Source organism: Vombatus ursinus, unplaced genomic scaffold, assembly GCF_900497805.2.
Source record: "Vombatus ursinus unplaced genomic scaffold, bare-nosed wombat genome assembly UNPS02007822.1, whole genome shotgun sequence".
In the NCBI taxonomy this organism is placed as follows: domain Eukaryota; kingdom Metazoa; phylum Chordata; class Mammalia; order Diprotodontia; family Vombatidae; genus Vombatus; species Vombatus ursinus.
The window spans coordinates 1,636,604-1,758,499 of NW_020947600.1; the positions used below are offsets into that span (position 1 = coordinate 1,636,604).

General features: G+C 42.3%; 3 protein-coding genes and 1 long non-coding RNA gene across 4 annotated transcripts in view; 2 read left to right on the plus strand and 2 right to left on the minus strand.

Moving 5' to 3' along the window:
- LOC114033998 (rod cGMP-specific 3',5'-cyclic phosphodiesterase subunit beta) overlaps window positions 1-36,359 on the plus strand; it is a 79,234-nt gene extending 42,875 nt beyond the window's left edge. The window contains exons 7-22 of the mRNA XM_027849645.1: window positions 1,362-1,428; window positions 1,717-1,764; window positions 1,954-2,103; window positions 5,936-6,079; window positions 7,166-7,231; window positions 7,996-8,142; window positions 9,820-9,927; window positions 12,084-12,193; window positions 12,947-13,034; window positions 14,019-14,119; window positions 14,562-14,669; window positions 23,061-23,124; window positions 23,677-23,751; window positions 30,596-30,679; window positions 31,703-31,859; window positions 36,298-36,359. Of these exons, the coding sequence (XP_027705446.1) occupies window positions 1,362-1,428; window positions 1,717-1,764; window positions 1,954-2,103; window positions 5,936-6,079; window positions 7,166-7,231; window positions 7,996-8,142; window positions 9,820-9,927; window positions 12,084-12,193; window positions 12,947-13,034; window positions 14,019-14,119; window positions 14,562-14,669; window positions 23,061-23,124; window positions 23,677-23,751; window positions 30,596-30,679; window positions 31,703-31,859; window positions 36,298-36,359 (1,579 nt within the window). The remainder of the gene's footprint in view (window positions 1-1,361; window positions 1,429-1,716; window positions 1,765-1,953; window positions 2,104-5,935; window positions 6,080-7,165; window positions 7,232-7,995; window positions 8,143-9,819; window positions 9,928-12,083; window positions 12,194-12,946; window positions 13,035-14,018; window positions 14,120-14,561; window positions 14,670-23,060; window positions 23,125-23,676; window positions 23,752-30,595; window positions 30,680-31,702; window positions 31,860-36,297) is intronic.
- Window positions 36,360-38,565: 2,206 nt separating this feature from the next.
- LOC114034001 lies at window positions 38,566-42,538 on the minus strand. Its single transcript, XR_003568060.1, has 4 exons — window positions 42,441-42,538; window positions 42,152-42,206; window positions 39,270-39,368; window positions 38,566-38,655 (listed from the first exon to the last, which is right to left on the minus strand). It is a non-coding gene; the product is annotated as an uncharacterized LOC114034001 (long non-coding RNA).
- A 151-nt stretch (window positions 42,539-42,689) lies between these two features.
- LOC114033997 (myosin light chain 5) lies at window positions 42,690-63,505 on the plus strand. The gene is made up of 8 exons (XM_027849644.1): window positions 42,690-42,837; window positions 46,897-47,161; window positions 49,230-49,337; window positions 49,775-49,850; window positions 52,557-52,661; window positions 54,461-54,539; window positions 55,072-55,120; window positions 63,346-63,505. The coding sequence occupies exons 2-8, from the start codon at window positions 47,159-47,161 to the stop codon at window positions 63,445-63,447; spliced, it is 522 nt and encodes a 173-aa protein (XP_027705445.1). The 5' UTR covers window positions 42,690-42,837; window positions 46,897-47,158; the 3' UTR covers window positions 63,448-63,505.
- Window positions 63,506-65,303: 1,798 nt separating this feature from the next.
- Window positions 65,304-121,348, minus strand: LOC114034002 (solute carrier family 49 member A3-like). Its single transcript, XM_027849647.1, has 10 exons — window positions 120,988-121,348; window positions 107,000-107,158; window positions 105,883-106,096; window positions 94,245-94,321; window positions 93,082-93,219; window positions 91,439-91,555; window positions 81,227-81,379; window positions 67,816-67,973; window positions 66,903-67,015; window positions 65,304-65,589 (listed from the first exon to the last, which is right to left on the minus strand). The coding sequence occupies exons 1-10, from the start codon at window positions 121,138-121,140 to the stop codon at window positions 65,432-65,434; spliced, it is 1,440 nt and encodes a 479-aa protein (XP_027705448.1). The 5' UTR covers window positions 121,141-121,348; the 3' UTR covers window positions 65,304-65,431.
- Between the last annotated feature and the right edge of the window lie 548 nt (window positions 121,349-121,896).

The window sequence follows — 121,896 nt, forward strand, 5'->3', positions numbered from 1 at the left end:
AACCAATGTAGAGGGAAAGACTGAAGATGTAGTTGGGAGAAGGTGGGGGGGGGGGGGGTGATGATAGCTGGAACACTGTCCAAAAGGAGAAAGGGGCTAGCATGGGAATAGATGGAAGGGCTAGCCTTGGTAAGAAAGAAAGCCACCTCTAGGAGGGTAAGGATGGGTGAGAACCTACATAAGAAAATGGGACATGAAAGAGCTTACAATAGATGGGGTTAATTTTGTAAAGAAGAGTTCAAGGTCCCTTCTGAGGGTGGGGTGATTTAAGGGCTATAATAGTTGTCCTGGACAGTGTGATGGGGAATCAATTAAAGATGAATAGAAGGCTTACCAGGCAGGAAGGAGGTCTAAATTCTTTAAGCCTTAGTTTACCTTTTTGTAAAATGGGGATATCTCGTATGCCCATCTACCTCATAGCATAATACAAAAGTACTTTGGAAATTTTAATTCACAATATATGGGGAAGGGCATTTTGTCACTATTTTGAATCTATGTTCAAATTTTGAATGGTTGTGTGATTCTGGGCAAATCATTTAACCTCTTACTGTTCCAGGCAGCCCCCTAAGACTATAAATTATAGAAATGGTACCAACTTGCATTAGTAGAGGGAGTTTCCCTACTTGGGAGTTCTCGGTTCTAATAAAATCACTAGTTCCTACACACACACACACACACACACACACACACACACACACACACACACACAGATATATATATGGCTCCAGATTTCAGAATCCTCATCTTTTCTACCCCATGCTCAGCTCCTAAGCCCCTTTGTCATCTCCCCCTCCCACATACACACACCCAAAACCTCCAACCCTTCTGTAGCCTTTTATTCTAGTTGTACATGTGTGTGCAACTCATGTACACACTTGTGTATATGCATAAGTACATGTGAACCAGACTCTCTAACCCCATAACAACCCTTGACCTTCATGGCCCAGTTCCCATTGCACCATATCAATGTCTTTCTTGCTCTTCTCCCCAGGCCCGATTCTGATAGTAGCTCATAAGCAAACTGGCCAATCCACCCATTTAAAGCCAATAGTTGTAGAAAACAAAAGATTTGCCTAGAGCTGAACTCACAACCCACCATCAGTCTAGTTCTATTTCATAGTTGTCCCTTGGCCATGGCTGAATCCATGTCATCAAGACATGTAAAGACTGTCAACTTCCCTTGAATCCCTCTCTCTCTCCATGACCATTGCCAGCACCTGTAGCTTCCATGCATACACATATATGTATATGTATGTGCGAGAGAGATTTTATGCACAAGTGTTCTAAAGTACAGGTATTCTTATGAATGAATCCTGAGTGTTAGGTTGGATAAGACGATTCTGCATTTCTCTCTTCCCCAGAACTCCCCCAGCGGATCACTGGGCACTGGTCAGTGGCCTCCCAACCTATGTAGCAGAAAGTGGCTTTGTAAGTCCTTTGGGTCATTCTAATGTCATTAGAGGCTTGCGGATGGTACACATGATAGGCTGTTGGCATTTATGCTCAGCTATTTAAGGACATATCCATCTTCCCTTATCCTCCCCACTCCCCCCCCCCGCCTTGGGTTTAGTGAATGTGAATGTATTTGTTTATGCCCATCCATTCATTTAGAGGCATGATTGTTTGTGTATGAGGTTGTGGGTCAAGTAACTCTTTAAAATTCCATCTGATGCTGTATCTGCTCCTAGTGAAATTATTTTTCTGATCCTTCCCCAGATCTGTAACATTATGAATGCCCCTGCAGATGAGATGTTTGAATTTCAGGTGAGTATTTGTCTGGTTGTCAATAAGAATTGCCTATTGTTTGAGGAAAAAATTGCTTCTCTTCAGAAATGATGCACACAAAATTGCCTCTGTTTGAGAGGCAAGCCAGTGACATCAGTATTTCCTATGTGACAAACTCCATAATAAAGACCCCAAATACTTGGTCATTCCTTGTCTGTCTTCATTTAGGAAGGGCCACTAGATGACTCTGGATGGATTATAAAAAACGTCCTCTCCATGCCCATAGTCAACAAAAAAGAGGAGATTGTTGGCGTTGCTACTTTTTACAACAGGAAAGATGGGAAACCCTTTGATGAGCAAGATGAAGTTCTTATGGAGGTAAAAACTGTCCTGGGTATGAGAACAGAACATTGTAGGCCAAAGTGTCCCAAGCACAGAAATGGACTTTCAGGAATCAGAGTGTTCTGGAAATGAGAACAGGGGGTTATAGGTCAAGTCTTACAGGGATGGGGTTAGACCTTTGGGAGATAGAGTATTCTGGGTATGGGAACAGAGCACTGGGAAACAAAATGTTAGAGGTATGGGAATAGACATTTGGGAATCAAAGTGTTCTGGGTATGGAAATGGAACTTTGGAAGCTAACATCTTTTGGGTTTAGAACTGGAGCAGTGAAGGAGCTCACAATCCCTCACTCCATACCTGGTCAATCAGTGCATTAGGAGTATCTTCCACCTCTTCCATCATCAGGTTGTCTGATTTGGTGAATATGACACAGTTCTGGTGGGGGAAATGACAAGGGAACATCATAGAATATTAGAGTTAGAGGGAAACTTAGAGGTTGACAGTCTGTACTTTAACAAGAAGACGTCCTCTGTAAGCATAGTGGTTAGGTGGACAGAGCACTGGATTTGGAGTTGGAGGACATGAGTTCAGATCTCCAGCTTATCATTCACTCTCTGTGTGACCTTGGGTTCTTTCATTTTCCCCAGCTGTAAAATGAAAAAGTTGGCCTAGATGACCCCAAATGCCCCCTTCTAGCTCAAAATCTATGAGTGGTTATCCCCAATGAGTGGTAATCCAGGCTATACTTGAAGACTTCCAATGATGAGGAAGCCACTAACTCTGAAATAAAAACTGTTAGTTTTTGTTCTTATTAGTAGTAATCATAATATATTATATAGTATATTATATAACTGAAGTAGATAGTATCAGTATGATTATCCATTTTACAGATATTAGGAAGATATTCCATCTCTTGGCCTTAGTTCCTCTTTTAGGGCTAAGAAGAACCAATTTTTTCCAACGCTTTTTCCACATGCCATCTTGTCAAGTTCTGGAAGCTAGAGAACATGCCTCACCCGGCCTACTGTTCTCTAATCTGAAAGCCAAACTATAGCAGGTGCAATCTCTAGAATACACACAGGAAATTGTAATTTTTCAGCATTTCCTTGAAGACTTCAATTGAGGGGGGACCTATCACTTTCTGAGGTGACCCATTCCACTGTTGGATAGCTTCAATCCATAGGAAATTTTTTCTTACATTTTACCAGAATGTGCCTCACTGGAACCGCCATTCGTTGCTCCTAGTTCCATTTTCTAGGGCCAAGCAGAATAAATCTAATGCCTCTTCCATGTGACAGCCCTTCAGAGTGGACAGAGAGCTGGAGTTGACATAAGTAAAAGTGAAGTTGAACTCTGGCCTCAAACATTTACTAGCTGTGTGACCCTGGGAAGGTCACTTAATCTCTTAGCTTCAAGTTCCTTATCTGTAAAATGGGGATAATAACAACTACTTCCCAGGGTTGTTGTATCAAATGAGATAATATAGGCAAAGCACTTTGAGAATTTTAAAGTACTATATAAATTACTAAATAAAAATACTATATAAAATATAAATTATTATTATTTTCTTCTCCATGTTAATCTCTATTATGTTATTATTATCTTTTCCATTCTTTGACTGATTCTCACAATAATAGCTAGCATTTTTTTATTCCATGGCTTAATTTATTAAGCACTTTATGAAAATCTACATTTGTATTTCAACTTTTACGTTTACAGTCTAGGAGTTTTTTCCGCTGAGATACAATAAAGACTTCCCACAGTCTTCCTTCAATAGCACTTACTATGTGCCAGATATTGTGCTAAGTGCTTTATAAATATTATCTCATTTGATTCTCATAGCAACCCTGGGAGGTAGGTGCCCCATTTTATAGTTGAGGAAACTGAGGCAAAAAGAGGTTAAGTGACTTGCCTAAAGATATACAGCTGATAAGTGTCTGAGACTGGATTTAAACTCAGGTCTTCCTGACTACAGGCTCAGTGCTCTATCTACACCACCTAGCTGCCTCTAGTGGCAAGATTTCAAGGCTATTCACCATACTGGATGCCTCCCAGTTTATCAATGACCTTCTAAAGTGGGGTGCCTAGAATTGAATAGAATACGCCAGGTGCAGTCTGACAAGAGCAGAGGTGTAACTATCACTTTCTTATTCCTGGAAGTTTTGCCTCGTGATGAAGTCTAAGATCACAGCATCTTTGTTAGCTGTGAAATCACATTATTCACTCATACTGAACTTGCTACAACCCTCAGATCTTTTCCAATTTTGTTTTTTGCTTTGGTTGTTTTTTTTTAAATAGACATCTGCAGTCATGGATTTCATTTCTGTCTCTATTCTTGGATTTTGACGACTGTGAAATTCTGAGTATCTCTACTGCTAGTTTTTCTACATTTTAGCTTTTTACATTTCTACATACTCTCCATAGTACCTAGCTTGGTGGACATACATAGGCACTTTTCTCTTTCTTCCTTGCTTTTAAATTTGAAGCACTTTTGATTAAGTTTGTAAGATTTCAGGAAAATGAAAACATTTATTTAGTTGTTGTTGATTTTTCAACCAGGTCTTCTTATGTGAAATCCATTCCTAACCAAGAGTCTGGCATTCTTATATTTTAAGCCACGGGCCAGAAATCCAAATCTCTTTCTCAGGCACTGTCTTCTTATCCAGTTATTCATTTCTCAAATCTGCCTTTCTCTTCTGAAATCTTTGCTTTTGATTAGCAACAATGACGCAAACATTGTCCCTATTCTCCATAAGCTCCTAATTCCTTGCTAAAAACTCCTCAATCCTTAGAAATACTTCCTGGATTCCTTCTGGATGTTTTCTTTGTAACCCTGTGAATCAGCAGAAGTGGGTAGTATTCATCAAATTTGATAAGACTCCATATGTTCTCCATCACATTTGGGTTCTCTTAGGGAGGCATCCTATTTAGATATTATTTTTGACAGGTATACCTCATTCTTAGGGAATGAGATGTCCCTCGTTCTTGCTGAATGAGGTCTATGTATCACCTAACCACATCTTCAGATCTGCATCATCAGTTCTTAGGGAATGAATAAGTGCTTGTTAGGTCTGGTGTGTTTGTGTTTTCAAGGAGCTCCCTATATCCAGGAATATACTGGTAAACATTTAATAACCGACTCTTCAGAAAAAAAAATTATACATTACACATTTGTGAAGCTTAATCTTCAGCATTAACATTTTCTCCTTTGCTTTTTTAAGTCTATAGTCAACAACGATAACAAAAGCCATGCCCTGATTTGTAGCATTTGGCTATTTTCAAGGTAAAGCTCACACTAAAAATGTGATAGCTGTCTCTAAAGAGCCATTTCAAGCCAGCTACAGTGCACTCCTGCTTATAAATATTATTCAGTCTCAGGTGTTCAGATGTTATTTCCTTTCTCCTCCATCACATTCCTATACCTTCTAACCTCCTGGCACAGGTGAAAATTTCCTTGTGCCTCTTCAGAACTGTTTTCTTCTTATTCCCACTGAAACACTTCTTTCTTTCTTCCTTCCTCCCTTCCTTCCTTCCTTTCTTCCTTCTTCTCCTCTTCCCTTCTCTTCTCTTCTCTTCTCTTCTCTTCTCTTCTCTTCTCTTCTCTTCCTTCCTTCTATTCTCTCTTTCCCTTCTTTCCTTTCTTTTTCTCTCTTTCTCTTCCATCCTTTTTTCCTTCTTTTCTTCCTAAAGAAACATTTCCAATTCTCTGATGACCTAGAGAGTGAAGAAGTGTTCTTTGAGCCCTCCTTCTCCAGGATGGAGACCACCTTGCATTTTGAATAAAGATAGCGACCATGTTAATGCTTTAATACATGATAGATACGCCATGCTGGCCAACATGATGCTTCTGCCTACATTTCTTTTTTAGTCCCTAACACAATTCCTTGGTTGGTCTGTGCTTAACCCTGACACCTATGACAAGATGAATAAACTGGAAAACCGAAAGGACATTGCCCAAGACATGGTGCTGTACCACGTGAGATGTGATAAGGATGAAATCCAAGAAGTACTGGTATTATTATCCATAGAGTTTCTTGTGTTTACATGTGTTGTGTTTGTGTATCTCTCTCTATGTGCTCAAGCAAAAGTGCCTGGGGATTTTTCTGTCTGCCCCCATGGGTAACTGTACCTGCCTCTCTGAGCGCTTGTGAGCTGTTATGCCTAGGTCTGTTTCTATACCTGCCTATGTCTGTACCTCTGAGTACATGTGCTCATATTCACTCCTTGAAAATTAAACATCCAAGGGGCAGCTAGGTGGCACAGTGGATAGAGCACCGGCCCTGAAGTCAGGAGGACCTGAGTTCAAATCCGGCCTCAGACCAAACACTTGACGTTTACTAGCTGTGTGACCCTGGGCAAGTCACTTAACCCCAACTGCCTAAGCAAAAAAAAAAAAAAAAAAAAAAAAGAAAAGAAAGAAAGAAAATTGAACATCTACCCTGGGTCTATTGGAGGTCATTGTTAGCAAATTGCCTTGTGTTTTTTAGGCTCCAGATGTTTTCTTTTCCCATTCTGTGGTGTGTTTCTCCATGTGAAACTTAAATTATGGAAACGTGGGCCAGAGATGCCCTAACTGGGGTGGTGGAGGTGAGGGAGGAGTACATTTGTCTCAAGAATCCAAGTAAAATATTTTTTTAAACAAAAGGTAGGCGCAGTCAGTCACCATAATGAGATGCCACTGACCCCTGCTCTGTGCACTAACCTATTTTTAGTCAGGTAGACATTGACTTATGGTGATATACCCGTAGAATATACATAGGAATGACATCACTTGCTTGGGTAGGGCCTGGTACCTATTGCTATGAGTTTCTCTGGCTTTGGTTTCCTGGAGACCTAGGCACCTGCCCCCTAAGCAACGCACTGAAGGACCTAGATTAAGGTCTCAGAAAAAGTGTGGCTGACACATTCCTGATTCACAAGGGAACAGAGGTTCCAGTAGCCACACAAGATGGAATCCCAGCAAGTTTAGGAATCCCCAGAAAACCACATTCATAAACCCAATAAGTGGAGGCAATGTGAGGAGGAGGGAGGGAGTAGTAAGGAGCCTCACAAAGCGTCTGAAGCTCTAACTCTGTCCTATGGATTGTTGTTTCTTTAGCCAACAAGAGAACGGCTGGGGAGGGAACCCATGGACTGTGATGAGGATGAGCTCAGAGCAATCCTGGTAAGGGGTCAGTCATGCCAGGCAGATACAAGGGCAGTAGCCTGGTGGCACAAGGGACAAGGGTTGAGGTGGGAGTGGGATAGGTGGGAAGGTGCAGGTACATTCCCGGGGAATGGTCTACCAACCCTCTTTCTCTGTCAAAACCAAACCCTCTTCACACAGGCATGTGCACACACACACACAGACAAACATATATACAAAGACACACACACACACACACACACACACACACACAAATACATTGGTACACAGGAGGGATAGGGAATGGACCTGTGATTTCCTTGGCATAGGAAACACCTGGGTGAGGAATTTCCCCTGATCAATGATGGTCAATGCCTTTTCTTCAATTTCTTGTCTTAGAAAGTTGCCTGGGGGCACAGAGATATTGAATGATTTGCCCAGGGTGATACAGCCAGTATGTATCAGAGGCAAGATTGGAACCCAGGTCTTCTTGCTCTGAGGCCAGCTCTCTATTCACTGTACCACATGGCCTCAGCACATATATACATATGTGTATGTGTGTATCTATCTATCTATCTGTGTGTATATGTATATACACAAAAACACATGACACACACATATTTAAGCAGGCTTATACTTATTCCATAATCACATTTCACAGAACATATCTTTGTAATAAAAGGCCCACTTTCTGATCTTCCAATCATTCTTTTCCTATGTCTCAGACTCCCAGAATTTATGACCTGGGATTAATTATAGATAATCACCCTGAGATTCTGATCCAAATCCTGCACTCCCCTTAGAAAGATGAGCTGCCAGGACCCACCAAGTTTGACATCTACGAGTTCCACTTCTCAGACCTTGAATGTACGGAGCTGGAGCTGGTGAAATGTGGGATCCAGATGTACTATGAGCTGGGTGTGGTCAAGAAGTTCCAGATCCCCCAGGAGGTAGGAAGAAGGTGATGGTCACCCAAAGACCTAGTCTGATTTTCCCACCAATTCACTTAATCTTATCTTTCCTTCTGGGCTGAGACAGGGCAATTGGAGCACAAAAGGGTGATGGGATAAAAAGGACAGAGGAATGATAAGATGGTGGAAGGATGTTGGGAGGAGAGTAATGGGAATCAGAGAGATTTCAGAGAACTAGAAGGGGGACGGTATATAGCAATTCTAGTGGAGGAAATCTGAAAATGAGGGATCTGGAGGGATCAGAGGATGAAATCCAATAGCCATTCAACTATTTATTAACTAACCATGTTTGGGGCCCTGCACTTCATGCAAGGAATATGAAGACAGACATAAACAGAGCAAATGTACACAGAAATGACACAGACCCTTAACTGAAGGAAGTAATAATTCATGAGTAGAGAGAGGCATGTGCACAAATAATAGTCGCACAAGGGAGAGTGAGATAAATACAAAGGTGAGGTCAAAGTGTTCAGAGAAATTTGATGAGGGAGGGATCATTTTCAGCTGAAGGGATTGGTGAGGTTTGTGGAAGAATTAGCACTGGTGTGGGGCTTTGAAGGCACAGGTGGAAATATGAAATGGGGAGTGAATAATTCATTCCAGGTATGGGTGTGGCATGAGCAAAGGTAGCTCTAGAGATGAGTGAGAAAAGGAAGAGGTCAAGGAGCACCTGGAAGTACACTTGGGCTGAACATTGTCATAGAGGGTATGATGTTGGAGAAAGCTAGAAAAGGAATACTTATATATTCAAAATTTTTCAGCAGTCCAACCCCATGTGAGCAGAAATCCATTTTATGTCATCCCTAAAAAGTGGTCATGCAATCTATGCTTCAAACACTGGTAATTTTGTTGGCTCGTGAAAAGTGCAGCTTCACTCTTTCCACATGGTCCTTTTTGGTCTTACTCTTGAGCTGATCTGCATGGGAACCAGGGGCTTTGTGGTGATAGGAAGTGGGGAGATGGGAGAATTCTCCTCACTCTAGCTCCAACCAGCTCTATTACAGTTTTGCTAAGCAAAGTTCCCAAGGATAAAGGAAATAAATAAAGCTAAGATGAGGAGACTCTTTCAGTGGCATTCCCATAATGTCCCTGTTGGCCAAGCTAATCAGCTCCATCAGAGGAGCCAAGTAGAACCGTTGGAGCTGGAAACCTTTGCCCCAGTTTTCACTAGGAGTCAATATTGCTGTCTTCCCTCTACTTGCATTGAGTCAAAACCTGTTCTCTGCCCCACAACCTCTATCTATTGCTCCTTGTTCTGCTCTTTGGCACCAAGCAGAACCTGCTTCATCCAGCTTCCCATAATATCCCCAGCTTGAAGACCTGTATTAAGTGGAGCTCACTAATGCTTGGGGACAGCTTAATACACTTGTGGACAGCTCTAATTGCTAGGAAGCTTCTCCTTATATCAAACTGAAATAGGTGGAACCAGATTGTGGATGGCCTTGAACATAGAATAAGGCATTTTTAATTTTATTTGGCAGGCAATTTGAGCAACATGACCAAAGTGGAGCATTGTGAAAGTTACTCAGGCAATGGTATGGGAGATGGGCTGAAGAGACTAGATTAAAGGCAAGGAGACCAGTTAGAAGGCTGTTATAAGAAGCATATAAGGAGACACAGGCCTGACTGCCATTTTTTCTCTCATTCTCTTCTCAGGTCCTAGTTCGGTTCTTGTACTCAGTCAGCAAAGGATACCGAAGAATCACTTACCATAATTGGCGCCATGGCTTTAATGTGGCCCAAACCATGTTCACACTTCTCATGGTATGTGCTTGATGAATTCTCAATCTCAAGCAGGGACCTTTGGGCCCATGTGAGCTTACCTAGCCCTCAGCAAGCTCTGACAAGGATCATAATAGGAAGGAAGGAAGGAAGGAAGGAAGGAAGGAAGGAAGGAAGGAAGGAAGGAAGGAAAGAAGGAAGAAAGAAAGGAAGGGAGGGAGGAAGGAAGGAAGGAAGGAAAGAAGGAAGGAAGGAAGGAAAGAAGGAAGGAAGGAAGGAAGGAGGGAAGGAAGGAAAGAAGGAAGGAAGGAAGGAAGGAAGGAAAGAAGGGAGGGAGGATGGGAGGATGGGTGGGAGGGAAGGAAATAAACATTTAATACAAATACAAGCAAAAAGAAATATAGTCCCTGCCCTCAGGGAGCTTATATTTTAATGAGAGAAGATAATACATAAAAGGAAGCTGAAAGACTGGTGTAGGGGGAGAACAGGATAAAAAGTACCCAGCACCAGGGCATGATTTTGAAGTCTGGAAGCTTGGAACAGGGCTGGGAGGGGAATGAAGTGAAGGCCAGCCTGGGTCCCTTCACAAAACATAAACTTCAGGAGAAATTCACCAAAAAGGGAGGAGGTGGGTTTTACAGAGGGATATTTCAGGTTGACCAAGCCTCAGGGGTAGTTATATTTTTACAGTTGAGGAGGCCTCAAATGCTGAGAGAAGTTCCAGGATTATAGAGCACAGTTTGAAAGTCCAAGAGCCAGGAATAAGGATGAGAAAGAAATGAAGGAAAGGACACTCCCCTGACTTCGAACACACTTTGTTATCCAGAATTACAACAACCCATTGCAGCTTTGAAATAGTTTAACTTCAGTAACAATGGTCCCAAAATATCTTAGGGGGTCAAAACAATGGACTAAATTGTAAAAATGATTTAACAAGATAAAATGAAAGTCTTTCTCTCATATTAAGAAAAAAAAATCACTCCACAGAATAGAGGGTAAGTGGGGCTGGACAATCAGTTTGCATGGGAAAAGATCCAAGGTTTTAGTGGACTGCAAGCTCAATATGAGATAGCAATTGAGAGGCATGGCAGCCCAAAGGGTTAATTCAATCTTTGACTCCATTGAGACAAGCATAATATTCAGAATATGGCAGAGTAGGGGAGAGGGGGGAAGAAGGGGGTAGAAGGTGATAGTCTCACTGTCCTCGACCTTCCTTCAACCATATTATCTAGGATATGGTGTCCAGTATGAGGTATCACATTTTAGGAAAGAAATTATCTTATTTGGGTCACTTCCAGTGAAGGATAACCTAAAAGAACTAGAGAGCAGACCATGTATATCAGATGAAAGAACTGTGGGTAGTTAGCTTATAGAAAAACAAACCTAGGAAGACTTGATGAGTATCTCCAAGTAGTTAAAAGGCTGTCATGGAAAAGACAGACTTCACCTCATTCTGATGGGCCCTAAGAGTGTAGAACTAGAGTACTGGGTGGAAGGGACAGAGAGGCAGATTTTAGCTAAAAGTGAGGAAAAGCTTCCTAACAATTGGAGCTGTCCAAATGTGGAATGGGCCACCTTAGGAAGTGATGGGTTGACCCTCACTGGAAGACATCTCTAGTGAGCATTAGAGTGAGTGCCCAGGGCACAAGCACAGTTAACATTCCAGAGGAACAGGGAGTTTGTTGTTTAATGACCCTACTTTGGGAAGGGCTTCATGACCTGATGAAGACATCAACTGGGGCAGAACCCCCAGTTGGCAAAAAGCCAATAATTCCCAGGAAGCCCAGAAGTGACTTTAAAAGACCTTATTGGAAGGGAAATGTGCTGAGCCAATTGGTAATTCAAGGCTGGAATTCATAAGAGATTGGGGGTGAATATATAGAGCTGTGAGTCATTTTCATAGAGATGATGATTGAACCCACAAGAGAAGGATGAAATCACCATGAGAGAAAGTACAGAGAAAGATGAAAAGAGGGCCCAGACCAAAGCTTTAGGGGAATACCCAATGTTAGGGGGAAGGTGGTAGATGAAGATTCAGCAAAGGAGACTGAAGAGTGGTCAGAGAGGAAGAAGAAAGCTGGGAGGGAGAGACCAGTGAATGGGATGCAAGGGAGGAGACAGTATCAAGGAAGGAAGGGTGATTGATGGCATTAAGAACAGCAGGGGGGCCAAATGGCAGGTCTCTCCCTTTCCTGCAGACAGGCAAATTGAAGGACTACTACACAGATCTGGAAGCTTTTGCCATGGTGACAGCCGGCCTATGTCATGACATCGACCACAGGGGAACCAACAACCTCTACCAGATGAAGTAGGTGCTCTCCTAGGATGAGGCTTACTCTCTTGGGGTCCAGGGATGGAGTGGAGGAGTGGAAGGAGGCTATCTTTCAAGTTATGCCTACTAGGAGGTGGGAGGGAGGGAAAGTAGATTTGGGTTAATTGAAAAAATAAAATTTAATATATTATTAGCACAAAAAAAGGCATCACTATTGGCCAAAGTAAGGGTATCACCATACATAACAGCTCTATTCCCCAAGAACTGCATGATTTTTTTCAATCAAACTGTATTTGAGATGCCCTGGGTTTCAGGAGAATTTTGCTGTTTATGTCAATCTTGCAGGTAATTCCCTTCCCCTGAAAGCCACACTCTAGTCTTACTTATGAGATCCTGAGAGTTAGAGAAATGAGGGAGGAGTGTTTTTGATGAAATGGTAATAGTCATTGGTACCCAAGGTGTGGGGGAAGATTAACTCTCTATGCATCCAATGTGAACATAGAAGGATTTAGTGGGGTAGAGGTATCTGCAGATGCCATCACTCTGGGCCCCAAAGGACGAGGAGGTTGACCTAGATCTCCTCCTATGGGAGGAGAGCATGAAGCATGAGCAGAAGGGAGATGGACTCTCTAAGCCAAGAGATGGGATCTCTAGAAAGAGGGAAGATAGTAGAGCCTCCTCACAGATCAGAAACACATAGCACTTCAGATTCTTCCTTGTTCCTAAGACTAATTGTCCACTTGCTAACTACCATTATTTTTTTTTTTCAACACAAATCTGCATGAACAGATCCCAGAATCCATTAGCAAAGCTGCATGGCTCATCAATTCTAGAAAGACACCATCTGGAGTTTGGGAAGTTCTTGCTTGCAGAAGAGGTCTGTAATGGTGCCCCAATGGTGGCAAGTTTGGGATTTGCCACGGCTGGTGCTACAGACCCACTGGTCACAGAGGGGTTGGGCAGGGAGCTTTAGCTGGTTAGGGTGCAACCGCTTCAAAACTCCAGCTCTTCCTAGCCACTTAAAATCTAGAAGAAACAACCTCACAATCCTTAATGTTCCCCAAATGCTCCTGATCCAGAGAACTCCCTTATCCCACCTCACCATTTCTAACCATAACCCCACTCCACTCCAGAACACACACACACACACACACACACACACACACACACACACATGCCTATAGTCATACACATATACATATATACACATACAATGGCTCTGGGGCAGTAACCAAGAAAATGAAATTCTATGGCCAAAGGGATCAAGAGTATGGACTGTGGAACTGAAAAAATGTAGAGAAAAAGTGGTTCCCAGGGTTTAAAAAGTAATAAAATACAATAAAAAGAAATCACTTTCATTTTTTTAAAAAGCCACAAGAGAAAAAAGCAATTAAGTTAATTAAGTTCATTTTTAAAAATTCTCCTTTATTGAATTCATAAAAAGCCCATGATTGGTCCCAGGCTAGGGAGGGAGGAAAAAGGAATCCTCTCTTGGCCAGAAGCCTGGATGGGGTGATCTCAAGGGGAGGGGGGGGTTGCTTCTCGATGCTTCTATTAAAATAATTTTGAGAACCTTTCACTGAGTTCAAATGGCAAGGAGAGTTTTATTAAACCAATTATTTTTTAGTTCACTGTTTGTTTGATCAAACTGTTTCCTAAATTGGGAAGATACGTTATAGATTTTTTGGAGCCCAGAATCAAATTGTTTTCTGCACTGGGGTAGCACCATCTGCTGGCTTCCAGACTAGCTGTTTCTGTCCATGTTCCTTTTCCCATGAACCATGTGCCTCTCAAGCATTGTACATTTACATATATGGCCATCCTGTCCCATGCTGGTTCTAATGTGAAATCTTTGCTTCAGAGCCTGAATATCTACCAGAACCTGAATCGTCGCCAACATGAGCACGTGATCCACCTGATGGACATCGCCATCATTGCCACAGATCTAGCCCTCTACTTCAAGTATGGTCAAGCCTCAGAGCCCTGAGCATCCAGAGTACAGGCCCCTGGATAATGGGGCAGGCTCCTTCCTTCTCTGCCATAGGAATGCTGGGCCCTAGCTCTGTATAAAGGGCATGGGGAGGGGAGGTCCCGAGGAAGGGAAACATTCAATACCACAGGAGAAGATACAAAATTGAAACCGCTTGCTTCAGGGGCTGGAGCTTTAAGACTAGGCTTGGGCTGAGGTGGAAAGAGGGAGTGGAATGGGGTGGGGTGGGAGTGGAATAATTTTCCAAGGAAAATCCCTGAAGCATTGCTAACTGGTTATGAATATTGCTGTTTGAGTCTTTGTGAAAATGGAGTAAATGTGATCTGTAGTAGGTAGGAGGATGGATATCATGCTATCCATGGGGTTGGTCTCTCTCCATGTTATGTCTGATCCCTGCCTTCTTTGTGCCCTAAGAAAAAGAGCAATGTTTCAGAAGATTGTAGATGAATCCAAGGGATATGAAGACAAGAAAAGCTGGGTGGAGTACCTCTCCCTGGAGACAACAAGGAAAGAGATTGTCATGTGAGTGACTCCTTTCAGGAGAAGGCTTCCTGATGAACAGGCCAGGGAAGGCTATGGGAGGGGCCCATATGTGATAGAGACCAACTCCTGGGGCCAATTGATTGGCTTTGATGACTGTTTCCCCACAGAGAAAGTTATTAGGCCAGTAAGTCAGTATCTGCTACAGTCAGTGACCTCACTGCTTCTTGTCCCTATCCTCCAGTCTGCCCTAGTCGGTATCCACTTTGCTCATCTCTGTCCATTGCTGTCTTCTCAATAATGAGGTCATTGAATCCTGTCTCTCTAGAGTATGACTTCCATATCATCCTCAAATTTCAATACCTTAAAAGTATCAGCAGGGAAGCTGATAGCTATGAGCTGAGTAAAAGATAGGACCAAATTGTGCTTTAATACAGGGCTTAAATTTGAATAAGTTTGAGCAGCTTAACCGCACAAAGATATTAGAGATATCCTGTATGTGTTGTTTTTCCTTTCCCTGGCTTCACTGAATGCTGTGGCTATCCTTGATCCCTTTCCCATTCAAAAAGGGGAGGAGGGAGGGGGAAAGGTCAGTTTTCTGGAATTAGGTGAGTGTCTGATGATTCAGCTTCTCTGAGAGAGCCTGGGTTATGATTCTGATTGGTCACCTGCCTGAGTATCTGGCCCCCATCCCCCTCAAGGGGTGGTTTGAGAACACCCTAGATCCTACTCCTCTTCTTTATCACTGGAAGGCCCGACACTGATTGTCTCTGGAAACAACTGGATCTACTGGAGGGAGTTATTGAATAGGGAGTGTTGTAGCAATGTTGGCACATGTGTTACTATAGCCACTACACTGACTCCCATGCCCAGCCCTGAACTGTAGCCCTATCCCTACCTGAGCCTGATATTGTATTGTCACTCATCTTGGAGGGGCATTAAGACCAATCATTGACATTCTAAGCCAATACCAACTAGCATTTATGAGCTGGACCTTCGTGGAAGAATAGGCATGGATGGGGGGAGCTTTAAAATGCCATTATCAGCTGAGCAATTGTCCTGATGTAAGAGGACAGTCCAGTGTTGGGAAATGAGGGTGCTTTGTAGGGTGAGTTCTTAGCAATATTCGGTATCCCCTGTTGAAAAACTGATGCAGTGACCATAATGTTCAAATTTTGATGGGGGCAGCAATTGCTAATTGCCTATATCTCTGTGTTTTGGCAGTTACAATCATATATTTCTACACAAGCAATTCTGGGCTGGGAGGAGGCAGTATTGATGGACATATTTAGGAAAAAGCTAAATGAAGGTTTAAAAGATCTCTTATCCAGACACCTGGTTCCTATAGCCTTGGTAGAAAAGAGGAAAGGGTAGGCTTAAATGTAGGATCATATATAAGGAGCAGTAAGGAAGCCAGGAGGCAATTGCGTATGAGTAGAGGTCCATGTCACCCAGTCTGAAGGACCACCAGGGTCATGACGATCATGATTACCATTATGGTTTCCCACAACTACTGAGCTTGACTGAGTAGGCAAGACCTTCCAACACAGGGATTTCCCACTAAATACTCAGAAAATGGCACCAACTGGGAATGAGGTAGAAATTTCTGATCTAGATGAGGCAAACCAAGAAGTAGAAGAGTGGGAGACAAAGAGGCAGCTCTTCTATCATGATTACTCTTGGGACTGATACGACTTGGGGCCCCCACCTAAGACAAAAGAGGAGAGCCTAAGTGATGGTTGAATCAGAGGTTTCAGCTAACTGTATTTGCTATACCTGTATTAGGAAATAAGAAGCAATGGTCCTTTAACACAGGGCCATACTTGAAAGTGTGATCACAGTGGAAGGCTACCATCTGGAAGTAGGTCTGGTGACACGACAGAATGAGAATCAAAAAGCTGATACAGGTGGCTCAGGGGTAGTAGACATGTCTACAGCTAGGTGTATATGTAAAATCAGATGATATAACGCCAGTGTCAGATAGGAGTCAGGCTCCTCCCATAGGTTCCTTAAGTAAGAACTGTGTGTACAGGCCTGGATGCACCTAAGACTTCTCTAGTTGTGGTTAATTTCTTCCATGGAAGACAGAAGGTTTTCCCGTTGAGTACCAGGCATTTACCCAGGAATAATCAGTTGTTACCACAGAGGTAGAAGAACATAGTTAATGAGAAACTATTGCAGCTGAGTGGTGCAGTGAAGGAGATGATTAAGAAATAGAAAACTAGCCACAGACTACAGGATAGATTGGAAAACAGAGAGACCAGAAGCAGGGAGATGAAGTAGGAGGGTAGTGACTGACTGTTGTAGTAAACCAAGTGTAAGATAATAAGACCCTGGATGAAAGTTGGGACAGAGTGAATGAAGATGCAGATGTGAATTCAAGAGATGTTTCAAGGTAAGAAGTAATAGGATCTTTGGTGATTTTGTGGATAAAAGGAAGGAAGATGAAGGAAGAATCCAGGATAACCAAGAGTCTTTAGCCTGATTATCTTATGTAGTAGAGACGTCAAAGTTGGGAATAGAGGTTGACTTGGTGGGGGAAGATGAACTTGAAGAACACAGTGGCCTGAGGTATCCAAGGGAGATATCTATAAAGTAGTTGACAATGTGGACTTAGAGGTTGAGATAGAGAGATACAGGAGGATGGTGATGATGATGATGGTGATAACTTCCATTAATATAGCACTTTAAGGTTTGGAAAGTACTTTCTTCATAGCAAGCTTTCAGTTGTTTCAATTGTGTTTGACTCTGTGATCCCATTTGGGGTTTTCTTGGCAAAGATACTGGAGTGATTTGCCATTTCTTTCTCCAGCTCATTTTACAGATGAAGAAATTGAGGCAAACAGGGTTAAGTGACTTGCCCAGAGTCACACAGCTAGCTAATAAGTATCTGAGGCCAGACGCTCTGAACTCTGAGAGATGAATCTTTCTGACTCCAGGCCAGGCACTCTATCCATTGCACCACCTAGCTGCCTCCTCCACCACCACCACCACCTCCACCAGCTCGAGAGAGCATTATTATCCACATTTTAAACATGAGGAAACTGAGACTCTGAGAGGTTATGTCCATGATAATACAACTAGTAAGTGTTTGAGGCAGAATTTGGACACAGGTGTCCTGAATCCAGGGCCAGCACACTGTCCGCCCCATCATGTTGCATCTAAAGATAAACATTTTGGTGTTCTCTTCATGCAGGTGATAGTTGAAGCTATGGTTCAACCACTTGTTAGAGATGTTTAGGGGGAATTCCTGTACTGGAATGGGTCAGGATTCTGTGATAACCTGGTTATGATTGTCTTACAGATCTCTACCACAGATGATCCCTCATTATAGACAAATTTATTCATTTAGTGACTAACAGGCTCAGTCTCTGCAGGGATACATGTGAGAAAATATCTGCCCAGCTGCTAACAGGGACATCTCTTTTTCTTATTTGTTCCCCCAAAGGGAAGCAAGCAAGTTCCCCCTTAATTCAGTACCAAGGTCAGGATGAAATTATCAACCATAAATGCTGCCTCCTTCCACTGATTTCAGTTATTTTGCCTAGGGTCCAAGAGGTCTGGATCTGTACTAATTAAGACCTGAGAGGGCCTCTAACCTCCTTAGAACTCAGACAGGAGATGAATGGAAAGCAACTTTTTGGTCACTATAAATGCTTGGCTATGCCCTTTGAATTGGCCAATATACCTGCAACCTTCCAGTATTTGATTAATGAAGTGTTGGTGGATTTTCTAAATATTATGACCCTTGGACCAAAGTCTAATTTTCTTCCAGTGAAAGAAAGAACATATGCCACAGGTGTACACAGTACATACCTTACTGCTCTACCATGGTTTATATTGTGAGCCCAAGAGATACAGCATCCATTCGAGTCAAGTAATCTTCCTAGAGCTTGTGTTTGGTCCTGAAGGACTAAGAATAGACCCATGAAATGTAGAAGCCAAATAGAAACTAGGTTCTGACAAAGGGCTTAAGGTCTAGCAATATTACTTAGAGACCATGAACTTTTACTGCTAATTCATCCCTGAGTATTCAAGACCATTGGAACCCTGACATGCTTTTTGAGAGAAAAGCGTGTCATGAATGGAGTTCAATGAGGAAGGACATTCTGAAAATGGAAGAAAGTTTTCATGACAATAACCATACCCCGTTTGTCTATCTTTTTTATAGAGAAAGATATCTTTGGATTTGTTACTAGAACCAATCTTACTTAAAACCTATTAGAAAAGGGAAACAGGTCAGAAGCTGAGGCTGTTCACCTCCCTGTTACATGTTACTCTTGCCAATTGATTTTGGCAGGGGTGAATTACACTGGGATGTATTGGGAGTCCCAGCTACCCTGGAGACATGGTAGTGCTGCTTGGAGGGACCGAAGGACTCACCATAGGCTAAACAACTCAAAAGAATTGAGTTTGTTTAAAAGAGGCCTGCATCTTCTCAGGTCATCATGCCCTTTTGGAATTCTTATTTTCACTTATTTTTTTGCCTGGATGACTGAAGTTCTCAGAATGAAAAATATTAATACCGGTGTACTATCTTGAAGTTTGGTACTCTAGAAGAAAGAGGCCTGGTTAGAGCCATTAGTCACCCCTAAAAATGTCACAGCAACAGTGGAGAAATAGAAATGGATCTAGCTATAGTGCTTACAAGGGCATGTCATGGTACTATTATGCTACAGAGAGGTGATTTTACTGACTCATTGTGATGTTCTATTAACTGGATATCCAAGGGAGAGGAAAACCAAGAATTTAAACTAGTTGCATTATTGGTGTTCAAACCAGGGCTAAAATGTCATCCAGAGTTATACTCAAGACTCTGATTGTTGTGAGCATGGGGGACAAAAACCTGAGAGAAACACCGCAGGAGTTCCTGTAGCCTTTGGATATGGTATCAGGAAAAACTTAACTAATTAACCCATCTCACAGAGGAATAAACAACACTTTGTGGAGAATGTGCCCTCGGATCTTGTGTTTCAAGACACCATCCACCCCTCAGAACAAATGGCATTTAAAAAAAAATAAGGTCATACATGCATGTGGGTTTCCTATGAAGGGAAATATTGTAAATAGGGGCTCACAATGAACCTCCAAATGCTGGAGAAGGTTTCAAAAGAGTTAGATGGTGAGTTACCATTTGCCATGATCTACTCCACACAGGCCAATGGACACATAAAACCTACAAGACAGGACATAAAGTCAGATCTACACTGTTGCACTGCACACTCACAGCAGGATTGGGATGCATCCTGTCAATGGCAGAGTCCTCCAAAAATAACATGAAAAACTCTGCCTTTTCAAATGGCCTATAGATTCTCTCTACATACAGTACATCCCAAAAGTCTTAGTGCAGTTCTGAGGTTGTTGTTTTTTAAGTAATTTCAAAAGTACAAATGCTACTAATCCCTCCTCATGATAGCCCTTCAAATACTGATAGACAGCTGTCACCCCTAACTCCCTCCTCTTACATTCCCAGTTCCTTCAACCAGTCTTCATGTGACATGGGCTCAAGGACCTTCAATAGTCTAGCTGCCCTTCTCTGGACATTCTTTAACTATCAATGTCTTTTTTTTAAAAAAAATTAATATTTTATTTTCCCCCCAATTACACTTAAAAATCAATTTTTAACATTCATTTTTAAAAATTTTTTGAGTTCTAAATTCTCTCCTCCCTCCCTCTTCAGCCCCCCCATTGAAAAAACAAGCAATTTATTTAGGTTATACATGTGCAATCATGCAAAATGTATTTCCATGTTCTTCATGTTGTGAAAGAAAACACACACACACACACACACACACACACACACACACACGCAAAAACACAGGCAAAAAAACCCAAGAAAAATAAAGTAAAGAAAAAGTATGCTTCAATTTGCATTCAGACTCCATCAGTACCTTCTCTGGAGATGGATAGCATTTTCCTTTATAAATCCTTCAGAATTATTGATGTCATTCTTAAATCATGGAGCCTCAAACTGAACACAATACTACAGATAAGGTCTGATGAGGGCAAAGTACAGTGTTCTTATCACCTTCCTGCTCCTGGAAGTTACGCCTCTGGTTGCCACATCCCACTTCTGACAATCATATTGGGTTTTTGATACATTTTAACCTCCCAGATCTTTTTCAAAACAACCACTGTCTTTCCATGCTCCTCCCATCTTATACTTGTGAAGTTGAGGGGTTTTTTGTACCCCAGTAAGACTTTATATTGATCTTTATTGAATTTCACCTTATTAGGTTCAGCCCAATGCTTTAGCCTATTAAGACCTTTTTGGAGCCTGACTCTGCCATCCCATGTGTTGGCTGTTTGTCAACAATAGCTTTGTGTCATCTGAAACTTTGATAATAGGCTTCTGAAACTATGATTATTATTATTCCCCCTTTTTTAGAGTCTCTCAATTAAAATTCTTCTTTCTGTATCATATCTGCTGCTGCTCATGTGGTCTGTGGCTTGATGGAAAAAAAATATGAGCCAATTTTCCCCTCTCCCTCCATTTTCAGTTCAAAACCCTCTTGATCAGAATTCTGGTCAGGATCTGTCCTTCTTCTCAGCCCCCATGTCATACCTGATCAGTGTCTCTGGTCAGTTGGTTTTATTCCTAATTGATGCCTCCTCTGTCAGTGTCTTCCTTAGACAATGTCTCTTGTCAGAATTCCATTAGTCTGATCCTTGATAAATGCTCCTTTCACATGCATTTCTCAATCTTTAGTGTCTTTCAAATATGTGCGAGCACATGCATATACATACACACATACATCTAGAGGCTTTGTGTGGCTCTGCTCAAGGAGGACAGACAAATTCACTCATGACATTCTCTTAACAATAAAGGGGCATGCACAGATAATGAAATGGTGCTATTGACTTCATCAATATCATTTTCAAGATAAGAACATGGAGACCCAAAGGATCACATGAATTAAAGAGATAGTTAATGAGCATCTAGAAAAGCAATGGTGATCAAAAAGGTTCAACATGGTTTCCTCATGCCAGTGAATGAGTTGAGTGTGGTCATGCCACACTAAATATATTTCCTTTTGGGGGTAGAGTTATTAGACTGGTAGATCAGGAGAATGTTATAGAAGTACTCTAGATACTAACAAAGCATTTTGACACAGTTAATCATGTTTTTGTTGTGCAAAATATTGAATGACCAGGTCCAATGAGTGACCATTAGCCATCAACTTGGAAGGCAGTTTCCAGGGAAGTGTTCTAGGAAGCTGTGCTTGACATGTTTCTGTTAAATTTTTTTTTCACTGACTTGGATAATGGCAAAGATAGTATGCTTATCAAATTCACAGATGACACAAAGCGGGGATCAATAGCGAACACACTGGATAACAGCATCAGGATCTCCCCCTGCCTTCCCCACCCCCAAATCTCAGCACATCTAACTCTGAACTGGATTTGTTAAGATGAAATATAGTATTTATTTCTCTTAGGGACTCTCCCACTTCTTCCTCTCCTTCCTTTTCACAACTCTTCTTCCCTCTGGAGTCTCTGGAAGAAATAGAAAATGTCTATTATTCTTTGCTCTCCTCAGTTCTTTCTGCTACCTGTGGCAGGGATGTAACAGGGGTAATTCTTTCTTCATACTCCCTTCCTGGGATATCAAGTAGGTGGCATAATGGGCAGCAGAACAGAAAATAAAGACACAAGCATTTATTAAGCACCTATTATGTGCTCTGTGCTTTATAAGTGCTTTACAAATATTACCTCATTTGGTCTTCACAACCACCCTGGGAAATAGGTGCTATTATTATCCCCATTTTACAGTTGAGGAAATGGAGATCGACTTGCCCAGTTATTAAACGTCTGAGGCTGGATTTGAACTTGGGCATTCTGGAACTCCAGGCTCAATGCTCTATCCACTGCACCACCTAGCTGCCTCTAGTGCCTCACAGTATAGTAGACAGTCAAGAGATCTGGATTCAAATCCCAATTCTATCACAAACTAAACAGGTTACATTGAACAAGTCCCTTCACCTACCAGGGGCTCAATGTTCTTATCTATACAATGGAGGGGGTTGGACTAGATCCCTCCACATTCTGCTATTTTGTGACTATAATACTCTGGGAGAAGTGAGAGGTAGCAAGAACTGGGAGTAGAGGGGCTGAAACAATGGGTAGACAGGAAGCTTGAACACAGAATCAGGATAGGCCCTTCCTAAAGGTTGAATTGAATTGAAGTGGGGATGTGAGTGATAATTGAACAATGGGTTGAGGGGGTGAGTGATGGATGCAGCTGAGTGCTAGATGAACAATGGGTACAGGAATGACTGATACCTTCTCTAGGGGGACATTGGGAATTTACCTGCAAATAGTTCTTGTTTCTTGTTGGGCTCATGTTTTCTCATAGGTAGGACATGGGTAGAGTGTGAGGAGATCTAGGCATTGCTAAGGGTAGATTCTGATGCTGCCCTTGCTGTCTTACAGGGCAATGATGATGACTGCATGTGACTTGTCTGCCATTACCAAGCCATGGGAAGTCCAGAGTAAGGTCAGAACCTGATGCCTTATTCTTTGCAGTTTCAAGCTTTTCATAAAAATGTTTATAGTAATGGTATCCTGAGCACCTCCTCCCACCCAATGTTCAGACTGTCTCCCAATAGATGCCATAGGGCAGATGACCACTATACTACAAGATTCCCTTAAAAGAGGAAATTTGAGTAGATGGTGGTGTTGAAATAAACTTAGGATAGTGACTCTATCTTCTGAATTGACTATATATAATATATATATATATAAACATGTGTGTGCATACATGTATATACATATACACATACATACATATACATATATGTGTGTATATGCCAGTGCAACAACCAGTGCTACCACAGAGGACTGTCAATGTTGATTCCCATGGTTGTTGGACTCTATGCCCAACATTAGCTGAGGTCTAACTCCATTTTGTAGGTCAGGGGAAAGAGTTACCAGGACAGAAGAGACCAGTGGCCAAGAGCAGAGAAAGTTGCCCGGGCATGGGGAAAGCTTACAATAATTCTAGATATAAAATCTATCAGGATTAAACTCTCTTTCCTATGGTACATAGGTAGCATTGTTGGTGGCTGCTGAATTCTGGGAGCAAGGAGACTTGGAGAGAACAGTGCTTGACCAGCAGCCAATTGTAAGTATTGTATCTGTATTCCATACACCTAGAGTAAAGAAATAGAAATCTAAATTTGAAAAAGATCCAGCCAACCTTCCTATGTATCCCCTGAGGTTCATTCAGCATAATTTTTACTGCTAGCATCCAAATCCCATTTATTCATCCTTGTTTTAATGTTGTTAAATGGTAGGGTCAATCTGTAAAGCCATTCTATTCTATTTTATTTCATTCTTAAGTATTGAGTACCTACTGTGTACACAGCCTTACTCTGTGCTATCTCCTGACTAAGAGATACTGGGGAGTTGGATGAGGACAAAATGTGTACCCTCATCTAATGAGCTCATAATCTGGGGGGAAACAGAGGAGCCAACTTGGGCCAAGTCCTGGGGGAGTTCACAATCTGAGAAAGACACATAAAGGTCCTCAGTATTAAAGCTGGAATCTGAACTGAGGTCTCTGTTGAGGCCAGGTTCAGCACTCCTTCCATCACACTAGGCTGCCTTTCTAAATACATAATACTGCACAGGTCTTCAGTGAAGTCACAATTGGACAAATGGGAAGATCAACACTGATCACATCACAGCAAAACTAAGGCTATAATAACACTCACACCAGGAACAACAGGTTCGGCTGACAAGGAGCAGTACTACAAAACGGATCAACGAGCAGAGTAGGCCTAGCCAGCAAAACGAGTTAAAAGTCTGGCATCTAAAACCAGAAGCCAAGAACTGATCAAAGAAAAGGGACTGTCTGGATCAGAACCACGGACAGCTCCTTGGGACCTCTAATTGTTGTTTTTGGTTCTCAACTGCCCTCTAGTGCAACCTGTAGACACCAAAAAAAAAAAATCCCTATCATAACATACCCAAAAAGTTGTCATCCTAGCCTCTTCCTGAAGACCTCCGAGGAGGGGGAAACCACCACCTCTCTCAATATCACAATTCTACTTCTGAGACCCTCAGAGTGGTCTTTGAAGCATAGATCATAGGTTTTCAGAGGTAGCAGGGACCTCTGAGATCTTCTAATCCAACCTCCTATTTTCCAGAGGAGCAAAATGATATCCAGAGAAGTGTGCAGGTGGGCACACAGGTAAGAAGTAGCATGGCTAGGGCTCGAACCCAGGTGGAATAGCTGCAAATCCAGGGCTCTTTTCACTACAGCAGTACTAGTGCCTGAGATAAATAGAAAATTTTGATGACAATTTTGTCATTGTTGTTGTTTTGGACTTGTGAGTTCATTGCTATGAACTCCTGGTGTGGAAATTGCCTCCACTGATGCAGATCATAAAGTCCTCAGTAACTTACAGTCTAAGTGAGTTGCCAAAAACACTGAGAAATTAAATGGCTTATTTATGGGTACAGAGGTAGTTTGTGTTTGAGGCACAATTGAACTCTATTCTTCCTAACTCCAAAGTCAGTCCTCTAACCAGCATGCCGTGTTTGGGGTGGGAGAAGGTGGTTAACATTTAAGTAATGCTTCAAGGTTTACCAAGAGCTTGTACATGTATTATCTCATTAGGCAGAATTATCTGCTCCCTGCCTTCAAAGAGCTTATAGTCTAGCAGGGAGATAAAACACAAATTCTGAAAATCATAATATATAACATTAGATAAATGCATTAGGGAGGTGCAAAACAAGGCACTATATGACTTCTAATGAAGAGAGTTACCACCAAGGAGGCATTGGGGGGAAGAATAGTGAGACAAGATCAATATAAGATAAATGAAATAGAACAGAACAGAATGACCTACAAACTAGTCCTGTCATCTAATACCCTTGAAACAAGGCTGAATAATTGGGACTTGAATATTGTCAGCAAAATTATGCCCTCTAGGACAATGCTGAAAAAGAAAATCGCAAGCCAGTTTCTCTTGCAAACACAGATGAAAAAAAAAATGTAGGTAGACTGTTAGCAGACAGAACACAATAGCACATTCTAACAATTTTCCCCTAGGGCCAAGTAGAGTTGCTCCCTGAAAACTATTATCACATTAACAGGAAAAGTAATGAAAATCTTATAATTGTCTCCATGGAGGCTAAGAGAGCATTAGACAAAATCCAATGTCTGCTCTTGATTAAAAGTCTAAAAATAAATTGATAATGGAGGGCTTCTCTCTTGACATGACAAAGAATATAGGATATTAAGACCAAGAGTCAACTTTACAGAGAATGGAGAAGCACCAGAGTAGTTCTCTTTCAAAATTGTAACAAGACCAGGATGTCCCATGTCACCCTTCCAATTTAATATAGTCCTAGATATGTTGCTGCTGATGTTAATGATGATGAAGGAATACATTAATAACAATAATAAGAATGATCCTTACTGAAGGACCATTTCTATCTGAACATCAAAAATATGAGATAGTAAGTGATAACACCTGTATATAGTGCTTTAAAGTTTACAAGGCACAGTAACATACATGATCTCATTAAAGTCTAAAAATAACCTTATAAGGTAGGCACTAAAGGTATTATTATTAACCCCATTTAACAGATGAAGACATTGAGGCTCAGAGAGGTAAAGTGACTTGTCCATGGTGACACAGAGGTAGCATTTGAACTCAAGTCTTCCTGATTCTTATTTCCAGCACTCTATCCACTATACCACAAGGGAAATAGAAAGAATAGCTAAAAAAAAAAAAGAAGAAGAGAGAGAAGCCAAACTATCATGTGTTGCAGGTGATCTGATTGTACAGCAAGAATATCCCAGGGAATCAGCCTCCAAAATGATGAAAGAAAATAATTGAGTTCTGCAAAGTTGGGGAGATGAGAAAATTCACAAAAATCAATTGCACTCCTACACATTCATGACACATGGCTTGCAAATACAATGAAGGAAAATTTCTGTTCACATTGGTGACAAAAAAAATTACATCCTCAAATATTGATTTAATTCAGTACATTCAAAGAAAATTATAAAATCCCAATGGAAGAATTCAATGTAGAGATGCCTCTACTTGCTGGAATGATTAAATACAGTAGAAGTAACAATATTTCCTAAGTTAATACATAGCTTTAATACAATACCACTGAAGTCTGTGCCACATTTTGTAGAACTTTATAGTGAAATTTACCTCAATAAAGTAAATAATACATGGATGTATACACTCACATACATTTATTTATATCTGTATGTATGGTGATGGGGCAGCGAGGTGGCACAGTGGATAGAGTGCCAGGCATGAAAACAGGGGGACTCATCTTCCTGAGTTCAAACCCAGTCTTAGACACTTACTAGCTGTGTGACCCTGGGCAGGCCACTTAACCCTATTTGCCTCAGTTTTCTCATCTGTAAAATGAGCTGGAGAAAGAAATGGCAAACCACCCTAGTATCTCTGCCAAGAAAATCCCAAATGGGGTGACAGTCAGACGTGAGTCAACAACACCAGCATATGATGGTGACGGCAGATTTGCCCGACAAAACTCTAAATTCATACACAGATTCTTCTTTAGGCTCTCATCCCTCAAAAGCATTCTTTTTTCCTCATTGCTTAGTCACTGTCCCTTTACCAGGATGGTATGCCAAAATCTCACATAATTAATAATCTCTGGAATATTGAGGCATTCCCTCAGACCAGGGCTAAGTGACAGGATGAGTAAAGGAGAACATTCCTAAGTTTCCTTTAAACTACTGAGCATATCATTAGACTTTAAATCCTTGGACCCAAGCTTAGGTATCCTTATCTAGTTAACTCCTTTACTACTGCAATGAAAGAAAATTCCCCAGGAGGGAAATGAGTTAACAAGGCATATAAATCATAGCATGCAAATCTATGGCCTTATGGGAAGGAGAACCATGATGGAGAACATTCGGGTGAGGATGAAAGGAGAGAAACAGAAGTTATAGTATGGTATATTATAGATTTCTTTACTCTATGGAGAAAATAGATGATGCTTTCCCTATACAGATCAAAATTTGCTCACAAGTAAGCGATGGTAGTGATAGAGACTTCCAACTTTTCATATTTCTGCATAGCAGCAAATAAATTCTTATTTCACTTTCATCTTTCAGAAGGCAGATAACAGTGAGAGGAACTATCCCACAAGAAATTAATTGAAATTAATTCATTGAAAGAAATTAATCATGACATTTTAGACTTGGAAACAGTTCATATATGCAGTAGTCTATATCTAGGACAACTTATGCATGCTGATTATAACATTGTAAACACATCCATATTAAATGACAAGAGCTCAATAGGAAAGGCAAAGGATGTGAATAATTTAGAGCAGTAATTACCAAACTTTTTTGATTCTATGCTTCTATCAGAAAAAAAGTTGATAATGTACCCAAATATGTATATTTATTATTTACAAATTATACAATATACTCCTATACAGATAATTATATGTATTATAAAACTTACACAAAATAAAATTTTTAAAGTATGATATATAGATGAATAAAATATTTTATTAATGGTACAACCCCTTTTTTCAGTAAAAACATCAATAATATTTTTAGTGAGAGCAATGTGATTGAATATGCTTTATTACTTTTGAAAATCTTGATTTAATAATGGTGACATAGACATTTGAGGGTCTGATTTTAAGTGCAGTTTATTTTCATTTTAATGCCTGTCATAGCTGAAAAGAGCTTCTCACAAAGATACATGTCTCTCAATGGAAGAAGTACATTGTTGGCTGCACTTAGTAAACCATCATGATCATTTTTCAGTTCTATCCACCAATTTTGAAAGATTTTTGTTGAAATTTGGAGAGAAGGTAAATTTCCATCTTCTCTGAAGTCATTCAGTTTTCTTGTGAACTAATTGGAAAGTGTTGTCTTTTTTATTTTTAACAAATGGGTTGAGAATTCAATGAAACTCTTTATTTGGAAGATTTTTAAACAGGTTTGAACAATTCTAAGTTTTAAAAATGTTCCAGTATGAGATGTCTTATCATAGCTAGAGAGAAGAGAATTAAGTATCCAGAGGGATCTGCAGTGCCAAATGCTGTAGAGAAGGATGAGGCTAGAGAAAAGTTCATCAGATTTGGCAATTAAGAGGTTGTTGATAACTCTGAAGAGAGCAGTTTCAGTTAGCAAGAAATCAAGATGAACAAAGAGGTTGAGAACTAGGATAATGAGATAGGAAGGAAGGAAGGAAGGAAGGAAGGAAGGAAGGAAGGAAGAAAGGAAAAATAATGGTGACCTGGAAATAAATAGGGGCATTTAGAAGAAGGGTAGGTTGAGGGGAAGGATAATGTAATGAGTTCTTCAATACAGATCACAACCCATCTACGTCTGCTCATTCAGTTTGTCTCACTCCATCCCACTAAAAGTGAGAAAAGGCCTCTTACTCCTCAGCCACTGATCCATAGAAAAGTCCATCATAGGTGCCTACAAGAGGAAGATTTTGCCTATGCATCTGCTAGTTCAAGAGCCTGGTTTAGGTTAAAAACCACCCTAAAGGGAAAGGTTGGGAACTTATGTAGCCACACCCCTGGAGGCCAGCCATGGGAATAGATTGAGTAGTGGATGAAGATAAGGTAATCTTGGTAAACTTGGAGAAAAGTCTGAATAGAATTGGAGAGAGGCTGGGATGAGACTTGTCAGACCACATTCTGACTGGTTGCTTCATAAAGTCATGACACAACCCCCACTTTGGAGACCACTGGTTTAGAGTTTAATGTTCAACCAGTCCTTCCCCCCCCCCCCGCCCCGCATAGGCACATTTGTAGCATATGTTCTGAAGCTACTCTCCCAAACACACTCCTACACACACACACACACACACACACACACACACACACACACACTCAAACTAGCAAATTCGGTTCCCAGAAAGTGACTGCTACTTCCTCCCTCAGGGCTCTAGGGGTAATCCTGAAGGCTTGAGGGAGGGGGTGTTTCCTAATTCTATAGCTCATGAGCCCCCCCACACCATGATGTGCTTCTCCTATTGATTCTTAGGCAATATTTAATTACTCATACAGGCTTAATTAGCTTTTAGAAAGGGGTATTTACTAAGGCCATATAGTAAATTGGCACAAAACTCTTATGATCCATTCTCCCACAAGTACATACGGAGTCCAGAGGAAAGTGGGCTCAAGCTCAGAAAGCACATATAGCAAAGGAATAACTCACCCTTCCTGGAAACACTTTTGAAGGAGTGTTCAAGATGTTCCCCTTAGGCATGGTGTAGCTTCTGTTGGTTCTTTTGAGAGACCTGAAGCTGCCTTGCCTCAGCATCTCTAATTTATCCTTGGCTCATGATGCAGACTCAGTTGCAGTTTCAGGCCTCCTACTAGGTCACTGATGAGAAGCTTCAAATCCACTGACCATCTTTACCAGGTCCCTCCCAGGTCACAAATCCTCTCGTCAAAGGGCAGACAAGGAGACAGAAGTGCACTCCTTTCCACCAAGGGATTCCTTCCCAGGGGCTCTGCTGTCAGATGCTTGAATGCCCAGTTTCAACTGGTTTGCCATTTTATGTAAAATCCCACAGGAGTCTGAGTTTTTTCAGCCACTCTCAACATACCTCTACTCCATTTTGTCCAATGACTTTCAAGGACTTCTCACACCTACTCTAATGCCCTTGAAGGGCTGATTGATTCAGTAGAAACGTCTAGGCCTTATTCACACCTAGTTTATGCCTCTGATTGACTGGACCGCCTCTCTTACACATTTGAAAATAATAGACAATTCTATTTCATTGGATACTAAAAGCTGTAAATGTAAGAAAGTGGCATTGATTTTTAGCTCAGACAGGCTCCAGGGAAGCAGGAACGTGTGTCTTCAGTAAGCTTAGTGTCAGGGCTCTTGGGACTCTCTTGGAGGCCTGTGCTACTGTGGGAATAATGAAGGCTGTGCCTTTAACCCTGTGTCCTCACTTGAACTTCTATTTTCTCTCCTCACCAAGCCCATGATGGACAGAAACAAAGCTGCTGAGCTGCCTAAGCTGCAAGTGGGGTTCATTGACTTTGTGTGTACGTTTGTATACAAGGTAAGCACACGATTGGGTCTCCCCAGAGGGAAGGCTGCTCTCCATATTTTAAAAAGTCAGTACATTTTTTTTTCTTTTTAATATCACTTCTACTTCCTGATAACTGGTTTCCCGACCCCGTAAAACCCTCCCTTGGAACAAAAATGCTTTTAAGCAAAACATCGCCTGTGTCTGACAATATATGCTGCATTCTGCAACAATAGTTCACCACCTGTCTACTGAGAGAAGGGTACAACTAGTTCAGAATCAGCCCTCTTTATTCAAGCTTTGTCATCATATACAACTGAATCTTTTTTCTTTTGTCCTCAGTGAGAGGACTCTGGTGCAAGGGGGAATAGGATAGCAAAGGGGGACTGCAGAGGGATGTGACTTTGAAGAGGATGGGTCAATAAGTAGGAAAAGTGAAGGCGAACAGGTCAGTGCAAGGGCAGGACAGTGAGGGGGAAGAGAACAGTGATGGGAGTGAAACAATGTGTGATGAAGATGAACACGGTTGACGAGGATGAGACAGAGAGAAAGCATGGTGATAGGGATGGGATTATGAGAGGGGATGGAAAGAATTACTGAAGTCCTGTGCCCTTTCTAAAGCAATGGCCATTATTATCATCTGGGCCAATAAGACCTAATTAATTCTGAAGAACCAAATGGTCTTTCAAGCCTTAAGTGAGCCTCCCTCCCCCACCCCCTCTACCCTACACTGTAGGCAGACAAAAAAGGAGAATATGTGGTCCTTGCCTTTGGAGAAGACATAGTCTCACACATACTGTAGGAGACATTTGTTGCCTATGATTGATTCTCTGGTGCTGGGAGCTTCAGATCCACAGTAAGAAGGCAAAAGAATTTTCCTCTTCATGGATTGTCAAAATTGAATTATGGCCTTTTACTTCCTGAGGAGCTATGTTTTAAAGCAAAACAAACTAACAAAAACCAGCTAGAATGCAGATTCAAAAGATGGCTAACATTTTTTTTCCAGATGAAATCCATGAATGTTGACCTCTCTTTCTTATCCTCTCTTCCATTCAGGAGTTTTCACGTTTCCATGGGGAAATCCAGCCCATGTTTGACAGGCTGCAGAACAACAGGAAGGAGTGGAAAGCTCTGGCTGATGAGCATGAGGCTAAAGTGAAGGCTTTGGAGGAAGACAAGAAAAAAGAAGATGGGGAAATTGCAGCAAAGAAAGGTATGGCACTATAGCCGAAATTGACCAATAAATACCATTACACCCTAAGACAAAAATTCATTGAGAACCCCAGCACTCTTAGTGCAGATACTCAGAATTAGAAGGGCCTAGTCCTAGGTCATCTAGGCAGTCTTTCCTAGAACACCCTTGACAGCTATTCAGCTTCTGCTTGGACACTACCAGTGATGGGAAGCTCACTACCTAACAAGGCAGCTCATGCCTTAATTTTTAGGAAGAAAGCCTGCCTTTTATTGAGGCAAAACCTACTTCTCTATAACTTCTACCCATTGGTCCTAGTCCTGTTTCCCAAAGTCACAGAATAAACCTGAATAAGTCTAATCTCTCTTCCATATGATAATCCTTTAGAGTGTTGAAAACAAATGTCACTCAAATTTTCCATTGGCTAAATACTAGGGGAGCTGGGAACTGAGCTTTATATAGACGGAATGGTCTCCAGTCCTTCTGCCTCCCTAGCATGTCTTCTGCATGTGCTCCTACTTAGCAATGTCCTTCCACCTGGACTCAGCAATCTCTCCAAGGTCATATTTACCTTTTTACATTCAGGGCACAAGCTCACTTTATTACTCAAACTTTGTACATGGACATCTGGGGCCATAGAAATGGTTTCAAACTTTCTCCTAGTTCACTTTTGACTGTGAATGACCTTGCACCTACCCTACTCTTATTTTCTCTTTCTCTATCACTCTTGTCCTCCATAATATCACTTTAACAATGTTATATGCATTTTTCTCCTTCCCCTCCTATATTTGATTTAAAGCCCTCTCTATGAAATTGGGAAGTCTTTAAACAAGCATATAGTTTCTGGCCCTCGTTAGAAGTTCTCCATTTCTGGCCCAAAGTCCAATATTCCAATATGTTGAACTATAGACTAGACTCTAGAAAGACACTGAATTTGTAGTTGGGGGGGATACCTAGGTTCAAATCCCAGCTAAACCATTTAATTCCAAGCTGTGAGATCTTGGTAAATTACTTAATCTCTCAGGGCCTGTTTTCTCTTTAGTAAAATGGGGATGGTAATAAACACATGCCTGCCTCCCAGGTTGTATCAAGGAATGCATTTGGTAAACTTATAACTCTTTCTCTTAGATATATATGTATCCAGATGTTCAGCTTCTCCTTTGTCTTCCACAGAGAAGAGAATAAGCATTTATTAAGCTCCTACTGTATGCCAGGCACCGTGTCAAGAGTTTTACAAATATTATCTCATTTGATCTTCACAGCAACCCTGGGTGGTAGGTGCTATTATTATCCCCATTTTACATTTGGGGAAACTGAAGCGGACAGCAGTTAAGTGATTTCCCAGGGTCACATAGCTAATAAGTGCCTGCAGCTAGATTTGAATTCAGGTCTTTCTGATTCCAGCCCCAGCACTCTATCCACTGCTTCCCAAGTCCTGATTCTCAATTGGAAGAAGAGCTGGCAATATGTCCTCCAGCTTTCTGCCCAGGATGTCATAATATCTAAAAAGATTTTTCCAGTTTCTTCTGGTGAAGCCATTCATCCCCACAAATATCAGCAGAAGTGGGTAGCTGTCATCAAGCTTAATTAGTCCCCACAGGCTTTCTGTCATATTCTAGAAATAAGAACCACAGAAAAACAGCATTCTTCCCACTTGGCTATGCCAGGTTCATTTGCCACCATTTTGCCACCACCCCCTTCCTCCTCAGCAGAGTGTAATGAGTCACTGAGACGTGTCCCTTTTACCTGGAATCAATAGTGGGCTTGGGGAAAAGGAGTCACTTTTGTTAACAGCTAGCAATCCTTCTCATTGTTCTGTGAAGCATGAAAAATGGCTTTTTCAGAGTCTTGAGAGACCTCCAGTGGGAAGGGTCTCTGCACGTTTCCCTGCCTTCCATCTCCTCCTTCGCATCACATTCTCCTATTAGTGAATGGGTCTCTTAAAAACAGTTTTGATGTCTCTTTGTTTCCTTGGAGTTTCTTCCTTCCTAGTTTTTCTCTTAGATTTCTTTCATCCTCACTGGAAACTCCTTGACTCCTCTGAAGAAACACAGAATCACAGAACATCCAGCTGAAGGGAACTCTGGAGATCCGACTAGATGGACTCCCCCAGTTCCTTATTTTTCTGGGGAGGAAATCAAGGCCCAGAGAGTGGAAATGACACAATGCACTAATGCACTAATGCACTAGTGACGAGGACTAAAATCATCTGGCCTAGTGTGCCACCCTGCCTGCCTTGTGGCTCCCCCTACGACTTTTCCCAGCTTACGGTAGAACACTCACTCAATCAGTAAATATGCATTAAACATCTACTATGTGCCAGGCGCTGTGCTAAGCACCGAGCGTGCAAAAAGAGGAAAAAGGCAGTCCCTGCTCTCAAGGAGCTTATAATCTAATGGGGAAATTGCCTGTACATTATACTAGGTCACTCCAGCATTATGCTCCTAATAAAAGCGGGGGTATGGGGGTGCTGCTTTTACACTGCTTTACCTTCCTCCTTCCTGTGCTGTCTGCCAGGCCTTATCAGTCTGCCCATTTGTGATCAAGATGCAGCTAGAGGGCACAATGGATAGAGAGATGGACAGTCAGGAAGGTCTGAGTTCAAATCTAACTTACTAGTTGGGTGACCTTGGGCAAGTCACTTAACCTCTGCCTGCCTCTGATCCCTCATCTGTAAAATGGGGATAATAATAGCACCTATCTCCCAGAGTTGTTTTAAGGATAACACGAGATAATATTTGTAAAACACTTTGCAAACTTTTTTTTTATTTTAATTTTTTTTTAATTTTTAGGTAATTGGGGTTAAGTGACTTGCCCAGGGTCACACAGCTAGTAAGCGTCAAGTGTTTGGTCTGAGGCCAGATCTGAACTCAGGTCCTCCTGACTTTAGGGCCGGCACTCTATCCACTGCACCACCTAGCTGCCTCTACTTTGTAAACCTTAAAGCACTAAATAAATGCTAGCTATTTATTATTGTTATTATTAATTGTCAACTAGTATTAGTTTATAGAGGTAACTCAGTTAACAATCATCTCATTAAACAGGTAATAGACACAGTCTACAAATACTCACGATCACAATGTAAAAAAAAAAATACCTCGTCCATCACTCCCCACTTCTGTTTACTGGGACTGTTTACCCACCACTAGGTTCCTGGTGGCCAAAAAAATTAAACATCGTTTCAAGTTAAATTATCCCAAGTTAACATATATTAAATGTTAATAGAACAGTCACAGTAGAATGCAGACAAGCATGTAATCAATACAGCATGAGTAACAACCTTCTTCCTAATAGCAACCATAACTGATAAACAATTCATATAAAAAAAATTGTGTCCTGGCAGAAGGCTCAAAGACCCAGAGTTTGCTGATTGATCTAATGACTATCAAGTTATTACATCCCTATCCTGGGTTCTGCAGAGATAGCAGTGCCTCTTCATAAGGAACATGATAGAATTGCAAGCTGTTTACAATCCAGGAGGTGGAGAACAAACAAGCTGATTTGTCATTGAATCCCTGACAATACATTTATCTTATTATCAGTTAGCTGGGTTCCTGCTCAGCTGCCCTTCAGCCCAGCCCTTAACAATCACCGGGGTCAGACAAAAAGAACTCCTTTAAACTCCCAAACCACTCCCCAAACAAAACCAGCAGCCTCAGAGATGCAAAGGTTAGGAATGGGAAAGCAATGGCAGTGATGTGTGCAGACATTTTTCTTTCCTTTGCTGGTTTCAAATCACTTTAAAATTATTTCATCCTGCACAATGGGAACAGGATTTTGCTTTAACAACATAATCTAGAATCTACTTAATCATAATAATATAAGTAGCTAGGTGGTACAAGTGCTGGGCCTGGAGTCAGGAAGACCCGAGTTCAAATTCAATCTCAAACGCCTACTAGCTGTGTGACCCTGGGCAAGTCACTTAACCTGTCTACCTCAGTTTCCTCAAGTGTAAAATGGGCCTAACCTTCCAGGGTTGTTGCGAGGACAAAATGAGATATTTGTAAAGGACTTTGCAAATCTTAAAGTGCTATCTAAATGCTAACTATTATTATTATTATTATTATTATCTAGAGTTCTTTAGAACAGAACTTGCATTAGTTTGTTGGGTTTTTCAAGGGAGGATTTGGGGGCAGCAATTGTTAAGTTAGTCTTGAAATTTCTCATACTTGTAAAGGATCTTTGGAAGCATGGCTACTGGGACAATATGAAGTAAAGATCTATAAGGTGATACCTATATTTAGAAGGGCTAATTTATTAAGCTAAGTACAACTCAAGCAGAGCTAATCAGCTTTGAGCTCACCATCCATCCTGTACTTGGCCCTTTACTGACTGTGGCAAAGTGACCTCTATTCTGAGGACCAATAAGGGCCCTGATCAGTCTAGCTCTGACCATAGAGAAAAAAACAGCAAATCTCTGCCTTAACTTTCCTTTTTTTCTGTCTCTTTTTTATTGCAGCTGGTACAGAGATTTGCAATGGAGGCCCCGCTCCAAAGTCTTCCACCTGCTGCATTCTCTAAACGCCCTTCATTGCTGATGTCCCAAGCTGGGCATGAGTCTTCTTATCTCCCAGGCACCTCGCTGAAGCTCCTGCAGAACTGAGGTTTCTTATTGCAGTCTGCAAAGATAAGCACAGGTTTCTGGAAATCCAAAGGAAAAATTGCCCCCAAATATTTTTTTTTAACATTTAAAAAAGTACTGGTTTTACAGTTATTTTTATAAACTACAGTAAAGCCAAGAACTAAAAGTTCAATTTGGCACATTTTAAAAAGGTTTGGTTTTTAGTAGGTACTATCTCCCCCAAGAAGGATAGGTGCTGTGTGTATGTGCATAGATTGGCTACACACACACACACACACACACACACACACACACACACACACGCACACAGATGAATTCTAATTTATCTTCTGCTCTACACAAAACTTACATCCAAAGCCCTCCAAGTGAAACCAAAACACTGAAACCTAATATGTGTTTTAAGTTGTGAGTCCATTGCAAAACATACTTATCCCATCTGGTCTATTAGGAAAGGCCAAAGCAGAAATGGCGCCGAGGTCTGCTTTCTGCATGACAATCCTACAATCCATATAGTTTATAGACTCTAAACTTTTACTATCATCACCAATTGAGAGCTGCCTTAATTCCTTTTCAACAGATCCCTAAGTTCATCAACTTCTCTAACAATGATTTGCAGCCCATCCATGCTTTCTCATCCTATAGGATTCCCATCCATATGCTCCCAACAACCCCTTAGAAAACCTTCCTCTAGGCAGGTCTTTTAACATTCCAGGTACCAGCTCAGCTCAGTTTTCATTGGATAACTAGCCCATCTGATCATACATCTTGACAGCTGACAACTCACCGGAATCAATTTAGATAATTCCTTTTAAAAAATGACTTTCCACCACTATAGCAGCCACAGGCCCCTTATAGCTTAGATGTGTAGCCTTTATAAACCACGGAAGAAAGGAAGAGAGGTGAGTCAGAAAGCTATGTTCTCCCCATCACTCCATCACACAGTGAGGTCTTCCCCTAATACAATGGTGTGAGTTCAGTGAGCACCTTATTCCTCACTAACAAATAAGTGGATGGAGGGTTAGAGAGGTAAGGGTGCCCATTTGGGAAAGGGTACTAATTTCCCCTTAGCAACCAAGGGTTTAGTTTGTAACAAGTGCCCCAAAGATTTTCTTCTTGTGGTGGGTGAACACCATCATCAGTTAGTTTACCTAGAGCTTTAAGGAATTACATAATCGTGTTTGCAACCTACTTGTTTAGCATGTTTAAGAGGCAAGTTGTGAACAACTTTGTAAGAGATCTTGGGTCAAAAACAAGAAGCTGCTGGGCCGAGGTGAGAGGGCCCTGGGACCGTGAAGCCCTGAGCTCTATCATAGTTCTGTGATCTTGAGTAACAACCTCGTGGCCTGTTTTCTCATCTGTAAAATGGGAATGTTTCTTGTATTACCTACCTCACAGGGCTGTTGTGAGGCTCCAATGAGAAGTTAATGAAAGCACTTTGTAACCATAAAGCAGTATCAAATATGAGCAACTACTCCAATAAACAGGCACTTTGCAGAGAAGAGTGATCAGTGGGGCCCCAGGTTGGTCTGGAGAAAGGACATGAGACAAACTCCAGATTTGTGAAGGACAGTAAGGTCAGACAGGGCAATGCAGAAGTAAAATACTAGGAATACCGCAAAAGGTTGTGACAGGGCAGAAAACCAGCACATGTGCTTCCTCATGGATAATGAGGCCCTGGGGAAAGCACAGCCAAAAATCTGCCAACAGAATAGCATCAGATGTCACCAGAGAAGTGAAAATGATGTGTGAGGCAGGAACAGTCCAGAGGACAAGGATGGGATTCAGGGAGCTGCCACATCCTATCCCAAATAAGGCTTGACAGCAGGCCTTACAATGGAACAGAATGAGGGCCAGACAAAGAATTCTCTACATGACCAGGTATCACAGGCTATGAATAAAAACAGGTTCAAAGGTTCATGGATAAAAGATTCCTAACCAGTTACTATGGGGAGAAGATGGAGACTGGCTGACCTCTGAGGTGACATCAAGGGTAACTTCACCTTCCTCCCCCACCGTCCTCCATGCCCTGGCCCCTTCGGACAGAACACCAGGCATCAGGGACACAGGAGCTGGGGCAGGGAGAGGAGCAGGACTTATGATGTTAAATTCATCTATATTTGGAGATAGCAAGAAAGATCCACAACATTGAATACATCATAGAAAGCTTTATTAGACCACAACTCTTGCAGAAGAAAACACAGCAAATCTTTTATTTCAATATGGTGTCACCTCGGGCTGGAATGGAGGGGAAAAAGAACAAGTTATTATCTTATAAAACCTAACCACACCAATAATGTAATATAAAAAAAATCCTTTATATATCAGGCTGCCTATTCTCCACTTAGTTTTAAATCAAATTCAGGAACAGGGCTCATCTATTTTCTGTCAACTGCTTTCTTTAGGAAGCATTTCCAAGTATTCTGATTTCATTTAGAAGAGTAAGGATGGTGGAAAATACCACAATTCCTTGACACCCCTGGCCATGCTCTTTTAGTGAAACCCTTTAAGGATTCATTAATTTAATATTACCCTTTGAACTAAAAAGGAAAATTAGGGTCATTACAGGCAAACCCTAAGCAAAAACAGCAGGCAATGAGTGTCCAGGGAGCAAAGCCCTCACCAAGGCCCTAAGCAGCAAGCCATGGAAACAGCTGCAGACCCTCCAGGGGAAGAGAAGATCCCTTTCACTGACAAACACTGTGGCCACCACTCTGCCTGCTCCCTAGGAAGAAAGCTCCAGTCCCCCACTCTAGCCCCACCCCCTAGCCTGCAGCTCTAGTCCATTCTCCTTATACAAGGTCAGGTTGGGAATTCTCCCCATTACAAAACCATAGTAGTTGCTTCAGCACCTTCTTCCAATTTCTGCTGAGCCTTCTTTATTTCTTCCTCCTTCTTTTTTTGCTCTGCCGCTAGCTTCCGTTCTTTTTCTGCCCGTGGCTTTAGATAAGCTGTTTCAAGAAAAAAAATTCCCCAGCCAACTTATTTATGAGACAGAATGTTATACTGCCTTCAGGGGGCCTAAGAGTCTAAATCCATGCTCTGTTGCTTGGTTCAGGGGGTTAGTGTTGGGACTTAAAGTCAGAAAGACCCGAGTTCAAATCCTTGAGACACTTGCTCTGGGACCCCAACAAGTCTGTTAACCTTTCAGACATAGGTTTCCTCATCTGTAAAGTTAGGATAACAACAGCACCTGCCTTCATAGGGTTGTTGTAAAACACAAGGAAGTTACTAAATGCAGAGGTTTTGTAAACCTTAAAGTGCTAAATAGATGCTAGCCATTATCTTTACTAATCCTATTTACTTCGTGTGAACATGGCCCCAAGTCACAGCTTCTCAGCCCGCCTTCAAGCAGAGCAAGAGGGCTGTGCTAAATGACTTCCAAGACCATTTCCAATATTTAAATACTTGGATTCTATTCGAAATAATGTCGAGGTCATAGTCTTAACCAACCCATAAATATCTAATTTTTAAACTAATGAGAAGCACTCATCTTTCCCTCTATTTTCCAGAGGGAAAAAAAACCCCAACATACATTGGTCAGCTCCTTAAAGTTTATCTAACACCCTACAGGGTCACAAGCACGGAAGAGCAGGAACCCAGTCAAGAGCGTTCCCACTCACCCTCTGAACTTGGCTTGTCTTTGGCAGAAGGGCAGCTGATCAGACTGGGGACAAAATCATTTTACTGGCAAAAATCACAGGTTATCTGTGGAGAACGCACTAATCCTATTTCCACAGGGGCCTGTCAATGACACTCCCATGCCACACATCCAGAATCGAACACTCACTAGCTCAGATACCATTGTTTTGGGGCCTATTAGTCAGAGCCTGGCTCTGGCAGTAACACTTTTAAGGTTCCCCTGACACTAGTTGCTGCACATTTACACATAAACCAAAGCCATGAACTCATGAAGGAATAATCCTCACTTCCGTGTCATAGTTTAACTGATGCTCATGCCAGAGCTATTTCTCTGCAAACTGGTACCAGGCTTTGAAAGGCCTTCTAAAAGACCCCTATTTCTTACAATCTATACACTTAGAAAATACAGATTCTCCCCATATCATGGTTCTTTTGGCCGAGCTCCTGGGAACAAAGGAATGGAATGCCTTGCAAGACCCCAAGAAGCTCACCCTCTTGAGCCTTTGAAGAGATACAGGATAGGCTGCAGACCTATCCCTGCTGCAGAAGGGGGGAAAACAAGCATATGTACATATACATACGTATACATATGCATGTGTACATATTTGTACACATAGCTTTGTTTCATGTGTGTGTATACAGATTTCAGATACAGAATACAGTTCTAGAGGCTACATACAGATGACCATGAGCCAAGACTATCAGCATCTCCTGCAGGTTACCTGGTTTGGCACCCTCTACTGTGGGGCTAGCCTCTTACCTTATCTTATTCTTAAGAACAAATACTGATCATTCACTCTGCAAGTTTTCAAATCTGTGAATGATTTTAATCATGCAGGAAAAACATCATTAAAAGAAAGAATTAAGAGTCCAACTGTGACTCTTACTTTGGCAAGTCATATTACATTTTGGGGCCTTTACTTCCCCAATCTTAAAAGAATGGGTTGGACTAGGGCTTGCTCAAGTCCCTTCTGACTCTAGATTCTGTAATCATATAATCCTAATCATGCAAAAGGTGAAAAATAGAAATGCCTGTTCAAAATGACCTATTATGTTCTGTGCCTTCCCCCCAAATTTTTTAACATTGAAAAAAAAAATACTTGACATGATCCCCCTACATCCTACACACCTTTTCCTACCCTGAGGCTGTCAGGATAAGTGAGATCAGGGGCAATGCCTGGAGAAAAGGCACAGCTTTGTGAAAAACCATTAAACCAGAGATTGTAATAGTTTATAAGCAGCTGTAGTAAAATATATGGAATTTTATACCCAGACATATGTTTCTCCTTGTCTGCTGTCCCTCTCTTAGAAATCTGAACAACTCCTACTTGAAATTCTCTCCTGGGCATTAAAGTCAACCTGAGAGTGGTCCTCCTAGGAAAAGTTGTCTACAATAACAAACTGCCTTCCCACCTGCATAAGGCCTTTCAGTTTCCAAAGCTGATTTCCCATCCAGGATTCATAAAAAAGGGAAGGTGACCCCAGATTGTGGGGGGCATTCAAGGCAAAGCAGTCTGGCCTTTGCTCAGGTAATAGGGAGCCACTGAAGATATGTAATAAGTGATGTAACCAATCCTATGAATGAGGTATTGGGGGCTGGGATTCTTGCTCTCATCTTTAAGATTAAGAAAACTGAAGCCCGGAGAAAGACGTTAGATATGTGTCCTGGTGGTATAGGTATAGGACTTGGGTTCAAATCCCCCCTCAGCCACTGATTTGTGTGGCCTCGGGCTGACAAGCTCCTTTTCTCCTTCTCTGGATCCCATTTCCCTGCTTCCATAAAACAGCAGGAGAAACCAACTAGCCAGACCCCTGCTGACTCTAGTCCAGACCCTCTGTCCATGCGGGCGGCCTAAGGCGGCCAGGGCTAGCCGGGGACCCCGGCGCGTCCCCCTGGGTTCGGGCCTCCTCTGGCCGAAGGCTCGGGGTGCTAGACCTCGTTCCTCGAGGGGGGCCTGGGATCCAGAATGTGGGGTCAGTCACCAAGGACGATGGGTGCAGGGTTTTTTGGGGGTTACATCTGGGGGTCGGGGGACACTAGCCATAGGGAGGGGCAGGGATTTGGGGCGCCCTGGAGTCAGAGGTCACTCACCATAGCGCTTCGAACCGTAGACTATTCCCAAGAGCAGGGCCGAATACCGTCCCGCCTGCGGGAGACACAAGGACACAGACACGGGGGTCAGTGGGAGCCGCGCGTGGACAAGGACGAGCCCTCATACACGATCCCTCCCCCCCGCGCGGGGCCGGACACCCGGGACCAGGGTGTGTGTTGGGGGCGGGGGGTAACCCTGGGCTGCGTCCGACCTTCCCGAGCCTCCTTCTCCTCCTCCCTGTCCTCCCTTCTCCCGGAGGCCTGGGGTGAAGCCAAAGTGGAGAATCACCTTGATGAGCGGAGAGACATTCACGGGCGGCACCATTTTTTTCGCTGACCCTCGACCCGGAAGCAGAAAGAGCAGCCGCCGGGCAGAGACTGCGGGGGTAAAGGACGGAAGGGGCGTGGTTGAAGAAACGCGAACGAGGACGCAGCAAGCGTGCGCGCCTGGGCAGGAGGGCGGAGTCGGAGCAGCGTGCGCGCCGCCAGTACGAGCTTGCCCGCACGCACGCGCCTCTCCTTTGCTCCTGGGCAGGCTTCGAGGTTGGTTCTTAGGCGGAAGCACTGTGGGACAGTTCTAGGAACCCCGTGTGAAAAACTTGTGTGTGATCTTTTTGTCACCTAGTCCAGTGCTCTGATAAGGGGACCCCTCTCCCCGTGTCCCACAGTTGAGCTGGGATCACACGGTAAGTGGTGAGGAACCCACCACCTTGCAGATTAAAGGGATGGTCAGTGAGCATCTCGAAAGGGAAGCAGTGATCACCAAGGGCCCATTTCCTTTTTTGAGAGGGCTATTGGACAACATAAGATTCTAGCAAAGCATCTGACAGTCTCTCTTGTTTTGTTTTTCGTTTGTTTGTTTTGTTTTGATCTGGGGTTTTTTGTTGTTTTTTTTTGTGGTAAAGGTAGAGAGATGTGGACTAGATTAGTGGTCTCCAAAATGGAAGTAGGGCTGAAAAGACCTGACCCCAGAAGATGAGATGGGTGGCAACCCACCACACCTGCCAAGAGATGGTTGTGATACATGGTTTCAGCAGCTGCATCTACCCTTATTCCCCAAACTCCCTCAACCCCGCCCCTAACCTCCTCTGCAAAAGCCCTCAACTTTCCCTCCTGAGCCTGACTCACCTCTACACCATCACTGACAACTATCCCATTCTCACTACTCATTCAGCCACCATCCTAGTTTAGGCTGTCATCATGTCTTGTCTGAATTTGAGTAATAGCCTCCACCTCAAGAATCTCCCCTCTCCCATCTCCAATCAATCCTTCACACAATTGCCTGAGTGATTTTTCCTAGAGCATGTATCTGCCCATGTCACTACCCCATCTTTCAAAAATGTCTAATTTTGTATAAGTTTGATAATACATAGTAGTTATTAGTATGTGAAAATTATATATAAATAAATATATATGTATTTGGGGGGGCTTAGAAACCTTTTACTGATGGGGGTGTGCAACCAAAAAAATCTGACTAGCATTTGCTAGGATAATAGTAAAGAGTCAGGTAGGTGGCATGGTAGATAGAGTGATGGCTAAATCCAACCTTAGACACTGAGTAGCTGGGGGACCCTGGGCAAGTCACTTAACTCTGTTTGCCTCAATTTCTTCATCTGTACATTGAGCTTGAGAAGGAAATGGCAAACCACTCCAATATTTTTGCCAAGAAAACCCCAAATGGGGTCATGAAGAGTTGGACATGATTAATCAACTAAGCAACAACAAAAAAGGATGATAGTAAAGTTAACTGGGTTTGGACATAGTAAAATGACTGAACCCAAAGAGTTAATTGTTAATGGTTCCTTGTCAACTTGGAAGGAAGTGTCCAGTGTAATGCCCCAGGGATCTGTGCTTGGCCTTGGCTTTTTGGGGGGTTTTTTTGTTTTTTCATAATGACTTGGATAAAGGAATAATAGTAATATTTCCTCACATTTTCAGATAACACAAAGCTGGAAAGGATAGCTAACATGTTGGATGATAAATGTAAGATCCTTTGGGCAGGTCAAATTTAAGAGAGATTAATGTGAAGTAATTTTATCAACTTTATAGTTATAGGATGAGAGAGGTACGACTAGACAATCTACTTCAAAGAGATGAATGAATATTTTAGTAGACTCTAAGCTCAGTCTGCGTCAACAGTGTGATGTAGCAATCGATAAACTAATGCTATCCTAGGCTGATAGAGATCATACAGAATATTGAGATTTTACAGATCATATAGAATAAGGGAGGCTATTGTCTCACTGTACTCTCCCAGTCTGACCACACTTATGATACTGTTTTTAGTTGGGATGATCATACTTTAGGAAGGTCATGCACAAGCTGTAGAGTATCCAGAGGTGGGTGACCAGGAGGGTCTTATGAGGAACAATTGAAAGAATGGGGGTAATTACCCTGGAAAAGAGGAGACTTAGAGAAAAGATCTGTTAACTGTCTTCCATTATCTGAAAGATTGTCATGTGGAAGAGAAATTGGGCTTGATTCCAGAGGACAGAAATGAGGAAAATGGGCAAAATGTGGAGAGAAAGAAAATTTCAGCTTGCTGTACACAGTGGGGCTGTTCCAGTCTTCCTTTTATAACCTTAGTATCTGAATTCTACCTTAGAAGATAAACTCACCTTCTGCTTAACTGAGAAATGTCCCGTGTGAGTTCTTGTTTTCTCCACACTTCAAAATCTGTCTTTATCTATCCTTTCCTCCTTTGCTTCAGGCTCACAGGATGTGGTAGCACCTCTCCTCCTTTCTGAAATTAAGTTGCCCTATCTCACCAGGACTGGAAGTCTGATCACTTGTGGCCCAATCGCACAGCTGATTGGCACAGAAGCTTTATCCTGCTCCATTTTTCTGACTTAGGCCAGTTCGACCCACGTTAGGCAGCCTGGTAGCCCTGTACTCTCAAAGGATTACCATAGCTTAGAACTTCAAAACTCATTCAATCCTCCAACCTCAGCCTTCCCAGCAGCAGGGATGACGGGTATCAACCACCTTGCCTGGCCTTCCCTTCCTTCTTACCAAGTCTGATCCCTCTACTCAGGCTAATGATCTCATCTCGTCCTGCCTACTCAGGGACCTCTGTTCATTCCTCTCTTCCCTTTTCAAGTTCTGGAGTTGAACTAGTGATATAAAGTGTGACAGAATCCACCTTGTGAAACTAAAAGAGGCATATTTTATGCAGATTTATAGCCATTCCCCCAAATAAACTTTAAATAAAGCAGGCAGTCAGCAGCTACTGTGTCAGAGTAGGCATCCAGGGGAAGGGACAGGCTTCAGATGTAAGAAAAGCCAGACTTCAAACCCCACGGGACTCTGGGGAATGGCAGGTGGAGACATATCCCTCTCTCCTGCCTGTTTCATCTGCTCTGATATTCCCGGGATGGCCAAACATGACCACGATATTCCCAAGGCACTTTTGCTAAAGATAAAAGAGCCTGGTGGGAGGAGGGGGTAGTGGGGTGGGGACATTGTCACTTAACTCTATACTTTCCTCTCTCCTAAGCCTGGGATAAGTCTTTGGGAGCCGTCTATGGGTCCCTTTCCTCCCTGCTGCTCAGTCAGCAGCCCTCCTGCCTGTATTCTGATCATCCCTCTGGACCCAGTCTCTCATCCCGGGTGCTATCTTTAGAGCTCATTCCTCAGATTCTCCCTGAACCTGTCAGAGACTTCTCCCCCAGAACTGTCATCCCTGACCCTCCGAGGCAACTTAAAGGAGACAGTTGTGCCTCGGGTGAGTCACAGTTGCTGAGGAAGGGTAACAGGGTCTTTTGGCTTCTCTTTGTAATTGCCAGGGAAGAAAGTAGTGGACAGAAAGAAGGAGAAAGCACAGAGACCCAAAGTCTTACATGAAATTCTTACAAAGTGAATGTTCCCAAATCAGTGGGATCACAGAGGTCATTCTATGACCTGATTCTACTGGAGGGGGGGAGGGGGCAGGGTGGGAGAAGGAGGAGACACAAGACCAGTACAATGGCCACATGGAAGAAGGCATTCTGCCTGCCTCTTCCTTCAAACCAGAATTCTTAATGGGATTTTTTTTTAATGTTTCAACAACTATTTCAATAGAGCTGGTTTTCTTTGTAACCCTATGCGTTGAATTAATTTAAAAGCATTATTCTGAAAAGAGGTCCTGGGCTATCGCAGACTGCCAAAGGCATTCATATCATTAAAAAAGCCAAGAACCTTTGCTCTCAATTTTTTGGCCCCAAACTCTTAGGTTTTCCATGATTTACATTTTTTTGTTCTTCTTCTAAGTTTTGGGGGTGGGAGGAAGAAGGGATGAGAGAATTAATGCAGATCTCAATACTGAGACGGCTTCTAAGTCTCTCTTGCCCTAAATAGGGCAAGTTTATAGCCCCTTATAGGCCCAGATTTCTCTGCTCAGACAACCTTATTCCTAGATTTCCCTACCCTGAAATGCCACCCCTCTCTGCTTAAAGTCCCCTTCCCAAAGCTTTGGTCTTCTTGCTCTGATATTCCCTCTACTTCTCTCTGACCTAACATACCTGATTCAGAGTTCTCTGCAGGCTTAGGTCTCTTAGCTCAGAAACACATACTTCCAGGGTTCTCTGCCCTGAGACAACCCCATCCCATTATCTCCCTGCTCAGATTGGCCTCCTTCCCCCAAAGCCTTCTCTTTGTTCAGAAGCACCCTTCCCCCCAGATTTCTCAGCCCTTAGACCCTTAGACCATCTTCCTTCTCAGAGTGCCTCCCCACAAACTCCCTATATTCAGATATGCCCCCTCTCCAGGTTTTCCTGCTTGAATCTCACCGTCCTACCACCCCCACTAAACACACACAACAGTTGTTCAAGTCCCTGGGGTCTGTGGGTATCTGCAAGCCTGCCCATGTAGGGAGTGGAGCCGAAGATGAAGCCTGAGCTGTCCTGAGGGACTGCCTAGCAGGAACTTATAGACCCAAGGTGCCCCCTCCCCACCACAACAGAGGAGGCCTGTAGAAGGACAGGAAAGTAAGAGCAAGAGCTGCACCAGAAGAAGAGTCAACCCAGAAAAATGGTAAGTGTCACAGGGCTCCGGGGCCCAAGGATGACATCGGGGGGTCCTATAAGAGGCCCCTGGCTACCATCAATTGTGGAGTGTGTCTATACTCTCTGCTTATCCCTTCTAGTTAACTCTTCTAGAGAAGGAAAGCTTGAAAGGGCTAATACTTACACCAAACAGTTCTGAGTTTGGTCACTGCTGACCTCACAATCAGAGAAGGCCCCATGGAGGCTGGAATGGGGTAAAAACTCAATCGTTAGAGGGAGTCCAGTCACATCAAACACCCAAACAAAATTATAGAGTCAGGAGAATACAGGATGTGGGGTGTTTTGTTCTTTTTTTTGAGGGGGAGTGGGAGAGGGTTGTGTACTTTCACTGAGGTAGAGAATTCATTAAGGCAAATAGTATTAGACAAGGCTGAAAAAGGTGCCTGCAGGTTGTGGGGGCATCCAAGGCAGGGGAGTCTGGTCTTTGCCCAAGTAATAGGGAGCCACTGAAGGTATTCGAACAGTGACATGACCAACTTTATGAATAAGAAATATTACTGTGGCTGGAGTCTGGAGGAGAAACGGAGCAAGGACAGAAAGAACCATTAAGAGTCTATTACAGGGGCAGCTAGGTGGCGCAGTGGATAGAGCACTGGCCTTGGAGTCAGGAAGACCTGAATTCAAATTTGACCTGAGACACTTGACAGTAGCTGTATGACGCCGGGCAAGTCACTTAACCACATTGCCTAGCCCCCAACCCCCCAAAAAAGAGTCTATGACACTGGGCCAGACAGATGCTAATGAGGGTCTGTAAGAAGGGGGTGGTATAGGAATAGAGTGAAGGACATAGGGGCAAGACCATCAGTGGCAGAACTGAAAAGATTTGGTAATGGATTAAATAGGAGGAGCGAAGGAGAGGGAAAAGTCAAAGATATTTTACAGTTATAAACAGGGTGACAATGAGTGACGGCAATACAGACTGAAATAGTCAAGTCGGAAGGAGGAGAATGTCTGGGGGCAAGATAATTAGCTCAGTGCTGGCCATACTGGTTTTAAGAGGTTGGTGGAACCTCTCGTTAGAAATATTCTCTATGTATTTGGACTTGCAAGTCAGGACCGAGGATAAAGATTTGGCAATTATCTGATGGGTGGGGAGGAAGAGAATTAAAACTGTAGGAATGAATGAGATTGCCAAGGGAAAGACTGTAGGTGAGGAAGAGGATCAAGGATACAGCCTTGAGGAATATCAACTTTAAGGGTCAGAAAGGAGGTGAGGAGCCGGCAGAGAAGGCTGAGAAGGTCAGGCGACTGAAGAGAGTGTGATGACTGAGCTGAAAGAGGAAAGAGAATCCAGGAAAAGACTGCAGTCCCCAGTGTGCTGCAGGGAACCAAAAAAGGCCTTCAGCTTGATAATTAGGTCATTGGTGACTTAAAGAATGCAGTGTCAGTAGGGGAGTGGAGTGGAAGCTCAATTACACAGGGCTGAGAAGAAAGTTGGGAGTCAAGTAGTGGAGCCATTGTCCGTAGCTAACTTTTAAAGTAAGTTTAGCAGCGAAGGGGAGGAAAATTATGAGACTTTAGCCCTATGTCAGGGGTTCTTCACCTTTTTTCTGTTGTGGACACCTTGGGAAGCCCATGAACCCCATCTCAGAATAATATTTTTAAAGTCATAAAAATACATAGGATTGTTAAGGAAACTAATTATATCACAACACAGTTATCAAAATATTAAAAAAAATTCACAGATCCCTAGAAATCTATCTGTGGATCCCAGGGTGTGAACAAGAAAGAGTATTTTTTGATTGGGAAGAATGTAGCTAGAGGGGAAGGGAGACATTAAAGGTGCATAAGAAGAAGGGGATGATTCTGGGAGTAAGGTCTTAAAAGAGGCTGGAGGGGATGGGATTCAGGGTGCAGAAAGAATCATTGGTTTGAGTTGGTGAGCCTTGGAATACCTTTTCTTCTTGGGCTGGAGGGAAGGAAGGGAGAATTGGCAATGACACTATTCCCTAGGCCTCCTTGCCCCTGGGGGAAGGAATCCTTCATGCTCTTCGGGGACCCCTTGACCACCTCTAAACTATTGGCTTCCATCTTAGGCCAGCAGGAAGACCAAGAAGAAGGAAGGTGGTGCTCTTCGTGCTCAGAGGGCCTCATCCAATGTCTTTTCCAACTTTGAACAGACACAGATTCAGGAATTTAAAGAAGTAAGTCTCCTTCCCATTTCATCTCCACCCTTTCTCTCTCCCCCTCACCTGACCAGCTCCAAGTGCTCCTAAGAACTTTTCCTTTCAGGGAAACCCAAGGTACACCTACCTGTAAATCTGGGAATCCTTTTGTAAAGTGGAAAAGCAGATTTCTTCTTATGTTACCATCTGTGTCAATCCTGATTCTCCTATTTTGCATGAATTTAAAGTGACACAAGGCTATAGTTTAGGGAAGATGCTAGGGAAATACCTGAGTCTATACAGCATTCTTAATAAAAAAAAAAAAGAAACCTAGTTTCTCTCTGTGAGCATAAGCATGAGGACTGAGTCAGCAAAGGGGTTTTAATAGTGGATGCCTTCCTGAGACCTAACAAGGGACTTACTCTCCCCTTCCCCTTTCATTTCCCTCATCCCTGATTTGCCTGGTTTGCTTTCAGGCGTTCACACTCATGGATCAGAACAGGGATGGATTTATCGACAAGGAGGATTTGAAAGACACCTATGCCTCCCTAGGTATGTATTCTCAGAAGGAAAATCCATCCTAAGCTGCTTTGGAAAAAAAAATTTACATGAATGATTTTCAAGAACATTTCATTATGATGATATAAAATTAATAATATTAATCCCTCATGTGCACAGCATTCTGTAGTTACAAAGCCCTTTCCCATCCATCATCTCAACACTCCAGTGAGGCTGGACAGAGATTTAGAGATGGAGTAACCAAGAGTTGCAATAGGTCTTCTGAATCAAGGCCAAGGCCTTGTTTCACTGCCATACACCCCTTGCCTTTCTGTTCTTTCTATGTTAAAATAAAATGATGGAATCCTAACATCATAGCATAATCTACATGTTTTGAGACTAACACTTACTTTTAGGTATAGATGACAAGGGCCGTGGGCACAAATGAGAATTGGAGGGGGGAGGCAAGGAATGAATTCTGCTTGGACTTAGCCAAGCCTAAAGGGAGAGCTCACCAGGGTCCTGGTAGAGTGTATAGTCCAAAGGAAAAAGCCAGAGCTTTGGCACAAGGTGGAAGAATGAGAGTCCCAATGGGTAAGGAGCTGGTAGTATCCCAGGAGAATGCTACTGGAGGCAGGCAGCATGGAGAAGAGGATGGCATGGAAGTTTCATTTGAAAATCCCCATGCTCCACAATGAAAGCGAGAGAAGGGCTGAAGAGGGCAGAGCATGGTCATTGAAACAGAGCCCAAGGAGGTATTAACGGAACAGGGAGGGAGCCTCAGGTAGGCCACTAGGCTGCCTAAGGAGGTGAGAATAGAAAAATGGAGCAGGTGAAAGCTTCCCTGCTCACCAGTGCTGGGATCATTCTACAGAGTGGCAGCCACATTTCCAGCCTGGGTGCGGAAGGAGACCCAGTCTTAAAAACAAACAAGCAACAACAACAACAACCCTGAAAGCAGCTGAACGAGAGCAGATAGGAGTGGGGAGAGACTTGAGGAGGTAACTTTCCCTGCCCCGCTTCTGTCACATGACTGATGGGAGGCTCCAGTGATGTGATTCTGCTCTTGGAAAGGTTCAGAGCACCAAACAAGGGTGAGCTGTGATATTTATGATGATCATCCATATTATTGTCCCTTCATACATCAATGGGTCAATTATCTCATTGATGTGAGCACTCAGTTGGCCTCGAGCTCAATCCATTCACGTCTCCTCATGCTGTGTAATTCTTGCCCTGCCCTCTCATAAATCTGTCATTGGATCCAGCCCCAAGGCCTTCCTTGAGATGTTTTAACATTCTGTGAATACCATTAGAGCACCCAGGCTGTCCATCTGCTAGCCTTACTCTCGCTGCATGACCAGTCCGCTTCCATTTCTGGACATAAATTTCTTTGATGACTTTTTTTTTTACATCACTTTTCCTATCAGTCATCAGTGATAATGCGCTGCAACCCACTCACACCCACCATGGAGTTCTTCATCATCCTTAGGGGTTCCTGCAGTTTGGATTCTTCCTGCAGTGTGTCATTCCATGATTCACAAGCACTAGGATTCATCACTGGGAGAATAATGGTATCTAAAAGACAAGCTTTTGTTTCAGAGAGGAGCTCGGGGTCACTAAAAACCCTTTGCCATTTCCCAAATGCACTCCATCGTGTTCTGTTCAGCCTATTCTCTTCTGGGCTCTGCCCATTGCCCTTCTGCCCAAGATAACATACTGATGGAGCCATCATTTATTCAAATACTGGCGGCACCTATAATGTCAGCCTGGATGACTTAGGACACAAGACCTAGGAGGAAGTTAAGTCAGAAAGACAGGTGGTGTAATGGATAGAGCACTGGACTTGACAATTAGCTAACTGGCCTCCAAACCTGTTTCTGGCACTTAATAGCGAGATGCATGGTCCTGGGCAAGTCTTAATATCTCTCAGTTTCTATTTTCTCATCAGTAAAATGAGGGGCTTAGACTACATGGCACCTAAGTCACATCTAAATTTATGAACTTATATGATAAATGATGGCTCAGGGTCACATAGTTAGTAAGTGTCAGAAGTGGGATTTGAATCCACACCTTCCCAGCACCATGCCCAGCATACTATCTACTACATCATGCTGCCCTTACTAATTATTGTTATGATTATGATTAAATAGGCTGGAGGTATGGGAGATAAGGTCTGGCTATTTAGGAGGATGGGGGGGATTAGACACAGTCTTAGAGGATTCTGATGCTAGTGCCATTTTTTTCCCTTTATAATTCATGTGCAGGAATGAAACATGTGTGTCTCTACCTTTTTGCCTTTGTCCCTCTTTCCCTACTTATCTATGTCTGTCTTTCTCTTTATCCTTGGCTCTGCCCTCTCCCTCTCCCTGACACCATCTTTTTCCTTTTCCTGGTTTCTATCTTGTGTTCCTTTTGTCCTGGACTCTCCACCCCCATTTCCCTGTCCCTCTTCCCCCTTCTCCCTCTCTTTCTCCTCCTGCCTCTGTCTCTCCCTTCTTCCCTAATCCTCTCTTTCTACCTCCCTCTTCTCTCCCCATACCTCTCTCTTCCTCTCTCTTCCCTTCCCTCTCTCTCCCTTTTTTTCTCTCCCTTCCTCTCTCTTCCCTTCTCCCTCACTCCTCCTTTCCCCCTCACTATATCCCCCTCTCTGTCCCTTCCTCCTTTTCTCTATGCACCCCTGGTCCCTTTTCCCCACTTCCCACAATTTGTCCCTTTCTCTCCCTATCTCTATCCTGCCCCACTCTCACCTTCCTGATACAGGCAAGATTAATGTTAAAGATGATGAGCTGGATGCCATGCTGAAGGAGGCCACAGGCCCCATCAACTTCACAATGTTCCTGAACCTGTTTGGTGAGAAGCTGAATGGTGAGTTCACTGGGTTGTAGCTGAGGTAGAGGTCAAATGGCCTGCTGGCCCCAGGCGTTGGGCTCCTGCTAAGCATCTCTTCAGGCCAGCCCCACCAGAAGCTAAGGGAATTCCAGGAACTTCTTCTTTTCCTGGGACAGACTTGTTCATGTTTCATTGCCCAGATGGAATGTGGACCATGTGCTCAGTCCTTGCTTCGCCTTAGCCTTCAAAGGCTCAGGTCCCTTCCTCCAGGAAGCCCAAACCTGACCACCCAGCCCACTCTGATCTCACCCTCCTAAGCTGCAACAACAGTTAGTGTCAGAATGACACTGGCTAGCTGTGACCTCCTCTTCTCCACTGACCACAAGCTCTTCCAGAGTGTTTTCCTCCCTCATTGCTCCAGGTCATGCTACTGTCTCCCATTCTTCTTCCTTTCCTTCCTGCCACCACATTTTTTCCATGCCTGTAGTTCACAGACCAGCACCAGCATAGACTCTTCTAGATCTGCTGCTCCTTGGTCCCCATCAAACTGTCTGCTCCTTCTGGCTCTCCCACAAAAAAGCAGTAATGAGATATAGTAGAAGTAATAATATTTCTTTTTTTTCACATTAGTCATGTTGTTAGGGAGAATTCGAACCAGTAGAAGGAACCACAAGAAAGAGGAAACAAAACAAAACAGAAGAAAAAAAAGAGCAAATAGTATGTTTTGATCTGCATTCAGACTCCATAGTTCTTTCTTTGGATGTGGATAACATTTTTTTTATTAATTTATTTTGATTTATCAACAATCACTTCCGTAAGTTTTTGAGTTTTAAATTTTTCTCCCCCTCCCTCCCCACCTCCCTCTCCAAGATGGCATGCAATCTGATATAGGCTATACATATACATTCCTATTAAACATATTTTCACATAAATCATCTTGTAAGGAAGGAGGAACCACCAAAAAGAGGAAACAAAACAAAACAGAAGAAAAAATAGCAAATAGTATGCTTCGATCTGCATTCAAACTCTAAAGTTCTTTCTTTGAATGTGGAGAGCATTTACCATCATGACACCTTTGAAGATGTCTTAGATCCTTACCTTGCTGAGGAGGGTTAAGTCTATCAATGTTAGTCATCACATAATTTGGCTGTTACTGTGTACAATGTTCTCCTGGTTCTGCTCACTTCACTCAGCATCAGACCATACAAGTCTTTCCAGATTTTTCTGAAGTCCGCCTGCTCATCGTTTCTTATAGCACAATATTATTTCATTACATTCATATACCACAACTTGTTCATTCCCCAATTGATGGGCATCCCCTCAATTTCCAATTCTTTGCCACCACAAAAAGAGCTGCTATAAATATTTTTGTACGTGTAATAATATTTCTTTAAGGTGAGCTGGGCACTTGCTTCACTACAACTCTGTAAGGTAACAAGTACAAACATAGCATCCCCATTTTATAGATGAAGGAACTGAGGCTCAATGAGATTGTGGCTTTCCCAGAGTTAAGCTGAAGAGCTGGAATTTGAAACCTGGTCACCTGATTCCAAGCGCAGCACTCTTTCCACTATAGGAAAGTGGACCCTAGGAGTCAGGAAACCAGGGTCCTCTAGTCTTGAATCTCCTACCATTCTTCCGTGTGCCCTTGAGCAAGTCCCTTCCATTCAGTTTCTTCTTTAAAATAAAGGGGTTGGAGTAGATGGCATCTGGGATCTCTTTGAACTCGGGAAGTCTGACTTGGTCCAGGCCTGGACATTCCAGAGGAAAGGAAGGCTCAGTTAGAATCTCTCACAAGGTTTTAGCTAATTTCATCTTTCTGGTTGTTCCTGCAGGGACAGATACAGAGGAGACAATACTGAATGCCTTCAAGATGCTGGACCCAGATGCCAAAGGGAAAATCCACAAGGATTAGTAAATCTCTTCAATTTGTCTCTAGAATATGGGGACACAGGGATGGAGGGATGAGGAATATGGCAGGATGGATTAAGGGGTTGTAAAAGGTTCCTGGTCACAAAAAGTGGGGGAAAAAGTCAGGAATGAGGGCCAGAGGAAGTAAGGGAGAGACAGGGGACTTCAAGGTCCAGATCCTCAGGAGTAAGGGATGACCCTGCTGAGAGCTAACATCAGGCCAGAAGGTTGGAGGGAGGTGGAAACTCACTTCAAATGGATTCTGGGGATTCTGAGTGTGTGTGTGTGTGTGTTTATGGATAGATGACACAAGTAATCTGTTCACCTGGTGGAAAGCACACTTTTAATACATAGTTCTGATAGAGACTTGATTTCTTAATGGTTCCATTTCTGTAACTCACATAAGCTGCTGAAAAAATTCATCCCCTGGAGGCCAAAGTTCCAGGGTTGAATCTGATTGGTCATTGGGATATTGTGATGTTTATCTGAAAAAGGTTGAACTAACCAGGATGATTTTCCCTTCTGCTTTTATTAGCATAAAGCGTCTGCTGATGTCCCAGGCTGACAAGATGACTGCAGGAGAGGTTTGTTTTTTTTCTATTGCTCTTCCTCCAGTGAACATGTCTAGAGACTGTGTATGTCACCTTTGCATTAGAAAGTAGGGCTATGTATTGTCTAGCAGAGGCCAAAATCCTGAGATGCCAAGGCATACTTGAAACAGACAGGTCTTTACTGGCGGGTCTCCTGCATATGGGGTCTCTTCCAAGGCAGAGGCTCCTGGGGGGCCTAACACAAGAGAGAAGGGGGGAAGGGTCCCAACAAGGATCAGTTACCCAACTCTAACTATTAGGTACATCCTTCCCAGGTAAATTAAAGTCTTATGGATGACTCAAGAACCTGCTTCATTGAGTGTGTGGCTGCTATAGGGTTTGAGAGTTCTGTGTAGCCACAGCTACAGTGGCTTCTGGGTCACTGTAATGCTCCATGAATCTTCCCCTTGGCCTTATTGCTATGGTAGTTTACTATGTCCTGAGCTTTAGCTGGGGACTCTGTCCTGGGCACTCAGAGGCTGTCTAGTTGTCCAGCAGTCCAAAGGTAGCACACAATGTTCTCTATGATGAGATCTTGGGGGTATCACTGATGCCCTCAAGCCACGGTTAATCCCTCCCTCCACTAGAGGGAGGCCAAGGCTGGTATGTGTGTGTGTCTGCAGAGCAAGTCATCCAAGGCTAAGTATGGGGAATGGGAGGAACATGGGAGCAACTGCTTTTCTTGTGTAAACCAAGTTTCTCCCATATGACCAATTCCCTTGAGAGCACCTGTAGCAGGGGTTTTTAACCTGGGGTCTTCAGGGATTCCATAAACTTGGATGAGAAAGAAAGAACATTTTTTATTTTGACATAATTGGCTTTCTTTATAATCCTATATATTTTATGAATTTAAAAATATGATTCTGAGAAGGGGTCCATAGGGTTCACCAGACTGCCAAAGGAGTCCATGAGACACAAAAGGTTAAGAAGTTCCAGTCGATAGCCAGTTCATTAGTATGATTGTAATAGCTATTGTATGGTGGAGATTTACTCTTGGGTTTTGTAGGATTAAAGATGGAAGTCGTGAATAGAAAATAGTCTTGGAACTTTAATGGACTCAAGATGAGTTGACCAAGTGACATGATAGTTAAAAGGTCTAATTCAACAAAGCCATAGTAATAGAGGCATAATAACCATGTTGAAAGAAGTGATAGTCCCACTGTCCTCTGCCCTGGTTAGACCACATTTGGACTATTGTGTTCAACTCTGTACACCACATCTTAGGAAGAACAGTGACAAGTTCTTCTACAAAATTCCCACTAGAAATACTTACAGTAGTGTGCAAGTAGCCATGGGTTCTCAAAGGCACGGTTCAAGCTCAGGCTGGATCTACCATGCTGGAAAGGCTTCAGGTACAATCCTAGCAGCAGATGTTGTCTGTTTCCCAAAGGGCCAACCTACCTAAGTATAGAAGGGCTCATCACTAGCAGGCTGGGGGATGAACTCTTTTACTAATACAACCCATGAAACAAAGAAAAATATAAATTGATCTTTCAGGTTCGTGCAGTCCTTCCACTTGCAGAATAGAGCCAAAAAACAGGCAGTAGATCTCCTTACCAATTAAAGAGGCATGGAAGGAACAACATGGATTTTGAATATAAACTCATTTGTAAAACCTTATAAAGGAGGAGGTGGAAGATCCTTAGTCATATCTTGTCATAAAACAGCAAGAAGTCATGGAGGGGAAAACAGGTCTAGAGAAAGTTTGGAGTGAGAACCATTTAGGCCAGACCATCCCAAGAAATTTATAAATGGAGCTAGAAGTAGGACAACAAACAAACAAAAAGAACAGAAAAGATCTGTCAATATTTCTGTAACAATTTCTTCCCCACCAATCACAGTAGAGCCACTATATCTAGATTCAAACCATCTCCATTGGCATTATGCTGCAGGAGGAATTTGAAATGTTAATAAATCATGTAAAAGACAGGAAGGGCAACTGGAACAAATCAGGTATATATAGCTGGGGTCTATGCTGGAGGCCACACCATTTTGAGGGCACAAGGGAACAAGTCTCAAGATAGCCAATGGAAGCGAAAATACTGAAGAGTTGGGGGAAGGTCTTGGATAGTATTACTACAGAAAAAAGTCAATCAAGAGAAAATCAGTGTCTATTGATCTATATCCCTACTTCCTCATCTCTGAAAGAAGTCTTTATGAAAGGAATCTATATAAGTATCAGGGATGTATTTGATGAAAATATGAGAAAGAAGAAGGAAGACTTTTGTAAATGATATTCTACAGTAGACTGCATTTTGACAGTCCCAAAATTTGCTTTAAGAAGTTAAAAAGATAAGATCCCACTGTGCTTATTGTTTCTTGACTACCAAACAAAATTGATTTGGAAGAGCAGAATGAAGTCATAAAGGTTCTCCTCCAACCAGGTATTTTCTTTGCCTATGTGAAGGTCACACTAGATCTCAGGAGAAGTAACAAAAGTTTGCTTGATTATCTTCTGATTATTTGTAACAAATGGGATATAAAACAGGGAGATATGGGCTCGCTAAAGATGTTTGCAATTGTCATGGAAGATGTCCAGGACAGAATCCAAATGGAAGAGGGATTCCCCAGAGATGGTGAGATCCTCTGCTGAGCCTCATTACCGATGATCTTGTACTGATATAATCAAATCTCTGAGTCAGAGATTCCTAAATGAGTTTCTGAAAAGATTTTTAAAAGTTGCTTAACTGTCCTCAGAGATAAAAACAGGTGGATGAAGCATGCCTGTTGTTCAGATTATTAAAATTCCATAATATGTGAATATATGATTTTCCAAATATTAATATTTAAGTTAAAAAGTTGATGCATAATTCATCTTTAAAATGTCTTAAAAATTAGTTTTAGGAATTCAGTTAAATAGTTAACCCATTCAACTGCTCCTTTATTGAGGACATCTAGTGGATAGTGGAGAGTTGGGTCTAGTGTCAGAAAGACCTGAGTTCAAATCCAGTCTCATATATTTACTAGATGTGTGACCTTGGGCAAGTCACTTAACTTCTTCCTATCCCAGTTTCCTCAGCTATAAAATGGAGATAATAGTGGCATCTATCTTCCAGGGTTGTAAGAATTTAATGTTAATTAGTTAATTAATATTAAATTATTAATATTAATAATATATTAATGATATGAAAGTAATTAAATTATATATTTGTAAAGCATTTAGCAGAGTGTCTGGCACATAGTATGATTTGCCTCCTTCAGCACATGTACTTTGAACATATGTAATGTAGATGGTAGCACAATGGATAGAGCACTGGGCTTGGAGCCAGGAAGACCTGAGTTCAAATCTGGTCTTAGACACTTACTAGCTGTGTGACTGTGGGCAAGTCATTTAACCTCTTGTTCTCAGTTTCCTCATCAGCAAAATAGGGATCACAATGGCATCTACTTCCCAGGGTTATTTTCAGGATCAAATGAGATAGTAATTGTAATGTGCATAGCACAGTGCCTGGCCCGTAATATCACGCATTTTAGCCTGTGTGATTCTTATTGTCGATGCCCTCCGACAAATCCTTCATAAAGAATCTGGCCACTACCCCCTCGCCAAGCCCCTGCGACCGCGGACTCTTTTCATATCTTCAGGATATCAGTGTAGCACACAGGTTGTCTCTTTGTTGGCTTCCTCCTCCCCTCCTCACCCCCATTCATCTGCTGTGTGACCACCCTAAGAGAGGTCACGTATGTCCTTGGGAAAGTCTTTTATACCACTTTTTTGTGCAAGTTTTTGGTGTCGTCTTTAGGTGACTTATGCGCACCAAGGCTCTTTCCATCACCTACAGGATTACTTGTCATTTTGATTCTTCTGAGATCATGGTATTCCGTAATCCACAGACATATTACCAGGAAAATGTTGGTGTTATAAAATGGGTCTTTGTGCTAGCAAGCAGTTTGGGATCACGAAAGATTCTGTGCACTTTCCCAAATGCAATTCATATGTACTCTCCTATTCAATTCTGGGCCCAGCTCATTATCCATCTGTAGTGACAGAGATAGATAGATAGATAGATAGATAGATAGATAGATAGATAGATAGATAGATAGATATAGATGGATGGATGGATGGGTAGGTAGATGATAGGTAGAGGGATAGATAGATGGATATAGAGATAGATGCATAGATAGATGATAGGTAAATAGATATTGAAAGCGAGAGAGAGAGGGAGAGAGAGAGAGAGAGAGAGAGAGAGAGAGAGAGAGAGAGAGATTCAATGGGCTGTCCCTTCAGCTCCATGTTAATCCGGATAAAAATAGGCTTTTCATCAGTTTTGTTATTCTCACGGAGACAGTTAAGCTAATTTCTTTTGCATTGCTATGAATTTTACTAAAGAAAATTTGTAATGTTTCAGGGGCGTTGTCAATTAGTTTGGTAACATCAGTGAGTTCTTCAGTCAACCAACAAGCAATTATTAAGTGCCTGCTATGTGTCAGAAACCATGCTGGGAGCAAAAAGCTTTAAGTTTTATGTCAGAGTTTTGTGCAATTTTAACATATACAACGGAGATACCAGCTTTGAGGAATCTAAAGTTGCATTTTTTTTACTAAGTAAAATATTTATATATATAAAAAAACAAAATCAGCAAATCACGCAGCAGGATCTTTTATTATATATACCTCTCAGTCAGTTTTGTGATTGTACAAATGGGTTCTTCCATGGAAAATCATATCTGAAACACAATCCTGTCTATTGTTTTCTGACTCCAAGGCCAGTTCTCTATCCACTACGCCACCTAGCTGCCCCATCCTGTCTGTCAAAATTGTCAGGCGGTGTTTTAAGCAATCCAAGTCCTTGGTACTAGGCACACAGTAAACCCTTAATAAATGCTTTTTGACTAACTGACCTAACGAGGGGGTTTAATTGTTGAGGAGACCAGATAGCCACAGAAACACTGGCAGAGTCGTTGCCCTCCTGGTTTCATTTACAGATGTTCTCATGATGATGTGGCTTGGCTGGCTTTCTTACCAGGTTTTCTGCAGGCTCTTTTTTCTTCTCAACTGCTTTTCATTGATTTGTATGGCAATTCAGCTCACAATCTTTAATCATCCCCCTCCCCAGTGTTTTGCAAATTATGTTTTCTAAACTGATGTTGCCCTAGGCCCTAGGCCCTGTATCTCTACTTGGCTAGAAGACAAGGGTTTTCTTGGCACTTTCTGCCTCATTTTATTTTTACATTAGTTAAGCTTCTCTAAGAAAAGTCAGTATTCAGAATCAATGTTTTTGGTTTTTTTTCCCCCACTTTCCATTTTTTAGAGTAAACACCTTGTTTAAATAGGTCAGGCTGTTGTCATTATACTAAGTATCTTTTTCTCATCTTTACGCTCTTTAAAAAAATTGGTCTTTTCTATTGATCTAATCAATAATCTAAATACACATAGATAACTTGTTCTGAAAATGCATACCACACTGAGGAGAAGTCTTTATAGTAAATTGAACTTTTGGCAATGTTGTGTAGTATTTCACTGGTTTAACACCTTCTGATTCTTTTCTTGAAGAAAGTATTAAGGATGAAATGAGGCTTCTGAATAATCTATAAGCTTTTGGTGTATTCATTTTTTGACTTTGAATCATTATTTTTAAATATTTTTCATTATCTTCCAACTCTTCACCATTTTTCTCCCATGCCCATTTTTGTACTGAAGTCAGAATATGTTGACTTGATTTTTACCAAGGTCTTCATAGCATTACTTTATCCTCTACAATGGAATCTTGCGTATAAATTTCAATTATCTTTTTAGTGGTCCATTTAATTATGTTCATCATAGGCAATGCAAAGCGAGATGACCAATGGCCCATGAAATTATGTTTTTTTTTTCTTGGCTAAGGGTACATAGTGGAATTAGGCTAACTCTTATCTGCTTTTCCTAGGAGTTCCTGTGAGCCGTTTAGCTACAACTTGTGCATGTCTTTTAGTTTCTTTTATAGTGAGAGTGTCATTATAGATATGGTTCAGTTCTTCCAGTTGCATGTTCATTCATCATTAAAGACTTCATATTAAAAATACAAAGTTAAACTATTCATAGACAAGTCCAAAAATGTTATTTTTACCATCATTAATCCTCCCTTTCCCACAAATATACTGAAACAGAAACAGGAAGTTGCACAGAACTAACAGCCATTTTCTATTTTTATCTGTTTCATGAGTTAGGAATGAAAGATGGTCCGAAAAATTGATGACCGAGTAGGCAGCCTTTGGGTGATGAACCCTTACAAACTGAGCTAAGGTTCTTGGATATCAAACACAGTCTTTCTCCAGGTCTCTACTTAAACTCTTTCTAGCTTGATCTTAGAGATTACATTGCTTCTGCAATACTGGAGTGAGGTCTGCAAAATGAGGAGGCACCAAAGGAGGACTTCAGTGGAGGATTTGTGGAAGAGTGACTAAGACTTCTGCTTGGCCCTGGAGAACAGAACTACAAGAAATGGATGGAAGTTGCAGAGGCAGATTTTTGACTTGCTATAAAAGGAGGAAGTGTTAGGAATAACAACTATGATCTGTGCCAAAGTAGAACAAGTGACCTTGGTAGAGAGTGAGTTCCCTGTTACTCGAGGTGTTTTAGCAGAGGCTGTGGCCTTTCATCAGGGATGTAGCTGGGATTCACATAGCATTTAGACTGGATGGCCTTTGAAATTACTTCTGACCCTCAAATTCTATGATTTACCCTAAAATTGCAATGGTTGATTCTCCTAATATAACATAGACCTCTGCTGTGGAGCCATAGCCCTTTGCCAGTTCCCAGTAAATGGGTTTAAGGCTTGGGGATTAGTCCCTTTGATGGGCCATTTTGTGACTTTGCCTTTTTCTTCATCTTTTCCCCTTGAGCACAAGCTTATTGCCCCCCAAGTTCCTTGTGTTCTCCCATCCTCTTCTTCAATTTCCATCAAATTCAGACAAAACATACTTAACATTTGAAGCTATTTTATACAAACACATGAGACCTCATCAGCTTTCTTGAAAAACCATTCACACTTATAATAATTAAGGTCACAAAAATATGTAAACAGCATCTCTTTACTAAAAATAACTAGAGTGAATAACTGGGGGGTTGGGGGTGGGAATCGAAAATCTAGAACTTTATTTGCTGCCATTCATTGAATGTCCAGAAAGGGGAAAAAAGACAAAACTACGGCATGGAAATCATGTGGAGACTTACTCTTTTCAGAAAGTGATGCTTTAAGTGGATCCCGGTTTTAGATGATCCAGAGTGTGGGCGTGAGTTCAATCTTCCATCTGTCTGTGTGGGAAATGTTTGCTGAGTAAACTATAGTGCCCAGGGCCATATTACTTGAGAGAGCAAACTTTTTAAGGACTGTTTCCTTGCATATAACTGAGGCAAAGATGCAGTTTAAAAAGAGCTTCTGAGACCTGAATAAACTAACATTTTACTCAGACAGGTTTAGCCCAGCCCCACACAGTATTTCCACTCCCCCAGGTCAGGGGCTGTCTCTGGTGGGGATAGAGCATGGCTATGCCTCTAATTCTACTGTCCTTATTGGACAGGGACCCCACCCCCAAATGCTCTTTCTTCTTCCTTATTAATCTGTTGCGGTGTTGCTATTCCAGGGCTTGTCTAAACCCTTCTTGAACCTGCTTCTATTCTCAGCCTCTTTACTAGCTCAGACAACAGCAATTGCTTGCCTTTTCCTAGTCCTATGTGAGTAAACAGAGACAGCCCGGCCTATTGGATACTGACGTCAGGAAGAGCTGGGTTTGAGCCCTGCCTCTGGCACCTCTTAGCTGGGGGATCCCAACCAAATCACTGAGCCTCTCAGCGCCCCAGGCAAATTACACTAGTAATTCCCTATACTGATGAAATCATAGGTCTCGACCAACAAAAACAGTGAGCAAAGCCTGTACCTGCATACTCAGGCTGGTAATTATCAACCACCAGCATTCTCTTTTCTCCCTTATCAGTCCTAGTGAGCCTCCAAATGAAGTGAGTGAAACCACTTTGGAAGATGCTTCCCTTCGGTTCCCTCCCTCCCAGGAGGCCTATGGGATGGAGGCAGTGCTGTCTGCCTCTCCCGGTGCCTCTCCTCTGTCAGCCCCAGCACACCACCATGAAACTTTATTGTCTCTAGCATGCCAGCATCAGGTCTGACCCAGCCCTAATGTGCTGCCGGCTCATCTACCCCTGCTATTCCTCCCATGCCATCACAGAAAGCGATGTGACCCTGTTCGTTAGAGTGTCCTGACATGATTTTGTTTCTGAACCTCCCACAGATTGATCAATTGTTCCAATTTGCTTCCATTGATGCAGCTGGAAACCTGGATTATAAAGCTTTGAGCTACATCATCACCCATGGGGAGGAGAAGGAAGAATAACAAGAAGTCGGACTGGGGGGAACATAGTCCATTCAATAAAGGTTATTCAGCAAACACAGTCCTGATCTGACTGCCCATATTTGGTCCCAGAATAAGCCCCATCAGTTCTAAGCTAAGAAAGTTCTAGTTCTGAAATATATCCAGTCTCCTGGCCTGCCCTGCGTGCCCCAAACCTGGGGAGTAGGGCAGAGGGCTGCTCCTGAACTTACCCAACAACCTTGTTCTGGGGGTCAGTAACTCTCACCAGAGCTCATCCTTAGGGTCATTGACTCCCACAGGAATTCTGTCTTGGGCATGGTAATACAGAAGCCTAGAAAAACCATTCTAATCTGGAGCAAAAGACCATGGTTTTATAGACTTTTAGAGCTGGAAGGCAGGAAAGTGAGGCCCAGAGAAGTTATTAGGCTCACACAGATAATAAATGGCAGAGCCAGGATTTGAACCCAGGTCCTCTGACTCTAAATCTAGTATTCTTTCCATTGTTGTTCAGTCATTTCAGTTCTGTCCGATTCTTTGTGACCCCATTTGGAGTTTTCTTGGCAGAGATATTGAAGTGTTTTACCATTTCCTTCTCCAGCTCATTTTACAGGTGAGGAAACTGAGTCAAACAGGGTCACACAGCTAGTGTCTGAAGCCAGATTTGAATTTGTGAAGATGAGTCTTCCTCACTCCAGGCCCAGTGCTTTATCCGCTGTACCACTTAATTGTCCCACTCTTTCTATACCACCACATAAGAAGGGGTGGACACACATTTGTGCTCCAGTCCTATTGAGGCAGCTGAGAGGCACGGTATAGAGCTCTGAACTTGAGATCAGGAAGACTCAAGTTCAAATCTGGCCTCAGACACTTACTAGTGGTATGACCCTGACAAGTCACTTAACCTCTGTCTGCCTCAGTTTCCTCAATTGTAAAATGAGGATAATAATAGCACCTACCTTGCAGGGTTTCTATAAGGATCAAATGAGAAAGTATTTGGAAAATACTTAGTCCAGTGGCTGGCATTTAGTAGGCACTTAATAAATGCTTGCTTCCTTCTCCCCATTGTCATATGCACAGGATGAAGGACATGCCCTCACATACTGGGATTTACCTAAAACCTGAGGGCTTCTGGTCACCAAACAAGGTCTGGTCAAAAATCCTTCAGCTTCCTGGTCAAAGGACCTTTTAGGACAGGACTTTGGCCTAGACCATGGCCACTTGAAAGAGGCTTGCTATGTTCCCCAGGCTGAGATGAATCTAGTGAAGAGCATTTCCATGCTGAGACCTTGAAACAGGTTGACTTCACCACAGTGGGCACAGGAGCTTAGAAGCTTTGTCCCAAATTACATTCCTTCACAAACTCTGGCATCGAACTTCTCCCAAGTGTTGAGAGTTTTTCTAGTTCCTGGAATGACATTTTTCTTCAGTGCCTGGACTGAAGACTCTCCTTAGTACATGTAATGAACTCTCTCTCTCCCTCTCTTCCTTCTCTCCTCTCTGTCTGTCTCCTGTAAGAAGAAATCCTTCCTCCAATGTTATATGTGATGGGTCTTTTCCTTTCTCAATATGGATTCTCTCCTGCTGCCTGCTATAAAGTCTCTTCTAGGTGTATGGACTAAACTCTCCTCAGTGCCTTCTCTCTCTCTCTGAACAGTAAAAAAAAGTCTGTCCCCCTAGCCCTCATTGCTGATTTGAGGTCTTTCCCTAAGTGCCTAGCATAGAGGGTCTCCCCACTGCCTTCTGGATAGATACCATACCCCAAAAGCTGCTTTGGTTGCAGCAGGCCAAGAGTCAGACCCTTGGCAGTGCCTCTCCAGCTGAGCATCTGCCTTGTCAGAGAATACCAGTGGGCTAGGAAGAAAGAAGGATCAAAGAAACAGTTTTCAGAAAATGTTTCCTGCCAAAAAATTCACCAAAGTTGTTCATGAGGAAAAAAAATGTAAAACCAGAAGTCTGATACAAGTGTTAGGAAGTAGTAGGAAGTTAAGACTGTAGTATATCTGGGTCACTGAGCCAAAGCTCCATCTTCCTCATCCTTTCCAGCCCTGTGGGGCTTGTAGGTAACGTCGGCTTCTGCTTGAAGCCGCTTATATGATGTGTGGAAGAAAATAATGAAGATGCAGCTGTAGATACAGGATAGCCCAGCCAACAACAACATGGAGTCTGAAACCCAAGACAAGAAAGATAAGTTAGGCTATGTAAACCTACCCTGGATTATGACATCTGGTCATAAGAAATAGTCACATGAAGCCCTGGCCTCGAATGTCCCTATCCCATCTTACCCCACCCTTCTTCATGAGACACATAGTCACAAGCCAACCCAGGTCACCTGATGATTAGAAGCCAACATCCTCATATGGGCCAATGAAGCTTCTCCTTATGACCTAGCCCCACAGTGAGCCCTTTCCCTAGTCCTACCCTTGACCTCAATCCTAAACTGTTCCTTGATCAAGGCCACACTGTAAGCCCTGATAATGGCCCAACAATGATCCTCAGTTCTACTATAAGACTAAACTCTCACTTGGATTCAGATTGAGCCCTAACCCCAAACTGAACCCTGACCTTGTAGCATGACTGAGTATCAATCTGGCCCCAGATTAAGACCTGTTATCTCCCTACTTCCCATGAATATTCTAGGGTTCATTCCTTACTCTGCTATTGCTATTGCCCTATCTGGAGTTTCTACTACATGAATCTGAGTCTCCATGAATCCCAACTTTGAGGCTCAGCCCAGGCCCCTCCTCCATACTGTCTTCTCTGACAATTCCAGCCCTCCCTGATACTTTTCTTCTCTGAATTCCCACATCCCTGAGCTTGCCAGTTCACTCATCTCACATCTCAACCTGCCTCATACAGGTCTTCACTAAAATGTATTATATGTGAATTCTAAATCTGAATCTAAATATCTTGAATCTGAATTCAAGAGGATGCCTATTGCTGCATAAGGACTTAAACTTTTCACCACTCAACAGCACATGTGAGTCCATGGGGTAAAATGGTAGGGCTAGAAATGGAAATGTGAGGAAAGGGTGGGAGAAAAGTAAGAGTGGCTCATGAAGAAGGGTATGGTGAGATGGGATAGGCTAGGCTAGGCCAGGATTGAACGGTATAGGCCTAGGGTACAATGAAGGACAGTGGGATTGGCTGGGAAAAAATGAGGCAGAATGTGGTGGTTTGAAGTAGGATGGGACAGAATAGGATAGGGTATAATGGAGAAGAATGGCTTTTAGAATGTAAGATTCTTCAAAGCATGGACTTAATCTCTGTATTCCTAATGCCTAATAGAATACCTTACACATAGTAGGCTCTTTATAAATGTTTGTCGAATTGAATCCAATGTGGCTTGGCATGGGGCAAGCAGGATAGGGAAAGATGAAAATCAATGTATGTCTGGTAGTTTATGGAATCTAGTCCATCCCCGGCCTTAGTTGCCTGAGTTCCAAGGCTTAGGCCCATACAAAGTGCCATTTACTCACTTGTCCAGTCGAGGACGGTGCCTTCCTGCAGCTGGCATGTGGAGGGGCCAGAGCCACTGCGCCGTATTGTCAGGGCTTGTAACAGGACCATGGTGATCACACCTTCAATTTGTCTGCAGCACAGATACAGCCAGAGCCTGAGTCCTTGTCCTTCCTGGACTCCTGACTCTCAATTCTAAAGGCACTTTCCCACCCAAACAGACCACACAACTCCCCAGGCATCATGGTACAAAATTAGGCCCTTACTCTCTAGGATCAACAAGGCCCTTGGTCATGGCTGCTCTTTCTCTCAGGCAGCCTTCTAAGCTAATTCTGTTTTGGGGTCCCACTGTCACTCTGGTCAGGGACGGGGAGGGGGGAGGAATGAGGAGAGAAGTTCAGAGAAAAAGTGTGAGATATCTGGGTCTGAAGTGGGTATAGAGATGGAAAGACAGGGATGAGGGAATGGGATCAGGAGAGGAATAGTGGGCAGAGTGAGATACTTGGGAAGGGCATAGGGGTGTCTACACAGGATTGGAAGAGGTCAGGGATTCCTGATAGACTGGGAAGATGTTAGGAGACAGCATTTAGAGAGGATGTAGGGTTGGCTATACAGGATTCGGCAGAAAGAAGGAAGGTAAGAATGAGACATTTGGGTGATTGTAGGGATAGTCACACAGAGTTGCCAGGGAAATGGGAAAGCAATAAGGGAAGCAAAATGGTGTTGGCAGAGAGAAAGACAGGAATGACACACTTAGGAAGTTGTGTAGTGGTCACACAGGGTTAGCAGGTAGATGGGAGGCTATAAGGAGGATCACGCGGGTTTGGCAGAAGACAGAATGTGCAGATGGCTGGACATGAACAGAGGCAAGTTTGGAACACTTGGGAAGGATGTGTCTCTGGGGAGTTAGCAGAGGACCAGGGCAGTACTTACCCTATCACAAAGACCAAACCCGTGGAGGTACCTTCTCCTACTGGATAGGAGCATTCAACAGCTAACTCAAAGGAAACTGGGCAAATGGAAAAACCAAAGAATCCTAATAGAGAGCAGACCACAGCTATCCACCCCTTCTGGCCCTGGATCTGAGACACCTGGAGCAGAGATAGCACAATCATTAGGAACACTGCCCAGCCCCTGCTTCCCCCCACCCCCATACATGCCTAGGTCTGTGGCTGTAATGAAGGGCTGAGCCAAGACAGGGGCAAAAGTTCTTTTCTTTATTTTCTCTTTTTCTAATTTCTTTTCCCCCCACTTAATGGTATTTTATTTTTTCCAACTACATGTAAAGATAGTTTTCAACGTTCATTTTTATAAGATTTTGAGTTTTGAATTTTTTTCTCCCACTCTTCCTTCCCTCCCCCTTCCCCAAATTGACAAGCAATCTGATATAGGTTATACATGTACAATCATATTAAACATATTTCCACTTTAGTCATATTGTGAAAGAAGAATCAGAACAAAAGAGAAAAATCCCTGGAAAAAAAAAGTGAAAATAGTATCCTTCGATCTGCATTCAGACTCCATAGTTCTTTCTCTGGATGTCAATAGCATTTTCCATCATGAGTCTTCTAGAATTGTCTTAGATCATTGTATTGCTGAGAAGAGTTAAGTCTATCAAAGTTGGTCATCGCCCAGTGTTGCTATTACAAAAATCCTTTTTAATAGGGGATAATTCAAGATTCAGCAAAAGAAAAAGGCCTGATCCACAGAAAGATCCTCCAACATCAACCATAGACTGACCTCTGAGCCTGACTGCAGACTGACCTCTGACCCCAAGCCAAGGGATTGACCCTCAAATTCATAGACACATGTGCCTTTGGACACAGGGGCCTTGGATCAGTAGAGAAAGTTTGATAAATGTTGCTGGGAATTACCAATGCTTGGTAAATACTGTTAGATGCTAAATGACATTCATTAAGACTTTCAAAACAGTCCAAATGGCCAAATGCAAGATTTATGACTTTCCCAAAAGTGGATTATTGTACCCATATTTCTAAACTCTGCTTCCTTTAACCTCCAAGCTTAGACCCTATTACTATTTAATTAAGTAGCTGAATATTATTTACTACAGAGACCATGATCCCCAGATACCACACATGGTTCTTTGTGCTGATCACAAATACTGAACAAGTCACCGCCCAGTTCTCTACATTTTCTCATGCTAGAACGTAACCAAGTACATCAATCCCTTATATAAAAGAGAGAATCCATCACTCAGACTTCTCAGAATTTGAGAATGTAGCTCTTGCTGTCTCCAGATCTGAAGCACCTATCAGAGCTGTTCCCCATTTCCACTGCTGTGGTGGTGGAGAAAAGAGGGTGAGGAAATGGGGATAGGGATCTACTTCCTGGGTCAGAAAAAATAAAAGAGGGAAAGGTACACAAAAATACTTACTGCAATACTTTTTATATGCCTATAATGGATTAACTAGTTTGGAAATGGCTAAACAAATTGTGCTCCTTGAGTGTAAAGGAATATTACTGTGTCATAAGAAATGATGAATTTGAAGAATTCAGAGAAATTTTGGAAGACCCATATGAATTGATGCAGAGTGAAGTAAACAGAACTAGGAAGACAATTTTTAAAAAAAAACAAAAAAAAATTAAGGAAAACACCACTGAAAGACTTCAGGCCTCCAACCAGGACAACAACCAATGATAACTTCAGAGGACTGAAAGGAAGCAGGCTTTCCATCTGTCACTAGAGAGGTGGTTTAATTTTCTGGCATGGTGCTGGTAGACTGTCCAGGCTTCACAGGTATACAATAATAAGGTCATCACAGTGGCTCTATAGACCTTCAGTCTAGTAGGCGGTCTAATACCTCTTTTCTCCCACACTTTCCTTTGGAGCCTACCAAACACGGAGCTAGCTCTAGCAATGTGTGCATCAATCTCATCATCTATGTGTACATCCCTGGAAGGTATACTGCCAAGTTAAGAGAACTTATGCACAACATTCAAAAACTTTCCATTTGCTGTAACTAATGGCTCCACATATGGATGGTGTGGTGCTGGTTGGTGGAGAACCTTTGTTTCCTTGGCATTGATTGTCAGGCCAAAATTAGCACAAGTGGAAGAGAATTGATTCATATTTTGTTGCATCTCAGCCTCAGAAGCTGCATTAAGTGCACAGTCGTCAGTGAACAAAAGGTCATGTACCAACTCTCCTTCCATTTTAATCTTAGCTTGTAGATTTTTCAAGTTAAATAATTTACCACCAATATAGTAGCTGACCTTAATGCCATTTTCGTCCTTGATGAAGGCATCTGACAATATTGCAGAAAACATCATACTAAAAAGCATGGGGGCAAGCACACAGCCCTGCTTCACTCCATTGGTGACCAGGAAAGAGTGAAAGCATAGTCCTTTATCCAGAACCCATGCAAGGCCATCATAAAACTGGCGTATGATACTGATAACTTCTCCAGGTAACCAAATTTTGCCATGATCTCCCACAAGCCTTCACAACTGATAGTATCAAAGGCCTTGGTCAGGTTGACAAATATGTACAGACCTTCTGAAGATAACCTAGTAAGATAGATTCCAGACACTGAGGTCGTCTCTCAAGCTGAACTTCCAAGCATTCAAACTCTACTGCAGAGAGTGCAACTCCTGGCTGGCCATGCTGTTCAAATGCCAAACATATATTTACCTAAAGACTATTTTATGAAGAACTCAAATAAGGGAAACACTCACAAAGAGGTCAGAAGAAGTGGTATAAGGACACTCTCAAGGTCTCTCTGGTGTGGACTGTGAGATACAGAAGGCATTGGTGCAGGACCACCTAGCAGCAGCACAAAGGAATCTGAAGACATCTCTACCCCAAATGTTAAAATAAACTATTTGTGCCCGACCTGTCGTAGAACCTTCTGAGCTCATGTTGGACTGCCCAGCTACAGTCAAAGACACTGTACCTTGACCTCATCATTGGGATATCATTGGTCCTCTTCAAGTACTAAGGATGAACAACAAGAGAGGTGGTGGACTGTAGGTGTGGAGTGAGGCATACATTGTCGGCTATGGCCAATACATTGATTTATTGTGCTTAACTCTATTTCTTTGTTACAAGGGAAGGTTCTTTTGGTGTAGGAGAGGATGATCATTGGAAAATCATCATGGATTATTAATAAAAAAATAATAGCTAGCATTTATGTATTACTTCAAGGTTTGCAAAGTCTTTATAAACATTACCTCATTTTATCCTCATGAGGTAGGTGCTATTATTATCATCATTTTACAGATGAGGAAACTGAGGCAGACAGAGTTTAAGTGACTTCCCCAAAGTCACATCGATGGTAAGTGTCTGAGGCCTATTTGAATTCAGGTCTTCACGACCCTAGGTCTAGCACTGTGCCCCCCAATTTAGATTCCCCAATATTTAAAAAGGGACATCAGTGAAAAATTTTTTAATTGAGAGAGAGAGAGAGAATGTACACTTCTTGCCAACAATGGGTCAGGGCCTCACAGAAAATGATAAGTTGTCCTTGGAATGATTCACAAGTTGCCTTTGTAAGAGTGTAAGATGTAGGTCTGAATGTCACTCCAATGCTCCAAAACTTTCAGTGACTCCTTCTTCCTTATAGGACAAAATACAAACCCCTTGCCCTGGCATTAAGGTCCCCCATAATCTGTCTTCCAGCTATTCATCAAACTTCCTGCAATAGTGCTAATTAAAGAGCAACTGAGAGCTTCCTTACTTGCCTTGACAATCTCATTCTTGAAAAATCAAAGGGAGCAACCAGGTGAATGGCTATTCTAGATTAGATTTTGTCCAAAATGGTCAACCTCCTGATTGGTCAGTAACCTTAGTAGGAAGTGGTGTCATTTTAAAATTCATGAGAGATAAGCTAAGGAACACTAGCTTGATGTGCATCCTAAACTTTTAGGAGAGCAGATTCCAAAGAATTAAGAGAGAATATGTAGGCTCTCCTGGCCTAAGATTCTAGAAGTAAAGTTGGATCAAACTGCTATCAGGCCTATACCCAAAAGAGAAAAACAACTCATGTATGCAATACCATGTATAGCGGTTCTCTTTTATTAAAGCAAAGAACTGAATGTGGAGTGGACGCTCCTTAATTCAGGAGTAGCTGAACAAATTATGGCATGTGAATGTAATGGAATATCATCATGCCATAAGAACTGATAAAAAGATGGTTTCATAGAAACCTGAGAAGACTTGTATGAACCAATAGAAAGTGAAGTGAGCAAAGCCAGAAGAACAATTTAACAACAAAACAACATTTTAAAGACAAACAGTTTTGAAGGACATAAGAAATCTGATCAATGAGAGATGACCAACCATTACTCCAAGGGACTAATGATGAAGCATGCTTCCCCCATCTCCTGATGGAGAGGTAATGGACTTAAGATGTAGAATGAAACATAAAATTTTGGACACGGACCATGTGGCCATTTGTTTTATTTGACTATGCATATTTGTTATGAGGGTTTTGTTTTTCTCTTTCCTTTCTCTCCAGCACCCCACCCCAATTTGGAGACCAAGGTGGAGAGAGAAAATAAATACTTATTAATTGAAAAACTTTTAAAAGTAAAATTTAGATTAAAAAAGAAAAGAGATAAGGGGCTCTCAAGAATAAAATTCTAATATTGGCATCTTGACAAATTCTGTATTTTATTATATTCTATAGACCACTCAACTCTTACTTTACTTCTGTTCCATAAATAAGACTGCTCTTAATACTAAGATGGATAGCACAAGGTTGTAAAAATGAAGTGAGATGATGAGAGAACATAGACATCAGTCAATAAGCATTTATTAGAGGCCTACTGTGTGCCTTGCAATATGTTAAGTGCTGGGGATACAAAGAACAGAAAAAGTCCCTGCCCTCAAGGAGCTTACAATCTAATGGGGGAGACAACATGCAAACAGATATGTACAGAGAAGCTATATACAGGATAAATGGGAAATAATCAACAGACAGAAGGTTCTAGAATTAAGGGGCATCAGGAAAGGCTTCCTGTTAGAAAATTTTTAGCTGGGGCTTGAAGGATGCCAGGGAAGCCAGGAGGTAGAGATGACCTACATACATAGATTCCTGCAATGAAGTCCTGTTACCAAATCCATACTGAGTATAGCTGAGGATATTGAAAAGTCTATTAATGCGATTGCTGAGTCATTGTTAGTGATAATAATATTGATGATGATGATAATAATGTCCTACAGGATCAGAAATGGTCAAATATTGTCCTGATTTTCAAAAGAGGGAAGACACAGTCTTCAGAAGTCATACTAGTGAAACAATTATTTCTAGAAAAACTCTAGGATATATTAATAAGTAGATAACAATTTCAAAGAAATAGGAAAGCTGACATAGTAGTTATTAGTATTTTCTCTTTTTGGGAGTAGTGATAACATTTGTGATATTTTTTCTAAGCATCTGATATCTTTCCCTCACCTTCAGATATCTGGAATCTCAATCCCTCAAAACTATATTGTCTTCAATACAGACATTGTCTATGTTCATTTAGTTTGGTCCTTCTGTTCTCATTTTTGTTGCTCTTAGTGCCATTTCTACTTTCTCAAAAAGTACATCAAGAACTATGTTATTGGGGTCTGCTCTTGTCACTGATGAAGAATATGTGTCTACAAAAAAAGATCTGTGATTTTGTTAGCATAGGGAACTCCTAGCATGAGAGGTCCCTCCACCAGGGAAGATTGCAAGCTATATATGACAATTAGTTAAGTTCTAGGGAGTTTCTGAAGCACATAACAGTACAATATTTTAGCCACTGTCACACAGATTCCACAGAAGAGTAAGATGCCCTCAGAACTGGTTGACTGATCAGACTCAAGGAACAATCAGGAATGGTTGGATGTTAGAAGCTTGGAAGGTCTTAAGAGTAATGCTGCAGCAATCTATGCTTGGCTCTATGTTAACACTTTTATCAATAAAACTGTAGTTGAAATGTTTATCCATTTTGAAGGTAGACTTAAAAATCAGAAGAGATGGCGAAAATATATGAAAACTATATCTATATATCTATATATATCTATATATATATATATATGTATATGTATGAGTCAGGATCCAAAAAATCTCAGTAAAGCATTGGACCAAACCTAATTAGGTGGAATTTAATAGGTATAAATATAAACTCTTTCACTTGGGTTCAAAAAATCAACTTCATGAGTACAAAATGGGAAAGTAAGCATCTTTTCATCTGAAAAAGATTAAAGGGAGGAGGGAGTTTAGAAAATTGTAAACTAATGCTCTCATAAGCTGAATAGAGAGAAAACGTATCCAGGACTAGGGAATTGATAACCTTGCTGTACTATGCTCTAGTCTGACTACATTGATGGTATTGTGCTCATTGTCACAAGTTAGAAAGGATGCTGAAAAACTAGACACTATCCAGAGAGGGCTGATGAGGATGATGAAGGGCTTTAAGATCATGCCATGTTCTGAGAAGTAGCTGAAGCCTCTGGAGATGTTTCTCCTGAAGATGAGAAGACTTGGGGGGAAATGACAGTCATCTCTAAACATCTGAAAGTCTCCCGATAGTTTAGGTTCAATATTGGAACAAAATTAAGCATTTGTAAGAGCCTAATGGAAAAGATTATTCTGTAAGGATAGGAGTTGATTCAGCTGAGTGAGACTCCTATCGTGATTCACCAGGTAAGTATGACACCTGTACTAATCTGCCCCAAAGTACAAAACTAATAGGAATTAGTGGATGTTGCAGATAAGCAGATTTTGGTTGGGAAAAACTAACAAGAGCCATCCAATAGTGGAATGAATGGCTGCTTTAGGAGATCAGAGGTTCTCTCGCATTAGCAACCTTGAAGCGAGGTCTACCTGACCACTTGTGGAGTATAGCATACAAGGTTCTTGTTGAAGCTGGACTCACTGGCCTTTGTGGTACCTTCCACTGAGATTTTGTGATTCTGATTCTGTGAAAACATGCCGTGCCAGACCTAACCTTATTTCCCATTTTGGCAAAGTTATTGGATTGATAAACCAAAGAAATGCTATGAAATACAGGGCTTTAAAAATAGTAAGCGCCTACGAAATGGTGGTGGTTCTACCTAGATTTCAGCAAAGCATTTGACAAAGTGCTTCACTTGTGAGCAAGATGGAAAAGTTTGGGCTACATGTCGATACAGTTAGGTGGGCTCAGAGCTGGTTCAGTGACGAAGCCATAGATGTAGTGAATGATGTCAATTGGGAGGCAGGGCACTAGTACCCCAGAGATCGGTCCTTGACTCTGTGCTACTCAGTATTTTTATCAATGAAGACATTGCTGTCCTCACCGAACTGGTGAGATGACACAAAAATGAGCAGTGTAACTAATGAGCCAAATGAAAAAACTGGGATCCAAAATTATTTCAATAGGATTCTTATAATAAAAGATGATAAATTTAGTGCTGCAGCATCTGTGGTAAAGTAGGCATGCTGTTCCACTGTTGATGCCTTTCTGGAAAACTATATGGAATTATACAATAAGAATTATTAAAATGTCATACCCATTGACCTGATGAGGTCACTACTGGGACTATTGATAAAGGAGATCCCTGATGGAGAAAAAAGCACTATGGATATAAAAATATTCTTACTAGCACTATTTTTAATATCCCCCTTAAACCCCCCAAAGCTAGAAACAAAAGCTAGGTTTTGCAGAATATTATTATGCCATAGGAAATGGCAAATGTCAAGCATTCGAAGAAACATGAAAGTAACAATATAAATGCACATAATTCATATGAAGTGAGACAACTTATATGAAGGGTAGAAATAAATAAACCATCTACAAATAGGTAATCAAGCATGGCAATAACCACAACAATCCATGGTAAATACCTAAAAAAGATTTTTAAAAGAATTTCAAAAATGGGAGGAATGGTTTGGTTCTTACTGTGCTAAAGTAAGTATATATAGCTTGGAGTCTGAGGCAGAGAATCAGCAAATAACAGAAAAAATGAGCACATACACAATTCATCTCTCTTTGGTTTTATTTTGTTTGCTGTTTTTAAAAATCTTTTGCTGCTATTGATATGTCTAAATACTTGCACTTCTCAAGAGAAGTTTCAATAATACTTGTTTTATTAAAAAGTTTTAAAAAGATCTTGAGCCCAGAATGTGGACCTGATTTAGCCAGATGGAATTAATAGAGATAAATGAAGAGTTCTAAAAAAAAAATCAATGGCATAAATAACATAATGAGGGAAACATAGCTAGATAATAGTTCAAAAATTAAAGAACCAGAGGTTTTAATGAACTGGATGCTCAATGTGTCCGAGGTGCACCACAGTAGCCTATGTCTATTAATAGAGCCTAAATACAGGCTCTATTAATAGAAGCATAATATCCAGAGTGAAGGGGGTGATAGTCAAACAATCAACCAACAAACATTTATTAAGCATTGTGCTAGATGCTGATGCTGGAGATACAAAGAGAAATGAAACAATCCCTGCTCTCAAGAAACTTACATCCTATCTGTGCTATCGATAGCCCTACCATACTCTGGTAGCCAGCCTATCTCTGGATCATTGTGCCTAATTCTAAGCAAAACATTTTGGTAAGGACACTGATAAAGTGGAATGCATCCTGAGGATGGCAAGGGGACTTGATTGTGTAACATAGGAGCATCAGTTAAAGGTAGTGGAGCCTACAATTTAGCCTGAAGAGAAAATTTAACAGCGGCACAACACTTCTTCAAATGTTTGAAGTCCTATGACATGGAAGAGGGATTAGAGTTTTCCAGAAGTAGGGGGGCAGGGGGAAAGGTACCAGTTTTAGAGCAGCAGATTTCACCTCAATATAATAAGGGATGGCCTTTCAGGAAGATGTAAGTCAAAGGTCACACCTCCACAATTCCCTTCAAACATAAAAACGAAAACTCCCAAATGAAACAAAATGGTTAGAAATTCACACCAGTATATTCAAACTCACCAAAGGGACAATGAGAAATCTGAAGGATGGTTCTGATTCGATAAAGCACATATTGTGGAGCTTATGAAAAGAAACAGGAGAGAGGCAGGTAGGTGGCGCAGTGGATAGAGCACTGGCCCTGAAGCCAGGAGGACCTGAGTTCAAATCTGGCCTCAGACCAAACACTTGACACTTACTAGCTGTGTGACCCTAGGCAAGTCATTTAACCCCAATTGCCTTGGTATAAAACAGGGGCAGCTACATGGTAAAATGGTCCTGGAGTCAGGAAGACCTGAGTTCAAATCCAGCCTCAGACACGTACTAGCTATGCAACCCTAAGCAAGTCACTTCATCCCTCTTGCCACCCCACCAAAAATAGTATAAAACATAATGTAGCTAGGTGGCACAGTGGATAGAGTGTCAGACCTGGAGTCAGGAAGACTTAACTTCCAAAGTTCAAATCCAGCCTCAGATACTTACTAGCCGTATGACCCTGAGCAAGTCATTTAACCCTGTTTGCCTCAGTTTCTTCATCTGTAAATGGAGCTGGGAAAGGAAATGGCAAACCATTCCTGTATTCTTGCCAAGAAAACTTCAAATGGGGTCACAAAGAATAAGACACGCCTGAAAGGACTGAGTAACAACAACAATACTGAGAAATACAATCAAGCAATCAATGATAATTTTCTAAGTCCTTGTGATGTGCCAAATACTGTGTAAGGCACTGACCAAAGTCATGATAGACACGCTTAAGTAATTACAGAAAGTGCTACAACCAGCAAATAAAAAGCCAGAGAGGTATTAAAAGAAGAGAATGCAGCACCCCAAAATCTCAAGAAGAGATGACAAAATTCAGCAAGATGGAGAATAGTACAGAGAATCTGGGCACTATAAGTAGGCTTAGGGTAGTAGAAGAAACAGTGACATGTAAAGACTTAGAAAGACAGAGCAAGCTCAGAAAAGCACCCAGTTGGAAGAAAATTGGGAAGAGATGTATTTGAGGGTCCTGGAAAGATGTAAAAGAAAAAAAGCTTCCAGGAGCTTGCACAAGTATGCTTCCCAGAACTATTTTTTTTCCCCTAAAGCAACACTCTGCAAATCAAATCTATGGCATCCCAGCAGATAAATTCAAAATTCAACCAGCCCAGTCTCTTCATTGTCAAACTTCAAAACAACAAAGAAAAAGTCCTTGAAGCTGCCAGAAGGAAGAATGAACTTTTTGTCAAAAAAGCATTAATCACGGTCACAACAAGGTTTTCCTTCAAGAAATAGAAATGTCCAAAGAAGTTGGAGCAAAACATTTAGAAAAGTTGTTGGAACTCAGTTTTGTTCCCAGAACCAGTTTTCCAGCAAATCTAAGTATTGTAGTTGAAAACAACAGGTCAAAGAACTCATATGGACAAGTCATACTTCAGAATCAGCCTTTGGAATTGACGTTGGGATGTGCCGAAGGGAGTTAAATACTACACTACTCTAGTTGGGCAAGATTCTTTCCCACATACACCTTGGATATTTTGTTACTATGCCTTGAAGGGGAGACAGAGAGACAGAGAGAGAGAGAGAGAGAGAGAATTATAGTTTAACTGTTATCTGGAAAGATTAGACCAGGAGTGGGGAACCTGTGGCCTTCAGGCCACATGTGGCCCTTAGGTCCTCAAGTTTGACCCTTTGACTGAATCCAGGGTCACATAGTTAATAAATGTCTGAGGCCAGATTTGAACTTGGGAAGATGAATCTTCCCAACTTCCAGGCCCAGCACTCTATTCATTAGCTGCCCTGCAAACAAAATAGATAGACTCAATTTTGTGAAAATGAAAAGATTTTGCAAAACCACAAAAAACCCAAGGTATCCAAAATAAAGAAAAAGGAAACAAATAGATTACAGAGAAATCCTTGGGGATAGCAAAAGAGAGAGAGAGAAAAAAGCAGAAAAACCCAGAAAGCCAAGGAGGGAGAGACTATCCTAAGAGAGAAAGGTGATCAATCTTTTCAAATGCTAGGAGAGGTCAAGAAGGACAAGAACGGAGAAGCATTTGGTGAGTAGGAGGTCTCTGATCTAACGTTGGAGAGAGCAGTGTCCATAGAGCAGTGAAAAAGAAGATAAATGACAAGGGGTTGAGAAGAGAAGAGGCTAGTGAGATGGCGCTGGCAGACCCAGACAACTTTCTCAAGTGTAGCACCAATCTGTCCTTTGTTTTGCTTAACTGTCTATCGTTGTTGTAGGAGAGTGAATTCGATTTTTAAAGTATCAAGAAAATATTTTTTTTAAAAGGAAAGTCCTTCTTTTTAATATTTCTGAGGGAAATCTGACAAACTGACTCAAGAAGGCACTGGCATAAATTTACCAGTGTAATAACCCAATATTCCCCTGCTCTTCTCCAGGTGCTTCCATTCCTGTCAGTGGACAAATAACCAAAGAGCACAGACAATTTCTAAAAGAGGAAGCACAGATGCTGAGTGAAGTGAGCAGAACCAGGAGTACACAGTAACAGCCATGTTGTGCAACGACTAACGTTAATAGACTTATCCCTTCTCAGCAATGCAAGGATCTAAGACATCTCCAAACATCTCAGGACGGAAAATGCTCTCCACATCCAAAGGAAGAACTATGAAGTTTGAATGCAGATCGAAGCATACTATTTGCTATTTTTTTTCTTCTGTTTTGTTTTGTTTCCTCTTTCTGATGGTTCCCCCTATTGGTTCTAATTCTTACTTACAACATCACTGATGTGAAAATATGTTTAATAGGAATGTATATGTATAGCCAATATCAGATTGCGAGTCATCTTGGGGAGGGAAAGAGGGAGGGAGGGGGAGAAAAGTTTAAAACTCAAAAGCTTATGGAAATGATTGTTGATAAATCAAAATAAATTAATTTTAAAAAAGAAAAAAATGAAGAAAAAATTTAAAAGTAACAATTTTAATAATCCAAAAAATAAAAAAGATTAAAAAAAAGAGGAAACACAAACTATTAATCACTACTTCAAAATCCTTAATCAATCAGGGAAATGCAGACTTAAATTAGGAAGAACTTTCTAAAAATTGCAGCTACCCAAAAGTCTGCCTTGGGAGGTACCAAGTCCCAGATCATTATAATAATAATAGCTGATATGTATAGCTAGAGAATATCATGAAAATCTATCATCTTGTAAGCTAGGAAAAAGAGGAGCTAGGTGACGCAGTGAATAGAGCGCTGGACCTGGAGTCAGGAAGACCTGAGTTCAAATATGACCTTGGACACTTATTAGCTGTATAAACTTGGGCAAGTCACTTAACCTCTGTCTGCCTCAGTTTCCTCAACTGTAAAATGAGGATAATAAAAGCATCTGCCTCCCAGGGTTGTTGTGAGGATCAAATGAGATGATATTTGTAGAGTGCTTCACACAAGGCCTGGCACTTAATAGTAGGCACTTAATAAATCCTTATTTTGTTTCTCCATTTTATAGATGGGGAAACCAGGGCTCTGAGGAATTAAGTAACTTGGCCATGATCATATATTATCCCTTATCAGGAATAGAGAAGGAGCCTCTCAATAAGGTAGAGGTTGAACCAAGTAACGTTTAAGATCTTCTTGAGATCTTTTGAGACTTTGAGGGAAGGGAAGGGAAAGGAAAGGGAGGGGAGGGGCAGGGAGGGGACTGCATAGTTCTGTGATAGTCCATGGCCTGCCAACCTCATTGGGCTGTTGTGAGAATGAGGTATGAATGTTCTGTGTAGGGCAGCTAGGTGGCATAGTGGATAGAGTACTGGGCTTAGAGTCAAAAAGATGCATCTTCTTGAGTTCAAATCTGGCCTCAGACACTTACTAACTGTGTGACCCTGGGCAAGTCATTTAACCCTGTTTGTCTCAGTTTCCTCATCTGTAGAATGAGCTGGAGAAGAAATGGCAAACCAATCCAGTATTTTTGTCAAGAAAACCCCAAAATGGGGTCATCAAGAGTTGGACATGACTGAAACAACTGAACAACAACAAATATAGTCTTATCTCTCTACGCCTATTGTTCGTATCCCAATATCACCTTTTCTCCTTCTCTCCCCTGCCTGTAGCACCACCTTTTCACCATCCCTGGTGATGAATTGGTTACCTGGTTACCTGGACCTGATGACTATTATGATCACATCTGGGGCCAATGATGCATCTCTCTAGGCCTAGCCTCTCAAGCCCTTTCCTGACTAGGCTCAGAATATATCCTTATACTCCTGCCCACTCTCCCTCTCTTATCCTGAAGAAAACCATACCCAAGTCCTGCCCTAGGGGCTGGTTTCAATCAGCAAGTGTCAAAGATCCCTTTGTCCCCTCTATGGCCTAAGATAGACACTTAACATATTCATTTTTTTACTTTGAGTTCCAAATTCTCTCCCTCCCTCAAGCCCCTCCCCCCATTGAGAAGACAAGCAATATGGTATCCATTATACATGTAAAATCATGCAAAACATATAGGATGGACACTTACCAGGGCAAAAGCGATGGTAGCTAATGTAGTCAGACAAAAACCAACCTTGGTGACTTCAGTGAACAGTTTGGTCCTGTCCACAAAGAGGCCAAGGACAAAAGCACCAATAATCCCAAACACAATGAAGAGAGCACCACAGAGGCCAGAAAATTCCTAAAAAAGGAAAAGGTCACACCGTCATTAGAGGTCACAGGGCAGACTATCACCCACCATCTTGCCATCAGCATGGGGCATGTCATGGCCAGGCAAAACATGGCGGGGAGGTCTCTGGTTTTGTCCCCAGCACACATCAACATGATCAAATGCCTATCAATGGAGAGTTGCCGCTCATCACTTCCATGATGGCAATTCAAATCAACAAACATTGATCAAACCTCTCCTAGTTGAGGCCCTATATTATTATCTGTCAGGTGTTTTCTGATGCCCTCTTTTTATTCTTTTTTGTTAGGCAATTAGGGTTAAGTGACTTGCCCAGAGTCTAATGAGTGTTATGTGTCTGAGGCCGGATTTGAACTCAGGTCCTCCTGACTCCAGGGCTGGTGCTCTATCTACTGTGCCACCTAGCTGCCCTGATACCCTCTTTTAAGAACAGATTAAGAGGATAATCAGAAAAACAGTCATGTGTAACTCTCTGTCACTCAGGGCACCTCCACCCCCACCGTCATCATGACATCCATCACTACTCAGTCCAATAAGCATTTTTTAAGTACTGACTATACGCAAGGCACTCTGTTAACAGCCAAGAATACGAAGAGAACCAGCATCACCAGCAATGATTACCATCACCATCACCATTTCACCCCCTGCCACTTAACAGTACCAGGAAGTAGACAGAGCATCTGTGAATGGTGGGACCTGGACAAAGTCATCACCTTCCATTGGAGATGATCATTCTATGACGAGCCATGCCTCATCCTCACTATTATAGAGAAAAGGAAAACAGAGGTCTGGAAAGAGCGAGGTCCTTACACATATTGGGTACTTAGTAGATGTCTATCAGAACCCGAATTAAATGACTAGCTCAAGGTTAGTGGCCAAACCTAAACTTGAACCCAGGGTTCCTGAATCCCAGCCACAGGCTCACCCCCACCAAACCCAACTGAACTACTTAATCCCCTCGAAACTCCTGCATGTGGCAGATGTATATGGGCTTGGAGACCTCCCTGAAAGATTCCCCTGACACCCTTTGGCTTCATGCCCAGGAAGGAGAAGGAAACAGAAGTAAACAGCAGGTAGCAGGACATTTCCATGCCAGCTCATACCCAAGAGTATCTTCCATGGCCTCAAGGGGCCTCCCTCACCTACCAGATCCTATAACTTCCTTCCCAAAGGACACTTTGATCCTGGAGACCCCACTGACACCAGGAGCCCCAAGAAACCTCCCATTAAAGTCAGGGGAAATTATCTTACATAATTTGGGTATACAAGTAGAAGACGATACAAACAAAGAAGAAGGGATGGAGAGACAACCTGAACGTCACTATCATCCAAACTGGCCAAAGGAGAGGAGAACACACACACACACACACACACACACACAGAGTTGGATACAGAAATTCATTTCCCTCAAGAAGGAAAAAGGCGAAATTAGAAGGAGGGTAAATTAAGCGAGGGATTAAAACTAAGCAACGCAAACTCTTAAGGATGTGCAAAAATATAATTATGGCAGCTCTTTTTGAGATGGCAAAGAAGTGGAATCCGAGAGACTGCCCATCCATTTGGGAATGGCTGAACAAGCTATGGTACATGAATGTGATAGAATACTATTGTGCTTTAAGAAATGATGAAGGGGATGGTTTCAGAGTGAGGTGAGCAGAACCAGAAGAACAATCTGTATACAATGACAGCAATATGGTAAAGACAGACAATTGGGAATGACTAATGATGCACTAATGATTATTAATGAGGAAACATACCTACCCACCTCCTGATGGAGAGGTGAGTCATAGGGAAGAATGTACAGGCAGTTCTCGCTTTATGTAAATTCACATTGCAAATTCAACTTTTGGTAAAGAATTCGGAAAGAAATCCTCATTCCAAAAAAACAGCTATGTTAACTTTACTGTACAGTTCTGTGTTGGGGCTCCTGAGGCATTCCCCGCTCCCACCTCCATCCCCTAAAAAAAAAAACAAAAACAAAAAAAAAACCTCCTCTCCGAGTGAAAGCAGAAGAATGGACACGGGAGAGACCAGCACCATGGTGGGTTGGGGGAGGGATCTGGGTTTGCCTTGAGACCTCAGCCTGCTGGGAGAGCAGACCTTTGCCCCGGCTCAGCCTACCTGTCTGGGTGTCCTCTCTGTGTGTCTATCTTCCATGCATCAGCCCTTAGGTACTGCATCTGTCCCCTGCCCTGGCATGTCACCCATCCTCCCCTGTCTGTGTCTGTGTCCTGGCCTCCACGTGTCTGCTGACCCCTTCTTCCTCTTCTGTATGTTCCTCTTCTTGCTCTTGCTTCTGTCCCTGGTTCCCACAGTCCCCTCCTTCCTGCCTGCCTACTTCCTTTCCCTGTGACAGAGGGTAAACTCGCATTAGGTAAAAGAAGCTTTATGTAGAGATCTGCTATGTGCGTGTATATATACACAATACACATATATGTTTATATATGTAATATGTAGATATATGTGTATATATTGGTTATCGCATAACCAATGCAAAAATTTGCTTTGCTTGACTATACACATTTGTGACATCTCTATATTTTTTTCATTCTCAATGGTGGGGGGAGGGGGAGGTGCTGGGGAGAAAAGGTGGGCTTTTGCTGATTGAAAGGGGTATGATCAAACTAAGTGAGTAAGGAACCAGTCCAGGTTGCCAGATCCCCTCCCCCGTCTTGATTTCCTCCTCTTGCCCATACCCTGTAACTGAGAAAGTTTCTAACCTGTGATATGGGCACATGCTGAGGGAGAGAGAATGTTCTCTGGGCCCTGAATGAGGCCGACTAGCTGTGCCTAAGAATATTTTCACTGAATGCCTTCTCTATGTTCAACTTGCCGGGCACATAGGAAGCTCACTGAGGCAAATATGAGCACACAAGGGAGAGAGAACCCAGGGGAAAACAACCACGAACACACCCAAGCTGCCCTGGTCAGCCTCTCCAGAGAGGAATAATGGTTGACGCCCATAAGAGTTTGCAAAAATACGGTCAAATAACTAACATCAAAGGCAGGATCTGAACCCACGTCTCTCCTGACTTTAAGCTCACAGCCCTTTACACTATATCATGCTGCCTTTCAACACAAGTGGAATATCAGCAGAGGGCCAGGATATATACAGATGGAAAGATATGGACAATATCCATAAGAAAATCCACCTTTTCCTGTCCCCCAGCTCTGATTCAGGAGCACTTAAAACACCCTGCCAATTCCTGCAGACTCAGTTTATTACAGACTTCATCTCCCTGGACTTTTCACAAACCTTTTGTCCAGGATCAAGGAGGTGGGTACAGGTTGGGGATGGAGATTTGATTAAACATCTGGCCATCAAAATAGATGTGCAATTCTCCAGCTTGCTAGGGCAGAATAAGAGCAACTCGCCAGCCGGTATCCAAGAAGCCAGGGAGATTCCTTCTGCAACTGTCCCGACAGGTGTACCTGTCCAGCCTTTGCCATTCCTGTTCCTTGCACACGCCAGTCTGATTGTCGGTGGCCAAGCAAATCCCAGAGTATGGGAGAAGAAACAACAATGGCCATAGGGAGCAGCAGTGATGGTGAGGTAGAATCCACCACTGTAAAGCAGACAGGACCAAGCCAACACGTGACAGCCTATATTGCCACTCACTGTAACTGCTGAAGCGTGGATGACCTGGGCCACACCGTCCTCCTCCTTGTGAAATGACATGGTGATGGTGGTGGTGGTGGTGGTGGTAGTGGTGGTGGTTTCTTTGTTTCATGTATGTCCAGCTTCATGACCTCACTCTTCATGACCCCATTTGGGGTTTTCTTGCCAGGGATACTGGAGTGGTTTGCCATTTCCTTCTCCAGCTCATTTTACAGATGAGGAAACTGAGGCAAACAGGTTAAGTGACTCGACTAGGATCATGCAGCTAGTAAGTATCTGAGGCTGGATTTGAACTCAGGTCTTCCTGACTCCAGGTCCAGAGCGCCATCCACTGTGCCACCTCGCTGGAAACTGTACTAAATGACCTCCAAGTCCCTTCAAATTTTTGATCTATAATTTTATTCAAAGGAGAAAAGAAAGCCTTTGCACTCCAAGGGTGGGGAACAAGGGGGAGCAGCGAAAAGCAGCCTCCCTAGCTGCTACTGCTTGTGTTCCCAGGATCCCCATCTCAGAAAGTGTGGCCCAATAAAATAATGCCCAAGTATTTGATATATTTTTGCCATTATTGTAAGAGGTATTTTCTTCTTTTTTCTATCAGTCTTTCTTGAACATAAGTGTCAATACACAGGCGTGCAGATTTAGGGGAGTTTATCTTATAACCCAATCCTTCGTTAAAAGCATTTATTAACTCCGTCAATTTTTTGGTTTGGGGTTTTCTAGATACATAATTGTGGCATTTGCAAATACAGGTAGTTTAACTTCTTCACTATGAATATTTATTCCTTTTATTTCTTTTTCATGCTTCACTGCTAAGATTTCTAAAAACATGTTAAATTGCAGTAGCAAGAGTGAAAATACCTGTTTAACAGCTCTTTTTAATGGCAATTTCTCCATTATACATATTATTAGCTCATGCTTTCAAATATTTACTTCTCATATTATGGAAAGACCCTACTATTCCTATTAATTTTTTTTCTTAACCCAAGTGAGTCCTCCAAAGGAAGACTTTCAATCAAAGGTTTTCTCTGCATCTAATATGTGATCATGTTGTCTTTAGGTTTTTGTGGTTGTTGAGAAAATTATACTATTTTCTTGCTCTTAAACTATCCTTGGATTCCATTTATAAATAATACTTGGTCACTCAAAAAAAAGAATTGCACATTCTACTGGTGACTGCTTTATTTAGTATTTTTGCATCATGTTCATTAATTATGAGGAGTATTCACAAGTCATTTTATTTTAGTTTCCGTGAAGAACTATATCTTTTATTCAATTGCATTACTATTTGCTGCATGAGGCAATTAGGTGGTGCAGTGGATAGAACAATGGGCTTAGAATCAAGGAGACTCGTCTTCCTGAATTCAAATCTGGCCTCAGACTAGCAGTGTGACCCTGGGCAAGTCACTTAACCCTGTTTGCCTCAGTTTCCTCATGTGTAAAATGAGCTGGAGAAGGCAATGGCAAACCACTCCAGTATCTCTGCCAAGAAAACCCCAAATAGCATCATGAAGAGTCAGACATGACTGAAAACAGCTCAACAACAACAGAACCCTTAGACTTCCCCTTTATCAAGCTCAGGGCTTCATTTAGGCATTAGCCTTCTCTGTACTTTCTCTTTTGGTCCGTTGGGGAGTTTTTCTCCCTACCACCCTAGATTATCCATTTCTCTGAAACACAATTCTGAACCTTCAGTGATTTGGTCTTTTTTTTTTTTTTTGGCTTTTTGGTGAGGCAATCAGGGTTAAGTGACTTGCCCAGGGTCACACAGCTAGTAAGTGTCAAGTGTCTGAGGTCAAATTTGAACTCAGATCCTCTTAACTCCAAGGTCAGAGACCTATCTACTGCGCCACCTAGCTGCCCCTGGTTTTATTTTCTTAGCAACTGCTTTATCCCGATTGCTTTAAATGTTTATCTTTTGGAGAAGAAGGCTTTTAGAGTTCAAACACTTCTTTGAAGTAGATATATCTCTCTATAAACTTTTCAAAGGCTACTTGTCTTCATTGATCATGCTAGGGTTTGCTGGGTATATAATTCTGGATTCAGGGAGCATGCTTCTTATCTTTGCAAATACTATATTCCACTTTCTGCAGCTCTCCCTTGTGCTCCTGGAAAAGTCCACTGGGAGGGGCAGTTAGGTGGCGCAGTGGATAGAACACTGGCCCTGGATTCAAGAGGACCTGAGTTCAAATCCAGTCTCAGACACATAACATTTACTAGCTGTGTGACCCTGGGCAAGTCACTTAACCCCATTGCTTAGTCAAAAAGAAAAAAAAAAGTCCACTGGTAGTCGAATGATTGTCCTCTGATAAGTCATTCTTCCACTTTCAGAGCCTATAGAGGGTGACCTTCCTGTTTCAGAAGATGCCTCCTTGCTCCACTTCCTACTTCCTTCCCTCCCAATAGCCTCCGCCTTTTCCAGGTCATCCTCCTCCACTCATCTGCCAAACCAATATTCGGAAGAGAGAGGTATTGTCACATCACTTGAATTGTTAAAAATCTTCCTCTTACTTCTACAGTAAAACAAAACCCCCTTAGTCCAGTGAATCTGGCTCTAGTCTACCTTTCCAGACATTTCGGATTAATCAGTAGGCCAACTAGCATCTAAGTGCCTTCTATATGGCAGGCAAGGCAGCTAGGTGGCGCAGTGGAAAGAGCGCCAGCCCTGGAGTCAGGAGGCCCTGAGTTCAAATGCGGCCTCAGATACTCACTAGCTGTGTGACCGCGGGCAAATCACTAAACCTCATTTGCCTCAGTTTCCTCATGTGTAAAATGAGCTGGAGAAGGAAATGGCAAACCACTCCAGTAACTTTGTCAAGAAAACCCCAAATGGGGTCATAGAGGGTCGGTAGTGACTGAAAAGACTCAACAACAACAAAATATCTCCTTCATATAGTCTACAATCTCAGCCCACCTTGCTTATTATCCGGTCCCTGAAGTCAACATTCCCTAGACTGCCTCTGTGCCTTTTCAAAGGCTGTTTGTTCCCCATGCCCGGAATCGATTCTTTCTTCATCTCCATCTCTCCAAATCCCTAAAGTCCTTCAAGGTTCAGAGCAGGTACCACTTCCTACAAGAAACCTTCCCTGATTCCTCCCAGTTGTTCCCTAGGACCTTCCTTCTCCTTGTCATCTAGTGCCTGTGTACGTTCTATGTCCCATCCCCAACACCACTACCACATACACTAGAATAGGAGTTTCTTGAAGGCAGGGGCTTTTTCACTTTGAGTTTTGAATCCCAAGCACTTTGCATATAGTAGACATTCAATAAATGTATGTTGAACCAGAAATGAAATTTCTTGCTGCCTTATGTCATATGATGGCACCAATCCTGTTCACTCCTTTATTTGCCTCTCTTATTAAGCCTTAATCACTGAATAGGCTTTGTCTCAGTCAAACTGAGACTCGTTAAAGGCCTTAGCTTGAAAAGGCCAAGGTTCCCCACTGCATCCTGGGCCATCTCCAGTTGTCCTGATCCATATCTGGCCACTGGAACCAGATGGCTCCGGAGGTGAAAGTGAGGCTGGTGACTTTGCACAGCCCTCCCTCACTTAAATCCAATTCACTTGCATGTCATGGCATCACCTTCCTGATGTCATGGTCCTCTTTGAGAACAAAGGACAAATAGCAGCAGCACTTTGCTTCTCCAAGGAGAACTGGGGGGGTGGGGGCGGGGAGGATCTTATCTTTTAGCTGCAACTTCCTTATGTTTTCTGGTGTCATTTATAGCAAGAATGTTCCTCTAATTGTACATATATACTCACTGGTCATTAGACAGGTATCTCACAAATATTCAGAATACCAACATTAAAATTAAAACTATGAAACTCCTCATATTTTCTGTCTCTTTTTCTACTGCCAACACTCAAAAAACCAGAAGGGATCATACAGCACTGAGGGTCATTCTGTAATTTTTGTCTCCATCTCATTCTGATCCCCACCCCATCCCCACACCCAACTCCCACAATACTTACTAGGACTGTTGCAAGGAAGGAAGCCATGGTGTAGACCTGGGACTGTTTGGGTTTATTTTATGAGTTGTCTATTTCATGGGTGGCCATGACCAAAGATTTCATCACTAACCTCCCATCCAAGAATAATGCAAGGAAATTATGGTTGATACAAAGAGAAGATAGGAGTTGGGCCTGCCATAGGCAGCTCCCAGATAAGGAATGTCCTTCTGTCTATACAAGCTTTCACCTTCTCTGCAAAGTATAGTCTCACAAGGCATAGCACGGTCTTGGGTACTTAGAAGTGGTCAATAAATATTTGTTGAATTGCATAAAATCTGAATACAGAGGAGCATAAGCCTGGTCTGACTGAAGTCCATCTTCCTAGTTCTCTTAGATATCTTTACACTCTCTACTTTGTCTTACTCAAGTCAGTCCATATCCCATTATCTTTTGCTTCAAGACTACTAGACTGTAAACTCCTGGAAACAAATTTTACAGGACTCTGCAAACAGTAGGTCCTTATTAATGTTTGTTGAATTGAACTGAATCCTACAAAATCCAAGGAGATGGACCCATCTTCCAAGGCAGAGGACAGAATATTGGACTGTGGGAGTGAGAGGACCTGGGTACCAGGATTGGCTAAGAGAACATGAGTCATCACGTCCAAATCAAAGCTCGTTACCTTTCCTCTCCCACCTCTCACCTCTCACCTCTCTTTTACTGTCTAGAGCATTGCCATCCTCTCTTGCTCACCCCACATATCCAATCAATGGCTACATATTGCCATTTCTTTCTCTACATCTCTCACACATATGCCCTTTCCTCTACTCCCGCAGCCACCACCAAAGGCCTTTATCATGTCTCCCACAGACTGTTACAATGGCCTCCTAACTGGTCTGCCAACCTTAAATCTCTCCCCACTCCAGTTCCTCCACTTATTCAACACTCAAAGAGATTTTCCCAAAACATAAATCTGACCACGTCAACCTTCCCAACCCCACTCACACTTAATAAACTCCAAAGGCTCCCTACTACCTCCAGAAGCAAATAGAAAATCCCCTGTTCCTCAAAGCCCTTCCTACCTTTCCAAGTCTTCTGGAATTTTACTCCCCTCCATGTATATTATGATCTGGTGACACTGGCCTCCTTGTTTTTGTACACAACACATTTCCTGCCTCTGGGCCTTTGTGGTGGCTGTTCCTTATGTCTGGGATGCTCTTCATTCCTAATCTCAAACTCTCAGAATCCCTGGCTTTCTTTTTTTTCTTTTTTCTTTTCTTTTCTTTTCTTTTTTTTTTTTTGGTGAAGGCAATTGGGGTTAAGTGACTTGCCCAGAGTCATACAGCTAGTGAGTGTTATGTGTCTGAAGCTGGATTTGAGCTCAGGTCCTCCTGACTCCAGGGCCGGTGTTCTATCCACTGAGCCACCTAGCTGCCCCAATCCCTGGCTTCCTTGAAGACTCAGTTCAAATGCCACATCCTCAAGGAGGCCTTTCCCCATCCTCCTCTGCTCTCCCAACCCCAACCTGCTAGCACGTTCCCCTTGGAGATTACCTCCCATGCAATCTCTATCTTGTTTATTCTGATTTATAGATGTTGTCTCCCTCCTTAGAATGTAAACTCCTTGAGGGAAAGGAACTGTTTTTGCTTTTTCTTTGTATCCCCAGGACTTAGCACAGATCCTGGCATATAGCTTAATAAATGTTTGTTGAATGATCCATTCCTCTGAGTCCCCATTTTCCCCTCTGAAAAAGGAGAGGAGAGGGGCAGCTAGGTGGCACAGTGGATAGAGCTCTGGCCTTGAAGTCAAGAGGACCTGAATTCAAATCCGGCCTCAGACACATAACACTTAGTAGCTGTGTGACCCTGGGCAAGTCACTTAACCCCATTGCCTAGCCAAAAAAAAAAAAAAAGAGAGGAGATTCAAAAAACAACAATCCAATTCCACAGCAAACAGTTATTAGTGGTCTACCATATCCTAGTCTATGTAAGAACTCAAAAAGTGAAAAATGACAGCCTGCCTTCAAGTAGCTTACAGTTTAATAAATAAACTAAAAAAGTCTAATAATAGAATAAACTAAACTAAGTCCAAGGTTCAATGTGATAGGGGCGTAAAAGATATCTGTATACAACAACAACAACAAAAAATATAAGCACACTAAGAAAATTTGAGGAGAGCTCTAAGGTCTAAGCTTCGAGCTCTAAGATCCATTGTTTCCCACGTGGCTGCTCTCCTGGACTTCACGATCTCCCAAAAATCATCATTCTGCAAGATGAGTCGGCTCTGAATCTCACACTTTCCTTAGCACCCCTTGTCCCTGGGGCTCCTCCCACCTTCTGATCATAGAGAATGGAGAACGGCTATCGCGATCTTCCCAGATCCTCCATTTAAGGAGGACCTTCAGGACAGCAGCCGCCTCATCATTTCCCACCCAGCTTCATCGTGTTCCTCCTCCCACCCCCCATACTCCTCATCCCCTACTCACATTGGAATAGCCTTTCACACAGAGGATCTGTTCCAGCAGGGCAGAGAAGGCCGTGAAGGAACCAATGCCACCTCCAAAGCACAGGGCCAGGATGACATATGCTTTGTTCCGAAGGAGCTGGAGAAGAAGACCAAGAGGCAGGTGAGGCCTTAGACTGAGGCTCCACAGTGAGGATTCTGTCCTAAGACTCTGCTCCCAGAAATATCCCTGATCAGCACCTGCGCTGAGCAAGAAACGGTGCAGCTCCATTCACATGGCAGCCCGAGCTTGGAAGCCAACCACGACATACATGCCATATGCCATTGGTGATTTATGTACAATTCATGACACATGCAAGGATCATGGTAGGCAACCCAAACACATGCAGCCTATACAGAAGAGAGGTTTCACAGGACATGCATTATATGTAACAGATAAACCCAGGATGATGTATGATGTATAACATGAGAACTACATGATTAATATATCTCATAGTGCTCATATGGAACATGTGGCATGACAAAATTCTCACCTACTTTCTGGCTTAAGGATGATGGGATAGGAAGGCATGGAACTAGGTATGACTTCTGATTTGGGACCACACATTCCCATAACCTACCCCTTGGGTTCCCAGGAACATTTCTAGACACCTCTCACAGGTTCTTAACCCAGCTCCATGTAGATTTCAGGGGGGTGGGTCCCATGAACTTTGATGAAACAACAAATTACATCTTTATTTCCATTAACCTCTGAAATTTACTATTTCCTTCAGTTATAAATGTAGGCCATAATATATAGGGATCCATAGCCTTCACCACACTTCCCAAGGGGACCATGACACATTAGCCCAATCCCCTCATGTTGCAGATGAATGAGTTCAGCTATCACTTTGCTAAGGTCACACTAAGAGAATTAGTGGTAGTCTGGGTGTCAGGATCTCCCCTCACCCACAGGTCAACTCTTGGGTGATAGTGTCAACCCTTTACTCCATTTTAAGAACCCAGAGCTGACCAGGCTGATACAGGAAATCAAAACCACTTCATTCTTATACTGCCAAGTACTTGTTGAATGCTCTGTAGAGCGAAGGCTGAAACCCTTGGGCAAGGTAATGTGAGGAGGATTTTCTCTACCCTGTTAATGATCTATACTGTCAGAAATTAACAAAGAGACCCTTTCCATGCAGCCTTTCCTGATTGCTCCAGCATGCATTGATAGTTGCCTTCCCTGAATTTCTAATGCAGAACTACGGACTCCAGCCTTGGATCCTATGCTCTTCTCTAATTAAGTATTTTGTAGGAATTTTCTTTCCCCTACAGACGATGAGTTCCCCTGATCTAAGGGCCCAAGTTTGTTCTTCCTCCTGCAGCCCCTTCCCTCTTCCTACCCCAACTGTGAGTTCCCTAAGGGCAAAGCCTGGACCTAAGTTTTCTCCTCCTCCTCCTCTCTACCCTAGGCTTTGAGCCAGGACTGATCCTTTGGCATCTCTCCATCCCCCAAATAGGGCCAACATGACTTGGCCCAGATAAAGTAAGTATGACTGACGACCAATCAGGAGTTTGGATTTCTCTCTGAATTGTGCATTTCTGGTTTCCAAGACCAAGAGAAAAAATGACCAAGGTTCCAGTTCTGGGGCTCTTGGCATGTCTGCTCTGAGGGGCACTTACAATCCACATCCCTGAAAGAAAAGGCTCTGAGGTAGAGGTGGCAGCTCCCTTGGATGGAGGAGTAGGAGGGATGCTTTCCCAAATGCAGGCACTGGAGAGGAGGCAGGCAACACCAGCTGGGATGATGTAGAATCCAAGCTGGCAAAAGACAAACACAGGGATGTACACATGTGCATTCATGGGGAGAAGTTCAGACATACAGAGGTCATGGTCACTCAGTCAACTAGCATTTTATTAACTGCCTACTGTGTGCCAGGCACTATGCCAAGTGCTGGGGATACAAAGAAAAACAAAAAAACAAACAATCGTTGTTCTCAAGGAGCTCAAAGTTGAATGGGAAAGACAATACACAAGATATAAATAGGATAAATTGTGAGTAATCTCAGAGGGAAGGCTCTGGAAGATGGAACAGCAAGGAGGTCAGTGTTACTGGATGACAGAGTACATGACGGGAAATAAGGAGTAAGAAGTCTAGAAAGATAGGAAGGCTCCAGGTTATGAAGGGCTTTGAAAGTCAAACAAAGGATTTTCTAATTTGATCCTATAGATAATAAGGAACCATTGGAGTTTATTGAATGGGGAGGCAGGGGTATGATATGATCAGACCTGCATTGTAGGAAGATTAATCTGAGAGCTGAGTGGAGGATGGATTGGAGTGAGGAGGAACTTGTGAGCAAGAGATCAACCAGCAGGCTATCGCAGTAGTCCAGGGGCGAAATGATGACGGCCTGCACCAAGATGGTGGCAGTGTCAGAGGAGAGAAGGGAGACTTGAGAGACACGTGGTAGAGTTAAAATTGACAGGCTTTGTTGACAGATTTGATATGGAGGCTGAGAGAGGGGGAGGAGTAGAGGACAGCACCAAAGGTGTGAGCCTGGGCTATGTGACTGGGAGGATGGGGAGACCCTGGACAGTAACAGGAAAGTTAGGAAGAGGGAGGGTTGGGGAGCTGGGGTAAATAATGAGTTCTGTTTTGGACCTCTGGGGTTTAAGATGTCTACGGGACATCCCAGGCCAAGTTGTCTGCAATACAGTTGGACATGTGAGACTGAGGGTCAAGAGAAAGGTAAGGGCTGGATCAAAGTCATCATGGTGACTGACTGCTCAGCAACAGTGTTGGAGATGTGAAGGAAAAGGGGCATGATTCAGCTGCTGTGGTTTACCATTAATGGAATATCTTCCTCTTTTTTCACAAGCGCAGGAGACCCCATATTAGCCAGGAGGATACCCAGAGGGTTTGCTGGATTAAATACAAAATCAAGAGGAGGGTGTTTAGTTCTCTGTTTGGGCTTCAAATGAACTCATCCAAAAAATGTGAAATACCCCATCACTCCATGCCCACTCCCCACCACACTTCCCCCAACCCAGCTGCACCCTTGTGTCCAGCCTTGTGCCTCCCACACCAAGCTAGGCAGTGCTATGAGCCAGGCCCTCCCTCAGGACTCTCAGACTAGAGGGAGACAGAAGAGGGATAGATGTGAGCCCTGCCCTAAGGGAATTCAGGGTAGGAAGGAATAGGATTTAAAACTCGAACAAAGGTTGGAAAACATGCAAAGCTTTATGCCTGAGTCTTACCTGCTTCACATCATCTCCTAGTAGACAAGGTGCCCATTTTCCCTGTCTAAAGTTATAGCAAGTTGCCCGTGGCCCTCAGAGAATCAACTGATCAGTGACAGTCCCCAGAGCCCAACCCTGGCCAGGACTCCAGGCCCTGGGCTCTCAGCCTGGAAGCCTTTCAATAGGTTGGTCAGTCTACCGTAAGGGATCCAGGAGATCAAAGCTGAGCTAAACTCAGATCTCCAGATTCCTGGACCAGTAACCTGGGTGGCACTGCCACTCACTGCTGAAGGAGGAAAGAAATGCGTCAAGAAAGAATAGACGGAAAAGTAGCGCATTTGGTGCCTGTGTAAACCCCTAAGTTGTGAATTATTTCCTCATAACTTCCAGGCGTGTCAGGCCCTTGAGCTCTCTTCAGACAAAAAAGATACATATCACATACATTGCTATACATATATGCATGTATACAGATTGTCCCCCCCACCACCAAGCAAGTACTAGCCAAGGTGTGCACCCCCTAAACAATGGATACCTCTAGGCAAATTTGTCAAATGTCATCCATTCAGCCTTACCCTCCTTCTTGAGCCCCAGGCCCTCAGCACCTCCTTATTAAATATTTCACACTGGATGTCCCATAGACACCTCAGACATCCAAAACAGCATTCTTCATCCTTCTCCCCAAATCCACCCCATTTTGGTCCGAGGCACCACTGTCTTCCCAGTATCCCAGGATCACCCCCTCTGAGCTGTCTTTGTCTCCTCACTCTCCCTCACCCCACATATCCTTGTTTCTCCCTCCACAAAGTCTCTCCCTGTCCCCTTCTCTCTTTTCCCATAGCCACTCCAGCCTAGCTCTTGCCAGTTACTATTACAATGATCTACTAACTGATCTCATGGCCTCAAGCTTCTCTTCTTCCCTTCTCCTCTCTTCCTTTCTCCAATACATCCTCCACAAGTTTCCCAAGTGATTTTTCCTAAAGCACAGGTGGAGTGGGCCAGGATACTGGTGGAACTGGGGAGGTATACGTTACCTCCTCTCCCTACCCTCCTCTTCCAACACCAGCTAGGACTGTCACAAGCCAGAAAGTTGTGGTGTGGACCTGGGAAGGTTGGAATTAACTTTGCTCCCAGGAGGATTGATCTGGGACTCAGCTGTGGCAAGAACAATACAAAGCAGCTTTTCAGACTCTGACTGGGAGCCCCTGAGACTCCAGGAACACTTTTTCTGGCTTTCATCTGTTCTTATCCTCTGAACTGCTTTTACACGAGTGCACTGAAATATATGTTAAGTAAAGGACTTTTTTACTTTAACTTTTGGGTTCTGAGTGATCCATTGCAGGAAAAACAGAATAATGATTTGAAGATTAGGGCCAACTATGTCACACTCTAATTCAATAAACTCCAGTGACTCCCTATTGCCATTAGGATAAAAATATAAACTCACCTGTTTGGCATTTAAAGCCCTTCCCCAACTAGCCACAACCTACCTTCACACCATCTTCCATCTCTGTGTCTTTGCACTGGCTATCCCCCCTGCCTAGAATGCACTCCCTGCTCACCTCTCCTGCAGGCTGAATGCTTACTTGTCTATCCATTGAGCCCATGGGCCTACTGAGCATGCTCAGACCCTTCATCTGCCACAGCATCTTTAGAGTGGGCAGAGCCTTCCTTAGAGCATACTACCTTTCAGGGGCATGGTGTTTCCTTGCCAACCCGCTCCCTGCCCTCCCACTCTGCAGAAATAATGTTCTGCTCCCTTAACAGGCTGCTATTCTTAATAGTTCATGACTTTCTCTTAGACGTATATGGATGCCGAATTCACTTCCAATGAATTTCCAAATTCCATTATATAGTCCAATATCAGTCTCTCTACCCAATTGTTCTAAATTAGTTCTTGTGGAGGAAAAATAAAAACCATAATCGTTTTTGCAACATCTTGATGGACTAATCAATCCTCCAAAGGCCTGGTGGTTCAACAGTAAAAAGTCCCTAGCCCCTACTGAAGGAAAAATAAAATATAGCAAACTATGCAAGTGCGCAGTAAAACAGATAACCTCATCCACTATGGTAACAACGTCCTTAGATTTTTGTCTAGAAGGACTACTTTCACAATTGCAAAAATAGTTGGTCATTTCCCCTTGGAAGGAAAGAAGCAATCATTTAAAATTAAGCTCCTACTATGTGCCAGGCATCATGCTAAGTTCTTCACAAATATTATCTCATTTAATCCTCAACAACCCTGAGAGGTAGGTGCTATTATTAGCTCCATTTTACAGTTGAAGAAACTAAGGCAAACAGAGGTTAAGTGACTTGCCCAGGTTCACACAGTTAAATAAGTGTCTGTGGCTGAATTTGAACTCAGGTTTTCTTGACTCCAGGCTCAGTGCTCTGTGCCATCTAGGTGCCCCTACACCAACTTAAAATAAAATTTTTCAAAGGTTGCAAATATATAATTAATTTTTTTTTCATTTTTTTCCCTTTAGAAGCCAGCAAATATGTTTAAGGCAAAAAGGGACATATTTTTGGGTCAACAAGACGAGGAGAAGTGATTTTCTTGCAGCTGGTTCTCCTCCCACTGGATCAGTGACCATTTGCAGCCCGTAAGCAGCCGGTGAACACTGCCCTTGCTGGGTCAACTTCGGCAGCTGGTGGCCAACCTGAGCCTCTCTGAACTTTCTACGACAGACTGGATCTCTTTTTTTGTTATTGTTGTTTTTGTTTGTCTGTTTGTTTTTTTAGGCGATTGGGGTTAAGTGACTTGTCCAGGGTCACACAGTTAGTAAGTGTCAGGTGTTTGGTCTGAGGCCACATTTGAACTCAGGTCCTCCTGACTTTAAGGCCGGTGCTCTATCCACTGCGCCACCTAGCTGCCCAAGACTGGATCTCTTAGGACAGACATACAGTCCTCCAGCCAGTCCACACAGGAAGCCTTTCTAGCTTTGTAAGGCCCACAAGAACTTTATGTTCCACCAGCCAGGCTCATCTGAACTCTGTGATGAGGCACTGAGGAGGGAGTCTAGCCTGGGCACATATTTATATGCAGACAGAATAAAACATTCACAAACCATGCTGTCTAGATGGACCCGCCTGTAGGCATACACATATATTACGGCATCATGTACACATTATTATGGTGTGTATGTGTATGTATGTATGTATGTATACACACATATATACAAATACATACATGCACCCCCAGAGGCATGCACATAGACATGGAATAGGAAGCAATCTTACATGTAATCAGTACACAGGGAATAGCAGTCTATGAAAGAAGGCCACCCCCAGAGGCGGAAGATGAGGTCTGCAGATGTCAGCTCTGGAGTCTGAACTATAAATAATAAAAAATGGGTTAGGTTTGTCAGAAAGAGGTCCTCCAAAAGGGAGTGAACCTGGGATCTCCCCCAGGTCTTATCAATGGCACCTGTTTTTGGAAAGAAGCTCCAACTGCATTAGAATAATGAGCAAGACTCAGAAGAAGCCAGTGTTAGATACTTACTAAGTACCTTCTAGGTGCTGGGAAACACACAAACTTTTGCTAAGATACAGTCCCTGCCTTCAAGGAGTTTAAAGTCTAGGAGGAGAAGGGACGAAAAAATAGATCACTGTGATACACAACATAATAGATAAATGGCATTAGAGTGATCAATGCAAGCAAGCCAGAGAGGACTTATGTGACCTCAACCAAGAAAATTACCTCCACAGCTACTATGATAATGTCAAAGGGGCAAACAATAACAGTGACCAAAGCAGAATGCTGCCAAATTACAATGACCAACCTTGGCCCCACAGAAGAGATAAGAGAAGGTGTCTTTCCCCGGCCCCCATTCTTGGCAGAAGTGAAAGGGTATGGGTGTGAAGTGCTGCATATAATGTCAAACTTTTTCCAATATGTTGGTTAGTTTTGCTGAACTGCTTTTTTCTTTTCTCTTTTTTCTTCTTTGTTATAAGGCATAGTGCTCTGAGAGGGAGAAGGGGAGGGATACATTAGGGGACAATGAGATAAATGTAAAAACAAAGGTAAAAATGTAAAAAAAAAAAAGTAGAAATAATAAAATGCTCTAACAAAATAAAGCTCAAACAAATACCTTGTGAAGTCCAAAGGGTAAGGCCAAAGAATCATAAAATTTAGGAACGGAAAGAACCTCACAAGTCATCTTGCCTAGGATGTCTTAACTTTATTTTTTGTCAGACACAGTCTGGCGAAACCTATAGACCCATCTCAGAATAGTCTTTTTAGATGCATAAAATAAACTACATAGGAGTACAAAGAAAACAAATTATATAACTGTATTTCCAGTTATCAAAATCTTTTTAAAACTTCATGTGCTCCAAGTTAAGGTCAGGTACTGATCGGATCCAATGACCACATTTTACAGACCTTTAGCTAAGAAGTGAAGTATCTTTTCTGAAGTCATATAGGAAGAAAAGAGCCAGGATTTCACTCTGAATCTTCTCTCTCTCTTTTTTTTTTTCCAAAAGATTAGGTCTCCCTATCTTTTCTAGGTAGGATGTAGAGTGCTAATCTAGAGCTTGATCTCACTACTTATCTGCATGGAAGTTTCAACCCCCTGTTTCTGACCAGTCCTGGTTCAAAGCCCCTCCTCCCCTCCTCCCCACTCCCCCACCTCCACCCTTAGGCAACTTTGTAGCCACTCGCTTAGGAAACTCACTCTATTAATGTTGAATTTAATATAGACATCTGATAGGCACAACTCCCTGCAACTCAGAACTCCTGTGCTTAAGAGATACGCCATCTTCAGCCTTCCAGGTAGCTAGAATGACAGATGTGCACCACCAGGAGCAGGAGTCTAATGATTTTATTATTCAACACTTTTCACTATACAACAGAGTAACAAAGCTCATGGCTAGATCTCCTCAAAAGCCAATTTCCGTTGTGACTTGTAAAGGCTAGGTTATTTCTATGCTTTGTTCTTACTGCCTAATGAACACAGAAAATGTGAACAGGCCCCAGACCAGGGATTTCTGCTTTCCCATTAAAAAGATAGAGAAGATGAATTAGCGCTGGGCTTTGCTTAGTTCTTATCTTCCTTGCCCTCTCTGGAATATCTGATATTATTAACCATTCTCTACTGTGAGACCCTCTCTCCTCCCTTGTCTTCACCAACACTATACTCTCCTGGTTCTTCTCCCTCTCAAACCATTCCTTCTCTGTCTAATTCTTTGGCTCCTCATCCTCTTCCTACTCTCTAATCCTAGGCCTTCTTCCAGGTTCTACCTTTGACATTCATCTCTGTATCTCCACTATCTCCTTTGGCAAATTAACTTGCTTCCCCTCCTATCTTCTATGCTATTGACTTCGAAATCTATTTATTCTGTCTTCCTTCTGAACTCCAGACCTACATACAGCCAGCACTCCATAAAGGACATCTCTATCTGAATACCAGCACATCAACTTGACAGATCCAGATCGAGGCTTTCTCCTTTAAACCTGCTCTCCTTTTTGACTTCATTATTTCTGTCCATGGTTTTCCCATTCAAGGAGCCTTGTACAATCAGAATCATGGCACAGTCTTTATGTACAAGTCTTAGTGACCCTTTTGGATTGTAATGTTAGTCAGCTTTGTATCTCCTTCAGGACAATGACCTAGACTTAATAAGCATGTAATAAATGTGTTGAACAAATGAATGAACTCATTGTTTTTCTCCCTTGGATTATAATTATGCTCTGATGATATCTTTCTTACTAGATTGTGAAAGGCCTTAGAAGCTGTAATCATGTCTTATTCAGCTGAGTTCCTGAAAAATTAGCCCATTCTAAGGCCCTTCACATAGTAGGTATCCAGTAATTCAACTCAAATCAACAAATATCTATTGAGTGCCTACTACATGTGAAACCCTGTGAGGGCTCTGAGTGGAAGAGAGCAATTAATATGATTCAAACTCTGTCCCTGAGGTGCTCACAATCTGGCAGGGGAAAGAAGACATATGTACAAATGCCTCCAAAGCAGTACAGCACAAGTGCCATGTGAGGTATATGGAGAATTATGAGAGTTCAGGGCAGGGAGAGATTACGTGCTATGCATATAATGGAAAGAAGGCTGGCTGTGGAATTTGAGGACCTGGGTTTGAATTCTACCACTTATAACCTGTGTCACCTTGGGCCAATCCCTTCACCTCCCTAGGCCTCTGGTTTCCTTATTTTTAAATTGAGGGGGCTGGACTAGAGACCTCTAAGGTCTTTTCCAGTTGCAGATGTATGATCCAGCTACAAATTCAAAGAGAAGGTGGCATTTAAGTTGGGTCTTGAAGGAGGGGTGAAAGTTGTAACCTTGGTGACAGTCAGAAGGTATATAATGAAAAGGTTTTTATACAATAACAACAATCTTATAAAGACAAAAAGCTTAAGATTTAGGAATTCTGATCGACACAATGACCAGCCACAATTCCAGAGAAGATGAAATATGCTGCCCTTCTCCTGTGAGATGGGCTCAGGACAGACTAAGTCATTTGTTATTGTTGCTGTTGTTGTTACTGTTTTCTAATACGGCCAATGCGGGAATGTGTTTTGCCTGATTAGTTGTGTTTGTTTTTCTTGGTTTCTCCATTGGGGGAAGAGTGGGGGGAATAAGTGGGAGAAAAATATTGCAGATATGAACATTTTAAAAAATTAATTAAAGGGTTGTTTGTTATGAACATTGAGAGTTACTTGTGAGTCAGGTGGAATTATTCTATTTGAGGTCCAATTTACTTGTTTGTCTCTTGTTGAAGGAGAAAGATTAATTAGCTAAGTGTCTCTACAGGAAAATGGTTGGAACACCAAAAAGCCCAAATGCCCTCATACTCCTGGATTGGCTAGAACAGAGAAGCCAGAGTAGGAAATGAGTTCAGCCCAGCAAACTCAGGCAGGCAAATCCCCAAAGCAGTGCAGAGGTGTAGTTTGTTCTAAAGATACTTTTCTTATTGTTTTTCATCATTTCAGTTGTGTTTGACTCTTTGTAACCCCATCTGGGGTTTTCTTGGCAGAGGTACTGGAATGGTTTGCCATTTCCTTCTCCAGCTCATTTTATGGTTGAGGAAACTGAGGTAAACAAGGTTAAGTGACTTGCCCAGTGTCACAGCTATCTGTCTTAGGCCAGATTTGAACTTGGAAAGATGAGTCTTTCTGACTGTAGGCCCAGTGCTCTATACACTGCACCACCGAGCTGCCTATTATACTTTTCTTAACTGGGACCAAGAGTCTTTTAAATGCCCCCACGCTTAAGGAAACATGAGGGAACAGGTTCCAGTTGGGGCCTAGGCAGAACATCCACCCAAATGTCAACAACAGATGAGCATCTGATAAGCACAGAAAAAATAAAAACTGGGACAAAAGATTCCCTGGACCTGGAAAATAGGTTAGAAACCTGACAGACTCAAGATTCTGACTTGCAACTTACACCATATGCCTCAGTGAATTCCAGCCAAATGAGAAACTTAAGCACTAAAAAAAAATTTTAATGGAATGAAATATTTGTCATAACCATGAAAGGATGATATATTGCTTTGATTCAACAAATGGAAGAAACTCTCAGAACAAGAAAGATGTCAATAACTACATGAAAAAAGTTTTAAACTGAATAATAAAAAATAACAAAAAAAATTCCAAATGAGGAAACTCCTTCTACCAATGCAAGTTAGTATCTTTTCTGCAACTTATAGTCTTAGAGAGTTGCCTAGAACACTGGGAAGTTATGTGACTTGCCCAGGGTCACAGAGGTAGGACGTGTCTTGAACTCAGATGTTCCTGGCTCCAAGATAAGCTCTGTAGCCACTAGGCCATGCTAACTCTCCTAAAATATGTAAGGAACTCTGTCAAAGTTCCCCATCTCTAACAAGTAATCAAAGGACATGAACAAACAATTTTCAAAACGAGACGTTATTAGTAATTCTTTCAAAAAGAATTGACCTCTCTGAATGCAGATGGAAGCATATTATTTGCCCTCCTTTTCTTTTGTTTTGTTTCTTCTTTCTCGTGGTTCCTCCCATTAGTTCTAATTCTTCTTTACATCATGACTAATGTGAAAATATATTTAATATGAATGTATAAGTAGAGCCTATATCAGATTGCACACAGTCTTGAGGAGAGGGGAGAAGAGGGAGGGGGAGAAAATTTAAAACTCAAAATCTTATGGAAGTGAATATTGAAAACTAAAAATAAATGAATTAATTTTTAAAAATAACCTCATTAGTTATCACAGAAATATACATTGAAACAACTTTATGGTATAATCTATGTCCTTCAAACTAGAAAAATTATTAACATCAAGGATTAAATGATAAAGTTTTAAGTAGCATTCAGTCTGGGACACAGAAGTTTTCTTTCACTGGCATGTCTAACAGCACATCAATACCAGGTCCATATTTTTCTCTTCCCCTTGTGGGCAAACCTTAGAAATATACTCACCCAGTCTATCATATGTGTAGACAGGTAGGGAGAAGGGAAAGAGAGGAGGGGCTAGAAAAAGTCACAAAAGACTTGGTAGTAATGGCAAGGATAATAGGTAATTAGTGATGGGCTGGGGGCAAAGAGAAATAGCACATCTCTTGAGTCTAGGTGACCAAGCAAGTTCAAGGGCTAGACGCAAAGGTTAAAGGTTCCTGAATTGATTTGGAGGAGGAGCTGGTGTCCAAGGAAGCTCCCCCAGGTCACTGTGCCCTAAGTTTCAGGCTAGATCCTTCACAGGGCATTCTAGGCAAAAGGGGATGTTACATTTTCTAGGAAGGGGATGTTGCTCAGGATACATTCAGAGAACAGAGTGTACCCTAGGTTGAATCAGGAGTAATGAAAGGGAACAAGAGGAGGTAAGGGTGGAAAGGTAGCTTGGGGCCACATCATAGAGAACATTGAATGCCAAGACAAGCTATTTGAACTTAGCTCAGTAGGCAATGGAGAAGAGTGGAAGGTTTTTGAGTAGAGATACGCAAAGATCAGATTTGTAGAGACATGCATGAGGAAAATTTACTTGCTATGATATGTTGGTGGATCAGAAGCAAGAGACTATTATTCCAAACATCATACAGGAGTCAACTGCCATAGTTCAGACAGGAAGCAAATGAGGATTTAGACTAGGGTGGCCACTCTGGGAATAACAGCTAGCATTTGTAAAACAGCATGCATTTATAGAGTGCTTTTGAGGTTTGCAAAGTGCTTTTCAAATGATATCTCACTTGAGCCTCAAGAGAACCCTGGGAGGTAGGTGCTATTATTACCCCTGCTTTACAGAGGGCAAAGCTGAGGCAGATAGTGGTTTAAGTGTTTTTTCCAGGGTCACATAGTTAAGAAATAAAGGAGACCAGATCTGAACTTAGGGCCAGGTCCAGTGCTCTATTTACATTGCTACCTAGCTGCCTAAAGGGATAGAATGGATGATGAATTAAACAATGGAGGTAAACATCTATAGGTGAAAAATACAATAAAAATTATCTTCAGTTCAAGTTTACATGAGGCTTTTTTCCTCATGAAACAGAGAAAGAGCTCCTAAATGAGTTCTTAGCTTCCCAACTTTCCAGCACCAAGACGTCCTTCCTTCTCCCATTACATATGAGTAAGATTCTCATAACACTAGAGCCTTCAACCTCAAGATAGGCATGAAACCACTTTATCTCACAGACACCACATAAACATTACTGCAGCATGGGACATCATGCTAGTTTTGCTCTCCAGAGGTCTATCTTTGGCCCATGCTAGTCCCTATCAATCATTCTTCTCTCCACAGGCCCCACAGATTGACTGGCCACCCACTCCCTTCCAGCTATCACCACCCACTGTTCCTAAGCAAAGTGTCACTCCTCCCTCACCTACTAAGGTACAGGTCCACCATCTGTCAACACCCGCATTCTACTCCTACACAGTTCATGAAATTTTCTAAGACCTTTAATGGCTCATAATTGCAGGAGAAGAAACAAGATGAAAAATAGAAACTGTGAGGAAAATTATAATCATAGAATACCTTGGTTTTCATAATACACACTTGCACAGACAGGTGTAGGGAATTCCCAAATGAGGAAACTCCCTCTACCAATGCAGGTTGGCACCTTTTCTTTAACTTACATTCTTAGAAAGCTGCCTAGAGAGCGCTGAGTGGCTAAGTTGCTCACTCAGAGCCTATATGTGCCAGAGACAGGACCCAGGTCTCAATGGCTTCAATGCTGTCTCTCTATCTGCTATATCAGTTTGCCTTTCATCAGGCACTCTTAGGGTAGTGAACTTTGCCCAGGTTTCCTCACCTTCACACACTCCTTTCTGGTGGGGTAGGGAGTTCTCTCACTAGTCTTGGCCAATCCTGGCCTCTAGGGGTGGGGAAGGCAGCATGCTTGCTAAACATTGGTGGGGCATTGAGGGAGGGAACATGACTATAACCACAGCTAACTAAGGGTTGGCAATCAATCAATGATAAGCATTTATTAAGCACCTACAATGTACCAGGCATTGTTCGAGGTGCTGGGGATACAAAGACAAAAATGAAGAGTTCCTGCCCTCAGAAAGCTTACATTCCATCAGGAGAAACAACAGGTACACCTATGTGTTTATTAAAAACATACACAAAGAAAATGTAAGATCATTTTAAAGGGGAGGCACTAATAGCTGGGGAGAGCAGAAACAGCTTGAGCTGAGTTTTGAAGGAAGCTAAAAGGTGAGGATGGAGCTCATTCCACACAAGACACAGCCTGTGCAAAAGCATGGAGATGAGAGATGTAATTTTAACATTATGTCCACAAATTAAAAGGTGCCTAGGACAGAGGCAGGCACCAAGGCGCTCCACAGTAAGGGTTCTGTGAATCTGGTATTCTAGATATCTTCTTCTTGGTGGTAGTAAGAGTAGAGCCTCCTATTCAAGGGATCATGACCCCACACTGTACTATGTCAACCTTAAGGCACATCAATACCTTGGCCTTTTGGCCCTGCTAACCTCATCTAAAATCCCACCTTCTACTGGAAGCCTTTACCTATCCCTCCTAATTCTAGTGCCTTCCCTCTGTTGATTCCTATTTATGCCATAAATAGAACATTGTTAGCATGTATTTGTTTGTTTGTTGCTTCCTCCCACCCCTACCCCCTTAGATTGTGAGCTCCTCAGGGGCAGGGACTGTCTTTCGCCTTTCTTTGTATCCTTAGATACAAAGGTTAACACAGTGCCTGGAAAAAGGTAGGCTCTTAATAAATGCATATCCATTGATTGACACCTCTTCTTGGCACACCCTCCTCTCCACTGCAGCAGCCCACAGCATAGGTATACTCACACATGGTTGCAATCATGTTTGCAGTAGCTCGCTGATGCTCTGGGAACCACAAGGCTGCAAGTTTGGCTGGAGAGAAGATGACCAAGACCTGAGCCAAAGCGCAGAAGGTCTGGCCAATCATAAAACACAGGAAATGGTAATTGTCCGTAAAACGTAAGCCGGGGAACAATCGGATGACACTCCCAATGGCATTCAACCAGGCACACAGGATCATCTGCAAGGAAGGAGAGATAACATACAACAGAGACCTTCTCTAGTCTGACCTAAGACCCTTTCAGACCATGGCACCTGAGAAGTTCTGAACCTAACAGCACACATCCCTGTCCCTCCTTCCCTAACTCTTGCAACATATAGAGAAGAGAACCTGGCATGGTGGGTAGACTGCTGTACTAGGAATCAGGAAGACCCTTGATTGATTCAAATCCTTCTTGAGATACTTACCAGCTACAAGAGGCAAGGCAAGTCCTCAAACTACTCTGAGACACGACCTTGGAAGAGGCCCTGGGCTTGGATGGGACATTGAATAGAGGGCACATAGACATGGGGTTGTTTTCTTAGAAGCATAGGATTTAGGGGCAGCTAGGTAGTATGGTGGATAGAGCACCAGCCCTGAAGTCAGGAGGACCTGAGTTCAAATCCAGCCTCAGATATTTGACACTTACTAGCTGTGTGACGCTGGGTAAGTCACTTGACCCCAATAGTCTCACCAAGAAAAAAGAAACATAGGATTTAGAAATGGAAGAGATATTTAAGATCATTTAGTTCAACACCCTCAGGTTAAATAATACAGGTAATGTCAGAGCTAGAATGTGAAGTCATGTCCTCTGATTCCAAATCCAGGGCTCTTTTCACTAAACCATGGTTGACATCTTTACAGTGCCTGAATGAAGAAAATCCCAAACAGAAGTTTCAGGGAGACTCACAAATAAACCATACCAATTTAGTTTCTTCCTGGTTCCCCCACCAACCTACATACTTGACCCCGAAGGAAGGGGAAGAGGACCTAGAATAATGACTCTACCCCCTAGGAGTTCACGATGGAAGGAGGTGATATGACTCACACAGAGCCATTAGAGTAGGAAATTGTACAGACTAAGAAGGAGGGAGGGATACTCACTGAACACTTAAGTCCAAAAGAATCCAGAATCCATGTAGCAACTATGCCAAATGGGATGGATATCACCAGGTAGATAAGAGACAACCAATTAATCTGCGTCATGGAGAGTTGGAAGTAGTGAGCAATTTTGTCGGCCACTGGGGCAAAACTTAGCCAAAGCTGCAAAGTAGGAGAGAGACGTCATGAGATTGGGTCTGGTGGATCCCATTAGGAGAAGCACAGACTGAGCTCAAGAACAGGTGTCCATGCCTGTGAGTTCAAATCCCGCTTCAGACACATAATACTTCCTAGCTGTGTAACTCTGGGCAAGTCACTTAACCCCAACTGCCTCACTTTAAAAAAAAAAAAGAAGCTCACAGTCTGGGGGTAAATGGAGGAAAAACAGAAGAGAGGAGAAGGTGTGACCAGACTGGCTTTCAGACTTTATATAATTGAGGGGGTCAGAGATTCCTGAGAACTGCAATAGCAGGGAGGCTTCATACAAGACAGTAATAGTTGGCATCTCTATAGTTCTTTGAGATCTGCAAAGCACTTTACATAGATTATCTCATATGATCCTCAAGGGAAACAGATAATACAGGTATAATTATCTCTAGTCTACAGATGAGGAAACTGGGGCTCAGAAATTAAGTCACTTGTCCCCAGTTACACAACCAACATCAGTGTTAGGATCTGAACCCAGGAAATGCCCAACTCCAACTCAATCAATCAGCAGTATTTATGAGGACCTCCTATATGGCTGCCATTGGGATAGGTACTGGACATGTAAATACAAAAACAAGACGGTCTCTGTCCTCAAGATGCTTACATTCTACTGCGGGGAGGGGAGAACATAAGTTCACAGACAAGTAAGGTTTCCTGACTGAGTGGCATAGTTATTTTTTGTTTGTTTTTTGGTGGTGTAGTAGATAGAGTGCCAGGCCTAGAGTCAAGAAGGTTCCTTTTCTTGAGTTCAAATCTGGCCTCAGACATTTACTAGCTGTATGACACTGGGCATGTCACTTAACCCTGTTTGCCTCAGTTTTCTCATCTGTAAAACGAGCAGGAGAAGGAAATGGCAAACCACTCCAGTATCTTTGCCAAGAAAACCTCAAATGGAGTCATAAAGAGTTGGACATGATAGAAAACATCATCTCAAAGCACAAGCCCTTCCCTCCCAGGGCTGAGTCACACATGGGCTGTGTGTGTGTTGGGGGGGTGCAGTATTGGGAGTGGGGGGGGGAAGGAAGGGCATACCCTAATAACTAGAGTAATTGGGAAAGGCCTTTTGAAAGAGGTAGCACTCTCATCATAGGATCATAAATTCAAAAACGAAGGAACCTCAGAGCAGGCGGAGCTTGAGTCCTGGACGACTGCAGGGATATAGAGGGATGGGTGGGAAGAGGACATTCTAGGCAGAGAGAAGAGAATGAAGAGGCTACTTGTGTTCCCAGCACCAGAATTAGAAGTCAGACTATCTAGAGAAGATGGAAGACACCCAGGCCCCACTGTCCTGGAGACCCAGGGATCAGCACAGGCATAAACTGAATCCATCGGAGAGAACAGGCTGGCCCCGGACCCACACTATCTGCCCTTGATCTGAACTCCTCATCTCTGGGGTTATCTTGTTGTTCCTGAAAATTATTTAAATTCTGGCCTTTATCTCAAAAGATGTTAACATCTTTCACATGTGCGGGTGACTTTGTAAGTCTCCAAGGCTTTCAGATCCATCCTCTCCTCTGACCTTCACAAGAGCTCTAAGTAGGAAGCTGGGCAAGGATTATCTCCTGTCTTTCACCAAGGAGGCAACTGATGTGCAGAGAGAGACAGGGGACAGGCCAGTACCTGCTCAAAGTCACACAGTGACTTAGTGGAAGAGCCCAAACTAAGAACCCAGGGTTCCTATCTCTCATTTACAGGGCGGCTGCTCACTCTACTGCCCTGCCTCAATGATGAGGGCAAAAGGGAGAGGGCAGAAAGGGTTAAAGAGAGTCATCCAATTTTAGCTCTACAGAAGCTCTTCAGTGGAAAGGACAGAAAAGGTGGAAGAAAGTTGCTTCCCCTTTTTTGTTTTGGGGGAGCTAAGGGGAGCAAGGAAGTGAAGTGAAAGGAGGAAGTATTAGTTATTGGCAGCATGTCAGAAATAAAGGAAACTCAAAGAATGAGTTTCTCTCTATGTAGAAAAAGCTTGAGACCCTTTTAGAGGCCACAGCTCTCCCTCTGCCCTGGGGAACAAAGCCATTTCCTGAGCACTGGCCTGAGAGCGAGGAAACCTAGGTGTCATCCCAGGGCTCCCACTGAGGTGCTATGTGACCTTGCAAATCAATCCCCTCTCTGGGGGCAGTTTCCCCATCTATAAAATCAGGAGAATGGACTGGATGTTGCTGAGGTCCCTTCCTACGCTGATATTCTGTGATTCTGAGACCAATCTTGTTGCCTGGCAACATGCCTCGAGACATATGATATCTCCCCCAATTTCCCCTTTGGAATTAAATACTACTTGGCTAACTGCAAGAAGTCATGTCAATACACAACCAAAAGAAAAGGTCCTCAGCCTAGCATTTAAGGCACTCAACAATCTGGCCTTACCTGACCTTTAAGGATGCAGTGCTATTGAGTGGGAAGAGCTTGAATCTGAAGTCAGAAAGACCTAGGTTCAAATCCAGCCTTAGACACTTATTAGCTAGGTACCCTTAGGGAATGGATTTACTTCTCTGAACCTATTTTCCTGTCTGTAATAAAAAGGGCTATTGTAAGGATTAAATGAGATAATATCTGTAAAGGACTTTAAAAACTGAAAGCCCATGGGGCAGCTAGGTGGCGAAGTGGATAGAGTACCCGACCTGGAGTCAGAAGGACCTGAGTTCAAATCCGACTTCACACCAAACACTTGCTGTGTGACCCTTGGCAAGTCACTTAATCCCAATGGCCAAAAAATAATAATAATAATAATAATAAATAAAAAACTGAAAGCACTATGTAAATGTTAGCTGTTCTTATCATCTATCCAAATTTGCTTCCCTGTGTTCCCCAACATGTACTGTCCAGTCAGGCTGGTTTCACCGTCCACCCAGACTTCAGTGCCTCATCCCTACATAGAACGTACTCCTCCTTTGTCCTCTGCTGCTGCCCAATCCTATGTATCTTTCAAGGCCTACTTTCATGAATCCGTCCTATCTATTCTATCCCAATTCAATCCAACAAGCATTTAGTAAACGCTTCCTATGCGCCAGGCATTGTCCAAGGTTCTGGAGATACAAAGACCAAAAGGAAAGACGTCCCTATCCCCAAGCAAACAGAGTACCCTCGCTTAACCCCAGTGCCTTCCCTCTTTTAATTATTTCCTATTTATCCTGTACATAATTCATACTACATATATTTGTCTGCACGCTGTCTCCCCCATTAGATTGTGAGCTCCTTGAGGAGAGGGACCATCTTTTTGCCTCTGTTTGTATTCCCAGTGCTTAGCACAGTGCCTGGCACATAGTAGGCACTTAGTAATGTTTATTAATTGATTGATTGGTTCTATCAGAGGGGACACTACATATATACAGATAAGTAAATACAAAATTTATACAAAGCAAATATCTCATTATCTAGAGGTAAGAGTCTACCAAAATGAACTCCTTCTCCTGTTTTCCCCATTGCTTAACCTCACAAAGAGCAGGGTGTGAAGGACAGGGCCTCAGTAAAAACATGTTAACTAATTTTTTTTAAATAGTTACTCTCTCGTTAGGGACGGTGCAGCGTGGGAACTAGAATCGTTACAGAACAATCTGAGTGGCCTGAACCCCTAGTCTGTCTCTGTCTCTATGCCTGAAATGCTTCCACGTGGACTTCATTATTTTGGGTTAAGGCATAATCTTGTTCAGGTCCCCATTAAAATGCATCTTCTCCAGAGAGGAATAACATGAACATCCTTATATCAGCCGTTATTACTACGTAGGGAATCAGTCCGTCAAACACAGATCCCATAATCTCAAAACTACAAAGGACCACAGAGGTCATTTAGTCCATTCCGAAACTGATCAGAAATTCAATTGAAGAGACTCAGTGTTAGAGAACTCATTATCTCACATACAGTTCTACTTTTGGATAACTTTTTTTTTTTAACGTCAAAGCTAAATTCACCTGTCTACTTCTTGGTGACAATTAGGTATCAGGATCTTAACAAAACATGACAGAGTAGGTCGGAAAACTCTTGGCTCTCCAAATTTCCTCCACCAAAAAAGACAGAACATTGCCTCAGAGCAGCAGAAATAAACATGGGGTAAAGCAATTGTCCTTCTAAGACAATTTGAGAAGATCCCAGGAAAGACTTGACCTCCAGGGCCAAGGTTCGGCCTGAGTGAAATGCAAACACCTCCAGGCTGACTCTTCAGAGTCAACAAACGAGCCCTGCAGGCAGCTGGATTGGGAGGCAAGCCTCAGCCTTAGAAACTTTCATCTAGCAGAAAGTATGGGGGGTCTGTTTGCTGAATAGGAGGAGATTGAAGGACCTTCCTGTGTCTAGGGACACCCAGCACATCTGTACTAATAAGATGCCTCCTTGGCTGTGGCTTCAGAGAGAAAGAACTAGCACACACCTGGTGAGTGCAATAGCAGAGGGGTGGGGACCGTGTTGGGTGTGGGCATTTGCAGGAGAGCAGAGTTTCAGTTCCAGGGCAAAGAGGACAGCTGGAGTTTGTAGCCACCAGAGAGACTAGAGGGAGCAAGAGCATTTGTAGGGCAGTGTGGCTGGGGGCCCCGAGCTATGCCCAAGGTTAGGGCCCAAGGCAGACCTCAGAAAATAACAGTAAGAAGGACTGAGGCTTGAGGCATCATTTCCCATACCTTGGGACTACAACTTGATTACACTAATAGCTGCTAAAAACAAAATAAAGCAAACAAACAAAAAAATAAAAATGAGTAAGTGAAGGAGAAAGAACCCAACCAGAGATCGTTACTATGGGGATAGAGAAGATCTGGGTTCATATTCAGAGGAAGATAATGGAGCTAAAAAAGTCACTCCTCTGTCAATGAGTGTCAAATGGTCCCAAGCACAAAAAGTTCTTGAAAGAACTTAAAAAGGACTTTAAAAATCAAACAAAAGAGATAGAGGAAAAATTAGAAAAAAAAATAAGGGCAATCCAAAAAAATCAAGAAAATTATGAAAAGAAAGTAAAACAACTGGAAATAGAGAATCAAAAACTTAAGGAAGAAAATAGTTCCTTGAAAATTAGAATTGGGCAAGGGGGAGCTAATGACATTCTAAGACACCGAGAAATCATAAAACAAAAGTGAAAAAATGGAAGAGAAAATTAAACATGTCATCAGAAAAAACAACCAATCTGGAGAACAGATCGAGGAGAAATAATATAAGAGTAGTCAGACTACCTGAAAATTACAGTAAAAAATCATCTTGATACAATATTACAAGAAATTATCAAGGAAAATTGCCCTAAAGTTCTAGAACAAGAAGACAAAGTAGAAATAGAAAAAAATCCACCAATCACCACCCGAAAGAGATCCCAAAAGGAAAACTTACAGGAATATCATAGCCAAGTTTCAAAGCTCCCAGGTTAAGGAGAAAATACTAGAAGCAACAAGAAAAAAAAATTAAATAACGTGGTGCTACAATAAGGATTACTTACGACCTAGCAGCTACTACATTGAAGGACCATAGATCTTGGAATACTATATTCTGTAGAGCAAAAGGGCTAGGGTTATGACCAAGGGTAACTTACCCAGCAAAGTTAATTATAATCCTGAATGAAAAAAAATGAACATTTAATGAACTCAAAGATTTTTCAGGTTTTTGTCACAAAAACTCCAGGACTCAAGGAAAAATTTGACATATTACATTCAGGAGAAATATAAGATAAACATTAAAGACCAATTATAAGGGACTCAATAAGGTCAAATTGTTTATTTCACATGTGTGAAAATATTATCAGTGCTTTTATGATTGTCATCATTATTTGGGTAGTTTGAAAAGAAAGAGTGGGTATGATGGGGTGATTCTAAATAAAATAAAATTGTGTAGGGAGAGATAAAAAGGAGTAATTATCTCATACAAATGAGATATAAATAGAAAAATTGATACAGAAGAAGCTAGTAAGGGGAAGAGTGAGTAGTGCTGAAACCTTACTCTCATTAGGAATGGGTTAAAAAGGGGACAACCTATATATCTAGAAGGGTATAAAAGGCTTCTAAATTCAAAAAGAAATAAGACAGCAAGGGGATAGGGTTGGGGGAGAGGAGAAGGGAGGGATTCTTGGAGGGTTGAGTAGTTTAAGGAATAGGAGGGAATGGTAGTGGGTAGAAGTAAAGCAGAGCAGTGAGGAGGGATAGGGCAGGGGTAAAATTTAATATGTAGAAAAGCAGGGATAGTAATCATGATCTCAGACAAAGTGTAAGTTAAAATAGATTTAATCTAAATATGTCAACAATATTATTCAATATGTTTTAGGCCATTTAAAATATCTAGACAGTATAAAATACCTGAGTGTATACCTGCCAAAACACACAGGAACTGAATGAGCATAAATATAAAACACTTTTTATATAAATAAACTCAGATCTAAATAACTGAAGTAATATTTATTGTTAATGGGTAAGTAAAGTCAATGTAATTTTCAAAATGACAATTTTACCTAACCTATTTATTCAATGTCATCCCAATTAAATTACTAAAAAATTATTTTACTGAGTTAGAAAAATATAATAACAAAGTTCATTTGGAAGAACAAAAGTTCAAGAACTTCAAAGAAACCAGGGGAAAAGATGTAAAGGAAGTAGATTCAGCAGTATCAGACTTTAAACTATATTGTAAGGTGGGAGCACTGCTGAAGTATAACAAGAATAATTCTGATTATTTTAAATTAAAATTTTTCTTGTATAAATAAAATCTATGTAGCCAAGAATAGAAGGAATGCAGAAAATTGGGGGGAAAACTTTCATAGACAATTTCTCAGATAAGATGTGATTGAGTTGGAATACTGATGTGGTGTAGGAAAAGATGAGCTGGTTGATTTAGAAAAACATGGAAAGGCTTGGACTTATCAAGGAAGATGCTATCCACCCTCAGAGAAACAGAATATAGGAGGAAATAAGCATAATACTACCTTACATATATGTGTATGGTTTTACATATGTGTGTGTTTATAGATATCTATGAATATGTATATATATCCATGCTTAATTGTAGCCTTCTTTAGGGTAGTGGGAATGAAGAAGTTAAGAGGACAGCAGAAAGTGCACAGCAGAGAACCAAAAAAACACAACAAGGAAGCAAAGAAAAGCTGGGCAGCTTTGAAAACAATGTGTAGTATTTATTATACAGGTTTTTCTTGAAATGGAAATTTATTGTTTTATATTAAATCCTCTCTTATGGTCTGCTGTGTACATGGCAATGTTTTTTCTTTTCTCATTTTGTATTTAAGTTTAAAATAAAAAAATTACCAAAAATAGGAAAAAAACAAAAACAATAACAAAAAACAAAACAAAGTAAGGAGGAAAAGGCTTTAGGTATCATCTAGTCCAACCTTCTCAATTTAGGTGCATTAAAACTCTCATCCTGTATAGGCATGAGGCCCAGTTCAGGGGAGGCAGGGAAGGTATTTTGGTATGCATGGGGGGGGGGGGAAAGAACAATGGAAATTAGCAAGGAGGTAGGGCCCATGGAGATTGAGGAAGGACCAAGAAGAAGGTGAGAGTCTGTGGTAAAACATATCTTCCCCAGAAAGGAAGGCCAGGCAAAAATGTGATCATATATTTAGATTCGGGAATTACCTCAGAGATCATCTAGTCAACCCTGCTCATTTTGTAGATGAGGACATTAAGGGCCAGAGAGGGTAACTAGCCAAAGATAAGGTCACACAACAAATAGCAGAATTCAGATTTGAACACAGGTCCCTTGATTTCAAATCCAAAACTCTTGTTACCTTTACAATATGGCTTATTCCTGCTCTAGTGTAAATGTGGGTCTGAAGTATATCAAAGGTTTAATGGAAATCAGTGACAGTTGCTTATGAATTACAGATTCACACAATTTGGCAGTTGGAAGGGTCCATGGCAGCCATCTAGTAGTATGCCTACTATATCATATCTGATGAGTGGGCATTCAGCCTCTGCTTTAGGGTCGGTGGCTGGGCCAGGGAAGGTGGCATGGAGATGGTGGGACAATCTGGCTCCTGGAGAATGAGTAGGATTCAGAGAGGGAAAGAAGAGAGCGAAGGCACTCCGATCAAGGAGGACTGCATGAAGAAAAACGTAAGGAGGGGAAATAACCCTGACAGGTGAAAAGAAATGAGGAGCCTGATGTGGCTGAAAGGTTTCTGTAGGTAAACAGTGGGAGAGAAGACTGGCCAAGGAGAAAGTTAGAAATAGATCATGGAAGCCTATGAATGCCAGGCTAAGTTCTATTCTAGTCAATGGGAAGCAATTTAAAGGTTTTTGAAACTGATAGAGAATTAACCATTCCATCTGACATCATGAGTAGGAAGAGTTGAGAAGGGGAGAGATTGAAGGTGATGACACTGTTGTCCAGGTGTAAGGTGATGAGGACTGAAACAGAGCGGCTGAGTGGAGCCGAAGGGATAGATATGAGAGAAATTGTGGTGAAAGAAACAACTGGACTTGGAAACCAAAATGGCATGGGGAGAGAGGAAGAAGGAAAGGTCAGAGGTGACTCTGAAGTGAGGAGCCCAGGAGAATGGAGGAGACATCAAAAGAAATGAGGAAGTTAAGAGGGCAGCTGGTCTGAAGAGGTAACTTAAGAGTTGGAAGGGAGATTAAAAAGTTCCTAACCATTCCCTAATAGGAATCCCTCCATGACATTTTGAACAAAGGTCATTCTGCCCCTAAAGGGCTGAGGAAAAACTAAACCCTAGAAGCAGCCCATTTCACTTTTAGACAACTCAAAATTGTTAGGAACTTTTTCCTTATTTTGAGCCAAAATCTGCGTCCATCCAATTGACATAATAGCCCTTTGAGTACTTGAAAGACAGCCATTGTGCCTTCCCCACTCCATCCCCAACCAAATCTTCTTTCCTCTAGGCTAAACATCTCCAGTTCCATCAAGCTTTCTTCCATCGAGGACATACTGATTTTGAAAAACTAGCAGGAGATCAAGGTAGAGATAATAAAATTATAGATTAAGAACTATAGGTAATGTGCTCCAAGCCCTTCGTTTTATAAATGAGAAAACTGAGTCCTAGTGAATAACTAACTACTCACATAGTAAGTAGCAAGATAAGGGTCAGAAGCATGCAAATCCAACACTCTTTATAAGGTATAGTAAGACATTCTGAAGGTAACTAGAGATGCAGGCCTGGAGCTCAGGAGAAAGACCAGGTCTGGTATAGAGGTATGGGAGTCATCTGTGTAAAAGTGATAGCTGAAGCTGAGTGAGTGAATGAGATTCCTAATGCAGAGTACGTAGAGAAATGAAGGACAGAGTACTTGACCCAAGACTCAAGGAAGAAAGAAACAGGGAAGAAAGAATATCCTAGAGGCAGAATGAAGGGTTCATTCATTGTTAGTTATCTAGTACTTATTAAGCACCTACTATGTGCCAGGCAGTGGGCACATGGACAAAGGGCAGTTAGGTGGCACAGTGGATAGAGCGTTGGGCCTGGAATCCGGAAGACCTGGCTTCAGACACTAGCCATGTGACCCTGGGCAAGTCATTTAACCCTGTTTGCCTTAGTTTCCTCATCTATAAAATGAGCTGGAGAAGGAAATGGCAAGTCATTCCAGTATCTTTGCTAAGAAAATCCTTAAAGGGGTCATGAAGAGTCAGATAAGACTGAAATGAATGTACAACATGTGCCAGACATTGTACTACTTGGATAACTGCATAAAGTCGTATCACTACACAGCCAAAAATACAAAAAGAAGCCAAAGACAGTCTCTGCCCTCAAGGAATTCATAATCTCATGGAAAAGACAATATGCAAACAACTATGTACAAATGAGATACAGATAAACTGGAGATAATGTCAGTGGGAAGGCACTAAAATTACGGACTGGGAAAAACTTTGTGCAGAAGGACTTTGCTAAAACCTGAAAAAAGCCAGAAAAACTGGGAGATGGAAATGAGGAGGTAGAGTTCCAAGCATGGTAGACAGCCAATGAAAACCCTGGGTGACATAACAGTACATTTTTGTCCTGAAGATGTATGAACCCATAGTTCAGGTAGTTAGCTAGAAGAGAACTTGGAGGTCCAAGCCACTTATTTAATAGATGATGAAACTTAGGTGTAAGTTGGTTAAGTGACATCCTGGGTCAAATAGGGTCAGTAGAGTCAGCATTTGAACCCAAATCTTTTAGCTCCAAAATTAGAGTTAGGCCAAAATAGAAATCTTTCTGTTGGGGGTGGGAGAAGGTAATGATGTTAACTTGAAGTTTATGCTATCCAAAGAGGAGAAAGTCGGTCGTAATTAGACACATTCTCTGACCCTTCCGGGAAGTTAAACTTTAAAAAAGTCTTAGAAAGAATAAGTAGCACTCCTAGCCACACACTCCAAAAGGATTAATGATTCATGAGCTCTCAATAATGAAATTCTGTTACCACACCCTTGTTATCACCCAGTGAGAATAAATTACTTTGGTGTAGAACTTGGGCAACGGATGGGATGGCCCTAGTTACCCTGGCACTCCTACTACCATGTTGAGGCCAAGTTGATAGTATCAGCGAAGGTTAGGTGTGGAAGGAATAAGTCTCTTGGGAGTTGGATGGCTTTTTGTGAGTAGTAGCAATGGGGTCAATCATTTCAAAGTCTCCTAGATAAGGTAGGGGCAGGGAGTGATGGAGGGCAAAGGACGAGGAAAGGCCAAGAAGAGAGGTGGGCACAGGGGAGAACAAGAGAGATCTGCTAGCATAGGGTGGATAGAACAGGATTTGTACCAGGAGTCCCAAGGCTTGGGATAAAGGAAGGAACAGTGCATAAGCTTGGCCTACTCTAATCCATCTCCACCTGGCTTTCCCATCAGTATCTTAAAGTCAACATGTCCAAAGATTAGCTTATTCTCTTTCCCCCTAAATATATGCTCTTCTCTCCAACTTCACCCCATTTCTGTCTATGGCTCAGCATTTTTGTCTCCTCACTCTCCCTCATCTACAATACACAAACCACTTACCAAGTCCCGTGACTTTCTAACTGTACATCTCTCATCTCTATCAGCTGCTCCCTTTTCCAAATGCCAAACTCTAGTTAAAGCCTACCTGGTGACCTGAATGCAAGAATCTCCTGACAGGTCCCCTTCCCACCCCCACCCCCACTCCCCATTTCAATCTCTCCTTCCAAACTAATCTTCCTTAGACAGAGAACTACTACTCTATTAATTCAAGTTTGCCTTCCTTGACCTGGTATTCAAAGACCTCCATAATGTAATGCCCTATCTTTCCCCTCTTATTATATATTGTTGACATACACACAAGAAAACACCCTGACATCCTAGTTGGCTGCTGCCTGGGAGATTCTGAGACTTGAATAGTGGTGCTTGATTAGGAAACGCTAATTTTGATTAGCCATCTCTTCCCTTACTTCTTTAATTGTGGATTTCTAGTAATGGACAACTTCCGACTGTCTACTCCTCCCCACCCCCACCCCCAGCAAATATGTCACATTATGACTTTGTGCCTTGTTTATACTGTTCCCTAGGACTAGAATATCTTCTCTTCACCCTTCCCTGACCCCTCCCATTTTATCACTTCTGTTCTTAATTGCCTTTTAAAGTCCAGTTTTCTTCAGATAGTTTTTCTTTCCTTGTTGGATTCCTCTCAACACCCGCTTTAATACCTCACATGGTACTTTTATCAGTCTCTAAGCTATATGCACACTCTACTCATCCTTTAAAGGCAAGGGCCATATCTCATCTAAACTCTGTATGTGATTTGCACAGCTGGTATGTGATTAAGAAAACCGTTTGCTACATTAGTATACTGTATTGCTCCAACCTACGAGAGGAAAGGATCTTAGTCTTAAAGAGGAGACGCTGAGACAGTCCAAGTCTTGACAAGGCTCTATTGTTAGGGTGAAATTCCTCTGGAACAGAACATGTGCAAGGCCCAGACACCGACAGCCTTCTGATACCCTCCCCACCTTCCAATGCCCACAATGCTTGAAAAACAAATCAACACATTTCCCCCCCCACCCCCCCCACACACACAGCCCACTGCAAGCCCTCTGATGCATTGCTTCACTTTAAAATTTTATCCAGTGTAGAAGTAAAGGAGTCAGGAGGGATAGGAAACAAGAGATATGCGCAAATATAAAAACAAAGATCAAGAGTAGAATTTGTTTGGGAAAGTACATGTCTATATATGTGAGTATATATATATATGTATATGTATATGTATATAGCTATGGAGAAATATATCCACACTCAATGCGTTGGGGGGGTGGGGAGGGAAAAAAAGAACAAAGTTAAAAAAGTGCACAGCAGAGAACAAAAGAAAACTTACAAAGAAGCAAAGAAAAGATGGAAAACTCTCAACACAATGTGTAGTATTTATCATACAGACTTTCTTGAAATGAAAATTTATCATTACATATTTTGAATCCTTTCTTATGTTCTGCTATGCACATGACATGCTTTTTTTTCTTTTCTTACTTTGTAATTAAGTTCCAATATTTAAGTTTATGATATATTTTTTCTTTTTCTTTTCTCTATTCTGTATTTGTGTTCTGGTGTTTGAGTCTAACATAAATAAATAAATAAAATTTTCTCCAGTAATGCCTTAGCAAGGCTGAAGAAGAAGGAAATCTTCCTCAGTTGTGCCAAGAGCCTATAAAGGTTCCACATGCCCATAACAAATATCCATTAAACACCTAATATATACTGAATATGGTGCAGGGTAGGTGTGGAAATAAGCCTAGGTTTCTGACCTTATGGATTCTAGTAGAAAGAAAGAGGAGAACTGTAATACTAGCTATCACAAGATTAGTACATGTTGTTATTCAGTCATGTCCAACTCTTCATGACCACATTTGGGCTTTTCTTGGCAAAGATACTGAAGTGATTTGCCATTTCTTTCTCCAGCTCATTTTACAGATGAGGAAACTAAGGCAAACAGGGTTAAGTGACTTGCTCAGGGTCACACAGCTAGTAAGTGTCTAAGGCCAGATTTGAACTCTGGAATATGAGTCTTCCTGGTTCTAGGCTTCTTGCTGCCTTAGTGCATTAGAGAGTTACAAGGCAAAGATCTGTGTAAGGTCAGAAGGGGAAAGGTAAAAACCAAAGGGGAGATGGGGGAGATTTCCCAGAGGGCCAATAATTTAAGTTGGATTTCTAAAAAGAAGAAAAGTTGGTTCAGACTATACGAGCAGCATGGTATAGTGGACAGAGTCGATTTTGGAGTCAGGAAGACCTTGGGTTCAAGGCCTGTTTCTGACATTTGGTGGTTGTGTGATCCTGAGAAGGTAGCAGCAGCCTCTTACTATCCCAGGCACCTCAATAAGACTCATTTCTATAACAAGATAGCTACTGAATCAGCGGTGGCAGAGGGATCTGCCTCACACCTACTTATCGCTGAAATCACAGGTCCAGATTAGACCAGAATGAAATTTAATAGAGATACATGCCAAGTCCCACATATAAATCTTTCTGGGGGCTTCTTATGGCATTTCCTCTTCCACATTTTAGCTTGCGCTGCTGAGCCTCAGAAGGTACCTTTGCTACTCCATCCCAGTGGCCATAGCTGGGAGCCAGAGAGCTGGGATCCCAGCCCTGTAAGCACGTTCCTTCCCCTCTCTGGGCCTCTCTTTCTCCCTCTCTAAAAAAGGGGCCTGAATGGACTGCTTTCTGTTTCTGCTTCTTCGAACAGCCGTAACATCCCAACAGAACAGCATGAGACAGAACTCGCTGGTCTCCAATCCGACCAAATCTGTGAGTGCCTCCGCCCCGCCCGCCCCCCCAGCTCGAGCCTGAGGTCCCTCTGAAGACAGGCCCAGCCAGCCCGCTCCTGGCCCAAGGTACCAGCCTCCCCTTCTCCCCTACTCCCGCCTCCCTCCGGCTCCGCACCATAGCATTGGAACAGTTGAGCAAGGAGACGACCAGAAGGAAGAACCATCGCCGCTTGTAGGTCCGGTAGCGGGTCAGTTCGCTCAGAGCACTGGGCTTTGCGCTCCCCACAATGGGGGTCTCCGAGGTGCCAGGGGCTGCGGCGTCCGGCATCCCGTCGGGAAGAAGTGGCTTAGCAGGGAGCCTCCTCCCGCGCCCTGTGGCATGAACTCGGCGGCGGCGCGGAGCTAGTCTGGCCGGAGGATCTCACGTCACAGCCCACGGGCGGCCTTCGGCTCCACCCGGGGTCGCCTGTTTATTGCTTTGCGAGCGTCCACCGCTCGGCCCCAGCCTTCAGCCTTCATGCCACACGCGGGTGTCTCCTTCCCAGCGTGACGCAACCCAGCCGCCACCGAAACAACCCGACCAACGCCGGTTGGGGAGGCGGGGATCTGGAAGGGAGGAGGGGGGGCGCCCAGAGAAGTGAAACAGCAGGCGGGATCACGTAGTGCAGGGGAAGGGTGGATCCAGTGGCAAGTGCGGGCGCACCTGGAGCGCTGGGGCATCTGAAAAGTCTGTTTTGGGATCGCAGATCTCGAGCCATCCAGTTCTGGCTATTCGTGAGCCTCATTTCCTTCTAGGGTCAGTATGTCCGGTCTCTGCCCAGCGATGAGAGCCTAAGTTAGAGCCATGAGTGCCCAGGGAAGTCCCAGGGAAGGTCATTTTGTAACTAGAGCTTCACAGAGAGAAACAGTTTGTAACTGGGAAATCACGGGGAGGGACGCTTTGTAACCACTTGTTGTGTCTGTCAACTAGTGTTCATTAAACCCTTTCTATGTGCCAGACACTGTGCTAAGTATTGGAGATACAAAGAAAGGCCAAAAGCAGTCCCGCTCTCAAAGAGCTCATAACATAATGGGAGACAATTCA

Bases quoted from the DNA above. Each gene is read 5' to 3' on its own strand.
- LOC114033997 (XM_027849644.1), top strand. The intron at 49,338-49,774 runs GTAAGTCTCCTT...GTTTGCTTTCAG, and splicing joins AGATTCAGGAATTTAAAGAA to GCGTTCACACTCATGGATCA. The intron at 54,540-55,071 runs GTAAATCTCTTC...TGCTTTTATTAG, and splicing joins GGGAAAATCCACAAGGATTA to CATAAAGCGTCTGCTGATGT.
- LOC114034002 (XM_027849647.1), bottom strand. From the start codon at position 121,140: ATGCCGGACGCCGCAGCCCCTGGCACCTCGGAGACCCCCATTGTGGGG. The intron at 81,380-91,438 runs GTGAGTAGGGGA...TTCCTTTTTTAG, and splicing joins GTGTGAAAGGCTATTCCAAT to GAATTTTCTGGCCTCTGTGG. The intron at 65,590-66,902 runs GTGAGTAAATGG...CTTGGGTTTCAG, and splicing joins CACCGTCCTCGACTGGACAA to ACTCCATGTTGTTGTTGGCT.